Source organism: Eupeodes corollae, chromosome X (genome assembly GCF_945859685.1).
Source record: "Eupeodes corollae chromosome X, idEupCoro1.1, whole genome shotgun sequence".
NCBI classification, from domain to species: Eukaryota; Metazoa; Arthropoda; class Insecta; order Diptera; family Syrphidae; genus Eupeodes; species Eupeodes corollae.
The window spans coordinates 6017762-6121064 of record NC_079150.1 but is presented as its reverse complement, the minus strand read 5'-3'; the positions used below and the strand labels follow the sequence as shown (position 1 = coordinate 6121064).

The 103303-nt window shown below is 31.3% G+C and overlaps 1 protein-coding gene across 4 annotated transcripts; it reads left to right on the top strand.

The window, feature by feature from the left end:
- Positions 1 to 37832: 37832 nt before the first annotated feature.
- Positions 37833 to 85525, top strand: LOC129953418 (paired box protein Pax-6). 4 transcript variants are annotated; one of them, XM_056066631.1, is made up of 11 exons: positions 37833 to 38167; positions 40027 to 40266; positions 45786 to 45953; positions 64687 to 64852; positions 65066 to 65246; positions 68970 to 69221; positions 69303 to 69495; positions 83634 to 83804; positions 83861 to 84163; positions 84224 to 84503; positions 84611 to 85525. In XM_056066631.1, exons 2-11 carry the CDS (start codon positions 40158 to 40160, stop codon positions 85197 to 85199), a joined length of 2412 nt encoding a protein of 803 aa, XP_055922606.1. In that variant the 5' UTR covers positions 37833 to 38167; positions 40027 to 40157; the 3' UTR covers positions 85200 to 85525. The 4 variants fall into 4 exon arrangements, with proteins under 4 accessions (XP_055922606.1, XP_055922604.1, XP_055922605.1 ...); XM_056066629.1 differs by having other exon boundaries at positions 40027 to 40260; positions 68970 to 69495; XM_056066630.1 differs by having other exon boundaries at positions 68970 to 69495; positions 84242 to 84503.
- The last annotated feature ends 17778 nt before the right edge of the window (positions 85526 to 103303 follow it).

Genomic DNA, 103303 nt, shown 5'->3' with positions numbered 1-103303 from the left:
ATGTCATATATATGCATATACAAAAGTAGTCTACATTTATGTACATAGAAAAAAATTAGAACTGACAAAATATATAATAAACGCTGTAAATAAATAAACCACTAAATAATGTATTTATAAAATAAAACTATTAGTTCTGTTCTATTGCAATTTGCAAGAGCATTTAAATACAATCCTATTAAACAAAAGTAATGGAATTATTTTTGTGTTTCAAGTAAATATACAAATAAACTTTTAACTACAGGTATTATAGACAACATTTAAATGTTTAAATACAAATAAATTTAAGAAAAAGAAACTATAGGTACAACTTAAAAAAAATATTTATAGAAATTTGTAAATAAATTATGACATTGCATTAACATAATAGATATACGTTTTGTTGATTATTGTTTAGCTTTTATTCAGCACACAGTGCTTCAGACTTAAAGCAGCAAGCTATTTATTTAATGATTGATGTTTATAATAAAAGATATATGCTCAAAAACTATAGAACTAAAAAATAAATAATTATTAAAATATGTTTTTTATTATTTTGGTTTAGGAAAATTTAATCATACAAAACTCAATTTTAAGTAAGAAATATATTAGTATATATATCTCAATGAACCTATTTACAAAACTGTTTTTTAATAATAAAGCAAAATTAAAGTTTTAAAAAATAGTATAAGAAAATTAGTCAAACAACTACATGAATACAGGTAGTTTCTATGATAAATGAACTATGTAATGCAACGTTTATACGTTTTTAATTTAAACATTCCGTTCGCTAACGCGAGCTTAATATTTTTACTTTAGAGGAAACGTCGGTCGGTGAGGAGAATTATTTCTGGCCAAATGTGTACACTCTACAAAATTGGTATCAAATAAAAGGTGATGCTTAGCTTAATACGTGAGCGATATATAAGGCGTTCGAGATTGAACTCTGGGGTTCTAAAAAATAAAATGTGCAAAAAAGAAAGTTATAGGGAAATAATTTTGGGATACAAAAAAGGAAGGTATTTTCGTTAACTTATTATTGTCCACTTATTATTGTCCGGAACACACATTTTAAAACATTCGGCTTAAGTTCTTGAAAGCATTTTCGTGCTGCCCTTTATAGAAAACTATCTTTAAAAATCAATGAGGACATAAATCAGTGATGATATATAAATCTTATTTAAAGAACTTTTTAAAGGAATACTCTGTAATAAAAATACACTAATAGGCAAAGATTTAATCATAGGGTGAAAACATAATTTTCTATGTCTCCTCTTCAATATATTGTATGAGTTTTCACAGTGCATTTTGTACTGAAAATCGATTAATCTAAGAAAAATATTCCTTTACTTCTTCCGTAGCCTAACTACCTCTAAATTATGGATCAGCTCTCAAAATCTCCGACGAAATAGATCTGTGCGTATGTACAATATAGCAAGGTCCTCGACATAGAGTTTATTTACGCCTGCAACTAAAATATCTCCGGGTTAATTTTTAAGACTTTGACCACGCAATGAGCGACTAGCGGTGACGAATTTGAGCGATTGGTGGCCATTTCCTCAACGACGACGGCGCTAAGCGATTAGTTGGAAAAATGCACTGCATTAAACTTTTTGTGTTTTCTTATTTCTTTGCTCAGCTAATAATAAAAGTGGCCGACTCATGTGTTTTACTTTTTGCCTTGATCAGTTGCTCTTCGCCTAACAATGATATTTATAGGGGGGAATAGGAGGGCTCTGAAAACCTTGCTTGACACCAAAATCTTTTCCAACCCGTTATCACAGCTCCAACCCAATCTGTTCCTTGGTGTTCGTATACGCATGTTGCAAAATACTCAAAGAAATCTTACAGTAATACCCTGTTTTTTTGCCTATACAGTAAGTTACCAAATCAAGCTCTCATTTTAAACTACTGATATCTGAAAGCAAGAAAGTTATGAATTTTTGACATTACCATTGCCATTATTTAAAAAAGGTAGTCTTAAACTAAATAATCTATTGTAACTATTTTTACTTGAGACATAATAGAACTGTAAAACAAGGTTTGCGTTCGTAAAAAAATTCGAACTCAAGATTTTAATCAAATATTACATTAAGATGTTGGAGAAGTCGAAAAAACGACCCAAACCTTTGGGTCGATTGACTTCAAATTTGCAAATTTAAGTTTTAAGCCGTTTGGCGTCGGGCATTTTTGTTTTCATTTAAAAAAAATAACAGTAGTACCTATACAAATTTGTTTATGAAAAATCTGTTTCTTTTTTCTTAGTTTGGATTCTTTCAATAACAAAAATATGTTTTGTATATTGTAACAAAGAAGGGAACAGATATTTTGTTTTTTTTTTTGCTCAAGCTCTTAAACTGTTTCAATAAAATTTCGTGATCAAATTTGTATTTTTGATTTTTAAGAAAATATTATACATTTTTTTAATAAGCTGTAAATAACTGTGATAAACTCAAATTGAAAAAAGGTAAACACCGATGTTGTTAAAGATGAAAGCATATGATCATACCGATCTCAAATTGTGGTTAATTCATGTTCTTTAGCCTTGAAATTATAAATATCCGGTTTATTTAAATATTTTCCGTCATCACTGATTTTTAAACGATATTTGCTTACAAAAGGCAGCTTACAAAAAGAAATAAAATCTAAATATCTGAAAACATGACGTAAGCCCGTTAGATAGATACCTATAATGACGATTGCATTTTCGAAACTAATCCCTCAACGATGACACTCAGCAAATGACCACTTTAGATAAATGTTTGTTTTGAACTTGAATTCTTCCTTTTTTGTATTCATATATTTTTTTGTTGGTACAATTATTTCATATTTTTAAACAACATATTTTATAATTGCTCACAAACTCTTTAACGTCATAGAATACAGGAAGTGAATTTTTAATTTTGAGTCAACTCAAGCTATTGTACTCTTGGTTATAATTAGCTTCCTTTTAAAAGATTCATTACTAGTTAATACGTGTTACGTGTTGACGTGGGCCTCAACCAACATGCGTCTTCAGCCAGCCGTCAGCTTCAACAGCTACAGTGGAATTCGGTTCGTCATCGCCTTTATTAAATTTGGAGAAGTGGTCTTTCCATATTCTCAGCATAGACTGCGGTTCTACTAGGATATTCCCCTTAACGTACTCGTGGCTGGTACCCTTGAGAGGTGTTTCTTACCTTGTGGTAAAACTTAGAAACCTCATTCCTGTTAAAATCTAAGAAGCCGGTGTTCCTCTCTCCTCTTCTGCTCGTAGAGCTAACGAGCAGATCTGATGGTCGTTCTGTGCAGCGCCGTTTTGTATGCCTGTTGCTTAGCTGCGTGCGCTTGCAGGCATTCGTTATCAAACCAGGGATAGCTGCACGGCAATGTTACCACTGTTTTTCAATGCTTAATGCAGGTGGCATACATTTTCTTAAGAGATTATAAGAGACTCCATCGAAAAAAACATGGCAGTCTCTTAAGATTTTAGCCGTTGAACGTCAAATCTTCCCACAGTACTTACTTGTTTTGGCTTGGATCGAGATATTCGTAGCCGTACCTTGGCTACAACTAGGTAGTCGAATTTGGCCCCTCGGAAGTGTCGTGTATCGATCGCCATGTGGTTGACAGTTGATTGATCAGGAAATTTGTATGTCCTTTTGTGGATATCAAGATGTGTGAACTGCGTCCTAGCTACCAGAACGTCTCGCCCCTCAGCGAATCCGTTGTAGGAGTAAGTTCCGTGCAGGCTGTATCTCCTGATTATGCCACCAAAGATGTCTTCTCTTCCTAGCTTGGTGTTAAAATCTCCCAAGACAATTTAAATGTCATTGCCAGGGCACTGCTCATATTATGCTAATTTAGTCTTGATGCGGACTGTCGGAATGCGCTTGCTCACACTGTAGAAACTCATGACTTGTTGACTGAGTCTAGTTCCAACAACAAATCCACACCCAAATAGACGCTGTCTTTGTTCTCGATAGCAGTCGCCGTAGTATACATCGCAGTCTTTAAGTTTACGTCTGCCCGGTTCATCCCATCGCAATTCTTGGATGGCGGTAATATCTGCCTAGCAGGAGTTTAAGGCTTCCGCTAATTGTTCGGCTGCACGTGGTCTAGCACATTCCACGTACAGATCCGAAGTTCGTTGTCCTTATTTCGTTTGCTTGGCTTTTTGGTGCTTCGCAGCTAGAATATATTTACGTGGTCAGGAAGGCACCCAACAGCAGAACCCCCAACCTCGAGGGACAGATCCTTAGTATAACTCCTTATAGGCCGGGGCTCCGAATATATCCTATAAGCCCTATAAGGTGTACACTAAGTAGTTCAACCTTACTAGAACTGTAGACGCCACGGTGCTTTAGTGGAAGCACCTCTCTTCCATCTCTCGTTTTGGGAAAAACCTGTGAGTGCTTGTGCCCTCTTGAATGCACATGTCCACCATTTGAACATCACCTCCTTAATAAACCTAAGAGAAAAAGATAGGTTTCTGACAGAAAAGCAGTATAAATATTTCCAAGTCCCTTCGGATTCAGCTTAAAAAACTCTAGGTCCCCTCCATCCCTGACAACAGTACTCGCACACAGGAATGGTTGAGAGATGTCACTAGGCCCTAGTTCTCAACGGACTGCAGCGCCACCCAAACCATTTCCATATAAGTCAATTTAAGTGCATTTTGAGTAAAGATTGTAAGCAGTCGCTCAAGGTCTATACTTCGTACATTTATGTGCTAAGTAGTATGTAGTTTAATGTAATGTTGGGTAAATATTGAACAAAAATATTTTCTTACATTAGATTCAAATTTGTTTAAAGTTATCCTTATGCGGAGTAACATAAACGAGAGCACTAGTCTTTTTTTCTCGTCAATATAGTTTCCTTCATGAACCATCGGTTGGCCCTCGGATGATGTGTCCAAACTTTCCACAAATCACGTACGTCTTTCTGGTTAAATGTCTTTATTGTCTGTTAACCTTTATAGCTGTTATCGATGTTGGTTGTTTGCACATGTCCTTGTCCGCTTTATCTTTCTCATTTGAAATTGTATGAAATTTCCTAAGGAATACTTCCCCAAGTTTTATTGTAAAATAAATCGGCGCGACTAATTTTAATCATTTCAAGGTATGGCGACGCATGTAAGCCATACACTTTTTAATCCTTTAATGTACATCTAAACAGCCAGATCAATTCAAATTTTGTATATAACTTATAATATTGTGTTGCATTTTTACTACAACATATTACGAAACCAAAATTAAAGAAAACTTTTCAGAAAACTAAAGAAACAAAATTGTTAATTATTATTATTAATTAAATCAATTATTCAATGATCACCCATAATATTTACAAATAACGATAGTAAAGTAAGCTGGCATATAAAATGTTGAGTCAAAAATATATTTAAAAAAATGTTATTTAAATTTAAAAACCTAGTTAATAATAATGAATTAAAAGCAGCAAAAAGTATCACTTTATAAAACCACCTACCATGTAGAATATTATAGGAATTTATAGTCAAAATATACTCTGTGAAGAAAAGTATATCAAAATAGAAACGTTGTTAATTATTAAAATTTTATATTACCTAAAATTGTATGTTTTAAAAATGTGCTGTGTTAAATTTATTCATGTTTAGTATTCTATTGCTCAATACCTAATTGATTAGACAATAGCAATAAAGACAACAGTAGAAAGATGTGTATCTTAAGAATAGATTAAAAGTAAAAATAAAATTAAGGAAAAACAAATTAAAAAATATGTATGCAAACTATATCTACTGTTATAATGGTAATCATACAAGAGTCAAAATAGGTTGTAAAAGCAAAATTAAATAAATAGAGTTGTGAAAAGAAAAAAAAAAGAATTAAAACTATAAAAGGCTAAGATCGTAAAATCTATAAAAATAATGTAAGAAACTATTCCTAATTTAAATACATATTTTAATAATATTAATTTGCATTTACCTAGATACACTTAAAATTATCTTATATTTGTATAAATACAAACCTTTAATACATTTATTTTTTTTATAAATGCATTACATACATTACTTAGTTATTTTTTTGCAATTGAAGAACAATCACTTTAATTCTTATTTAATTATTAAAATGTATCTTGAATCAACGAATTGCTTTAATAATACATTTTATGCAACACTGTTTATGTAAGTAATTTATGTTATTTGAAATAAAGATCTGTATTTTTCTACACTTTTTGATGTCAAAAGGTATATATTCAAATTATAGAAAGTATTTTACAAATCAATTCCAGTTATAAATGTGTCATCAGTACTTTAAATTCACTTATATGTATATTAAGAAAAAGTATAAACAACTATATACAAAAATTAAAAAAAAGACTTACGTGGAATATGTTAGAATGAAGACAAATTTGAGAATATAATAAAATATTTTACCCACCTTAAGCGTTGTGCAGATATCCACAATAAATTGTTTCTTTAGAAACTTATTCTTTATTTTAACGAATAAGTAAGTATAAAAGTTGTCGACCTTGTTTTTTCTTATTGTCATCGGTTAACCTTGTGTTTGTTTTCCGCCGAACCCTACCAGCGGTAAGGCCTCGTAAAAACTTCAAACCGAACTCCAGCAATTCCGTCTCTCCGCTTGTAGGCAAGTACATTTTACTGGCCATGTGGGTTCTCAAGATTTAAACACCCTTTTTTGGGGTCAAATCCGACCACGCAGCTTCGTTGCTCCACCTAGGGTATTGTGAAGCAGGGCCGCCGCTGTTTTATGTGCAAAATGTGCGGTGCACAAAGGCGCCAACTGCCTAGGGCGGATAAATTAAGAGATCGATCTAACTTAATTTATGGATAATGCTTCAATTCTACGGAAAAAAACATTTTTTTTAACCTAAATCTAACGTGTTTACATTCTGCCGTTCACTACGTAGTGCTCACACACAATCCACTAAGAATCTGTATAGTTTGTTCAACATTACTTATTTTATCGATTAAAAACTGAAACAAACCACCTTTACAACAGAAAAGAATAGCAAAAATACACAGTTGAGAAAATCGCCCACAAGGGCGCAGATGAAAGTAGAAAAGAAAATGTATTTGTCTCTAAGTAAAGTATTCACCAAGTGCTCATAGCTTTATGAGTGTTCATAATGGCTCTTAAACGGTCAAACTACATATACAAAAATATTTATGACCGCCAATAAGTTATGAGGTATTATTACGGCAAAAAACATTTATGTTTATTATCAAATAAGGGCTTTGTTCAAAATCAACATTTTTGAAGTTATTAATCGTGCATTTTATGTTCCCTGCTCAGTACATAGCTTAAGTTTAGTAGTCAATGGTGCTGTAAATATTTTACAGAGTTCAAATCAAACCATAGTAGCGAGCAGACTTCAGTGATCTTTCTAAAGCCTATATCAATATATATATCTATTTGCCTTTTCCTTGACGGGTTTTGCCGATCAGTTATTTTCCTTTAGAGAGTGACTCAAAACAGTGAAGACTAGTAAAAAAATTAGCAACTTGCAAAAAATAAAATATGTTTGTTGTCCAATTAGAGGTAGGAGAGTCTGTTTGGAGAGTCAGCGTTTTGGTCACTCAAGTGAATGCTATTCTTATGTTAACCATGATTCCCAACTTTGCATTAACAATTTTAAGCCTCTAGAAGAAAAAAATGGTGTGTTAACTACAATGAAACTGGTCACGCTGCGAGTTATCAAGGTTGTTCAGCATATATCAAATATAAAGAGAAGAAGGAATTATATTCTCACAAGGTTAGACAAACGGTAAGTACAACGAAAGATTTTGTTTAAGAATCCATACATAGTTTCACAAATCCTGCAATTTCTTTTGCTGACATGGCAAAAGCACTAAATCTGAAAAAAAAAATCCATCTTTAAAAAAATTTTCCAATTCAGAGGCTCAAGAAGGAGGACTAAACGATTTCCTCAATAAAGCCAAAAACTTATTCAACATTTCATTTGCCGAGCTCCTTACTAAAATTAGGCAACTTTGGCCTAAATATAAATTGATTAAGAGAAAATGTTTTCATACCTGGAGTTTGATGCTTCAATTGTAGTATAATGGTGGATCCAACTAAATTGAAAATTATTTCGTTGAATTTCAACAAGAAAAAAAAAACGAGTAAATAAGTAACGACTATCGATTGAAAAACACTGAACTATACATAAGAACCAAATATGTTGCGTTAATGAACTAAATCAAGGAATTCGAAGTTTTATGAAAGAAAAATGCAAATTTAATAATCATCTGCTTTATTTTTGTCGTTCATTTTAAGAGTATAGTGTATATGATATCTATCAATTTTTTGGAATGTACAAAGCTTTGCACAAAATGGACTACATTTTCTGCATTCGATCGTACTGTTTTCCTTAATGATGCACCTAGAATGTGGCCTCATCGAGATTTTTGTCAAAGAAGAACCTTCTCTTCTACATCCAATTTGACAGCTAAATAAGCCCTAAGAGAATGTTGACAAAAAATCTGATTTTTTTTAAAGTCTACTAAGTGTTTTCATTTTGAATGCTTCCTGCTTGTACCATGAAAGATGTCGGCTTTAGATTCAAAGCTTGGTAGATAAATGTAAATGTAACACCTAAGCCAAAACTAAAAACAAAATGAATGATAATTTTAGAGCAGTCTGCGTTATTCTAAAATAATACTTTGTTTTTTGAGTCAGTAGATTTCGAAAACTGGATCAAGAGTACCATACTCAAGGACTCGCAAAGAAAAACTTTAAAAGTAAGAAATAAAAAGGAGCGAAGCTCGCGGCTAGCAGAATTAGGTGTACAAATGTCAGTAGTACAAGTAGTACAATACAATATTCTTCTTATCCAATTTAATCTAAAATATTAACTTGCTTATTGTTTTGTTATACCATTTGATATTGCTTCCACTGGTAAGCATTCTTCACATTTTTCACTATTGATCTTCTCTTGGAATCCATCGATGCAAATTTACATTCACAGAAATTTCCTAAAGACAAATTAAAAGCCGAACTCAGTGTTTCAGCATTTGAACGTTGGCCTACAAGTACAGTATTCCTCCTTTATTTTGATGCCTGAAAGAAAGTGACAGCAGAATCCGAATGTAAAGCTAACGCAATTTGTAAACGTTTACTGCAATGAATTATCGGAATCAGGCTATATTTAAAACTTAAAGTTCATAGTGAGTATATTATGGTGATGCTTTAGCGGAGGTGAGTTTGCCAAATAGATTTAAGCCAATAAGAAAACCGAGAAGAACATTTTTCAATAAAGTTAAAATAATAACGCTTTAAATTATTATTTAAAAAAAAAATATTTTACTCCAAGAACAGGTTCAATTCATCACATTTCGAAAATGAAGCTCAATTTACACTACTAGGAATAGCCTAAGGCTTATTTATTAACGATAGTATTCCAAGCTGGTGTAAGGGCATGGTTAATTTTGTGATTTTGCCGATTCGAATCCTACCCGTTGCCGTAGTTTGAAATCAAGTTGATTGCATAACACTTTATGAAGGATGCAATATATTTAAAAAAAAAACTCGTGGAACATGAGCTCAAGGCAAATAGCAATATCATCCACGTTAATCAACAAAACAAACAAGTGGTTTTTCATTCGTATAGCGATTCCATGTTGAACATGAGTATTGGCCGACAGTTTAAGGCCTTTCAGAAAGATTTCGAAATGGTATTAGGAAATTTCAAAAAATTCATCAGTGAGTCACCAACATTGTCCTTGGTGAATGGAAGCTACACCCCATAAAAACATGGTGAAAACATCAATGAAATAAACATGAGAATTGGATTGGCGTTCACCAAGTAGTGAATTTCATGGTGACTGTTCAGTGAGGAAATCACCAAGCAAGTGTATTTGGTGTATTCCAAAGTGAATTGTAGTTGATGAAAAATACCGTGAATTCACACCGGTAAGTGAAAAATGTGATGAATATTCCCCAAGGTATTCACTTTGCAAAATTGACCAGTGATTTCACTAGGCAAGCAAATGTTACTTATTCATTGCTGCAAAATGTCGTGAATGTTCATAAAAGAAGTCATTCATGTTTTTATTATCTAACTATTTCTTACTCATAGCTAAATCTTTGGATATAAATATTAACATAAGAACAGTCATGTAAATTTTAATGATTTTATTGAAAAAAATTAAATTAGATGAACATAGTTAGTTAACAGAATTAAAGTTCAACGGCTTAGATGGCTAGGTCATGTAGAGCGAATGGACATCAACGCTCCAGCCCACAAGGTCTTTTAATCCAGTCCCGAGGGACGGCGCAGTAGAGCAAGACTGTGACTCAGGTGGCGCACGCAGGTGGGTGAAGACCTCAACCAACTTGGCTCGCGAAACGCATGTTGGTTTAGGCGCATATCCGTCCCGGACTGTAGTGCATCTTAAGTAAGTAAGTATATTTAAAATTCTAAAACTGAGGCAAATCTCCGTATAACTATTCAGTGGCAAGTATAGAGAAGATAAAACAATCTCATGATTCATAGTGAGTGAAATATTTTGCAAAGAAAAAGAAAGGGTGGATTTTATGGTAATAGGAAAAACGCAGTGCCTTTCAGTAAGGATTTCGTTGAATACTATATTCCACAACGATTCGAGTAGTTGAATTCCTTTATTATTTGAAACGAAATTTCCATTGGTGAGCAAATTTCCTCCTGAGAGTATACTCTCATGAGCAGAAACTTTAAGGGCGACCGACCACATGCCCATAAGCAGCCACTAGAAAAGGGGAGATAATTAATTTACTACCCAAAACAAAAACACTTTAGAAAAGATATAAATCCTCCGTAGCCATATTGGTTTGCCTACAATAAGCTAAACCGGAAAACGGACTCATAAACTCATTTAAGTATGCGTGTGATTTCTCCTATAATTTTATGAAATTTCCCCTAAAAACTCAGTAGTTGAGTCTATGTATGCGTGAAAACACGTACATTTTTCTCGTTGAATCCATCCACATTACAAATACAACAATGTAAGCAAATGGGTTTTGGTGATGATACGTATACGAAGGATTTATACCTTCATATAGTGTGTTTGACCCAAAAATTCAACACAATTTCCTCCATTCTATTTGAGTCTATCCTTGTATCTATATGTTTTCATATTAATAAAGAGTTTCCATAAGAAGGTGGATGAATTTGTTTTTTTTATATATCAATGCACTTTTATATGAAAAATGTTTTCTGCAATATTTAAAGGTTAGATTTGTTTGTTTTTTTTTTTATAGATAAATATCAATTGGTATGTGTTTTTTTCAGGATTTGGGTTTGATTTCAAACTCAAATTTAAATATTAAGAGTAGTGGTAGGTAGGCAGGTATTTCACGAAATTTTAAAGGGAACTCCAAACAAATGTGTTTTCCTAACTCATTCAGACTTTCGTTAATTCACTATGGTCGTTCTCTATTTTCGTTTGTTTCAAATTATAACATTTGTAAGTCTCCCGGCTGCAAATGGATTTCTCCATGAATTTCTCCACTAGACGTTCCACAAAAAATATCTAGATGCCGCCCTATTCGACTTCCACCATGAGAGTACTATGGTTTTCATATACAAAGGATACCATATCCGTCTATCAAATACAACACCCAATTTTACAGATTTGGTCCTTTTGGGAAATTTACTCACAATTTGTCATGTTCGAGCTTTGTATATGAAAAGGTTTTCATATACAAAGGTTCGAGGAAGAAAACGGAATATGTTTTTCTTTTTGTTTAGAATAAAAATCAACAATAACAAACTGTTTAGGTATGTCTGTTGAAGTGTGGCATTCATGGCCAAATCACGTTCGCTGCAGAAAATGTATTTTTTTTTTTAAATGAAAATGATGTTGGTGTTCGCATGTAATTTGCATGTGTCGCCATAGAAAAAAAAACAGTTTTAAGAATAGGTATACCTAGATCTAAAAATAATATCTAGGTATTTGAAATCATACTATTCGTTTTATGTGAGTTAAAAAAATTACCATTTTCTTACTACTTTTTTTTTTTTGTTGGAGATTTGGTTTAATTGATTTACCTATTCTTTTCTTTTGAATTTCATTGGAGGTTTGTTTTACCATATACAAAAATTGTCATTACTCTTTCATGAATTTTTGTATCGGTACTTTCAGCTATACCATTTTACGAAAACAAAGTTTTGTGAATGAAGGTAGCAAAGTACATGTTGTATGATAACTCAAAAGATAAATTTTAACAAAAATGGAATACATAAAATTTATATCATAGTATACTTATATATGCACACATAAATTGTTGTTTTTTATTCTGAATAAAAAGAAACAAATATTTTGTTTTCTTCCTAGAACAAACAAATTGTGAGTAAAATTCCCAAAAAGACCAAATCTGTAAAATTGGGTGTTGCATTTGGTAGACCGATACAATTTTTAAATAAAGGCCGTGCGATACTACCGACTTATGAGCAATAAGTGTCGCCATCTAGAGCAGGATCTGCCCGGTTTCCCTTCTATTTGTAACTATTCAATAATATAGTACCTTTCATATTCAAAGATAGTACTCTCAGGGTGGAAGTCGAATAGGGCGGCATCTAGAAGCAATTTAGTGGAGAAATTTACGGAGAAATCCATTTTGAGCCAGGACACTTATAAGTTCTTCCACTTACGAGTTCTTCCTACAAATCTTACAAATTTAAAATCAACCAAACCACCAAATACATGGTGCATGGGATGCGGCTCAAACTTATAACTTTACACCCCGACTTTCAATTTGTCTTGCTTAGAAGGTCAACAAAGGTGTCAGTTAAATAATTTTAAAAAAATAACACAAATATTTGGCATATTATGAAATAATTTGATTTCAAAATCTATTTTTAGTCGAAAACCAATTTTAGTAGCTTTTCTTAAATTTTGTTGTTTCTGATATAAAAAAATACAAATTGGATGAATGAAATTATTTGAAGTCAATGTCTTGTCTACTCTTAACAAGATATCGAAAGCCGATCATCAATTTATACCAATTTTAAGTACTATTTTGTATAGATTTTATTTTGTATGAAGAACGTGACTGTTGGATTTTTATACAAATTTACTGAATGTCGAAAACAATATTTTCTGTGGGAATATGAGCCGTTGTCTTTATATTTTTAGTCGAAAGTAAATTTTACCAAGTTTTAGTACAGTTTTTTTTTTAAGTTTTTTTTTGTTTGTAAGAAAAACAGTCAATTCAATTTTTCTCAAAATTTCACCGAATTTTGAAAAAAATATTTCTTATCAGATAAAATTAGCTGGAGGAAATCGACTTTTTTCCAACTATGAGTAATGCTCTTTTTAGGTATTTATTTTTTATAAAAAAATATTCGATTTTTCTAAAAATTTTACCTGGTGTTAAAAACGTTTTTCTGCTTTGCACAAAATTAATTAAAATTTTCGAGGTGACAAATATTTTTTTCAGTTTTTGTTTATGTATTAAACCTTTTATTGTATTTTTTTCCATAAATATATTTATTTGGAATCACGTTACAATATATAATTTAAAATTTAAAACAAGTCACCGTGCGTTATTGTTTCGTGAGATATTTAGGGTTAACCAAAATGTTCACATTTTTTTTTGAATTGCTATGATAAAAAAAAACATCCACTCAACTTATTTGAGAGTCCTTTTTGCATCTTTTTGCATTATTATCTGTATACAAAATTATTTGACGTCGACACATTTTTGGATAACGAAACAACTTCGCAAACGTACGGACGTACGGACGTACGAACATACCTACTCACAGACTTCTCTCTAAAAATCTCTTATTTCGACTTATAACGTCAAGAAATGTCGAATTTTTTAATTTTACAAATGGAAAGTTGCATATTCTGTCAATTAAGCTAAGCAGTTGACGCAGCCACCGCTATTATCCCTAACTTGATACATGGGCAAATCTTGCTACTTCCCTTTTCCTATCTACAGAATAAAAACATTTTTTCTGGTGAACTAATTTTCTCTCTTACTCTGCTGGCTGTTTATGGGAATGAAAAAAATTGTTTCCTCTCGCTCCATTGAATCTCTCCACTTCGCGACACGAACGCCAAAGAGGCAGCTTGTGGTCACCCTAAAATTTTTAATCATTAGAGTACTATGGATTTTATGTACAAAGCTAGTAACCCCCTTAATAAGACTTATTCCTTTCTACAAGTAGGAGACAAATCCCAGATTTTACCAGAGCTAGATCAGTTGCTGGAAAACCAGCAACATCGGAAGCTCAGGCTATACAGATACCCTGTCTATACTTCAAAAAACCTTTAAACACTATCTTTCCTAATAGAAACGAATAAGTGGAAAATGTTCCAAATATGAACGAGTCTTCAATATGCTTTTATACTGAGGGCTCGAAAACGGATGCTAGAGAAGGAGCAAGTTTCTTCTCAAAGACACTCAATCTTACTAAGTTCTTCAGATTTTCTATCTAAGCAGCGTTTTTCAAACAGAAATCCTTTCCTGCCATAACAATCAAATCTACACAAAAAATCTTTCCGACTTTTGTTTTGTTCTAAAAAATATTTTTGATATTAAAAGGTATACACAAAATTTTGAGTGACAAGAAAGGATTTTTGATATCAATTACCCTTTGGTGCTTCGTTCTTTTGGTAAAACCTTTGTTCTGTTTTGGTCTTTTCGATTTGAAGGCACATTTTGATCAAAAATGTTTTTTTTTTGTATTTACAGGCACTCAAGGGGTTATTAGTACCCTGTATATGTTTATATTTGAACACAGTGCGAGCATTAGGAAAATATGGAAGGACTTAAGCGGAGCTACCGGTGCACATTGGTCTTAAAGTTCTGAACATCAAAATGGGAGGGAAAAACAGAGTTTGTCAAAGAATTCCACATTCTCGATGTGCGATTTAAGAAAGAATCTCTATACTTGACAATACGCCCGAAATTGAACCCAAGGGTAAACTGATGAGCTTTCTGGAAGTGCGAGTATTACAGCTGAATCGTTTAAGGCGTGGAATGCAACAGGCTAATTCAACGGAACATTGTTTGTAAAAATATCGATAAAACAACGAAAGGCATAAAACATTGCTGCGGTGTAAATGTTTCGATTATAGTTCTATCGCCCATCATTTTTAAAGCTGCCAGCACTAGCATTTATTTTATGAATTTCTGATATGAAACTCTCCAATACAACTTGTTCTGAACGGTTAGGAAGGTAATTCCTAATTTGTTTCTTTTAAAACCAAAAGTATTTCTGAACCAAAACTGAAAATTGGTATACATACACAAAATTAATTGCGAAAAAGAATCGATTTTAGAAAAAAATTAGTGAATACAATTCTTTTTGAGAATTTAAATGGCATTTAATTTTTTATATTTTATTAAGTTACTATAAAGTTTTCTCACACTTAATTTTAAATTATACATGTAAGCTTATTAAATAGGGTTACTTAAAAAACATCCGACAAACAACACCGTATTTCAATAAGAATTCGAACAAAATAGCTTTGTACTGCTATTTGAGTGAAGGGGGAGGGAGAAGGGTGGTTGTCTATAAACAAAATATAATCATAGTCATGAGCTTGTCGTTTCATATTCATGTTATCATGTTCATCCAACCAACTTTAAGGCACAAATGTTTATACATTTTCATTCCATTAACTCGTAACTGACGTTCAGACTTGTTTATATGTATATTGGTTGGGACATACATACATTTCTTCATGTTTTATGTTTTGCACTTTAATCTCCGATGTAACGTTTCATAAAAAGCGATGTACCGCACCTACACTTCCAAGCACTCACTTCTGCAATTTGACATTTTTTTATCAAGGATGTTCCGAGTAAACGTTCTATAAATTCATCTTCAACCCTTGTGCTTTTCTACACAAGTAATAAGTAAACGCCTGATGATGTGTCATATATTATAAAGTGTAGGTATATATAAACGAAACCTCTTATCATACCGTATGCCATAAGCCCGTAGTCAAAACAACACACAACTTCCATTACCCAATTCCTCCATCATGTACACCACCCACATCCGATTAGCGCGGCCACCGCTGCCGCATCTCCATCCTTAACGATGTTCGCGTTATAATACTCATAACGTCTCTTTTCCATGACAATGTGGTTAGGCGAAACAAACCCATCTACACAAATCAAACTTGAACTTATACCCTTCAATGTCCTTAAACCTTTATACACGCAGGAATACAAAAAAAAAATAGGCGAAATCTCTCTTCGGCAACGCAACGAGAGGGAATATAACATTTTGTAAATCTCATCAATGTTGTAACATCCTTAAAATAAAGACTGATACGTTGAGCTACTCGTAAAAACAAAACCATTCGCTTTATTTGTTGTGCTGTATCCTCCTTCAATTTAATCCTCCATTGAATTCACACAGATTCACAATTTCAGAATGTTTTCTTTTTTATTCTTTTTTATTTCAATAAGGTATAAGGTATTGGATTTAAAAAAAAAGTTGTAAGTACAAACATTTTCAGAGGATATATTTATTATTTCGACGAAAACGAGTAACATTTCCCTGTTAAAAATTTAACAAAATATGTAATATTATGTGAGCTTGAAAATAACAAAAAAACAACACTTAAGAATTTTCAACTTAATATATTTTTAAGACAATATACAGATTGATAGGTATAAGGTGCACCAAGAGGGTAGAGCAAGTAGGTTGGTTTCAGACAAGAAAAAATAGTGTGGGAAAAAAGTCTATTTCACCCGTTTAAAGGCGAAAAGAAATTTTCAAAAAAATTACTTAAAAAAGAAAAGTTGATTCATTTTTTTATTTGTTTATTATTGTAGTTCGATAATATTTTACATTTGCATATTTGTTTATTTAAGAAATATAGAAAATTAAATTCTTTATAGCTTCGATATAAATACTTACCTTATACTAATATACAAATAATTTAACTGAGAAACCAAGACCTGATTTGCAATTTATGAACGGTATAAAATTCGTATTAAAAGATTAGTTTTGTTAATCGTGTTGGCGATATGCTTGTCAAAAGTCAATTTATTGTCAAGTGTTACCCATTGGTATTTGCAGTTTTCAGAGCAAGTGATATCGACGGAGTTTATATCTGTAACTAAGTTTTTGGCAAAACATCTGATTTTCTTCGCCGATAAAACCATAAAGCTTGCGATTTTTGAGCATTGACCTTGTTTTTCCACATATGAAAATAGGTTTTTAGGGTATTAAGTGAGCGTTGTAGACTATTGAGAGCACATTGAGGCAATAGGCTAGACAAAAGAAGTGCTGTTTCGTCAGCAAACATAGCAAATTTAGCGTTTGCGTACAAAGGTCAGACACATTAAAGTCGAAAAGTATGGGTCCCAGCACAGATCCCTGTGGAACTCCACTAACTATATCCTAAGGAATAGGGTTTACACAGCCTGCGTATACAGCAAATTTTCTGTTTTGTAAAAAACTCTTTATTAATTTAATTAGATACGTCGGAAAACCAAACATCATAAGTTTGTAAATTAACCCGTCGTCGTGCCAACAGTGTCAAAGGCTACAATGTCCAAAAGTACCAGACCAGTCGATAATTTTAAATTAAGGTTACTTTTGACGTGGTTTTTAATTCATAAAATTTGATGGCTTATGAAGTGACTAGCCAAACTGCTTATTACTCATTAAGGAAAATGTATGCAACCTCGATATGGCTTGGTAATCGGCGGTTACACATACAGAGACGCCCATGCATTAAGTTAATTTCTAAATAAAGATTGTTTAGTCAATAGTTTTTTGAAAAATAATTTTTTTTGAACTCGAAATTCCGAAAACATTTTTTTTTAAATTTCAGATTGATTTTTCTTAAAAGGATATGTAATTAGATTAAATTTTAGTTTTCGAAATTCAATGCTCTTATTAATTTTCAAAAAAAAATCAAAAAACTAATATACCCAATACCCATGTATCTAAGATTTTAAGAAATTAAATAGTAATAGGTATTTTTTTTATCACACAACTCTCATTTTGGTTTTCCAAAGTTTGATCTGTTTAGACCAATTATTTAAACAAAATAAATAAGCTATATTAATAAAATATTTGTTTGTTGAGGCATATGTTTAATTTAACAAAATGTACTACGTGACCTTTCTCTTCAACACTCCATGCTCTTGAGGACAATTATGAAGTCTTGAAAAAGGCGGGGACTTATCCTAATAGGGCCCCTCTCACCGTTTAACCTTTGTGCTGCCCAACTGCAGCCATCCCGATGGCTTCCTATGGCCGATTTTTCAAATTGAAAATTTTGAGATGTTTCGACTTTTCAAGGTCCCTGGAATCTAAATCCAAGATTTTTAGAGTGGCCATGTATACATACGTTCGTACGTTTGTACCTCAAAAAAAAAACTGAACAAAAGTATTTCTTACTTCGAACATTTTTTTTAAACAAGAAATTATAACATTTTTAGAAAATTCGAATTCAAAGTTTTTGTCAAAAAATAAAAACCTAAAAAAACGACTAATCAAAATTAGTAAAAATTGATTTTTTAATTTTAATTTTTCAAAATAACTTAATTTTATAGAAGATAATTTTACCAATATTATGTCATGAATTCAATAGAAGCCAAGTGGCACTTTTGTTTTTACATAAAAACAGATTAAACTTAAGTTTTGAATTTCATACCTATTTATTCTTACAATAATTTGTCTTCACAATAAAATTGATCGTAGCAGTGGCGTGATTATAAGTTCGTTGGACTGTCATGCCAGAGGTGTTTGGTTCAATCCCTGCCCATGACATTTAAAGTTTTTTTTTCCACAGGTACTAGCGAGGAATTGACAAATCCTCCAAGAGTAATTCTTGCCATAAAAATGTGTTTCTCAAATTAGCCGTTCGGATTCGGCTTGAAATTGTAATCCCCTCTATCCCTGACAACTTTACTCGCATAGAGGAATGCTGCGCCACCTTACTAACAAAAATATCATTTAAACATTTTAAGCTGCTATCAATGGGAAATTAACAGTGGGTCGCTTCTAATTTAATCTGATTTATTTGTTTGGATAATTTTAATTTATGCGTTTTCTAGCAGACCCGTGTACGCTTTGCTGTGTCTAACGTTTTTCGACATATTCCATTATTTTTGGGGAACGTTAGGAGAACCTAAGGTATGGTACCAGCATGCCTTTATACATATTATGTATGCCATTTGTAAGAACGCCATGGCGACCTTCATGAAAAACTATTCACTCAAACAAATTTAGTTCAACATTACTTTCAAGAATGAGCTTCAAGCTTTTTAAAATGCCATTGCAAAATAGCATAACTCAGTATGTGTTACCGTTACTTTTGATTGGGGGAAGATGGACCCTCCTCTCATACAATTTTGTCTTGGGTTCCCCTACAACTAATAGAACAAAAGGTTGATATAATTAAGTTACTTTTGAGTAGTTTTGTTCAAAATTTGAACGGCATTTTCAAAAAGGGCCTCATACGAAACACCCACCTGAAATGAGTGGTGGTAAATCAAAGCTAAAGCTAATGAGGTTATGACTTCATTTGATCGATAAAAGTCGTATTAGTGACATTTACGTTAAATTCTAAGCACTCTTCTGCGGGTAGGCAGACTAGGTGTTCCACATCCGAAACCTATCTATTAATTTGCTTACACAATTCTGCAAATGAATTGATTTTTTGTCATTGACATTTAGACCATAATCTTTTCTCTGCGCCTATTATTTTTTCTAGAAATGCCTTTTCTTTTTTTCTTGATTGAGTGTTAAATTTTGTACCCCAATAGTTTGAAAAATAAATTGTCATTGGACGGACAATAAACAAAATACATTAAACACACAAAAAAAAGTGTCGTCGACCGCCACGCAACGGCAACAAAACAATCCCAACAAGGGCCTCTTATTCATTCATTTGTGATGCTTTTAAGTGTTTGTGTGTCACACATAAGGCATCAAAGGACTTCGTACAAAGAAAAAAGAGGGATCACAAAATTGCTTTAAGAATCTACTTAGCACCCCATGTAACACGCTAATAACAAAAATTGCACAACAATAGGCTGACACAGAGGCAGCAGCAGCATGTCCTCGTTGTCGATGTCGAACTGAATCCTGATTCTTTCGTCACTTTGTGTGAATAACTTTTGGTTGCGGTGCTCTGGTATTTTATAGTTTGATTATTCCATCAATGATTCCTTGAAAAAAAAGAATTGTGTTTTTTTTTGTGGTCCGTAGGATTTTTATCAGAAAAAGAAAACTATTATTATTGGAGTATTTTTGTTTTGAAAAGTGTGTAAAGGTCTACCTACAACCTTCTTGGGAACAAATAACAATCTTATTTTATTGTTGAAATATATAATACTCGTGTACATAATTGATCGGAAGAAAGTAAAGCGGAAAACAGGCATTCAATCAAAGGCTCTTATATACGTTTTTATCAACCAAATTCTTATAAGAACCTATTGTCTTTGTTTATTTTTGTACGAGTACTATCAAGTAGGTATTCGTAGAAATCTGTTTGCTGATGAAGAATGAAAATGTTAGAAAATGAATAAAGCTCATTCGAGAGCCGAAACATTAAGGAACCACAATCAAAAGACAGTATCAAAAGACAGAGAGACGAACTCTAAGTTCCTTTTTTGCTTGCTGTTGAAATTCTTAAAGCTCTGATCGAAAAGACATTTGGTGTATTGGCATGCCTATAGTTTGTGAAGTTTCAAAATCAAAATAATCGGTATGTTTTCAAAAACCAATTATGTCAATATTATATTTTTCAAATATTGAACAAGTCCGAAACGAAACTGCAGACGTAATCGGTTTTATTTAAGTAAGAGCTCTTATTGCTTACAAATCTTGGAACAATATTCTCACAATCAAACCCCTTTCTTTGTGTGTAAGAGATATCTTATCGCAGGACGTTTTGTTCTCATTTTTTTTTTTTAATTTGGCTCTAAAGGGTTGTTATACACATTTATACACATATAGCAATTGCAGTAACTAAGTCATACAAAAACTTGAAAATAAGAATAAGAACAAAATATTACAACAGGAGGTCGGGTGACGGCACAATGACTCGGGAGTCCCGTGGTTTTGCATTTAAAAAAATCAAATTTATCTGATTGAACTTTACTGATTAGATTTGTTTCTTGGTGTGTTGTTGTTGTCTTTTTGTTTTGCTTTGTTTTTTTTTTTAAGTTCAACAGATTTCTTGCATTGTTTTGAAATTATATTTATGCTTCTTGTTAGGTAAGTACCTACATATTTACATAGTATTACTGCACTGGATGGTTTTCTTAAAAACAGTTTACACGCATAGGTAAAAAATTCTAGAAACTGAGAACAACAGCTCAATGGGGTATGGGATTATTTTAAGTATGTTTTGAAAAAGAATTATTGTCTTAGTATGTTTTTTTTTTAACCTTTGGACAAAAGGTATACTATAATATAGGTAGAAGCTTACTTGATTGAGTCTAGAGAAATGGAAAGTCAGGTTAAAAGTGCTTTAGTAAACAAAGTCCTTGATAATTCAAAAACGAAAAAGGATTTATGAAGTTGTAATCTATTTAACAAGCCTCGATTTAGAAATGAACGTATAGGTAGGTACATATGGAGATACTTATGTACAAATATGAGCTAGAAGTTGCCAAAGAATCTGGGATGCGACCCATATTGATAACTTCCCATTGGTAGCAGCTAAATATTTTCAAAAATTTTGATAGAAAGATATACAATTTAAACCTTAAGTTTAAGCTGTTTTATGTGAAGATGTATTCAAAGAGTTAAATAGATGTATTTTTATAGGAAAACATTGTTTTTATATATTAAAAAATATTAACAACATATTTCTATATCATGAAACAACTTGGAAGTCAATAATTTTCTTATATACTCAAGATATCTAACTGACAATATAATTGGTATTGCTATACAATATTTTTTGTTTTAGGTTTTTATTTTTTTCTCAATGGGTTATTTAAATTGGGTGGCGCAACAGTCCGTTGTGAACCAGGGCCTAGTGACTTACAACTCTCAACCATTCCTGTGTGCGAGTGCTGTTGCCGTTGGACTTTAATTCTGTTAACTAGGTCAGTGTCGCTGTACAGCCCGTACAGTTCGTCGTTATATCTTCTCCTCCATTCTCCATCTATGCGTACGGGACCAAAAATCACCAGAATAATTTGTCTCTCGAAGCATCCTAAGTATTTAAGGAAATTGTAAAAAATGTTTCTCCATTGATTTGTAAGTCTAGTTTACTCGCGTTTTTCAAGACCATAAATATCATTTTTAATGCAATAGTATAATTAATTAAACATGACTTGAATAACGTTATTTTGTCTATTGCCACAGTCTTAAAGTTAATCGTAAATGTTGAAGAAAACTCTCTTTTAAAATTAAATTCCAATTTAATTTACTCTTACTTAAAATATTTAATGTATTGAACAAAATATTATTTCATGATTTTTTTTAAATAAAATGTTGTTACGAAAAAAAACCTAATACTTGTGAAATCGCACACGAAATACGTTTGTAATTGTTTTGTTGAATATTTTTTGTTAAAGTCATTTTTAATATTTAAGTTTTTTTGTAACCAATTTTTGAAATTCTAAAATTAATTTCACAAATATTTCTATAAGAATGTCTTCTCTGAGTTGCAATTTAAAATTAAGTTTGGTTCAAATCCTCAGAACGAAAGACCTATTTGTAATGTTTTGTGAAAAGCTTAGAAAAGTTTGAATGTGTATCACATAAATGATAGTTGTATGTCTTCTAAGGACATTAGCGTTCTTATATGGATGTTATAATGGGTTAGACTGTTTCAAAATGATCGTGATTCTCGGGGTGGTGAAGTACGCATAAAGGTACATTTATGATAAAATAAAATCAACAATTATTTGTTCGTCGTAAAGTATTAATTAGTATAAAATTAGTATTAATTCATTTATAACTATGCGCATATTTAAGTGGTGGTGCTTTTAATGTAAACCTACTATTTAATTATAACACATAACGTCTTTTCAATTATTATTGTGACAAACTATGTTTATCCATTGTGAATACATGGTGGCGTCCTTTTTTACTACAACTTCAAAAGAAAAAGTTGTGTGTTATGACCAAATTCGACAATATGAAGATGTTCAATTACTGGAACGAAATTATATGCAAGTGAAGTAAAGAATAGAGATATGTTGTTCAATAATTTTTAGACATTCTATTTGATGGTAATCTTCCGACTTTGAGCAAAAAATTAAAAAATCCAAAGTATATTCTTGTCATAGTTGTGATATTGTAACACTTAGAGGACGTTTTTACAAAACAAAAATATAAAATGTCTTATACAAATCGAAAGGAAGCTTATTTTTTCAAAACCTTGCCGTCACCTTAAGCTATAAAGAGCTCTAGAAGAACTTAAAAGATATTGGTGTTCCTAAATAAAAAAAAAAAAACTAGCCCAACAGCGACCTCTCTCTACATATTATCGTTATGTTATACTTACTTTATTATCTTTTAATTAAAGTCATATTTCAAAATTTAGATTACATGCACCTTATATGAATCTCGATGTCAATATATCATCTTTAAAAAAACACATCATGAGCCAAAAAGGACAAACATAAAAAAAAGCCTTAATCGGTTTGTTGAATGACGGACGAGGACCTTAGCTTCTAAAATAATTTATTTCAGAATCAGAAGAAAGTTATACTCAAACCCCAGTTACGCGGTCCTCTTAAGTGATTTTCTGATATTTCTCCGATTTGTTGTAGCTTTAAAGACAGACCCAATCCACAGGATATCCATCAGGGTCTATACAGAGGAGATGATGAAATGTCAATAATGTGAACATAGTAAGTAGATGTACAAGTACCTACTATATTTTTGATGGCATATATATTTTTAGAAAAATCAGAAAAAAAAATCACATAAATGTCACAACATAAAACTAGCAAACAAAAGAATTCATGTCGAGCTCTTTTCGGTGTATAAACGATGTGTTGGAATGGGATTTTGAAATCTCGGGGGAAAAAAGAACACCGCATAATACATCAGCGTAGCGCAGCGCAAAGGTACGCAACACAACGAAATGAATTTCTCAAGAATCGAATTCAGATATATATATGTATGTACATAAGTTTGAAGAATGAATGAAAAGAAATAAACCATAATTGCATGTTTTCACACGAGAATAATGCTTTAGCGATATTTATACAATAATTTCATTCATTTGTTCTTGTTGTTGTTAGCAATTGCCATTGAAAGCGCGGTTTGTTTCTCAATATTGTACCCCTTAAATCTCTCTCGCGGCAGGGTGCGTCTTGGAAGCTAAAAGGACTATTCCTACCTATAGGTTTGATCGATGTTGATAGTTTTATTTTATAGCTAAGCGTGGTACGGGAGATGGCAACAGATTTGATTACATCATTTCTATAGTCTTACAAAATAGTGCTACAAAACATTCTGGATTGCCAAAAGGTAGTAACAAAAATAACATGTTACAGAAATGAGAACTTTTGTTTAAAATTTAATTAAAATTATTCATAAAAAAAGTGGTGTTTATATTATAACGATCAGTTTGCCTTGCCTCGGTTTGTGAGGCCTTTGTAGAAATACATTAGTTGGCATCATTTTTTTTAAATTGGTTATGCAATCAACTGTAGATTTAAATTATGTCCAAAAGAATTTTTGGACTGCAAGAAATATATTATATATTTGCATATCTTGTATACCCTCCAACACATGCGTTGGTTTCTAATTACAGTTTTTATAAGTAGGTACATGTAAATATAATATTTTATTAAGTTATCAATGTTTGTTAATATTTATTCGTCAATGTATTTAACAAAATTTATTTATATTTTTTCTATTTGTTTATTTACTTATTTTTCAATTTGGTTTTCAATGAAGATATTTAATATTCGGAATCTTTTCTTTTTGTTAAAGCTTGTCATTTTTTGTTTACATATATGTAAGTTCAATTAACGGTATGTTTTATAAATTAAAAAAAAAACAAAAAACAACAAAATATTTCCACCTTCAATAATTTTCAATCAACAAATGATAATAAATTAAAAATAATTGTATATAACGAAGAATAACGTTTTAAACATCTGGTGAAATTCTTACAAAAATAGAATTGACGGTTTTCTGCAAACAATACAAAAATTGGTAAAAATTAATATTCGATTTAAATATCTCAGGATTAAATAATTTTGCTTCCTTTAACGTAACTTTGTTTTATGAAAAGAAATAAACCATAATTGCATGTTTAATATTTAACGTAACTTTGTTTTATACAAAATATGGTTACCAATATTATGTAATGAATTTAATAAAATCCAATTGACAACAACTGTAACAAGTTTTTAAAAAAGATTTTTGAACTAGAAATCTTAATAATAAACAAAATTAATGACGTCAAACTGTCTTCAATTCATAAAACAAATTTTTAATTGATATTTTGTAAACAATCGAGAGATGAATAAAAACCTGAAATAGAATAATAGTATGAAATACTAAAAATTGAATAAAAAAAAAGACACGTATTGTTAATATTTGTAATATATAAAGACAGTGTTTTCCCATTCAAATATATTGATTTAACTCCTTGAATACATCTTCACATAAAACAGGATAAACTTAAGTTTTGAATTGTCTATATCTATTTTCTTCCATCTCTGACAACATTACTCATACACAGGAATCGTAGAGAGTTGTAAGTCACTAGGCCCTGGTTGGGACTGTTGCCCCACCTAATTTATTTTTTATATCTGTTGTCTATATATCTATCTATTTTTTCAATAATGCCTCTTAATAATAAAATTGTCTCGTTATAACATTTTTAATATTTATCTGCTACCAATGGGAAGTAATCAGTGCGGGTAGCTTCTACTTAAATCCGATTTATGTTTCTAAGTTTTTTATTTGTTTGGATATTTTTTATTTATTTGCGAATTTATACGTTTACTAGCAGACCCGGCAACACGTTGCTAACACAATTGATCAAAATTTTCTTACAATCAAAAAAATTAAATTTAAAATGTATTATAATTTATATTCAAGTTTGTAACAAACGACAATATTTATATAACAAAGTTTTTAGTACCAAAAAATGTGACAGTAAAACTTATAAAATGAGGTAGGACTTTTAGTTTTAATTTAATTAAGCACTAATAGGTGCCAATATGTTTGGTTAACCTGTCTTTCTAACACAAATAGGTTTCACGGTTTTCCTACACGTCAACATGCAACATATAGCTGCGCATGAGAAGTGCATGGATTTTCCAATTCTAAACCACAAATAGACATTGTTTGGCTTTGAGGCAAAATATAAACAAATTTAAACCCGTAACCTTCTAAAGGTTATGGTAGACGGGATCATCGGAATACGTGGCAACAGGACTACTTTTCCTTTGAACTCTTCAATTAAAATGGTTACTTTAAAAATATTGTCGGTGATCTTTTTGATGACTAAACGATAACCATTCCATTATTAAGGTGGATTCAAATTATGGAGGAGAATAATACGTGAACCAATCTTTATTCGAAGATTATGTGGTGGCATTCCAAAAATTGAAAAAGAAAATAGCACTGCATTTCGTTTACTACAAAATAAATACTAACTGTACTTTAGCCTCAGCAACATGATGTGGTTATGCTATTAAATTGTATCTTATGTAAAACGTTTGGAAGTTTGACATAGCGCCGTCTATTAAATACTTACTCAATCAAGTCAACATACGGGAACGCTGTAGAAACTGGCCTTATACTACTTACCCACCAATTTTCAGCCATATCGGTACAAATAGTGTAGTTAACATTGTTTTTTTTTTTCAATTTTGTATAACAAATAATAAAAACAACATAATATATTATCGTTTTTAAATTTCTTTAAATAATAAAAAAAGAATACCTGCAATTATTTGCATTATCAACACGCATTAGAAAAACAATAACTGTCGATTTTTAGGAAGATACCTGCTCAACTGTTCAATGACAAAAAAAGTCAAAATGTTTGTTTTTCAAATGTATATAAACATTAGTTTCTTCAGCAATACTTACAAATTTTTTTTGGGCTAAGAAGCAGTTTGATAAAAAATCAGTTCTATGAACAATGATGTTAAATAGACATGGTGTATAAATCTAAAGGATTTTCCAATAAGAGGTTTCATTTTAAATCCCGTTGTTGGGGTAGCTTTCGCTTTACTAAGAATTTAAAAATGCACGCTTCAACAAAATATTTAAGTTCTTAAATTTCACCACAAAAAAAAATGTACATTTAACAGTCACAGTTCGCAAAATAAAAGTAGTGACGCACCTTCTCAGTGGCTAATAGTGAAACCCGTAAAAAAATTTAAGTTGTTGAGAAAAGTTAGTGATTGAAGAACTTAGTACCGACGAAAACACAAGTTCTTTGACTCGTCTCCGATGTTCAAAAAAGGGCATCCCATAAAAGACATCACACCGTTTTTTGCGCATAAAGACTCAAAGCCACTTAATACGATATTAAAAATCATATGCTTTCTCAAATGATCTGTCAAAATAAACGCACAGTTAATTCATTTCATTAAACTTACATCACTTCTCAAACGAAAAAGGAAAGATGTCACTTTTTTGACTTTGGGAGTTTTGTTGTTTGTTGTTTGTGTGGGAAATTTTGTAGTTTTGAAAGTTAAATGCAAGAAAGTGAAAAACTCTGAAAAATAAACTATATATAATTTTGTTCAAGTATTTAAAATCTTAATAATTGACATACCTTATTTTAGATTTAGGGTACGAAAGAACTGTTATAATTATCGAGTTAAAAACTATGATTATATGATCCTTCACACGAAATGCACCATTTTTGCCATTAACCTCAATGTCAGGACTCAGGAGCATTATAGGTTTTCATTTTTGGTGTTTAATCAGTAATTGACAAGGACATTGATGAGTGAAAATAGTAGGTTCTCAATAAAATAAAAAATAAATTTACAAACATCAACATACAAACACAACTTTAGGCTCAAATTGTAGTTAAATTATTTGCCTTATGATCGTAGAACATGATTTTAATAAAAAAAAAAACTATTTCAGGATAAAAAATACCACCAATAGAAAAAACCTTGAAACTGCAGTTCTTTGGTGAGAAGTGCTGCGCGTTACTCACTCAGAACTTCGTTTTATGAGATCTTCTCTTTTGAAATTGTTGTTTTTTGAACCAATACAGTTATCATTGTTGATAAAACGAATGCCTTTGCTTTCTTATTTTTCCCTATTAATAACAAAAGAAATGTATTTAAATGAAATAAGAAGTCATTAATAAATACTAACGTTTGATAAATCATTCATAAATTAAGATTTCAGGACATATGTCTTCTATTATCGTGAAAAGTGGCTTTAACGGCTTAAGGCTGTTAAAGTTTTAAGAACACACTAACTGAAGTCGACCGATCACCAGCAACGTTTCGTATCTGCATTGATGGGCCTTTTTAATCTCAGTTATGTTGATTGGTTTTTTTTCAGAAGTTGATAAATGTTTGTTGCCTTTCAATGTTACTAATAATATCAAATATGAGACTATTGACTCTCTTAACTCTTTAAATTTAAATCAGATTAATTCAATAAAAAAGGACAATTTTCGATTACTTGACCTGGTTTTTATAAGTAATGATTTAGAAGCCTCAGTAAATCCTATCATTGAACCATTGTTGCGAAATTCAATCCATCATAAGGCCTTAGGGATTAAATTCAATTTTTTGCAACTAAATAAGTTAAATTGGCACCATAATGATCTTAATTTTGAATATGATTATGTAAAAACTTGATTACAACGCGATTAATAATTTTGTCTTTGATTTTGAATGGGACAGCTTTTTCGATACTAATAATTTGGAAACTAACTTCAGTTCAGTTACTTGGTTCTTAGATACTTGGAAAACTTCACTCATTACGTCAATACATAAAACAGGCTCAAAGCAGGATGTCCTTAACTACAGGCCGATTTCAAGCTCAAACTATTCCAAATGTTTGAAGCCATTGTCAAAAAAAGGATTTATGGAAATACTAAGCAAGGGATTTTAGAGAATCAACACGAGTTTGTGAGTAAACGATCAACTACAACTAACTCGTCTTTTTTTCACACTTTTGAATGAAAGGTATTGAACGGGGTAAGCAAGTTCATGTCATATACACCAACTTTTCAAAGGCGTTTTATAGGGTGCAGCATGACGTGTTATTAAAAGAACTAGAACACCTTGGTTTTCATTCCTAATTATTGAATTGGTTAGATCAATATTAGTAGCCGTGGCATGATGGTTAGTGCGTTGGACTGTCATGCAAGGGGTTTTGGGTTCAATCCCTGCCTGTGCCACCAAATTAATTTTCGCGGGTACTGCCTCTTGCGAGGAATTGACAAATCCTTCAAGAGTAATTTTTGTCATGAAAAAGTGCTTTCTCAAAACTAGCCGTTCGGATTCGGCCTAAAATTGTAGGTCCCTTCCATTCCTGACAACAGTACTCGCACACAGGAATGGTTAAGAGTTGTAAGTCACTAGGCCCTGGTTCACAACGGACTGTTGCGCCACCCCATTTTGAGATCAATATTTAACAGTTCGTACACAGTTTGTGAAAATTGAATGTAAAACATCAAAAAGAATTTATAACTTTTCAGGGATTCCACAAGGAAGCAATCTCAGACCACTTTTGTTTGTTCTTTTTATAAACGACCTTCCCGACTGTGTCAAATTATCTGAAAATTTATTATTTGCTGACGATTTGAAAATTTACAAACATATCAATTATCCACTTGATCGCAATCTTTTGCAAGATTACCTCAATTTTATTTTTCAGTGCAGTAGTGTGAAGATAACTGACTTCAATATTGCCAAGTGTAAGCAAATGTCTTATACTATAGACCACGCAACCCTATTCACTTTGAATATAAGGTTAATAATACTTATATTTATGCTTTAAAATCTAGTATGTGTACTCATAGGGAAAAGAGGAATATAAAAATAATATTCAATTTACAAATAAAATAAAATATAATATTATTTCAAATATTTAAGTAAAATACAAATCACATATTATTAAGTCTTAACATAATTATGGTAAGTGTCGAAAATATATATATGTAAATCTTTTTTTTATTGAAATAATCAACAGCTGGTTTCGATTTTCTGAAAACATGTTACTTCTGAGTTGAGTTTGTAGTATTTTGAGTTCAAAAAGGACACAACTAATAAAAATAAATTAGGTGGCGCAACAGTCCGTAAAGAACCAGGGCCTAGTGACTTACAACTCTCAACCGTTCTCGTGTGCGAGTAATTGCAGGGATGGAGGGGACCTACAGTTTATATGCGGAATCCAAACGGCTTATTGGAGAAAGCACTTTTTCATGACAAGAATTACTCTAGGATAATTTGTCAATTCCTCGCAAGAGGCAGTACGCGTGAATAAAAACTTTAGGTGGCAAAGGCAGGGATCGAACTCAAGACCTCTCGCATGACATTCCAACGCACTCACAACGGAACACAACGAGTCGTCAATTTAATACCTGCCACCATTGAATACAAAAATCTTACAGGCTATTTCAACGTTTAGACTTATACTTTGCGATGGTAAGATTATTATCATTCATATAAATATAGTTACAAAATTGATTCCGCCATTTTCCTTGTAAGTTTGTACGTTGTTGCTGTAAGTTTCACTTGAGTCAATGCCATTCCCATAGAAATATTTTATTAAAAATATTGCGGAAATTATACCATATTAATAATAAGGATTTAAAACCGTTTATATCTAATCATTTAAATCTATCAATAAAATTTGTGTTTTACAGTTTTGAACATACGTAGGTACCTTACCTATTCAAAAAAAATGAGCAATATGATGAATTCTAACGCCAAGTATTTTTTTTTTTCAAAAATAAAAATCCCATTTCGTTTAACTGATTGCGATCCAATTTTTGACTGTTCCGATGACATCAGGTAAAAAAGTTACTGTTGAAATCAAAAACAAAACTGAGGTGAGAAGCTCCTCCAATATACCTAATGACGTAAATTTACTGATTGCTATAAACGTTCATCACTTAAACAATATACAGATTCCTCCTGTTTCAATTTGTACTGAGGAATTTTATTGATTGCTATGCTTGGCTTCTAAAAAGAGTTAGAGCACAATGTCCGATTTTTCAATAGGTATTTGGTAGCAAAATACCAGTTTGGGATAAGTTTTTTACTTTTATTTTAGGAATATCTAATGTATTCAATTCAATTCAATGAAACCCCTATAAACTGTTAAATTTTAAGAATGTACAAATGTATTATGCTCAATAATTTGTTTCATCTTCCTTAGAAGACGTACCTATTTGTATTTAATCTATCCTAGAAAATACGAGTTTTTTAACATCTATCTGCTGAATTCATTACCTAGGTATGGTCAAGATGTTTAATTTTCTAGAGTTTGTGCCCAAATTTTGAGCTTAAACTAGAAAATTTAAATATGCTGATCTTTGTGCCATAACACATTTTGCATGCTGAACCTATAAATGTTGTTTAACAATGATATTGCTCTGAACTCCAGATACAACTGTACAGTGCCCAATATTGTGCTCCAGGTAGTGAAACTCAGCTATCATTGGCACAAAACACGATGGTGACTTGGTACCTACTAAAGGGGTGACGAGTATGAGCATAATAACAACTCGCAAGTAAAATCATACTCAAAACCTATGTTATGTAGGTAGATAGCTTCAGCTAATAGGTATAGGCACAAAATTAAATCAAAAAAGAGGCTGTTTTACGATTTTTTAACTAAGCATGCGTTGCGTATACATTCGCCTCCTTTGAGGACATCGCTATTGAGCAGCTGTTAAAAACCCATACAAGAAGGCGGAGTCCTTTAAGTCGGAAAAGTAGTGAGAGCCACTTCTATTCTATGTTCCACTTCCATTGCAATTATATTATCAGCAGACTCAACAGGGAGAGCGAGAAGGAAGTGCTCTAGAAGAAACACGCCTTCTTTTGGCCTCTGTTTAATTCTATCCCGTTTTATCAGATATCTAGTTGTCTCCATCGAGACCGTCATCGTCGGTGTCAAGAGGTAGTTTAATTTAATGCGAAATTATTACCTACCTTATTTTCTTTTAAGTTAAGGAAAATGTAGGTGTATTTTTTTGTGGACAAAATTATTGGCGAGAATGTTGTTTATCTTTCGGAATTCGATAAGAAGTTATAAGCAGGTATGTATAGGTATAGTTGATAGATAGTCCTTTTTCTGCATACCGACTACAACTTCATATCATCGTTCCTATCTTCATAGCAATATGCTTTGCACTGGAGCACAGTTATGTATTTAGTTATAATATTATAAGATATAGATAATAACCTATCTAACATTAGGTATGGATTGGTGAGAAAGTTTCCAACTACCTATTCCTATTAATCTAAATAGTTGCATGGTAGTTTGTTTGCCCATATTTTTATTAAGCAAAGGAAACTATCTTTAGATACCTACCCTTGGTTATGGTTATTTAAATTCGAGGTCATTGACCTTTTTGACCTTGACAGAAGTTATTTGATTGGAATAAGAGACATTAATTCCACATTATCGCTTCAGAGCATCTATGATATTAGGTTAGAGTAGAAACTGGGTAGATATAGATATTTCGGCCCAGTTAGATATAACAGATATCTATCATTCATTCGATATAAATGTAAGTAAAGGTTTGTTTTTCTTAGTTTTATTATTAGATAACATTTATGCTGATCTTAAAATCTCATCTCAACGACTACACATATATACATAGACACTAATCCTTGAAACGGGTGATTTTAATCAATAAGGTCTAAAATAGATAAATACCTTTAACGTTTAGGTGTATGCATTTTGCTAGCGTGTGTGAATTAGTAAGTTGGGTACCTAAGTTAGCTGTTCAGTTAATAAATTAGTTAACTAAGTAGTTACTTATTTAAAAAAAAAAAAACTGCGTTTGTTCCCATTAAATGATATCAGGGCTAAATTGTTATCATGGTGTTTTAACACCTTTCATACAAGTATTATGTGGTTTTCTTATCCGAAATTAGTGTAGAAGGGTAAAGTTTTGACCTGAAAAATGTTTTTATCCTAGCCTTAATTTTTTTTTCATTATCTACTTCGCACTGTTTTCTTCCAAGACTATTTATATTATACCTTTAAGCACATAATTAATGTAAAGGGATTTACTGCAAAGACCTCACGTCAATAAATTTAATATACAAATTTTCTGCATATGACTATTTGATAATCAAAACTAATCCTTGAATGAAATCTGTTACGAATATACTATACCTAGAAGAAAATATAAAGGTGCTCATTAAATTTGATTGGTATATTCTCTTTAATTTTTAGAACTTTTACAAATGTTGATAGGCTCTAAACGTAGGTATGTACTTCGACATATTTTTGTAGTTTTACCACAGATAGGTTTGTTTGTATAAGAGTTCAGATATTTTTAATAACATATGGTTAGTGAAAATGGCAAAAATAAATTTGTTAAAATTATTTAAAAAATTTCAAAAAATTTGGGTTTTCGTTTGTTCCGCGGACGGAAAAATTTAATTTAGGCCGATTTTATTTTTTCTTAGACGTCTGGTTCTTAGCCTGGCCATGCTTTTTCGGAGTTGGTCTTTTGACAGCTGTCACTTAATTTATCCTCAAATTAGTTTTCCATGTCATAATAATTAGACTTATCCCTGAACTACGTCTGCAAATCGTGAAAAAATATTCGTGCGACGTATAGAAACAATCATTTATTTAGCACAGCTGGAACGATTGACCCTCTAGGAAAAGAATTTTCATCAAACTATTGCTGACAAACGGCTTCAATTGCTGCAAAAAGTAGTAGAAAATTTAGCCTACTTGCATTTAATTTTTTAAGCATTATGGCGAAACGTTATCTTTATAATAAAGCTGAATTCTTGGCCGCAGCATTAAATATTATGCGGTACAATGACATAACGGTTAAAACGCTAAAACTTGAAGCTATAGTTTCATTTTGCTCTAAATATCGAATATACTTTGTTTTTATGTCTTCATAATTATGCAAATTTTCCTTTATTTGTATAGCCCTTTCGGGTTTCCCATAGTTTCCCAGTCAATGCTTTTTGATTTATCAGTAAGATCCTTGAACCGTTTCAAAACTTTCAAAACTATATTTCGCCTCTTGAAAAATTAAGAGATTTTTCAATGAGCTATATAATGTATATGTATGTATGTAGTACCCGTGGCATGATGGTTAGTGCGTTGGACTGTCATGCAAGGGGTCTTGGGTTCAATCCCTGCCTGTGCCACCTTAATTTAAAAAAATTAATTTACGCGGGTACTGCCTCTTGCGAGGAATTGACAATTCCTTCAAGAGTAATTCTTGTCATGAAAAAGTGCTTTCTCAAACAAGCCGTTCGGATTCGGCATAAAATTGTAGGTCCCCTCCATTCCTCACAACATTACTCGCACACAGGAATGGTTGAGAGTTGTAAGTCACTAGGCCCTGGTTCACAACGGACTGTTGCGCCACCCCATTTGATTTTGATTTGATATAAAAATATAACAAATATTTGAAGTACAGTTACAAAAATTTAGGGAACCCGACAAGAAAAACAACCTAAAAATGATGGACCGGCGGCACGGCGGCGGGAAAATGAATCCATGATTTCATACAGCGAAATTGATCTGAAGCAATGAGTGTATAGCGGTATCCTAATGCAATAGTAAAGAAAGAGTCCTGAGTCTTTTCTCCTTTAATGGGTCCCGCAAAGTTGAGCGGAATAAACTATTTTTATTTGTTTCTTCTTGCCCTCTAAGGCAATGGTGGAACCGGGGGGGGGGGGGGTCTTGTGGGAATTCCCTAAAATTAAAAACTAAACCCATTGGAATTTGAATTTTCTTTTTTGATATGAAAACAACATACATTACATACTATACTCAGCACATAAATGCACAGAGTAGAGAACACAACGCCTTGAGAAACTAGACTATGTAAGGTGATAACAACACAAGACATTAATACAAGACAGAAGGACAGGAGAGAAAGAATGACGGACAGCATTTTTTCAAAAATTAACCAATAGATTTTTTTAAAACTGTCTTTATTTTTTTGTTTTCTTGATCCTGCTTCTTTTTAAGTTTTCTCAAGAACTAATCTAAAGATTTCAATAATCTTCTTTTTCGGTGCAAGCTCTTGTCGATGATCAAACTTTCAAATTGATGATGGTTTTTGATGATCAAAAAAGTAATTTTTTTTTTTGTTTTTAAAAACAATTATATTTTTTTTTACAAAACGTGATATCTTGATGTATATATAAAAATTAATTTAAAAAAGCCCGATCTAATGATAAATAAGTTTATCTAGGTTTTTTTCAGAATTAAATTTCATTTAAATTTTGAGAAAATACCTGCAAGTTTTTCTCAAAATTTAAAATATAGTCTTAAAATATATGAAATATTTTTAAAAAGACTTTTTTGAATAAAACTGTTAAGATCATAACAGATTAAAGACATCTACTTCTTGAAGCGAATTTGCTTTAGATGTTCTAGAACTGAGATTTAAACATGAATTTCAAGAACATAAATGTCCCAAAAACAGCAAAGTGACACTTTAGTCAAACTAATAGCTGATTGAAAAACACAATACACGTTTCATATCTATTAATATATAAAAGCTTTGAATCTCTTGGGAACTGCAATGAAAAGAAATTCTGAAATGTGTAAATTAGAAAAGTTAGAGAAATTATGTATGCTTATAAATGCTTCTTTTTCCTTAAATTCAAGAACCAAACATTTTTCTCTCTACAATTCGTAAGTTTTGTTGACTCTTTTAAGATCAAAATATTTTCTAGCATCAGCTCCATTCTACGAGTAAGAAGACTCATAACGATAGTTATAAATGACTCCCAAAAATTGAGCCCAAAAAAACTGCGTCAAACAAAGCTAGACAATTCTTTGTACCTATATCAGATGCTTTTTTCATTTTTTGGGTTTTTTTAAATTTTACCGTTTTTTATTAATGCAAAATCAAATGACATAGCAACAAAAAAGAAAATATTATTTTTGGAAAAAGCTAAGTTTCAAAACAATCTTACATTTCTGAGTGGAATGCTTTCATATGTGGAGAGACGACCAAATTTAATAGTAAGGCAATACCTTGCTGGAGCCCACTAAAATAATTTAAGGTTAAGATACTCATTATATGTTACTTAAATTTTGTTAGACTTTTTCACAGAATATTTTTAAGCGGTCTATATGTTAAGCGTCCATCCCTGACAACAGTACTCGCACACAGGAATGGTTGAGAGTTGTCAGTCACTAGGCCCTAGTTCTCAAACGGACTGGTGCGCCACACAAGCGTATGTTATAGGTGATGAAGGAAGCTATCAATCTCAAGAACCGTCTTTCCGAGTTTATTCCAAAAAAATCGCTAACTATACAGTAAATAGCTACAACAACTCGATATGGTATTAGGTAAACAGTTAAGCATGTCGTTTCTTTATGTTGTGGATTAATATTTTAGGTAATTTATTGTGAAGCTCGTTTTTGAAGTTAGTGCGTGAAGTGACCAGATTTACCTTTTCTTTTTATATTTTACAAAATAACATATTTTTATTTCTCAAGTTCAAAAAAGTAGTCATAAATATCGAAAATGGAAAATTTTCAAAGTCAAGTCTCAATTAGTGCCCATTTTCAAGCGATCGACAAAAACAATACTATGCCATCACCCTTAAAGACTGCTGTAGCAATATACCTAACTTACATGTAGATAACTGAACCTCAACCCCTTTGAGACCACAGATTGTTCTTATTTATTTCAAAAAGCTCTCTTGTCAAGTAGCCAATAGATAATCAAATTTATATAAGCCTTCTTTTGCTAAATTTTTTTCTCCACTCCGTTTGAATTTTTATTTAAAGACGGAACGTACAAAAATTTAACGGTAGTAAAAATATTTCCCGTTACTTTGACACCCTTTCAGATTCCTAATGCTGCGAATGCGAATACCTCATAGCCCGTAACCTCTCACCTTCGATGATGATAATATGCCGCCATCCTCAGTCAGAGGGTATATGCTCTAAAATACAATAACAACTTCTTCATTTTTTTCAATAGGAATCATTGATATTGTTGTTTTCAGACAAAAATATTCACACGGCAACAACAAAATTACATAACAAGAAGAACTGGTTTTCCACCAATGGTAGAAAGTAAAGCGACCCATTTGTGCATGCAATATGACCTGGTGTCCACCGACCACCACTATTTACATCTCAGCACTGGGTTTAGTTAGGAGCACAATAAAGAACCATGTTGCTTCTTAGTTTATCATACTAACATAATAATCGTTTCATCTCGCTCATTTACACATGCAGAACCATCAACAAAAACGAGGAAAGATATACTTGAGCCAAGCCCCCTACTAGAATAGAAGAAAAATCAAACATCCCCTTTTCGTTTATGGTGAAAATAATTTTGCCTTTCTCTCTCTGCCTCTGTTTCTCTTTCACACGCACGTTGTTTGCATTATGCCTTATGTCCAATAGGAATCTACAACCAAGTAACGAATCTGAGCACACCGGCTGGTTGACTTGCTCAAAATCTTTTTTCACTTATTCATGTATGCATGAAGAGTTATGTGTGTACAACGGGAAAAAGAGTATCAGTGTCATATCAGTTATTCCTTGCCATATTCCCGTTGCAAAATCGCACGCGACACGCAATAACGAATTATTCTATAACTTTATATATACCTACCTATCAGTTAGTTGAAATTTAGAACAAAGGCAAAAGTAAGTTAAGAATTTAAGCGTTGTCGTAATCGTTGCCGCTGTTGTCATCACCGTCTTTGATTTTCGTCGTCGTCGTGGGTCATAGTTTAACGCCTTCACCGCCGTCACCGTTGCCGTCAAGTATATTTAAAAGCTGGCCTTCCATGTTTCGTTATTTTGTCCATACTTCCTACCTATATAGTTTGTTTTTATAACTTTTACCTTTTTGCATACCTACCTGTCTAACTATCGCAATCGAGTCTTTTTTGGTTAAACGTCGGAAGAAAGCGCATATTTTGATAAATAACCCGCCGTATTTATTGTGAATGTTGTGTATGCTTTATTGAAATTGTGAAGTGAAAAAAAAAAACTAAAAGTTATCTCTATCACACCTGATATCGAATTTATATGTACCTAATGCTAAAAGTTCATAACAAAAGTCCTAAGGGAGTAAAGAAATATAAAAGAAAAACACCTGTAGCAGCAATAACGAAGAGTTGAGACGTCATTTAATTTACCGTGTGCGATAGAAATCATTCGTTGGAAGTTTTTTTTATTTACGTGCTTACTTGGGTGCTCACCTACTTACATTGTTGTCGTAACATCATCATAAAAACTATTCACAAAATATTCTAATTCCCCATAAATAAATGTGCCACTTTTTTTAAGAACATTCATTTGGTACCTACCTATTTAATTAAAAAGCTCACATCTTGCTCACTACTGAAATTCTGTCGTAGATAGATTATAAGAAAAAAATTAGATATCCAAACACTTTTCTGTATATTATTTAACTGAACAAACACAAATGCCTATAGTTAGGTACCTACAAAGTAAACAAACGATAACAACATCAAATCAATTGCTTTGAAAAATATTATTTTGTTATACTTATTATTTGTTGTATGTAAAAGCAGACAGAGTTAAAACAGATACTGCCATACCTACTTACTCTAGTAGTAGTCGAAACTCAATGTTGTTTACCCCATTTTGAACTCGATCAACCTGTCAAAAATTTAAGAAAAAGATTTAAGTTTAGAATGATAAGAACAAGGGGGACATACGTCATGACTACTTTGAACGGGAATTTCTTCTGAAAAGTTCAATCCATGTAAACCTAAATCAAGACGTGGTGTGAAGATAATCTCACACTTTAACCTTATTCATCAAAATTGATCAATCAAATTCAACTCAAAAAATAAGCCTTAATTTGTGTACCCATCACGATATCTGAAATAATCGAAATTGCAAATAGTGTGTTCAAAAAATACCAATAGCTTTTGTTGTCCTACGGGATTAAACAAAAGCTAACATTTGGATGATATAGAAAACATTTTCAATCACTTTACAAATGTATGATTTTATGTTTAAAAAAATATAAAATTCATTAGTACCTTGGTATTTACAATATCACAAATATATACCATCAGGCGGTTATCTCCTTGGAAAACATGTTTTTTACAATAATTCTCAAATTGCTAAATCCATCGCAACACCATTCAATTGGTTTATTATCTTTCACATTATTATTGAACGCGTTCAAAAGCGAATGCGGCCTAATAGCCATACAATTAATAAATTTCGCCAATTCAATATCAACTGGAAGACAAAAATATTCGCGGTCTTACGTTATTCGTTTCTTATAACAATTCGATGCACTTTATCAGAGTCTTGAGTTAACTTCTTCTATTTATTCACATCGATTACATTCTACAAATTATGACAGTTAAAAGTAACGAGTAATTTAAAATAAAAACTTTCTGTCAAAATTGTATTTTGTAGGTGAACGGGCTTCACTTCAAAATGACACAAGAACATATTCAATTGTTCATGACATTTGGTCCATGTGTTCGATTCGAACATCAGATGAATTACAATGGTTGTACCTACGTATTACAAAAACCGCTTCTTCCCTGCAGACATATTAAGTTTTTCCGATCAAAACAACAAATAATAACAAACATTTGAGTTTACAATTTGGCACAACACTATAACAGTTATGGTTGACTAAATTCTGTGATTGCAATTAAAATTTTGTTTGTACTTAAATAGAAATCATAACCCGATAAAAATTCTGTTTACTTTTCCATACAGTTTACAAAACATCAATTCATATTTTCCAATATTTATTATTTTTTTTTTTGATTTCTTGTAAGTATTTATTTTTGTAGAAAAAATTACAAAAAAACAAATATTCATATGACTTGTATGAAAAAATAAAAAAATTAAAGGAACAAGTCATTAATATTTAGTTTATTTCAGAAATCATTTTGCATGAGTTTTCTTTGAATTTATTTTCCATTATTTACATATCCTTTAAGTACCTATTTCATAATAAATGTATCTTCCTTGTAGTGCAACAACAAAATTAAATTATTACAAAAAAATACAAAAAAGTGAATAATGTAAATATTATATATAAAAAGTGAAAAAACAAGAAATTGAAACAAAAAAAAGTTAACATTCCTGAAACGAAATAAAGTTTTATGTTTGCATTGCAACCAACACCGGCTATGGGAGCCGTTGTTGCCCCATGGTCAGGTTCAATGATTGATAGGATACCATCCTTGGATGATATGCCGCACAAAGGTAAAGGTATGCACATATTTTTCTTCTTATATACGCAAAAATAAATATTCATTTCCTTTTTTTTAATTCTGGAAAAGCTCTTTGGGCTTCACATAAATATTTTTACTTTGTCTCATCTTACCTATCTATAACCCGCTTACAATGACGTCAATTTGACTTTCATAGTTTCTTTTCGAATTATTTAATTATGAGTTATTTTTATTTAATGTTCTTCGACAAATAACAAACAAAATATTTTATCAACATAAGGTTTTTTTTGTTTCACTCATAATATTTTCCACGTTAGGCTTTAAAAATAACAAAGATCTTCCGAATTAATTATAAATAAACAAAAAAAGTAAGGTGGTTGAATTAAGTAATTTCAGTAAGTCTTTTGAGACAATTTTAACATAAAGGTGAGCTCAAGTAGTCCTAAAGTTGATGGGTTAGGTTGAAATTAAGTAAGGGGATTTGAAATGCGGCGGTAACTTAAAATGTCGGTAAAATCCAAAGGTAGGGACAAATATATTCTTTCCGATCCCACCGACCGGCCACCCACCGTTGGCGGTATAATATTTGTTCACGACTAGTTGAGTTTAACTTAGTCTTCTGTACACTGCACAGGTACACTCAATTTATGTTTAAGATCAGATTTGAATAATGCCGTCGGGGCAACAACTTTCGTTAAAGAAATCGATGTCAAAAACGGAATGACGACGTCTCTAATATCCACTTTATTAAATGATAGTTTAATATAACAACCAAAGAAAAATTTAGCTACTTTCATAATATTTTTCCGCTTTGTACACAATTTGGAAAAAACGCGTTAATTAGAAAAAGATGGTTTTATTTCTAGGAGCAATCTTTAGAAAGCTTCTTGAGCTTTATAAGCCATGCCTTACTGTAACAATTTTTTTAAATGAATCGGAGTGTATATGATGGATCAAGAACTGAAATACAAATTGTGTGCCTAGACCCAGGCATATAATTCTATAATAGCCTTAACTCAATAGCTCTAACCGTTTTTACAACGATAACAAGAAGGAGCAATCAAAAGGGCAACAACAACAACAAACCTGTGGTTGTGTTACGGTTTTTGCGACCACTGTTCACCAAACAGTAGTTATGGCCGGGAAGATTGGTACCAACATAATTAAATTCATCAAATGTAAACCTTGTTTCAGAATCTTAAGCATATAGTAAAAAAAATTAATGGGCATTGCGATTTCAATAAAAATGTATGAATGCCTTGAGATTTAAATCAAAGTTAACTTTGCATTTATCCTTATCCTTAAAGTTGTATGCCATTTGAACCCGTACATGGATGGTCTTAAACCAAATGCGATACTGGGGTATTGATGTCATTCACTCTCGAGGTATTTAAAACAAAAATCAGTATTTTGTATAGCATACAAAAACTATCTATTTGATTTTTCTAAAAGTCCATCTAAATCTCTATTTCTTGTCAAAACGTTTGAGTAAAAAATCAAACAATAAAATTGTCGCTTCGATTTTGTAAAAAAATAACCAGATGTCAAAAATGTCTTGCTTTGAAACAGAATTTAATGTTGGAGTCTATATCCTTTGCCAAATATTGTTTTTTCAGTTTTTTATTTCCTAGAAAAATTCGTTATCGCGTCACAATGTACATACAATTTAAAATTTTATTGAAGTCACACCAAATTGTTCACTTTTTTTTTAAATTATATCTTACGATGTTATTACCTGTAAAACAAACTTTATTTGAAGTCGATATCTTTTCTGGCTCTTGAGATATACCCGACGGAACAAAGGTATGTCGAACGTATAAAGAAACATTTATTTAGATTCTAGGGACCTTTAACGTCGAGAAATGTCTAAATTTTCAATTCTATATATCGGACCCGTGGCATGATGGTTAGTGCGTTGGACTGTCATGTCAGAGGTCTTGAGTTCGATCACTGCCCATGCAGTCTTAAGTTTTTTCACGGGTACTGCCTCTTGCGAGGAATTGACAAATTCTCCAAGAGTAACTCTTGTCATGAAAAAGTGCTTTCTCAAATTAGCCGTTCGGATTCGGCATATAAACTTGAGGTCCCCTCCATTCCTGACAACATTACTCGCACACAGGAATGGTTGAGAGTTGTAAGTCACTAGGCCCTATTTCTCAACGGACTGTTACGCCACCCAATATATTTATTTTATATATTGGACCGACTACAATATGGGAAGTTAATAAAAATAAAATATTTTTCGTAAAATTATTTAATTTTTCCAATTTGCGTTTAATGGTGCTTCTAGATATTTTCTTTAATTTAAAGATTTTCCTTTTTTAAATGAAATAACAAAAAATATTTTTTCTACAGAATAGTCAACAAACGTTTTCAAAACCGATACAAATTTTTATTGAAAATAATTATAACTAAGGCATTGGTTTTATTCTTTTTGGGAACTTTTATTTTTATGATCCTGTAAAGGTACAAACAATTATTATGAGATTTGCTCAAGAACATGATATAACGTAAGATTGCGTAGTTAAACAAAAAAAACACAAATCAATTTATAAAAATGCTTTATTTTTATTTCATTTAAGACTATTTCTAAGCGGGTTCATATGGGTCCAACTTTCAATTTAAGCTTATCGGTGTTAAATACACACGATTTGATTTAAACAACCAATATTAAGTCATCAAATTTTTATCTGCAGTGAAATTGTGTTAGATCTATATCTCAAAATATTCAAGTTTGTGTCTCACAAATTCCAGTTGCAAATTCAGAAAGGACATAAGCTGGTCTATCACCATATTCAGTTTTTACCTTCTTTTACGTGACACCTATGTATGTATGTTTTTCTCTAAAATTATTTTAGAAAATTCGGAACAACAAACGCGGCTAAGGATCTTCAGAAAATCATGATAGAGAACGCTATTTTCAAAACGACAATCATTTTCCCGAACTATCTAGCGATATGGGGGCTAAACAGATTTTGTTTTTTTTGACTTCTTTCCCGGATCCAAACGTTTAGTATTCTTGAGGGTTAGTCAACATTAATTAGTAATACTTTTTAAACTCCCGTCACTGAAAAAAAAAACTATTGATTCATGAGCTCATTAAAAATTTAAAAAAAAACTTAAGAGGTATCCTTTTTAAACTATAATTTTTCTCTTTTTGTTGACAACAAAAAAACAAAACGAGAACATGTGTGTAGTGATTCTTACTATCCGCACATTTTTTTGCTCGGATTTCCTGCAACCACAAACCAATTAGGCCAATATTTTTGTATTCTTTTACAAAACTTATTAAATTTAAAATCAACTCACAACTTTTCAAATGAAAATCAATTAAAAAAATTGGTTTAATTGTTGAATTAGAGTGTGCTATTCAAACATTATAATTAAACTAGAAAATTTTTAAGTTAGACAAAATGTAAAGCACTTATCTCTATTACAATTTGAAAAATATTTTATTCTTATTTTATTTTATTTAAATCCGTTAAATAAAATTATATAAACAAATATGGTGGCACGGGTATAAGATCAAAATTTCAGGCGTCGAAAAAAAATATTTTACTGTATATAATACCACGTCGTGTTCGGTCCCTACGCTCATTTTAGATGACACTCCTTTTGCTTGATGCACAATTTGTCAATTGGACATAACTTTTTCTGCACATGAAAGTATATACAGCACCCGTAGAATTGCTAGAGGAAAGAAGAACTATTTAGTGGATAAAAAGCAGAACTGTTTTATAGCCGGTTTCCAAAATGCTATTGATGAATCGCTTCCTCGTTGGGTTCAAAACCGTCCAGGAAGTTCGATACTAATACAAAAGTATTATAGACAGATTTAGATCCCATAGCCTAGAGCGGACGCCGTTTTATCTCCGAACCTCTGCCTTATTTTTGTAAATAAGCTGTTGTCTGAAATCTAATGTCTTGAAAACTGAATGCTGTTTATTGTCGTTATAGTTTAACTCTCAGTCCATCCCACTTTCCATGAGTGGTATTCTTGCATTGAAGGGACACACAGTAGGTATACAAAACGAAAATGTTTTTTAATTAATTCGACAAAAGCAATATCTTTATGATGTTTTTTTATTTGATAAGAATTTTATAAGTAGTTATGGAGTTTTAAAAAATGATAATGTTTACGATAAGCACTTAAAATTATTTATAACTGCAAAGTGAAAAAATGGTTTAGGTGACCGGTACATACTGCTCATACATTTACTATATGACTAACTGTTAGTCATATTTTTGTGATGCATTTATTTGATGTATTTGACAGCCAACATTTCGATTGAATATTGTTTTTTCGTATTTATTTGAATACGTAGATATATTTATATATATTTTCTCAAAAAAAAAAAAAAATAAGTACACTTATAGATTACATAATAAATTATTCAATTGTAATGTTACAAGAAATGAGAAATATTTGTCGGCAATGGCATTATCTATAACAAAACAACAAATTATAAATGCATAATTACTGTCTCTATGTTCTCATACTTAATTTCCCAAAGAATAAAGATTTTAAGGGAGTGCCTATTTGACTATGAAACCTCGGTCAAAAGCGTACACGGTTAAGTTTGGTATCAAATGAAAGGTGACGTTGACGTTGAGCATGCAATATGAGGGACTTTCCAAATCGTTTATGAGAATTCTGAGATATTTGATCTTGAAGTTAGCAATAGTAAGAAGAACACTTCTGTTTTTAACGACGAATTACGAATCACACCAAAACCAACACGTTTCTGTCTAGGCCTGCCTTACAGCAAACCTTTGACGATAAAGCAATTATAATTGCTTATAAAAACATCGGATCGTTTGATTTTGGTGTAATTTTATTGTGCTTAAAAAACTCTTAAAAATTTTGCATATGCATTTTAAAACAAAAAATCATGTTTTCTCCGTCGTAAAGCGAGGGTACAAAACCGCAAGATGAAGACTTTTAAGAAGTTTGAAAATATTGTAGAAGTTTCAAAATACTAAATCTTAGATTTAAAATCAAATTCTTACCTTATGATTTACATCTTCACAAGTCTATTCGAATATGAAAGGAGTATTTTGAATTAAGTTACATTCTTCACAGGGTACATATTTAATTTTTGAAAGGAGTTAAAATATATAACAATTAAAAGGCCATGAAATAAGTTGTATGTTGGTTCTTCATAACTTATTTTTGAATGATATTTGATAACAAAAGGTAGCATACCAATTTCAATCCGAACATCTAAAAATCTGTATAAATAAGAAAAATAATAAGGCTTATGTTTTAAAGCTCCGAAAAATACCTTTCATGTGATTACAAACATTTTTTTATCTCTTTCTAACTGATCAGTTAAATCTCAAATATCTTTGATTTCTTATTAACAGTTTAAAAAATATTTCACCGAAACAACAAGCTAAACGTCACATTTCATATGATACCAATTTTTCTTGGGTACACTCTTAGTCAGAAATGAGCAAAACCCTTTTAAAAATAAATAAAAATTCGATAAAACAACAAAAAACTCATTGTCATTGTCATTAAAAATAAAAATATTTTTATTTGTTTACTTATAGACAATGTCATTGCCATGCGAAATCTACATTATATGGGTACAGGAAAAGCTACTGCTGTGGATACAACAACGGCCGAATCATCCTCTACTCCCACACACTCCTCATCGTCATCATCGTCGTCGTCATATTTTGCTGCGACAACTTATTATCATATAACAGATGATGAATGTAAGGTCAATTTTTCAAAATTGTATTCTTAAATATTTTTGTGTGCATTTAATTTGTACCTACGTAATATTAATTAAAGAATCCCTCGGGGCTTGAAGTTGAAACATAAGTCAAATGACACAAGATAGTTATTATCTACACTTCTTTCAAGTGTGATTTCCTATACCTCACTCCTGCAGGTACTTACATAGATACTCGTATGTGGATATAATCCTAAAAATGGGAAGCCATATATGCATTCGCAATCCAAAGAGGTGTGAAACCGCAGATAATATGTAATAAATGAAATGAATATCAAGATTTAAAAAAAATACATTGAGCTTTGCGTCCTATGGTTTAGTGAAGGCCCTCTTCACCTTAAGGGGCTCAAAGTCACATAAAAGACGATGCAAACAATAGGATGCACAATTTTGGAAGTCGTTATATTCTGTGGGCTACAAAAGTATGTAAATGTTTATTTGAACGATTTAAAATGTTTCAGATATATCTGCTAAGTTCTTACAAGTCCGTCTATGACGTTTTCATTCTTAGGAAAGGATAACTTGCGCTAAATTAGGTAGTAATTATGGCTTTGATTTGTGCCGAGTCGTTAATAATGTTTACCTTATAAAATAGGAATTCAAACTTTAGAAGTCCAACAAAGGTGAAGGAAAATGTTTGGTTTATTCTTAAGCGGCCCATAGACACCACACTTGTGCGGAAATGTGTGCTGTTTGTGGGCTAGTACACACACTGATAATTATTTAAGGAACGGAGCGAGAGAGTGTCTGTTTCTTGATGTCTTTGAAGAGTCATCTGAATCGTGATTGATTGAGGAGCGTAGAAATTTTTACGAATTCATATGCAATTCCTTATTGTGAATTCTGGAGATCACATATACACAGATCTTTGACAAGAGCTTCCTGAGATCTTGCGTTCTAGCGTATACAATTAAATGTATTTTCAAACCAAGCTAAAAAAGAAGCATGGCAAACCATGCTTAATAAATAAACGGAACAAGAAAGTCATGCAGATTTAGGACATTTGTTTAAATCTTCATCTTTTCTTAGTGTATCTACTTAAACAAAATTAAAAATTAGGTTGACCCCAAAAATCTTACGAAATAAGAACTCTTATGCTATACAATGTAGTATAAACTGAACAAATTCAACAAAAGAGAAAGAGTTCTTTTTTGTATACAAATATGCTTAACAAAAAAAGTTTAGCTGAAACATAATAACTAAATTTTTTAAATTTATAACTAAAAATTGTATTAACTTAAAAATATTTGTATGCAAGAAGAAAAGCGCTTTTCACATCTTGCATAAGCCTTAGAAAAATCGAATTGACAGTATTCATTAAAAATAAAATAAATTCTAAAAAATATGATAGAAACTTTATAAATAATTTTATTTTATTTAATTCTTCACACAAATAATCTTATTTTATTTTAACTTTCGGTAAAATTTAAAAGAACAAATCAACTGATCTTTTTTTCTTGGAAAACTAATTAAATTATACTTGAATATCTCTACAAAAAACGGCTTAAACTTCAATTATGTTCCTTAAATGAAAATTATTTTCAAGGGCATCAATGGTAAGATATGTGGGTCGCATTCAAGCCTCATTTTTGTTTGTATTTTAACTATCCAGATCACTTGTTGTTGTTTGTTTCATTGAGATCGCTTGCAGAACTTAAATTTACACGATTTGGTGTGACCTGTGTTGTGGATTCACACACCGTCGTAGGTACACATGTGCGCACAGATGTGTGTGAGTCGCTTAAAAGCTCTAAAGTCGAATTCTAGAATAGATCGGATAAGCTTCTAATATCGATCCCTACGTTACCCCTAATTTTACTATGAATGCCTCAAAAATTAAATGCTTTATGGCAATTAATAATAAATAAAAATAAGGCAATAGCGAAGTAGAAAAGAAGTATCTTCATAATTTGGCTAACATCCTGCCTTGCAGGAAACATGCATAAAAAACCAGCACACAAACAACCAAATCATGTTGTATTATTGTCAAGGATAAAAACTTTCCTTATATTATACCTAATTTTATGTACTAATATTTACTTGAAGACCGCTCCTCAGCAGTGGTAACAAACAATTAATTGCCAGATACGTCCCTTTGATTTTCCGTGTTCGCCCGTTGATTTTCCGGATACGTCCGTTTGAATTCATTGGGTTGTCCCGTTGATTTCCGATCTTGCCGGGTTCGCTTATTGATTGACTGGATACGTCTATTATGGTTTGGCGGGTGGGTCCCTTGATTTGATTAACTTAGTTACATTAGCTACGAAATCGTCAAGCGGACAAAATCGTCAGAGAATACCAGTAGGGTTCTATAAACCTCACAACCAGAATTAATTTACAACCTTATCTTCACCGAGTAGCTCCAGTTGAAGCGGACGACTTAATTTACATCGGAATTGTTATTCGTTTTTAAATTAAAATAAAATAAACACAAAAACAAACTAATTTATGGAAAACACAGGTAAACCGGCGAGCGAAGCCTTAGGCTTTTTAAAAAAGGACATCACACATTTTTGATAAGGAACTTGAAATTTTTCTTTTTTTTAATTTGTTTGTTTTGACGTCGGTGAACAACTTTGTACCATTCTTCGATTCTTGCATTGAATTGTGCAAATATTTACAATACTCTTTTTCTACTTAACACATATTATTAGAGTATATTTGTCAAAACCTTAGAAAATATTTTTATAATATTCATATTATAAAGACTAAGATTATATACAGAATTTTTGTGTCCGGATACTAAAACATACAATACTTTTATAATACTAAAACATACGATATAATTTGCCTTGATTAAATTTCCCACACTTACAAACAATATAATGTACAAACGTTTCTGCGGTTACATTTTTGAAACGAAAATGAATTAATTTGAAAGTTAAGAACCTTGTTAAGTGTCCGGATACAAGTGATTTTACTAAATAGCTATATTGTTGTGACCAAAACGTCCAAAATCGACAGTTTGTTGATATTTCCAATGCGTTGTGTTGATGTTGCTCTTTTTCTTCTTTTGCAAATTAAGACAAATTCCTATTTTGAACCGTGATCGGCAAACGATTATCAATAAACTTACGGAAATAATTAAACTACAATTTTCTACTTTGAGTCAATTCTTTATCTGCACATTGCCACATTGGTTGTGAGTAACAATGATTTTAAATGTATCAACTTCTATCAAAATGCTTCCATTAAAAAGATTCTAGCTCGTGTATTTTTATCACAACGTTCCAATCCAGATCAGGTCAAGAAAATAAAACAGCTCAAATCATCACGTTTAAACTATATTATTTGAGGTTTAAAGCGGAGTTTGGCCTTTTGACCATTTTCTTCCATAATTATTTTTTTATTTTGAAGCCTTCTGTTAATACCTTTAATATTTCGGTACCTAAAAAAGTAAAGTCAATAACTAAGACAATTAACCTAATATTTTCGTCTCTAACAATAGTAAAAACTTTGAACTGAATCTGTTGGTATAGATTACCAGTTTACTTTTGACTGTGAACATTAAGTTTTTGAAGCCCACACCCTTCCTTTTGTACTTGGGTAGTTCGTTTTCCCTTTGAAATAATTCCTTCACTATTTGCCACAGTTAACTTTTCATAGTTGTTCGAGTCAAGTTTATCGTGTGAATTGTTCCACCCGAATCAATAACAAAGCCTTCATATATTGCATAGCTCAAATCAAAATAAAACTTTTCCGAAGATGTAACCCTATTGACTTTTCCCTTTTTGTTTGGATTTTCTTCCATTCTCAATACTTGAGATATTCTTTAGGTATATGATGCTTTATTTTTGAATACTTACCTACTTGATACTTTTAAAGCATTATTGGCAATTTATTTATTTTACCTCTGGTTCATTTTAGCAACTAAGATTCAACGAGTATTAAAGTTGGTTTCAAGTGCAGAACATAAAGGATGTCAGGTTATGGGGCTTACCAAAAATCATCGTCATAGAATTCGATATGGTCGCTCGTTTATGAATTTTCTTCAATTCTTAGGCTAAAAAATTGTATAGTCTGGAATGCGACCCACACTTATAACTTCCCATTCCAAAAATTATTTTTTAGCAGTGGGCCAAAGTATCATTTAACGGGTATCTGAAAGTATGTGGCCAATAATTGAAGTTTGAGCTATTTTCTGTCTTGATATTCGGGGCAAATTGTTTTTGCATTTTTGGTAAGATTTAATTCTTTTTGTAGAATTGCCTCATTTTTTTAGCTTTGTTCGATTTATTCGTTAGTCCTTCCTGTATATCTCGATGTTATTATCTGTAAAGCAACATGTATTGTATACATATATTAAATACAATTTAAAAATACTGACAAATTTGGCTGACTTAAAATATCTCACGATCCGATATTGGTATCGACTTCAAAAAAGTTTTATTTTATCATAAAGTCAGACACAATCGGTGTGACGGATTAACAAAATTAACAAGTGATTTTTTTTATAAATAATAAAAAAGGGAAATAACATCAATTTTCTAAAAAATAATTTGGTATAATTAATAATGTTTGCTTATTTGTATCTTAATGTAAATTGATGAACAATATCTTTAGGCAATTCCTGGGGAGTATAAATGAATAAACTTGACTGTATTCTAACGCGAGTACACGCAACATACAAATCGTCATTGTTTGACCTTGTAGCTTATTAGTCAAGGCTAATGCCAAGCCAAGCGAATTGCAGTCGTCTGATTGGAAAGGATGAGTCGGAAGGGATCGTTGGGGCTTGAAATCCGTGGCTGAAGAAAAACTGCACCTTTAAACCTTCTGTTCGAAATTGTATAGCTTCAAGAACATTGATCATTATTTTTTGTGTCTAATCTTGTACCTACCATTGAATAGCTCCGGCGCAATTCAATTCTAGAGAAAAATAATGATTGAGCAAATTTTGAATCAGAAGTTTTGTGGTAACTGATAAATCCAGCGGATTCAATTTGTAATATGTGATCCAATAGTTATGAAAAAATAACCAAAACCCTAATTCATTTAACTTCATTACTCTCTTGGACGTAAAAAAACTCAACCTTCCTTTTAATTGCATGCTTTTCTAAACTTCCTTACACGACAAGAACATCCATGGCGTCATGGTTAGTGCCTAGGAGTTAGGGGGTTTAAAGGCATTAATATTAAGTATTAACTTAGAGTGTCCTTTAATGTGGCCTTTAAGTTAGTTGTAAGTTGTGATTAATTAGGCTACTGAATGAATGTTTGTCCAGTTCTAAAAATGAGTAAGTAAAAATCAGTTTAAAAAATGTCATGCCAAGAGTCTTGATGGGTCGAATCCAAGCCTGATGTCACCTAAAAGTTTTGTTCACTGGTACTGCCTCTTGCGAGGAATTGGCAAATCCTTAAAGATTAATTATTCTTATCATAAAAAGTGCTTTCTCAAATTATTCGTTCGGATTCATAAAAAATATTATAGGTCCCCGCAAGCACTGAAAATACTAGCAAACGGGAATGGTTGAGGGTTGAAATTATTATTGTTGTTATAAATGACAATTTAGCTTTAAAAAAACATAATTTTTGAATTTACCCACCTTGTTAACTCCCCATATCATCCGTCGATTTGTCTTGCTAAAAACTTTAACAAAATATTCATTACAATATATCTTTTTTTATTCTCCTAATATACTCGAGTCGAAAACCAATTCTTATCAGTTTTTTTGTTGTTTTTGTAAGCTTACGTGTTTTGTTAAAGAAGTTGTCAGTTGCATTTTTCTATAAAACATTAACTTAAATACAAAAATTATCAACAATATTTTGCATATGATGAAATAGTTTGAATTCAAAATTATTTTTGCTAACGACATTTTTAACCGAAAACCTTTTTTACCAATTTAAGTAGCATTTCTTGAAAGTTTGTATTTCTTATATATATCAATATAGATATATTGATTGGATTTTTCTAAGAAAATTAAATCACTTTGAATGTAATACCTTTATTTATTTACGAGATATCGAGAACAAACAACAACTTTTAGCAATTTTGCGTCTTGTAGATTTTAAATTTTATGAAAAATTAACCAACTGTTGGATTTTTATTAAAATTTTAATGAATGTTAAAAACAATATTTCCTATAATTTGTACTTACGTTTATTTGTAGGTTGTTATTTTTTGTAAGAAAACGGTCAATTCGACTTTTTCTCAAAATTTTACCAGATATCAAATATGTTATTCATCGCATAAAAATATTTTGATTTTTTTTTCAAAATTGTATTAAATTGGTATCATGTCACCACATATGATACAACATTTAATTAAAGTCACTTTTTTTTAAGTTACTTTGGTAAAAAAATAACCCACTCAATTTGTTGAGGGTTTTTTCTGCATATTTCTGCATTATTATCGACGACGAAAAAATCTTCCTGTCCTGAACGTGCGGACGACACGCACACCCTTACATCTCTTAAAAAATAAAAAAATAGACTCTAGGGACCTTTAAACGTCGAAAACTATGTTAAAATTACCAATTCGACAAGTCGGGCCGATTACAACAACTTTCGAAAGATATAGGCACATATATACTATGTATCTTACTGTTTGCACTTGGTATTATAATTTTTTATTTTAAATTTGTGACCTAATAAATTAATTTTGTGTTATTATTTTTGTTCACGAATATAAAAAATTGTACTGCTTTTGTGTTTTCTAAAATAAGCAACATAATTTTTCGAAACAATTATTTTCTAATATTTTTCTCATTTCCGTAAAATGGAAAAACGCTAGAAAATTAAAAAATATCAAAATAAGAAATGTTTCTTTTGAATTTTTGAATACATATTAATATAGAAAAAGACTGTTTTATAAATTTACCTCGAATTAAGTGTATATAGAAAATAGAAGTTACAAAATAAATTTACAAATTATTTAAATAGAAGGCATCAGGGAAACAAGTCCATTAGATGCCGTTTAGAAGAAAAATATATAGAATATGCGAGACAAACGAGACTTCATTGCAGTTTTTGCATTCTTCGGGAGATTCATGGTTGAAGTATTGGCGACTTGAATATTAAGTTTATCCTACTCTAATTCGGAAAAGTTTTATACACTTTGCTATAGATCTTAATCCTTGTTGTAGGGAACTCTGAAGGAAATTACCTTGACTTAAGCATGAGTAACTTCATCCCTTTCAATGTTGTTGAAGATTTTTCGCATTAGAGGGGGAATGTTGTTGGCATTTTTGATTCCCGTTAAAATATTTAGGTTGTCTTTAAGAATCAACGTCTTAACTGTCCTAGATTGAGCCAAAGAGATTGCTCTTGTTATTGCTACTATTTCAGCTAAAAAACTACCAGCAGCGTTTGGGAGTATGCCATGGCAGGGGGTTATATCTTCGTTTGAATCTGACAGTTCTTTAACTGAATTTGTATGTAGTTTGTTATATAGCAAGATAACGATCATTATAATTCAAACCCATTTGTGTTCATGATAGGAAAGAAAAAATAAAAAAAAACGTTTATAAGTTCAAATAAATGCTTTTGAAGAATAGCTTGAAACAAATACTAATTTACCTATGGGTAAAATATTTTAGTTGAAATGCTAAGGTTTAAGTTTCCGTCGATTTAGTGCAATAAGCACGAAAAAGAAAGTGGCACGCGCCAATGCCGTTAATCCTAGTTGTTGTACCCATATATATATGTACGCTTTTTCACATTCACAATTTTTGGACGGTTTTCTTATGGACGGTTTTCTTACTTTTACATGAAATGAAATATGCCAACATTCAAACGTCCTAAAACATATTATGTATACCCGTTTTGATGATCCTTAATAAACTTCTAGTTTGATTACTTTAATTGTAAATCTGTGCAAATGATCACTAGTACATATTGTTACAATACAATTTTCCTTATATGAACTATAGCATAACAAATTTGAAAAAAGTGAAGCCTAATGCTAAAAAAGCCGATTAGATTTCATTCGACAGCTCATTCCGCAAATTATAAACAAGCTTGTTAGAGAAACTTATATGTCAAAGAACAGAATTTTTAGAAGAAAAATAAGACATGCAGATCAATTGATTCCGTCACTAAACATTATGATGTTGTCAACTATCCAACGGAATTCTTAACTTTACGCACTAAAAATAAAACGAAGAACTTTTTTTAAACTATTTATTTTTTATTTTTGGTTTAAATTATTCTACCAATTCAAATTCAATATTCATAGCTAAGACACGACAACGCTTATGGGTCTGCTAGAAGATTATGAATGTCCCACTGTCAATTGTCGGGATGATGTCAAGTAGAACATTTTTGCTTATTTTTATTCTTTGTTGTGCCCGAATAAACTTTTTCCTTTCATCTTTTTAATGGTTGTTTGTTGTTTTTTTTTATGAAATAAGGAGATGATACGACGGTTAACAGAATTAACTTTCAATTGACTTGTTTTGTTTTAGATGACGAGGATATTCTAAATAAATCTGTTGATAAATTTGATCTTCCGTGTAAATGCGGTCGATAATAAAGGCTTTATTTTATCTTGTGTCATTTTAAAATCTTCTATTTTTCTTATATAAAAGGAGAAGCCGATATACCTAATAAATGGGCAACTTAGACAGGATTCCATGCTTGTTACAATATTAGAAAATATAAACAACAACACAACTAATATGTATCGATACCTACCTCTTACACCTTACTCAACTTTATGTCAACCTTTTCGTTAACAAGATGGCCCTCTGTACCTTTACCTTTCCTTCATTGCTTTATATATTATACATATAGGGTAAGTATAGCTAACATTAAGTAATTTGATACTTTTTCTATTGGCTGTGGGGAAAAAAGTATAACAATGTCTTTCGATATCAGCACTTTTTTACTTGTTTTTTTTTATTTTGTTGGGTTTTATCTAAATTCCATCGAATGCCTACAAAAATGTGTCATACGAAGCCGTATATTGTGAGGTGGTCGTTATTGTTTTTTATAAAGTGCGTGGAGAAGTTCTTTTTCGTCTTATATATTCCTATATTTAAATTACTCCAAAAATAGGATTTCCAAAAAATTACTTGAAAATTAGAATTGATCTTTGAACGAAGAGGTATTGGTTGTACATATCTTGTTTCAAGAATACCTGAATAAACGAAAACATAAAAATGACTTTTTTTTAATAAATTGATATTGGATATCTGTCAAATGACGTCCAAAATTTCGTATTTTGAAATGGTTCTTATTGTTTATTTTTTATTGTTAAGTCAAAACTTAATTAATTAATACAAATTAAATGAATGTCTGCGAACATGTATTACATGCTAAATTATCTTTACATGTAAATGGTTCTATTTCCTCTTTCAAAAGAATTTATTTTGGGCTAAAAACGAAATTATCATTTTGATAAAGTTTTTAAATACGGGCTGATATGTCCGGTTTGTTTAGAGTAGTTTTTAAGTTGAATTAAACTTGTTGTAGGAATATTTGTGTGGATCGCATTCCAGACTCTTCTCAGTTCTGTATTTATAGTCTTGGATCGTTTATGGCATTAAGAAATAAAATTTTCTTTCTAAACGAAATTATTTGAAATCTTAATAACATTGCATGAACGACGAACAAAGTGTGTACCCTTGAAATTGTTGTTCAGTTGGCTATTATAAGATGTGTATCCGTTCAAGGATTCCGATAGAATTACTGTCTTATCTGCTTGTATAAAAGTAGCTTTGCAATGACCCAAAAGTTGTTCATACATTTCGTTTTGCCAACTTACAATCTCATCTATTTTCAGGCTTAAAAATATTCCACTCTTTCCCTTAATCAGTCCATTAAACATTTTGTCGATTCCGATTTCTTTGATTGATTCCAATTTGATGAAAAACCCCAAACCATTTTTACTCTCTCCTGTAACCAATCTCTTACTTTTTTGCTTACGATTTATAGGAGCTTATTGGCAAGTTTTGCATTCATTAAAAATTTCGAATTTGGGATTTGAAACAAACATGACATCACAATTGAAGAAAAGTAGATAAAATGTGTCCCCGATTCCATCCGCCTGTCTCTCCTTGCTACTACAGCCGAAACCATTGGGATCATTGAGTTCAAACGTAGTAATTAAGGTCTTGAGCCGATTTGCTTTAAGAGTTTTTTTTTCCATTTTTTTTCGACATTAAACAGTAATAGATTAACAGTAGTCTCCATACAAATTTGTTGGCCAAAAGTCGAAAATTCAAACTTTCTAAAAATCAAACCGATAGATTTGCATTAAACTTTCTTGAATTTATTTTCTTAACTTTGCTTCTTTCAATAAAAACATATATGTATGTTTGTATTGTTCCAGAAGGGTAACCCTATAGAACCGTTATTTTGTTTTTAATTTTTTTTTCAAGGACTAATCAACCGATTTCAATAATTTTTGTTCCGAACGATCTCTTATACTTTCAATAATATTTCATTATCAAAAATGTCTCTGCTTTATTTTTGACTTTTGAATTCGAAATTCGATTTCATAAAAATGGGTCATCGTTTTTTTGCGAAATGGAAAACAAATATTTTTAAACTTAAATTTAAAACAATTTCGATATATATAAAAAATTCATTTAAAAACTGTACAAAAATAAGGTTTTTTTGGGCATCTTAATTTTTGAAACCGAACTTTTACTATAGTTGAATGTTACCATTTAACATGGATAATGGATCACTTAGAAATCGAATGCATTCAAAATATCGAAAAGTGGTGATTCAAAATTAAAAAATAAAATATAAGTTTAGAAAATAAGTTTTCTTCAGCGATAAAAATCACATTTCTTACAATCAAACAAAATTGCCGAACATAAGAGTCAGAAACCTCACAAGCGATCGAAGAGGTGATATCGCATCTAAGGTGACAATGTGACTTTTTGGTCTGACTTATGACTTGTTTCTTCAAAGATACTATAATGGGCAATTGGTAACATAGAGTTTTGAACCTTTTTGTCGAATGATAACGAACCGGCGCGAAACTAAAGGTCATGTCTTGGAAAATATCGACATATACGCCGAGTCGCCGCGTCGCGCCGTACGACGGGAACTACCAACAAGACCAATTATGGCTTTATTTTGTAAGAATTTTTAAATTCGTGTTATTTCATGTTTTGACGACGTCAGGAACCTAAGGACTTTATGTAGATTTGAGTTACAATAATTTAATTTAAAGAAATAAAATTGTTCAAATGCATAAAACATCATCTTCCCCTTTTTGGAAAAAATACAAACACTATTTCTCGACTATAAATTTTGGTCTCATAAAATTATTGCAACACTTAAATTGTAGCCAATACTTGAAAGTTGCCGCTTCTTCGTCGAGGCGAGTTTAAGGTTTAATTTATTTAAAAAGATAGCATAGAATTTATAAGTGACCAGACTTTTCTTTGGCGCCATTCAAAATATGCAAATAATATTTTTTAAATAAGCATTATCCAATTAATTAATTCCAGAAATTCGATATGATAAATAGTTACAGTTTTACCATATGATACCATTTTTTTTTTTACTAGATGAAATAGTAAATAAATAAATCATTATTATATATATTTGATTTTTTCTAAATTTTTAACTAGTTAACAAGAACTGCATTATTCGTAGTATTAATTAAAATATTCGAGCTGACGAATTTACAGTTTAAAAAAAACAGTTTAAATCACTCGATTTGATGAAGAGAACTGATTTATTCATGCCAGTACTTAGTTTAACTATAATAAATTGCTTTAGCAGTTCACGAGATTTTACGCCAATGTCTTTAGACTCTAAATCTGTAGTAGTATTTTTATTGGTTTTATTGGAAACCAATAAAAATACTACTGAATGAAAAACAAAAATCTCTCACCAAATGATAGATTTAGAGTCTAAAGACATTGGCGTAAAATTTTTAAATACGTATTGCTTGGTTGACAATCTAATGAATACTTGGCAATTTACTAAGAAACTCCAAAATTCTAAACCTTTCTTTTCATTTGACTAACTAGTAAATTGCTAATTTTTTTTTTCAAAACTAACATCCAATCATATCTAAAAAGTTAAAGTTTGTGAACAATTAAAGCATATAAAATCGTTAAAAATTAGGCAAATAATTTTTTAAGCTTACCAAATTACCAAAAATGGACTTAATGATATTAAATCAGAACAAATACAATAACTTCAAGGCTATATGTTTATTATATGCTTTAAAATATGTCCTGGGGCTCTACTATGTAACTCGATTCTACTTTTGATTCTATTTGAAACTTATTTCCGATTCTACTTTCAAATCGTACTACGTTTGAAAGTAGAATCGGATGCTGGTTATACCAACTTGTTTTCAAAAAATTTTGTACTTTCGAACGAGTATCGAGTTGTTTGACAGTTAAAAAAAAAAAACGTACAATTTTTGGACAAGAATAATCATTACAAAAATAGACTCCGGTGGAATTTGGTTTAATTTGCAAGGAAATAAAAAAACGGTACCGAAGAATACGAGATAATTCCAAAATAATGGAGCTGGGTGATTTCTTAGCTATTATCATTTTGGCAACACTTTTGTAAACAGCTGACGCACGTTTCGTGTTTTATTTCACAGTTAAACATCTTTAGTTTGGTCTACAATTTAACCATGCACCGTCTTATAAACGAACAACGCCTGAGAAGAAGAGCAGAATTGTCGTTTTTGAAGTAAATAACATCCAGAAGCATTGCAAGAGCTACCAATGCCTGCAGAAAAAGTCACAGTTTGGTGCGGTTAGCCCATATGTAGAAATGGCGATCTCAAGGCAACCTAGCCTGAGATCCAATTAGAGCTGTAGTGCGCTGTTTTTATACGGTTAGTCCATAAACCGTGGCATTATTGGACTGTACTTCTTCAAAGATGATGCGAATCGTAACGTAACTGTGAATGGTGAGCGCTACCGTGAGATTATATCCAACTTTTTTGTTGCTCAAAATGCAAGAGCTTGACTTGCATGACTTGTGGTTTCAAGAAGCCGGTGCCACATGCATTAAAAATATATCTGGTATGCTCGAAATAACAGCTCATTAGAATACGTTCTACATTTAAATTGCGTACAAAAATAATGATCTATTTGCAGGATGTCGAATAAAAAAAAATTAATGTCATTTTCGATTATCAAATATTATTAAAACAGTAAAAGAGCTTATGCAGGAAAAAAAATAAATCTGTTGAATTGTTCTTGAGAAAATTTTAAAATAAAATAACGGTTCTAGGGGGTTACACTTCTGGAGCAATACAAACATATTTTTTTATATCGAAGAATCCAAATTAAGAGCAAAAAATTTAGCGAAAATAAAAAAAAATCAGGACAGACAGATGGAATCGTGGAACTTTTTGACATCTGTACCGTCGTAATGTCATGTTTGATTAAAATAAAATCCCGAGTTTGAAATTGTGTACGTATTCAAACTTGCCATATAGTTCCTGATGTATAAGTCCCTACAAATGTCTAAACTTATGTCAAATGATTGCAGTGGCTATATATTCTCTTCCTTGAAGATTTTTATAAAGCGGATGGTGTTCTTTACTTGCTATACGTAGTAGTACTATGAGTAGGACTTGAATAATAGATTTTTTTTCTCAAAAAGTATATATTTTGTTCTATAAATTACTATACCAGTAATTTAGTATTATTTTTAATTAATGTATTTTTATTTCAAAAATAACTCTACCCCCAATTAAAATGCAACAAATTTTTGTTGCCTTAATTTGCATATCTTACTAAATGTAGGTACATACTTAAATTTAAGTTAGTAAACAGATTTGTTAATGTCATGTATAATTGTATACCTATGTATTCAACAAAAAGTAGATCAAGTCTCCTGTTTTACCCTTACAGTGAGTACATTAGCAGATAGAGCTACATACCAACATATACATAGTACCTTATGTCCGATGTCGACGTTTATGCATGTAAGATATATGTACATATTATATGGCGTATAAAGGTATATACATATACACATGCATGTGCTTACAGGCATACACAATAAACTATAGAAAGAAAGTTTATATGTCAGCTCAGAGGTATAAAACCCGAGATACATTTCAACCGCTAACTAATGCGTGTTGACGTTTTTGAAAAATGCCACACCAAATTATTTGCTTGATTGGGAATTACCTACTGCAGCAAAGCACAAACCACCACCGCACCGCCATGACGACAAAGTCCAAGGGGAACACTTCATATACCTACCGGCTGACCGAAGTGACAACACCGACGACGGACGTACGGACAGACAGAATACAGAATCAGCAAAGTGAAGTCGGTGAAATCATCACAACTGGTATAGCGTGCAAAATAAACGCTAGCCATAATGAAGGGGTGGGTAGGATATGGATAGATACATAGGTAGATAAGGTACATATGGAACTCGTCTTTTTTCTGCCTCGATGTCTTCTGACTCATCTGCTGATTTTTTGTGTTCGTTTTCTGCTTGTCAAGTTCTCGAGAAACAAAAGTTGCACTCTTATTTACATATATCAGCATTATTATCAACATCAATTACACGGTGGTCAGAGTACCAAGTTTCCAAAAATTATTGTCAAAGCGGACAACTGTTACAAATAATAACACTAATAATGATATTAAGACAATCAGAGAACGATGCAAACAAATTGTAAGTATAACACTGTAGCAGATAAACAAAATAATCTCCCAGGTAGGAGTCTGAGGACCGTGACGGACACAGCGTGCCAGTGCTCGATCCTCTGCTAACCAAAAACCATCTGCCACATACATATATTATCATAATAGTACTATAGAGAACCCCAAATTGAGATGTCAATTTCTATATGCCTGTTGTTTTGTCTATTGATTAAAACGTATGTCAATCAATGACCACTTTTAAGGGAAAAAATTAAGTGTACCTTCTTTATTTCTGTTTACTACTCGTAGCATATTTTGCCGACAAAGATTCTCATTATATCTATTTTTTTCTCTCCTGGATAAGATGTCAGTAGTGATGAAAAAATTATACACAATACACATAAGTGTTCACATATAAATTTATACCTATTTGCCAATGCCAAAGACATCATAAAATCAAGGAAGAATACAGTTTCATTTTCTCTATAAAAATAAAATACGAAGTAATCATAATAACAACAATAATTAATGACAAGGATAATCCAGTTTTGAATGGTTATTGGTTCTTGTCACTTTCGATTTAGGTACAATGTGTTTGAAGATTAAAAAGAAAAAACTGTTTGTTGGGTCTTTGATGTTGCATGTATCTTTTGTTGTTACGAAAAAAAGTGTGAACTTCCCTCCCCTGTGTGCAGTTTAAAAATTTCTTTTGTTAGTTTACGTTACCTAATTCATTTGAGTTGCTTCCACACTTTAAAATAAATAAAACAAGATGATTCCCCTAGTAAATCAGCTAGACACTGCCGGAAACAAATCGATTACACAGGTCATCAGAAACAAAATTGGCCCCCTTAACTTAGCAGAGATACCGCTTACATGGCTTTGATCCACAATCTTGATCATCTTGTATTTTTGCATGCGAAGTAAAGTAAGAACAGTGATTTAGAAAAAAACACTATGAAAATAAAAATTTTAGGAAAGAAGGACCTCTATAATTTATCTCCCAAAAAGTTTACTACTTGAAGAAAAAAAAACCATACTATAATACTATATGAAATCAAAGAATACTTTTTAATCAATTACTCATTAATATTTTTATTCTAAATGTTTAATGCAGAGCGAGTAATATTTTCATTTTACATTATATTTTCTTAAGCATATTGGTATAGAGGGAAAGTAGAATCCATATAAAATCCCAAAAAAAACAATGCTCAAAAATATTTTTTAAAACCTTTCCAAGCTTCAAAAAATAGAAAGTATGAATTGGAATGATGCCACTCATGAACCTTAAGGAAATCTTTAAGTTAAGCTTTTTCCTCGCATCGGCTTCCGGTTTTTCATTTTCCCGAGTGTCGTTTGTCCTATAACGTCGTTCTTCCGCCAAAGCATACCTTATAGCTTTTATTATTTTTAGTTTATGATCTTCTTAGAACCCTGCAGAGACGAGATATGAAATTGAATTTCTTAAAAGTGTGACTTTGTCATTGTTTTGGGATCTTTGATATAATCCACATGGGTTATTATTGTGGTAGCTCGTTTGTTAAAATTTCAGCAATTTCTTGCGTGTTGGCTTATAGAAACGAACAATTGTTGGTGTTTGTTGGAATTATTATTAAGGTCTCATTTGATGCTAAAAATCACAGAAATTAAAAAAAATTCAGACGATTATCAAACTATCAAGCATTTTGTTGTATGTACATATGTCCATGGACTGTGAATTCGACAAGTAGGCGCCAAGATTCTATTTTTGAATAAAAGTTCAAGCCTTAATCACCATTTTGCAGCTGCCATTTGAACAAAAAAAACAATTGTTGTTAAATTAATCATAATTTCAGTTACGTTAAAATACTTATTGACACATTTGTATTTCGAATGGTCAAAAATAAATTCATGTTTGTGAAAAAATATTTTTAGTCCACATTTTTAAAACATTTGAATCACATTAGCGGCAAACAATATTTTGTTTTAAATAAAAAAACTATACAATTTTGAACAATTGTAGAGTAGTATAGTATTATTACAAAAGAGGCTAAAATGCGACTCTCATTTCGTGCACTCTTGGCTGTCTTTCGATATTTCTGAATGTTTTAAAAAATATTTATAATGATATTTTGTGTAAAATGTTGAAAGAAAATGTCTTCCTTTGTTCTCAAGATATTTGAAAACCATTTTAATCAGTTTTTATTTGTTTTTGTAAAGGGTTGTAAATTGTTATTTTCTAAGAAACCAACAATATTCTGCATATATACATATGTTAAAATAAGTTTGATGTCAATATTGTTTCGTTTCCGGGATATTTTGGTCAGAAAAAAATGTTTGGTAGCATATTTTCAAGCTTGTTTTTCTTATGAAAAAATTGCCGATCGTATTATAGGCGTTTCCGGGATATTTTGGTCAGAAAAAAATGTTTGGTAGCATATTTTAAAGCTTGTTTTTCTTATGAAACAATTGCCGATCGTATTATAGGCTTCTTCTCAAATGACTTTTGCAGAAGCTGTATGGACGAGGAAAAGGATGAAACAGTTCTTCACCTTCTCACCGTTTGTCAATCTGCGTTAAAACCACTCTTTGGTAAGCTGACGTATCTCGCCTTTTAAAGTAGACGTAGACAAAGTTGAACATGATGCTTCGACGTAATCAGAATTAATGTTTTGAATTATTTCATGTCCTTGCTGAATGAGGTACAATCGCATGTTTTCGTCTATGATTACTGGCCATTTCCCAATGTCATTCAGGTTCCCATGTTGAAAACCAGGCAACGCCATATTCGTCTCCATTTCCAAGATATTCAAATTCATGGCTTCACATGCAGATGCATACTCTAATTGACAAGATTTTCAAGATGCTCTTGATCCAGATGGACAGTTTTAAGTTGTTCTTCGGTTTGTGCATTTGAGTTAGGAGTAGAATCTGGCGTCTCAGTAACAGAAACCTTAAAGTATTTGCGCGAAGTCATTGCTTTTAGCAATCTAGTCTGCAATAAAAAAAAAACATACCATAACTTTAACATTTTTCCATATAATTGTATTAGTTTTATTATAGCGCACAGAATTAATTTTAAAAACAATGACCGCCCACAGCTTAATCAACATATGAAGGTATCTACAATAGGTAAAATCCTGAGAAGGATTAACTTAACCCATTTCCTCAATAAAAAGGTACCTGTATGTTATATACGAATGCAAGCACTCGCGTGCCATAATAAGGAAAAGGATTAACTTAACCCATTTTCGCAAAAAATTGTATTTAATTTCACTATCTCGCACACAAATTTTGAGAAGAGATGAAATAATTTATTGGGGTTTTTTTGCTTCTTTTTCTAAATTTCTTTACGCAAGCTTACCTTAACTCAAAAAATTTGTTTGTCAATTTCGCAGACCACCCCCCTCCCCAATATTCTACAGCCTCGTAACTTCCTCTACAAAAAAATCAATGTAGTAATATTGCTCCGTTGCGACGTGAAGGAGGAACAAACTCACTCACATTCCCATTTAAATATTAGTATAGATTAGTATATTCTACTTCCTTTACTACTCCCTACACGAATGCAAAAGTGCTTTTTTACTTAAATATATAACCCATTCCAATTTACTCTCTCAAATTATTAGATATAGCCATTAGTTGAACTGATTTTAAACTAACAAATTATAATTATCAATGAAGGATCGACTTATTACTTAAACTCAATAAAATAGGAAAATTAATATAACAAAAATAAAACCAAGGAAATGACAATGAATTTAAACATATGATTTGAAGAATAGTCTAAAACATCACTTTAAACTTCACAGAAATTGACGAAAAGATACTAAAAACAATCCTGTGACGAACAAAGAACTCAAAAATATCAATTTAATAAAAAAAAAACGTTTTCAGCAAAAATACAAAAAAAAACAATTGACATATAGATACAAAATATTTGAAATATTCCAGTCACGTAAAGGTATTTTGAAACACAGAAGTTGAAAAAAATCCAGAACAAATAAATCAAATATCCACCTAAAATAAAGTTTGATTGCGTTTTCGATTTCCTGAATCAATTGTATCGCTTTATCATGCTTCCGTTTATTTTTCTTATTTGTTTTTGTATTGAATATATATTTTTTTATATGATTTTTATATGGATATTCTTTTCTTGATAATATTAAATTTGTATCTACTTTTCAGGCCATAGTGGAGTGAATCAGTTGGGTGGTGTGTTTGTAGGTGGTAGGCCGTTACCCGACTCGACACGCCAAAAAATTGTCGAATTAGCACATTCTGGTGCTCGTCCTTGTGATATATCACGCATCCTTCAAGTGTCGAATGGATGTGTTAGTAAAATTCTTGGAAGGTTAGTAAAAACAAATAAAACTATACATAACATAATTAAGGTTGAGGTTTTAAACGAACATAAATCAGCTACTTTGAAAATGCTTAATTTCCAATTTATTATTTAAACTCGTGCTCAATGTTTTTAAATGTGTTTAATTTATTTACCTTTAGTAATTATGAGATATTTTACTACAATAAATATTGTAACTTTTCTTAACTTGTATATTTTTAGATATTATGAAACCGGTAGCATTCGACCAAGAGCCATTGGTGGATCTAAGCCACGTGTAGCAACAGCCGAAGTTGTTAATAAAATTTCGCAGTACAAACGTGAATGTCCGAGCATATTTGCATGGGAAATTCGTGATAGATTATTACAAGATGGAGTATGTTCAAACGACAATATACCAAGTGTGAGTTATAACGTATTTATTTTTCTACCCTATTTATATGACTTAAGTTATAGATATAAAAGGAACCCTATTTAGGGATATTTCGTTCACAGTGGTATGATTATTATTCCAGCCAGTGGATATGTATTGTATTTATTTACTCTAATGTGCTTGAAAATCAACATTTTTAAAGACGTTAATTTATTTAAAAGGACAATGCTCATCATCTTCAGATTTCGATTGATTAGCGTAAACAATATATATATACAAACGCTTTGTTTAAAACCTTACCCAATCTGAACAAACTAAACACTATTGGGTTTCTGAGAATTACATAAATATAGAACTCACTCATTACTAGTTAATGACATTTTGATCAATATTTATAATATTATGAGTATTCTTTTCAACATATATTTTCTTATTGCTTTCCGAATTGTGTAAAATACAAGAACATGTACTTAACTGTTCCGGCTACAAAGTGTACATTTGTTTCGAAATTGAAGTCTACTACATACAATTCATTTACAACAATTTTTTTGTCATGCATAAGTTTAAGCCTATGTGTCATCTAAATTTTGACTAGCCTTCATTGGATAAGGCATTCTTTCAGTTGAAAGAGTTACTTTGGCTTAAAAATAAATTATTTTCCATCTTATAATCAAAAAGGTTGCCTTAAATTGTTTATGTAGTTATCTAGCTATTAGTTACGGTTTTTGCATGTTTCATTATAGTCAGGATTTGGGTTGAACAAATTGTACGAATTTCATTCCCAAATAGAAATGCAAAGCCCAGATGTGTAGGTACCTATAAATATTTAAATGTCTAGTTTTAAAATTAATTTCCTATCTAACCATGGTAAGAACTTTATTTAAAAATTAAATTAAGGTATGGATTTCTAGCTTATCAATAATTTAATTTAAATTAAATAGAGTCTTGCTTTGTTATGTGTTACTGTATTTTAAAATATTTGTTTTACATATTTCTTTTAAGTAATTTGTAAAGAAACTTGTCCTCCTGACTAAATGGGGGGAAACAGACCAAGATTTTGTGATAGAGGTTCATAATAAATCCCATTAATTAGATTGTTGTTGTTTTGTTGTTTTTCCAAACAATGATCTGTCGAATTAGCCAGTGGCATTCCCCCTCTCAAACAATTCAATCGTAATAATCACACTACCAGGAATGCTTCTCAGCTTACCCTTGAGCATAAGATCGGACGTACAGTTAAGCTTTTCTTTTTTTAATGGTTCATCAAGAATATGAAATTCCTTACCCAACTCTGTCTTCCCCTACCATTTTTTGATTAAAAATTTTAAGACTGCTATCTTTTCTTAAATCCTTTTCTATTTTTCTAAAGCTCGTTCTGTGATTTTAGTTAGGAGTATTAATAACTTTTTGAGTGCATGTATATTTAAACAAAAAATAAAGTTCACATTTTTGCTAAAAGCAACACAAATTAAGTAACAAAAAATAATTTCTCATGCGCACATTTCATTATGGGCCTCATTAGGACCATATGAGCCTTTTGTTCATAAAATTGGAGATAATAAAAAAATGAACAATTTTTAATTAAAATTGTTATATATTCTATGTTTTATTTCTTTTTTAGGAAAAAAAGCTTATTCGGGCACGCTGCCTGAAAAATCACTATTTAAAAAAAAAATGTAAAAAACTTTATGACCGTACTCCTAAACAAACCGGTTTTAACCACATTTTCTATTTGTTCGCTTAGCTGGCTGTTTTTGTTTTATAAAAGTTTCCCGAGTCGAAATGTTGGCCCTATTTTCGTCCACAAAATGCAGGTTCTCTGAGGTTCACAGATATTGAAAAGATGATCACTTTCTCTTAAAATTTTGCTCCTCATTTGAACTTTATAGTGGCAGTTATCGGACAAATACGATGTTTAGGATCAAATGAGAACGATAGCAAAAAGCCTAAAATGAACCTTTTTAATCTTGACCATAGCTTTTTTCTTTGTTTATTTACTCTCTTGCTTTTTTCCCCATTTTCTGATTCTGCTTTATTAAACTCTCTCTCACTTTTTGTTCATTTTCCTTTCTTTCTTTCTCTGTCTTTCCTACTTGCTTTTGCCTTTTCTCTCTCACTCTCTTTCATTTTATTTATAAGGAAGCCTTTTTAAAAAAAATTTATAATTTTATTGTTTTTCAATTCATTAAACAAAGAAGTTTTAATTAAAAGTAATAATTCTTCGTCGAAATCGTCTTCTTCGTCGTCGTTGTTGTTCTAGTGTCGTCGACTTTGCCAGCTCCATCGTTACCATTTTCACTATCCTTTTCATTTCCACCAACATTGTTGTCATTTTCATCACCTTCGTTGTTGTCACTGTTGTGACCAAAAAGACATTTGTAAAACATTTCAGAAACAGAAAAAAAGTTTTGCGAACATTTTAAAAACAAAATTTAAAATACCGATGTTTTGTCTCAAATTTCCAAAAATACAAATTATGACCTTGAGGTAGACAAAATTAAAAACAAATAAATGGATAACAAAAAAAAGTTTCGGAAAGGTTTTTTTGTTTTAAACAATATTTCAGAAATGTTTTTAAAAAAATGTTTCCTGGAATGTTTTTTTTTTTCAATCTTTCGACTTCAAACACCATATTATGATCCCTGAGTAAATTTATATAATATATTTACGTGAACTAAAAAAGCGATTTTGCTGAAAAAATAAAATCTTTAGATTGATTTATTTTGAAACCAATATGTACCCATTATTATACGGTGCATGGCGTACAATTCTTTCGCCATCTTTCTGTATAGTGACAGTACCAAATCTTAGCTTGAGTGCTGAGTGAACTTTATCTTTTTTTTATTGTTGGATATAATAGAAATTTTCTTCTTAGTCCTTTTCATACAAAAGATAAAGATGAAATAATAATATAATTCAGTCGTGCAATCATAAGGTAATAATGTTTCAGCCATTTTTCTTTTCCTTGATGATGGGCGGATGCGGAAGCGGGTGCTCTACTCTCAATGTAGGTACTTGGACGGGAAAAAATTGGGTTGAACCACAACGAAGGGTGTCTGGTTAAATAGGTATAGGTATGTGTAAATAAAAAAAATAAATAATATTTTTAAAATTTGTTCTTTTTCATTGCTTCCAACCAAAGCACGAATATTGTTCCTTTTCTTGTGTCGCATTATATTGTAAATATATTCACCCTTCTTTCAAACAAATTTAAGTAAAAAAAATGAATCAAGAGAGTAAATGGGTGATGATGACGGATGGTAGGATGCAGTGCTAAATGTGGACCGACCCAAAAAAAAAGTTTCCATTATTTATACACTTTCTTCCCTCATTATGCCACACGAATTCTTATTCTTCTTTTTGTGCTTTCTCTTTGTGTCTATCATGGTGTCACAAATTTACAGAAATAGGACTTATTTAGGTAGGGGTTTATTTTCTTCTTCGATTTTCAAAAAAACATTTTCTTTTGTCGTTAAAACTGTAGTCGTCAGGACGGAAAAAAGAAAATGTAACAGGGACAAAATGATATATTTACACATTTGTGGGTGACTGCTAGTTAACCATCATAACCACCACCTCTTGTATTCTCTTTAACACTTCCCGGCGTTTTTCCTAGCTGGAAAAGGGGAGCGTGAAGGTTAAATATGTATTGTGTGGTCTTCCTGAAAACGGAAGTAATCATTAGGAAAAAAGGTCTTTTGCGAAAAGTCTGTTGAAGTGTTAATTTTTTGTATTTTTTTTTTGTTTATTTAGGTTTCATCAATAAATCGTGTCCTGAGAAATTTAGCCGCGCAAAAGGAACAACAACAACATCCTCCAAGTAATCAACTAGGTAGTGGTGGTGCTGGGACGACGAGTAGTGGTAGCACAAGTAGTAATGTCGGGCAGCAGCAACAAATTTCAACACCATTGAATTCAGCCGGGAGTGTTGGAAGTAATAATTGCAACGGCGGCGGCGGTTCTGTAGGCACTACTTCGAGCAGTGTCGGCGGCGGCCTTATTGATGTGGGTAGTGATTCAGTTTATGATAAATTACGTTTACTAAATGGTCATTATCACCATCATCATACTCATGCCCACAATCAGAGTGCTCAAGCAGCTGCAGCTGCTGCAGCAGCAGCAGGATGTTGGCCACGAGCACCTCCGTCCTGGTACTCGACACCCTTAAATGGAGGTTCTCCGTTTCCGTCTTCGTTGCAGCCTTTAAGTCCCAGTAGTGGGTCAGTTGGATCGGTGCTGGGAGTTGGTAGCTGTTCTGAAGATATTCATCTGAAGAAAGGTAAGTTTTAGTTTACATTATTTGTATATGAATAAAGAAATGTTTTATCATAGCTGAACTTATTAGACCAATCATCCGTTAAAAAAGTATCTATTTACTTATCAAAAATGTATATATTCATTTCACCATAACAGGATTTTTAAAAATCCTTCATTAAATCATATGATTTAAACTTCGTTAAAGATTTTAAATCATTACTTATTCGTGATTTGGCCTACAGTTAGTTTTTAATATTTTTTGATGCAGTTTAATGATATTTCAAATTTCTGTATCGTTCGTTGTATCCGTCGCAGTATTTTTTTTGCTGCACAATATTGAACAGGATTTGCTGTAATTGTTTTCGAAATCTACGAAAAAAGCTTTAGATATACTTACCTGTAACGATAAAATATTTATCATTACTCAATAAGAAAAACAGTTAGGTACTAGGGTGGTGTAGATTCGACAGATTTGTTTATTTAACCCTTTCTTTGCTTAACCTTCGTAAATATGTGTATCTTAAAAAACATACAAACTAAACGAGTCACTTCATAAGTTTTTTAGCTTCCAAATTGAAAACTTTGATATTTCCGGACGTTTGAAGATTCCACGCTCGCACAGATAATCCATGATTTTAAGATAGATGATTGGATACGTCTATAGATCCGAACGTTCGAGATACCTTTTTTCTTCGAACATATCTCAAGAACTAGAAATGATATCGACTTTAAAATAAAACAAAAAGTGAACAATGTAGTTGATGTTTATAAACAACATGATAATCGATGTGCAATCTGGATTAAGATTGGACGGAGAAAGTTGCAACAGTATCTATTTGTCGACTTCAACCGAGCATTTGAAGCACTGGATATGTTGACCTCGTTTAAACAAACTGTATGGGTATTAGGCACTAAAAACAGGGAACTAATTGGTTGAAGTCGTATCTTATTTTGAGAAAACAAATGATAAAATTTAATGGGATATTTTTAGTTCGATGTTGGATGTTTTGTAATAGAGTCAGTTTAAACTATTTGCTGATAAAAAAAATATAGTGCCAGAAATGACATTTTTGAAATTAATTAATTTGAGAACTTATAAAAAACAAGATTGTATTTTTCGAAGAACACAAAAAAAGCTTTGTATTTCTATAATATGGCCATTATACGTTAAATACTTTTTCTCAAGAACCAATAACACTAGCGACTTGATTTAAATTATATGTTATATACCAAATAAGTATAACTTTCAAAGAAACCAAATAACGTTTTTTTAAATCAAAAGAAACTGAACAAAAATAATAGTCACCTCAAATATTTTACGAACAAAAAATTATTTTATCTCCAAAATTTTATGCATCGAAGAATAACGTTTTTCACATCTGGTAATTGACATTTTTTTACAAATAAATAAAAACCTTAAAAAAATTATGTACTACAAATTGGTAAACATTGATTTTCAAAACAAATTTCTTTTCATTCCTTTTTTATTTAATTTCATATTATAGAAAATATAATTTTCAATATTCAGTAAAATTTTTACAAAAATCTAACAGTAATTTTTAAAGAAAAAGTTTACGACTCAAGTATTAGGAGAACATTGATAGATATTCCCTTCAAATTATTTGTCTCGCACTTCCACTTAATTCTTTTTTAAGGAATGCAAGTGGAACAAATTATTTCCACTTTCACGTACCTATACAATGTAGAACTTACATACTTTTCTTACTTATAAAAGTTGTAATTTTTGTCAACATTCTATATGTAGATACTAGAGCTCTCCCTGTTATAAAAATTAAATTTTAAAAAAACAAACTAATAATAATAAATCAAAGTGCAATCTATTTCAGAATAAACTCCCTTTTAGTAAAATCTTAACAAAAATATTACAGCAACTCTTAACTTTTATTACAAACACAAAAATCGAAAATATATCAATTTTAACTGAGGACATTTATGAATAATCAACAAATTTATTTAGCTGCATAGAATTCGTTCATTAATTATCAGTGCTGTTAAGATCCGGTAGTACCCGTGGCATAATTGTTAGTGGCTTGGACTGTCATGCTAGAGGTCTTGGGTTCGATCCCTGCCTGTGCCACCTGCCTCTTGCGAGGAATTGACAAATTCTCCAAGAGTAATTCTTGTCATGAAAAAGTGCTTGCTCAAATTAGCTGTTCGGATTTGGCATATGAACTGTAGGTCCCCTCCACTCCATCCCTTCAAATACTCGCACACAGAAATGATTGAAAGTTGTAAGTCACTAGGCCCTGGTTCTCTACGGACTGTTGCGCCACCTAATTTATTTATTTTAGTTAAGATCTGCTATTATATAAGACCCATGTACACGAATAATATAAGATTCGTAATACACGTAAAGAATCGTCTGCTCTGGTTGATACATTATAGTCTTTAAATAAAATATTAACCCAAACTAGTAAACTGTACAAAGCTGGTGTGCTTATGTTATTTTTTAAACGGGTATTTCATAGAACCTTAAGAAAATAGTTTTCCTTACAATTGTACAAACACGCAAAGCAAATATCAATTACCATATACAGTGTCGGTCAAAACTAAAGCACGAAATCGTTTCATTTTGGAAAAAGTCAAATAAAACTACAAATTAAGATATAAAATTATTTTTTTTTTATTTATTTTAAATAATAATATTATTTTCTTAAATTAACAGTATTTAGATTTGCTATAGTTATTTACATATTTAAAATATTACAAAATATTTAGAATTCTTATGAAAAACGATTGGACAAAACTAAAGCACATGTAGCCTATTTTAAAATAACTCATCTGTATGGTCTATATTTTACAGTTATTTAATGAGAACAACAAAAATAACTTATGATTTTTCCATTGCGACTAAGAAAAGTGAATTGTTCACCATTCCGTATCATCTGTTGTAAGCATTGCATCGATATTTTAAAATGGCTCGCGATAAGTACTCCGACGAATTAAAAGAAAAAATTGTGTCTGATTTCAATAATGGTGGATCAGTTACATTCATAAGCAAAAAATAAGGTATTAATCATTCAGTGATTTCCCGAGTAATTTCACGTTTTCGTGCTCGAGGAACAGTGCAAACTATTCATAGGGGTAGTAGACCGCGAAAAACTTCAAATCGCGAAGACAGAAAAATCGTCAGGGTTATTAAAAAAGATCCTTTCATATCATCGGAAATTATTAAAAAAGAATTGGGTTTAAAAATATCAAGCAGGACTATCCGGAGAAGAGCGGTTGATGTTGGCCTCCGATCATATCGAACAGCGAAAAAAAACATTTATTTCTGCGAAGAACAGACGTGCCAGACTTGAATTTGCAAAAGCACATTTGAACTGGCATGCGGCGAAATGTAGGACGGTCCTTTTCTCTGATGAATCGAAGTTCAATTTGAAAGGATCCGACGGATTTCATACAGTACGCAGGCCAGAAGGTAAACGTTTAAATCCTCGCTATTCAAAAGGAACAATAAAACACGGTGGGGGTAGTATTATGGTCTGGGGATGTTTTTCCTGTGAAGGAGTCGGACCGATCCACAGAATTAGAGGTAAAATGGATCGTTTCATGTATAGAGATATCCTTTAAAATGTCATGTATCATTATATAGAAGAAAACATGCCATTGAGATGGATATTTCAACATGACAACGATCCTAAACATACTGCTAAAGTTGTGAAGGATTGGTTAAATCAAAATAATGTTAAGGTAATGCAATGGCCAGCACAATCCCTGATCTCAACCCCATAGAGAATCTATGGGGAATTGTAGATCAGAGGATTGATCGCTATAATTGCAAAAACTAAGACTCACTTTTTCAACAGGCTCAAAGTGTTTGGAATAATATCCCCAGCCAGTACATAGAAAACCTTATCAACTCCATGGCGTATCGATGTGCTGCCGTCATAAAAAATAAAGGATATGCCACTAAATATTGAAATTTAAATAGTTTTAAAGATTGTGTTTGTGAAATGTGCTTTAGTTTTGTCCAATCGTTTTTCATAAAAATTTTAAATATTTTGTAGTATTTTAAATATGTAAATAATTATAGCAAATCTAAATATCGCTAATTTAAGACAATAATATGATTATTTAAAATTAAAAAAAAAAATAATTTATATCTTAATTTGTAGTTTTATTTGACTTTTTTCAAAATAAAATGATTTCGTGCTTTAGTTTTGTCCGACACAGGTACGCAATTTAAATCTTTTTGTTAAAAAAAATATCTAAATTTGCACTTTTCCTTTTCCTACCTACATACATACTCGTACTCGTACATAGGTACGTATAAGAAATACAAACAAATTCTTAATCCAAGTCTAGTTGTAGGTGACGGTGAATTATCAAACATCATACTCACCCTATAAAGTATGTGACACTTTTTTTCAGACCACTAAACTCAAGCGTTAATATATATTTTTGTATTCAAAGAGGCTTCCTGGGGTTCTAGTGCTTTCTGCTCATTTTCCCATTGTGTCCAATTACATTATAGCCTAATGCTCGATTATCAGCACCATCACACCAATGCATATACCGCATCATAGCGATGTCAAGACCCACCCTTTGTATCAAATCTAGATTCGTTTCCCTTCATTCACTGGGCCATAAAGCCAAATCTTTCGAACAACCCCAGAAAGTTCTATAGATATGTATGTCGCTCGAAATCAACTATTTTGGTTTGTTCAATCGCGACGCACGCACTTGCCCTTCTTGCACTTTCTTCCTGAATATATAATTTTTTTTTCTCTCTGTCTTTCAGGAATAAGAAAGAAATAAGGAAACATTTTTAAGAAAAAGGAACACTTCGTCCATTGTGTGTTTGTTGTTCAGGGGAAGGAAAATATTTTTTAGAATTTTAAATCTGAATTGATTTCGATTTCAAAGCAATGATTCTGGTCCGAAACGTGACATCTTCTTATAACACGAAGTTGTTTTTTTTTATCGTATATAAAGGTATATGTATATAATGTAATTTTTTGCTCTGTAGAAAAGTTTACGTATGGCTGAGTATTGTTTCAAATTAATTTTTTTTTGGTAAACATCGAAAGCTTATTACTCTTTTGTCTTTCAATAGGGGCTACGGAAATCTTTCAAAGTTAAGAAGAAAACAAAAGAATAGGTACAATTCAATTGAAGATTGTTTTTTCAATAATGGCGAAAAGGGTGCCACAGTGAATATTAGAGACATTCCTTTTGTCAATGAATTTAAATGTTTGATCCTGGTCTTAGAAAAACAGTTAGCACATATAGTAAAACCCCCGCTTAACTGTCAAACTATAGAATAAGTTCCTTTTATTTGAGGGCAACGAAATTCTAAGGAATTTTCAATACAAAACTTATCTTATATAAGAACCTTTCGGTAAGCTCATATTATCGAGTTTAAATTTTAAAATATTCTATAGGTTGAAATGGAAGATAGAAAAATTCCCTTTCCCTTTGAGCTTTCTTGTGTTTCTTGCGTTAAAATTTAAATATAATAATTTTAATCTACCACCGAAAGAATATAAGAATATGGTTATAGACCAGCTCACGACCTTTCAGAATTTGAAAACGTTTGTTTTAATTAGTTTTAAAGAACAACTACTTCAAGTCGATTTTTCAAATAACTTGTCCACAAATGGGGTTTGTTTTTAATTTGCTTGCTGTTTTTATAATAACCAAATGTCAATACAACTCAGGTCTAAAAGTTAATAAATACTTTGATACTTAAATCGAACCCTGTGTTGCACTCCGATCTTCAAAGTTGTGTGCCGATAAATTGTATGAATTGATGTTGTTTTGTTTTATCTAAAACATTTACTTTGTCCGCAAATTGTCAAATATTTTTATTTTATGCTCATACCAAGTTTCAAACTCTATTCGATATCAACTTTCAATCGTAAAGTCTGAGTATGGTATTTTGTGTATAGGTTTATATTACACATAACATGTAGGTACATGTCGTTTCTACATACTCTTTCCTTGTTGAAGATATTCTGAAGCCAAAAGGGTTTAGTTTACAATTTTTTTTTTCTCTGCTCACAGTTAATGTTTCGAACAATTGTAGCAATTCCTACAAGTGACGACATAAAAGTCAATATTTCGACAAAAATACTTAAGACAAATGACACTCTATTTACATTAAAGGTAAATGATTTCTTGGTTGTATAATTTTGTTTTTTTTTTTCTAGTAAATAACTATAAAACTTACTTAATGTAATTTTAAAAATAAAAGTGTCAAAAAAGTTAGACTTTGTTATAGATTAATATAATTTAGAGCAGCAAAAAACTTAATAACTGCAAATAAAATATATGGCTATTCAAGAACAAGATACATTAGGTACTTGGTACTAAAAGGTAAATTATTTTGTAATATAGCGTAAAATGTAATACAAAAATAATATTAAATTACATTTTTAAAAGGCAAAAACTGCTGTTTTTTTAATCATTGCTTTTGCTTCAATTACATTTTTTCAATTACGTGTAATTGTTAATTGAAATTCTTCAATTACACTTTTAAGTAACTGCAAAAGTACATATTTTACTATGTACAAATTGTGTGTTTCTTGTACCAGAGATCATGCCTCAAGTCCTGTATTTGACGTTTGCGTTATAATCTTACCAATATTAATTTGAGTACATACATATATGTACTCGTATATGTGGTAGGTATGAGGGCTATGGCAAAATGTTAAATTTTGTTTTAAAATACAGTACTTTTATTAAAAAATGCAATATTTGTCTGTTTAAAATTATGAGACTTAATTAATTGGAATAAGCAACAATAAAAAGAAGACATACACAAATACGAGTTAAAACAATGAAAAACCATATAATATTTAAACGATTCGTAAGACATTTAAGTAAAAACATGACAATACTCTTCAAACAACGAAAGCTTCAACATCATAATCTAGATAGCAAAAACTTAAAAGCTAAAAATCTCGAAACAAAATCAATTTTTTCTTAATAAAAGTCAGAAGGGTAAGAAACTAAGTTTCGGCGGGAGTTTGTAAAAGAAGATAAACAGGTTTTACTGAAAATATAAAAAGCCTTGCCAGCAGCTCTAGCTTGTAGTTCTATTTTTTGTTTGCTTAAAAAGTTATAATACTAGGTTTGTATATTCTTTTAAATACAATTGAACATTTATTATTTCTCTAAGGGGCTACAAATTTAAAACCTTAATTTTTGTTTTGCTAACTGTACATTGCTAAAAAACGAGCACTCAAACATGTCTAAAAAGTAAATTAAGCAAATTACGCTTAAACGGAGCTGTTAATTGGAATTACACATTGTTGATTCGACACCTCCATCAACATTGTACAGATGTCATATGGATTTAGCAAGTTGCTAAAAGTAAAAGTAGCCATTACGTGCTTTAAACAAATTGTTAAGAAATAGAAAGAGGTCAAAAATAAGGTACATAATTTTTTAAGCTTAGTAAATTGCTTGGGTTCGATCCCTGCCTATGCCATCTAAAGAAAAGCGCTTTCTCAAATAAACCGTTCGGATTCGGCTTAAAGCTTAAGGTCCCCTCCATCTTATAGAAAACAATACAGGAATGGTTGAGAGTTGTAAGTCACTAGCCCCTTGGGCCACCCAATTTATTTATGAAATGTGTGACATTGAAACAAGAAGATAAACATTTCATAGAATCTATTTGCGGTGAGCACAATCAAGATCCAAATACCCTGAGAGAAGCGATGATAAAAGTAGTAAAACAATTCAAAAACGCGTCGGGAATAAACCTTTTATCTAAAACATCTTTACAATAACACCTACTTATTTCATTTTACCAGAGTCAGTTAAAATAATAGACCAGATAATGTTTGTGGTAGACAATTATAATAGATAAGCACGGAATAATTATAAATGCAAGCTTAGAACACTTGTAGAGTATTCAGTTTCGGAAGATGGCTGAAAATTGTAGCCACATTATGTATGAACTTTTAAAATGGAAATTACAAATGTTGAAAGTACTATTATAAAAATATTCAGAGAGAATTCAATTCCTCAAAATAAAATAAAGAAGAGGCTGGGATGAAACCCACACTGATAACTTCTCATCCCGTCTGTGGGTTTGTCTTAACAAAAAAAATCAACTGACAACTTCTTTAAGGAAACAAGAAAACCTACAAAAAACAACTAAAAAAAAAAAAACTTATACTTATACTTATAAAACTTATAACTTTCTACTCAAGTATTAGGAGAACAAAGAAAGATATTTATATTGATCGAAATATTTGTGTGAGACCATTTCTTATAGGTTTTTTATAGGTTTTCGTGTTTCGTTAAAGAAGTTGTCGTATAAAACGATTTTGGAGATAGATAGATTAATTTTTTCTTCGTAAAATATTCGAGATGAAAATTATTTCTTCAGTTTTTTGATTTAAAAAAAACAACCGTTAGTTGACCTTTGACTTCACGCACATACAACACACCTCTCTTAAAATCTCTTATTTAGACTTCCTTGAAACATTGAGAAATGTCACAGAAAATGTCAAAACAAAAACAAACCAAACAAACAAAAGTGAAACAATGAAATGCGAAACGATATAAAACTAAACAACAGAAAAAGACTTTAAACGAACCAAACCCTGTACTGTGATATTGTGCCCAAATATGTTAAGGAAATAGCTTCTATAGAACGTGGAAAAACTCCAATTGTTCTAAAACAATTGATTAAGAACATAGGAAGATGACAAACTCACCTTATTTTTTGTTCAGGAAGCATTGAAAACTTGAAACATTACGTCACAAGTGGATCTAAATTAGGGGAACGAGAGCATATAGAGTGTGTTAGGAGCGATGTGATCGAAACCTCGTTTCATATACAGACAGCTCAACTATCAACCACTAAACTAATTGAAATCCGACCTTAGTACTACCCGTCCAAAATATCAATGGTAAAAAGTGTCAAATAAAAGCTCCTTAGCCTTAGAATGGTAGAGTTTTGAATCACTATAAAAAAATCAAGCCATATTATGAAATTGGAACGAGACGACTCAATAGCCATACTTAAAAGTACATTTATACTATTATTTTGTATACAAAATATAAGTACATACCAATAAATAAATAATTCATTATTTTCCACTAGAAGTTTTTATAAACGCCTGTACGGAATTGTAATTACTATCCTCTCTTGGAAGGATATTTCAGCAGAGTATCAGTTACAATATTATTTTGGGTGAAAAGTATTGTTTTTAAATAGCCAGCGTAGTCTTTTGATTTGAAACACGTGCAATAATGTTCCAGACCCCACTGATTTGAGTTTTCTGGTTAGTACAGCTAGGATTTGCTAAGTGTTGATACGTAACAAAAAACTATGACACATAATATGTAAAATTAAACTCCGAGTATTCCAGACAAAAAGCTGTTAATATTATGTGAGCAAAGAAGAAAATACAATTGCAAAAAAATATGTAGGTAATGAAAAACATTCCCACCCAAGAAATTATACGCCAAAAATACTAACAACTTAAACTCGTAACCTATGATTAATATACTCATATCTACACATCCGTATAATTCATGCAAAAGAACTAAAAACCCTTTTACTTCTCATGAGATATTTGAAAACAATTCCCTCTTAAACTATCTGTATATCCACCCTCATTAATTTAAAGATACATAAATACTCATCACCACATTTTAAAATCACGTATTCTGATTGCTCCCCTGGCTTTCTCCCTTATGTATTAATAACAGCATTTTACACCCACAAAACAAGCTTGTCATCATCATTTCCTTAGTTAGACTAATATAGAACAGATAATCACTAGACCAACATAACAGTCGACCGTGAAAAAACCCCTTTGGACCGAATTTTATTAGAATCACAAAAACGATTGTAATCGCATGCCTGTAAAATGTATCTTCTTTTATATCTATTTATTTAATAAATTAGATTTCCACAGGTTATAATAATGTTTTGGATTAGATTAACCGTAGTCTTTTTTGGCCCAGGGGATTTGATTTTTCTTGATTCATCCCCCAAATAACATACACAGTAAGACCCTCTCGTAATACTAGAATTCTGAATTTAAATTTGAACTAGAAATTTGATCATTTGGAATGGGAATGGGAATGGCAGGAGCAGATATTTTTCTATAGAGGACCACAAATTCGGTGATACACAGTGTCTCTTTGAAAAAGATAAAACAAAAAAAAACTCCGGATTAGTTATCTGTCAGCGATAGGTATCTTAACATGAAAAGAATGACATGGATAGAAATTATAAAGATGCTTCTGTTTCTGCTGTTGTTAAACCATCACGTTGTAGATTCTCTAACATCCTTTTAATTCCAGTGAATTTAAACGGCACGCACGTCACAGTGGGGTTTGCGTTTCGTCTAGTAGGATACTGGAAGAATTATCTGCTTATAAGTCTTTTTACACCATGTCGATTGATTTAGTCGATTATTATTTTGTGTTTAATGATAGAAGCGCAAAATTGAAACGATTTAGGAATTTTTTTAGCAATATACTAAGCTTAAAAGATGATGTACCTAATTTGAAACATTTTTAACATCATACTATCTTTTAACAATTTGCTAAATTTAAAATCAAGGAATGGCTAATTAAACTTATAGAAATTTGCTAAATACATATGACATATGTAAAATTATTCTTATAAGAGCAGTGCATGCAATTTTCCAGTCAACAGTTGGGAATTCCAATTAATAGGCCGTAGCGTATTCGCTTCGTTTATTTTAACGAACTTTCACTTTTTAGACCTGTTTTAATGCTCGTTTTTTAACAAAAGCTAACAAAAAATTTACAAGTGATCAAGACGAAAAGATAGATTTAAAATTTTTAAGTCTCTTAGTAAATCAATACAAAATTTAGAAAATTGCTAACTAGCAAATTGTTAAACCCTTAAGAATTGGTTATCAAATTTTTGTTCGGGAAAGTCGTCTTTTTTTCACTTTTTGTCCCACTGTTAATGACGATTATTCCAGAATCAAATCTGTAAATATCTTTAGGGTTCTTTTTTCATCGGGTAATAACCCATGGTAGTTGAAGTTTGCCCTTCAATGTGGTTAAGGTTTATTTAATCTGTTCTTGTCAACTTCTTTTAATCTTTCTGTGTGATGAAAGCTATAAAAAGTGGTTGGAAAGTGTTAAGTATGCATATATAGTAATTTTTAAAGCACGAAACACATCAGCACGTCATTTTCATCTTAGAAAAAGATTGTTTGTAAATGTTGCTCTAAAGATGAGAGCCGAATAATAATGGAATTTTTCTGGACTGATTGGCACAACGGTATGCGCCATTGTTGACAATATTTGGGTATTTGGATATAGTTAACAACAAGGAAATGTTTCCCTTGGTTTAATTGTTGAAGACAAATATGTGTGGGTAGGTTTATTGGAAATATAACAAAGATAACGTTTTTGTGCTACAGCTAAGTGTATGTATGTAAGCCATGATTTTCGAGATCTAATTCTGAGTATGCCATTATTGCGACGGGTGTTTTTTAGGGGTATAGAACTTAAGTTTGGCAAAACTATTTTAACATGCGGCCATTTTGTCAACTATCAAGTGATTTGCTTTTAGTAGTTTGGTTATGAAAAATTTATTTTGAAAATCATGTTTTTGGTTGTATGGTTCGTCAATTAAAAAAACTGCCATATTTGGAGTGTTGTTAATCCTTAAATTCTTGGAGACACTGTTGCGTTAGCAAGAACTAATTGTTCGGTGTGCTTTATGGGTATGTGGAATAATTGGTTCGTACTTCTTTAAAAACGATGCTGGACAGAAAGTTACTATCAATAGTGACCGCTTTCATCATCATCGTCATCTGGACACCAATGATGTACAGGAGCAAGTTCAACAATATAGTCATGGAGCACCATGATACACAACTCGTACTTGAATAAAACTTTTAGTTACTGTATAAAGATATTATCCTGAAATGATTGACCACTTGGATGACAACATCTACCGTGATCTTGCCGAAATACGGCCACAAATTATGGAAAAAATCGTTTTTGATAAAAGAACAAATTCAAAAATGTGTTGTATTATTGCTTCTTATCGATTCATGAAATGAAACCAAATTATAAATCATTACTGCCATTTGGCCCATCGTATAATACGTGAGTTTTCCTCGTAATGCAATGACAAATAAATCTCCCTGGATTTTATTTATCGCAATACTCGATATTAATATGAACATTATATTTTTAAATATTATTATATTATTTAAATCATACAAATAGACATATGCGAGACATGATGAGACGAGACTACCGTCTCAGAAGAGAAAAAAGCGAGACCAAAATGAGACTCAGTTATAGGCAATATAAAATTAAACTAGCAAAAGTCTCGTCTCGTGGCCGGCCCTAATGTAAATACATACAAAAGTGAAAACCTATTCACATCAGCTTTTCAACCCATCTGTACTCCATACATTTCGTTTCTATACACTTGCTCATTTTAAAATTTGAAAATATTAAAAAGTAGTTTATAGGTAGCTGTATACCTATGTACGTATTCTGTAAATTTGTATTCATGTATATATATTTTTATTTTCCCCCCTTACAAAGAGAAATAATGCATAACATTTAAAGTGAAACGAAAATGAACCACGTTACAAAAAAATGGCAAACTTTTATATTCTTTTCTTATCACAAGTTTCTGCTTGGATAACTTTTCCACCTTCTGTGTTCATCGACTGCTTTTATTATAATGAATGACTGTTATTCACGTCCTACAGTATCTACATAAATATATGTAGGTACAGTTGAATGTTCTATACGGATCTCCAAGTAAAAATGTTCCTGGGGGCACTTGATTTGTAATCGCACATATAATAGTGAGGTTAATTAAATTTACCAATATTTAATGGATTGGAAAATAAAATAAACTTAAATTTAAGTTTTCTGAATTAATTGCATAGTAAGTAAATAGATGTTTAGATATAATATTTTCGGAATTTAGAAAAATTATTTTGTAATCAGACAATTTAGGTACCAATAGAACTGAAAATCTATCTAACATAATAAGTCCTTCTTCTTTGGTTCTGAAGCAATCTGTATTACTATATTGCAACCAAAGGTATTAAAAAGAACGCTTTTCCACTTCAAATTTAGGGGACTAGTAAAAGACCAAAACCCTGTTGCAGCTGCCTTTTCGTCATAAGCCTCGAGCAGTGTAAGCTTTGCTTTCCCTGATTTTTGTATACCTATTTTCTGAAGGCACGAAAATAAAATAAATACAATTTCGTGCATACCCGCTTTGCCTGAAATTACATTTTGTGCATAGCAAAAAGGTAGGTATACATAGGTAGGTAACATATCTAACTATGTATGTACGCGCAAGGCAATGCTTTTTTATAAATGTCCCTCGATATTTTCTTTTTGATATAAGCATTAACAAAGGGTTGTCATTTACAAAATGTCGTCATTGATAGGCCATGGGCAGGGTATATGTACATACGAAACTCATTTTCGTTCCGATTTTTCTTTTGTCTGATTTATTGGAGGAATGCTAGAAAAATTATCAGATCGAACAAAACAAAACAGTTTAGGGATTCATGTTCCCCTTGAAAAAGGAAATTTTTGAGAACTAAATTAACGTTGTCATACAAATTTTAGCGCATTGCGGTTTTGTTGTTCTCCATTTAAAATTGTTACGAAGTCATACATAAATACATTTATATAAAAAAGTAATACGTTTTACCTACGGTAGTTAAAACGGTGATCTATCAAAACTAAAATTTAATTTTTTTCCATGTAACTGGGTCTTTAAAGAAATTTTAAATATTAAATGTTTCCATTAACGTTACGTTTTAATTTTAAAGATTTGTATCCTATTTTTAGGAAAAGCTAACAGAGTTTTAAGCTCATTTTGGAAATCTATATATACTCGTTTGTGCAGTTCTGTCTCCTGTCTGCAACGCACCTACAAAATAATGCTCCTGCCCAACCCTTCTATAGGAGTTAGCTTCTGGGCTTATATTTATATTGACATTTTTTTTTTCAAATTCATTTTAGAAGTTAGATATCTCTTTCCCTATAACTTTTTAGTTGTCCTATGGATAGTACGCTTGTTTGATTTTGGGACTTCAAATTGAAAGTGGTCCATTTGTCCTATTCTATCATATTACTTGTATGTCAATTAAATATTAAAAATAATTTGTTTTATTTAATACATTTCTTTTAAAGAACTCGATGGCCATCATTCAGATGAAACAGGTTCAGGTGAAGGGGATAATTCGAATGCTGGTTCAAATTTAGGTGCCAACGACGATGATCAAGCTAGACTTATTTTGAAGCGAAAATTACAGCGAAATCGTACGTCATTTACCAACGATCAAATTGACAGTTTAGAAAAAGGTTTTTATTTTAAATTATGTACATTTTTATATATATTTACAAAATAACAATAATAGAATTTGAACGAACACACTACCCTGATGTTTTTGCCCGTGAACGACTAGCTGCAAAGATTGGTTTACCTGAGGCACGAATTCAAGTTTGGTTTTCTAACCGACGCGCTAAATGGCGACGCGAAGAAAAACTTAGAAATCAACGTCGTTCCCCTAATAATAATACAACAGCAACAACTTCAACGTCTTCAACAACACCTGGTGTCAATGCTTTAGGCAGCAGTGGTGAAAGTGGCAGTAATGGCAGTGGCAGTATTGTCGGATTGGCTACCAATAATAATCCAACAGCAATCAGCGGCGGAGGTGGTAAGTTTACTACTAATAACCATCAAGCATTCCAACTCTACTCATTTGGTCGTAATGCAGCCATCAATTCACTGACAGATCTCAGTCCACCACCATCATTGAATAATAGCGGTACACCGACATCTTCCGATCATCATCTGATGCATCAACATCATCAATCTCAAAGTAGCAGGGGCCTGCTAGGTTCGAGTTTGGGATTAAGCAACTCTCATCATCTTACACCATCGGCTGTTCAATCACTTTCACCGCGCTTGAATTTGAATAGTGGATTCAGTAGTACAATGGGAGCGATGTATTCAACAGTGCATCACCCTCCAATGCCAATGAGTGACTCTTACAGGTGAGTTTCTGTTTATCCTTCTTTTGAGAGATTTAAAAAAGAAAAAATATTTTTTCTCTTTATTTTTCTGTTCTTTTTTCTGTCTGTATTCTGTTGGTTAAATACAGTCCAATGTCATCGATGTCATCGTTCACACATCCATCGATCACATCCATGCCCTCATCACCCAATATCGGTATCGTTCCATCGGGCATTTCAGCAGCATCAGCTACGAGTTGCTTGCAGCAGCATCAACGCGATCTCACTCCACCATCTCTTTATCAATGCCATATGTCACTGCGTGGACCCATCCCTCCTCCCGTTGGGAGTTCATTTTCACCTCACAATTCCAATGCAAGCAGCGGTGGAGGAAGTGTTGCCCCTGGCAATGGCGGTGGTTCCTCTTCTTCCAACTCCGGGATACCACCACCCTCACTTTCACATTCTTCTGCACCATCCCACTCGCACCCAGCTGCTGCAGCGGCAGCTGCAGCTGCCGCAGCTTATGACTCACTTGGTCTCAGTGGCTATGGGCCACCACCGCATCCGCCACCAACTACTCCTAGCGATGGTCGTCACTCATCATGTAGTCCACATCAAGGCTATCAAATGGCAGGTTCTGTTGCTCAATCCACTGCCTACTCTTCGGGAAACAACAACAACAGCAGCACAGGTAAACAATTTTTCGCGTCATGTTTCTATTCACCATGGGTCTAAGGCCCGCCTCCCAACAAACACCCTTCCGATCAAAACATTAATTTTGAATATTATATTCAAAATCAAAAACACAATTTTACGAAAATGGTTGTGCGAGTTTTATGTAACAAAAAGGCACAAATATTGCAACAAAAATTAATTACATTCACAAATACATATTTTTCAAATAATGAAGCAAACATTAATAATTTGGTGCTACGGACAAAATTTGCACAAGATATTATTTTTTAATATATATTTAAGCGTGTTGTATTTAATATTAATTTTAAAAAAGAGCATAAAAAAAGGTATGAAGAAAATGTTTCTTTTTCTGTATTTATTTATTATGATAATTTTATTTAATAAAAAATATCGTACATTTGGTTAAAAACACATAAAATAAATTATGCTGCGAGCATCTAAAATTGAAAATGAAAAACGGAATGCTCAGTAAACCAGAAAGGCCTGTTGCGATTATGTTTAGCAAACCTATGCCAGATAGTGGCATAACTTACTTATGTCCAGCCTGTCCTTATAGTATCTCCAATTCGAACCATCTTCTAATCCAGACTTTTTAGCTTAAGAAATATCTTGAAGAACTAAAGCTTCATAATGATCGACAATATGCTCCATTAGTAATCTCATTCCTTATCTTACCGAACAGTGGAACAAATCTTTGCATAGTTTTTGAAATTTCAGGGGCATTTGTTCTTCATTGGATAAGAAATTACTTTTCGGACTGTTAAATAAAAAAAAAGTATTGCAAGGGTTCGCATGTTATACATTTAGGTGCTCTCCAAAGAAGACCAAGTTCTTAAATACTCGTAAATATAACTTAAGAATAATAAATTCGTATACAATTTTCTTCAAATAATGTATTTTTGGCCGGAAATGTTGCTAGCTTACGTGGTACAGCGTGTCAACCCTTGTGTCCCTGTTCGAAATCTTGAATCATGGCTTATTTTAACCCCCTCTACACCTTACACATCAAACAAAAAATTTAAAATTGTAAAAAGAAATTAAATTTTTGGTCGAGACTTCGCTTTTCTAATTGTTTGCTCGCAGCTTTATGTATATCACATACCTGTTAAACATATGCAAAAACAAGATAATTTATTAATTATCTAGAGATTTAGAACAAACTTATGCTATTTAATTTCAAGAATAAAATAGGTATTCAAAATACTGAAAACCTAATACCTATGTATATAAAATGTATAAATTATAAAAGTATTTAATTTTTACCTACCTTATAGACAGTCAAAAAAGGTCCGGACTTAAAATGAAGAAAGGCCAGTTCATTAACATTCGTGTCCATATACCAAGTCATAATGAATTAGTGTTAATTAATATTTTACCATGTGTAGTTAGAACATTTGATTTGGGAAGTTATATTGAAAATGGAATAAGTACATATGTGTAAAGTAATAAAGTTTGAGATTTAGATTTAAATTGTTCATTACATTTATTTTGGACAATTATTGATGCATATCAAAATTTTTTTACTTAGTTCTTTCCTTAAATAAAATGTGTAATTATGTGTAAGTAGCAATACAAAAATTGACCTTGTATTTCAATACTAAATTATGAAAAGCCATTGTTTGGACTTTCTTCATTTTCAGTTTGGAACTTGCAACAAAGGACACTCTGTACATATATATCAATCTAAAATCACTATTCATTAAATTTAAAAAAAAAAAACGGTTTCCTTTACATTCTCCGACTATTTATTTATTTTATGAAATTAAATAAAACAAAAACATACAAAATAATAAAATAATTTAAATATGAATTTAAAAAGCTCAAAGCGTATTTAACTTTTAAACTAAAATAAATAAATTAAATATTGTCTTAATATTATTAAAAACTTAAAGTATAAGACAAAAAAAAGTATAGTTTTTGTATAGAAAATAAAATCTTACAAAATATCATATTTTGGATTGAGAACTAACTTAATATAAAAAATAAAACCTAAAACATTTGTATGAATCTATTTGTTGTATACAAACTAAATCAATGCAGAACAATTTTAAAATGTAGTTAATATATTTTAATGCATTAATCAAAAAAAAAAAACAAACAATTCCAGTAAAGCATAACCTAATAAATTAAAAAAAAAAAAAGTATTCAGCAAAATTCACTCACATCCGATTACTTAGATAATAAGATAAAATAAAATATAGATTACTATGAAAAAATATATTGCCATAAATAATTTTATTTTGAACTCTAGTTAAACTTTAGTTAAATAAAAACAAAAATGTATAATTTTTAAATTTAAAAATTACATAAAACAAATTAAAAATGTGTACTTAAGTAACAAAAAAAAATATGTAAGAGCACTCAGACTAAAAAACTAAAAATAATTCTACTAAAAATAAAAAAGAAATAAATAGAAACGTATTTTAAAACTAATTGTTTTATTCTTTTCTTGAATCTCTGATCCCCACAATACACCCTCCGTCCATTATCCCACCCCCATGACAGCGTATGTATTTGTGATAATTATGTTTATCGCTTTGATTTCATCTCTGCAATGATTTAATCACAATATATATCGTTTCATATAACATCAGGAGAAGCAGCAAACAAATTAAAAGTACACACACGTTGTGTCACATGCCATTCGACATTTTGATTATGACATCCATTATTCCCATCCTCATAAGAAGTGTAAGTACAAACAATAACAATCATCCCTGATAATAATCTCCGACTTCAAAAAGGCGAGAAGAGAACAATAATTTTGTTTTTAATATAAAACTGAAAAAGAAGTACATACACATAATTCAAGAAGTATCAACATAATAGGAGGAGATAACAATCGGGATTTTTCTGATTGTTGTATGAGTTTTTGATAGTGTCTTCATGTCTAGTTTTCGAGAGGGGTTGAAAAGCACAACAGACACAGGGATTGATTTTTATTTTGCCTCTCGTTGAATTTTGATTAAGAACTTCTCATACACTCTAATTGACCTTGCATACGAGATACAAGTGGCGCCACATACACCTACAATATTATTGCATAATATTCAACACCCCCTTCCAAACGTTCAATAAATTAAAAAACCAGTATGATCGCGACAGGTTCAAAAACAATGATAGTGTTGTACAATATTGAGCCTACTGCTCAATGTTTCAATACTATCCCCACTCATATTATACTGAATGATTATATTGTGCAATATTATCGTAGATGTTATACATATACATTTAGCATAGTCCGCTCTGATTAATGAAGTGTAAGAGGTAAGCAAATTGTCCAGGGTAGACTCGACTTAAGGTAAATAGCGATTATTGGGAGTCATAATTAACTAACACAGCTTTGATAGATAAATGTGTTCAACACAAAAAACATGATACATACTTATGATAACTGTACAACGAATGTGAAAATTTTTACAGGGGACCTGTTTTTTTTTTAAAGGGATAATGCTTAACCTATTATGTAAAGACGCAGTGCAAGCACAAGGAAAGGGAGAGGGGGATTCAAAGGAGGTGTCGGTGAACATTGGTTTTGAATTCCCGAACATTGGAATGATTGGGAAAGACAGACTGTGGCAAGCCATTCCACACTCGCGTAGTAAGGCTAAAGAACGAATCTCTGTACTGGGCAGTATGACCGAAGTTAGGCTCGTCATGTAAAATTTGGTCCGTCCAATATGAGCGTTGAAGGCGTTCCTGGCTTGCTTGAATTTAGTCCGGTTTTCCTCAGTTGCATGGGCTTTAAAACAACGGAAACTTAGTTTTTGAACTCTAATAACCTCTTTACAGTTAGCATGGAACCATGCGTTTTCCTTATAGGTCTAATGCTTTTAACCCTATTCTTGATAAAAGTTCTCATTCCCAAGAGAATCAAACTTGTGATCGTATAAGCGCTGACGTCAACGCAACGTCACTATCGAGAAAGCATAGTGACCAGTTCAAGATCCTAAAATAATTATTGAGACCGTCCCAGTTGGTTTTCTCGTTTTGCAAAACGGTTGTCTAGGAGAGTTTTGACACGAGAAACGAAACAATTCTTTGGATGGAATCAGAGAAAAAAATGTTTTGAACAAATCGAAAAAACGTGACCACATTCATGAAAAACACAGAAATTGAGAGAATGGAATCTCATCACTTGGTTGTTGTAAATGAACTTAAGGGTGACTTAGCTTAGCTGGTCTACAACAACGATGTGACTTGTCTAAGCGGAAGGAGGTTGCAATGTTGCATCTGATGCTGTTCTTCTCGGTATACCTCAACTGCCAAACGAAGACTTTCAATTAGTCCTAAACCGCATCTGCCTTGCGATTGAATGTGTACCTCCCACTGTAAAAGCTGCTTTCCGATTGCAATGTAAAAATAATACCATCTACGACGACGCTCCGATCATACTTAAATCTAATTCGCCACACTTAAGAAACTTGGTGCTAAAATCTGCTGCTCTCTTTCACAAAACACACAAAAGAGCACTACATCTTGACGACACGGGAATAAATGGGCAAGGAAAGAAACAAATAAAGTCAACCTGCATCCGCATGCAAGCTTTCCTCCAGCTTTCCTCTTATTAAAGTGTATACACGCTCTGGTTCTGTTTACTTTAAAGAGAACGAAAAGGAAATTGTTGTTGATGTGTATTGTCATCAACAACTATACAACATTGAAAAAAGAAGAATTTCACCAGCACTCAACATGATGAACAAATTTGTATTGTATTATTTCGAACTACGTTAAAAATGTTGAGTGGGTGAAGTGACGGTTTCAAGGTTGCTCATATCAATGCTCAGAGTTTGATGAAAAAGATTGATGAATTTAGATTATTTTTTGAAGATTCGCAAATCGACGCGATCTGTGTTTCAGAAACTGGGTTCTCGGCATATGTGAAAGATGCAACATACTCTCTTAGCGGACATATTATCTTGCGTTCTGATAGTAGCAACCGCGTAGGAGGTGTTGCTATATATGTTAAGAAAAACCATATGTGTAAGAAGTTATACTATTCGTCATCCGGCTCTTCCTACGAGTATTTTTTTTTAGGTTAAAGGCAGTGAAGGTAATCATCTCTTGAGAACTATCTACAGACCTAATAGGTATCTCGATTTGGAACAAATCTATAGATTTATTGAAGAAATTACTGTGTCTATTCAATCATTATTATATGCGGTGACCTTAACTGTGACCATTTAACTGACATAAGGTTAATTGAAAACATGAGATCGTTCGACTTGCACGCAGTGAACAATACTCAACCAACCCAATTTTACCAGTCATCCTGTACACTACTAGATCATTACTATGTAGGTACATATGTAAGTGAAAAATTGTTTAATCAAATTTTTGTCCTTGCTTAAGTATTCACGTAGTCTTATTTTGACAGTAGTAATATGGATTAAGGTAGTACCCGTAACATGATGGTTAGTGCGTTGGACTGTCATGCAAGGGGTCTTGGGTACAATCCCTGCCTGTGCCCTCTTAATTTAAAAAAAATAATTTTCGCGGGTACTGCCTCTTGCGAGGAATTGACAAATCCTTCAAGAGTAATTCTTGTCATGAAAGAGTGCTTTCTCAAACTAGCCGTTCGGATTCGGCCTTAAATTGTAGGTCCCTTCCATTCCTGACAACATTACTCGCACACAGGAATGGTTGAGAGTTGTGAGTCACTAGGCCCTGGTTCACAACGGACTGTTGCGCCACCCCATTTGATTTTGAATAGTGATTAAGATCTACCAAGGATAAATCATTTTTTTTAGACCCAGCTTATTAAAATGCAAAAGAACTTGTGCACATACCCCACCTTGTTTATCTTTTTTTAACTCAAATTATGTGTTTAAAATTAAATTTTTCAAAAACTATTCAACGTTTTGACTTAATTTAAAAAGAACCTAATAGAATGTTGGCTTTAAAAAATGTATAGTATTTTATTGTAGGTTATTTTTGAACATTTTTGTTCTTAAAAATCCGTTATAATATCTTGTCGCCTAAGTTATCGTACCCCTGCCTACATTGTGATGTAATACCGAAAAATGATGCACTCAAAAACATCAAACAATTGCATGTATCAAAGATTAACGATTTTGGTTAAGTTTTGAAAAAAATCGAATTAACAATTTAAAAAAAAAAATGAAACCCAAAAAGAAAAAAAGTTGGTAAGAAATTATTTTTGATAAGATTAGATTATTAGTTCTTGAGAAAACTTAAAAAACAAAATAATGTTTCTATAGGGGAAGCTTTCTCGAACATATGTTTTATATTGAAAGAAGGCAAATAAAGAAAAAAATTAAGTGAAAATTAAAAAAAACTATCGGTTTATTTTTGAGAAAATTTATATTTTTGACTAAAAAAATTGTATGGGAAAAAACTATCTGTTTATTTATGAGAGAATTCGTATTTTCGATTTTTGACGAAAAACATTGTATGGGCACTACTGTTAATTTTACTAAAAAAATAAAAAAAATGCCTAAAGCGAATCGGCTCAATTAATAACGAACAAAAAATGATTTTATTTCCAAAAATCAAACTATATCATCATATGCAAAATATAGTTGGTGGTTTTTAGTTCTTTTTTTTTGAAAAAATTTAACTGTTTTAACAAACCGCGAAAACCTACAAAAGCAACAAAAAACTGATAACAAATGGTTTTCGACTAAAGTATTATTTATCTAACACAAAATATTGCTATGAATATTTTGTTAAAGTTTAAGCAGGACAAATTTATTGAAGGGATTAAAAGTTAAATGTTGATATTGAAAGTCTTTTACTGCTCTTCCATTTTTTTTGTATGTATCTAAATATCAATGATTAAACCTAAAAAGTTACCAATAAGCTTAACTATACCAAACTAATATTTATTTCATGATATATGTTAGTAGTTTTTGTTTTTGTTAAACTGAAAGCCTGTAACATTTGTTATTTTCAAATCAAATAAATCGTTCAATCTGGCATACTTAATCATAATCAGTACCTTAATCTTAAATTATTTTGTAAATTGTTAATTTTTATTATATAACAGCTTAAAAATAACTTCTCTCTCAATGTTTAAAATGTATATATAACCGGCAGACGGCTTAATAGCCATGCTTGTAAATCTTTAAAATGTAAGTGAGCCTGTATTTTTTTTGTGAAGAAAAAATAAAGATAATAATAATAATAATAATAATAATAATAAAAGTTATTATTTATCAGTGTTGGTCTCAGCCCGTCTTTTTTTCTTTTCCTCAATTTAGCGGCAATATATTTTTTTGTTTGCCTCGCTTGTGAGATTGAAAATATTGCAACCATCTCTTTTCTTCAACATTGTTTTCAAATTAATTTCTTTAATCTCCAAAAAAGATTTTCAACACCCAAATTCACATAAAATGTAGTTTTCATAATATTACTATAGGTTTTCTAAACAATGATATCTATTTTTTTTTAAATGAGTGAGATCATCATCATCAAAAATACCTAGCTTCCAAGTTACATACAAAACAAAATTTAGAACAAGGGTCTCTCAAAGTAACTCTGGTTGCCCGTTACACCTTTACCAATTTTTGAAAATTGTTTTCAATTGGGATTTTGTTCTGTGTGTAAGTAATTAAGGATGCATTGGTGGGCTAGACTAGATTCAATTGTTTTTCGGAGAGGGTTTATGTTTAGAAATTAAAACACAAGTAAAAGCTTCGGTACATATTAATGTATGACATTTATTTAAATTTCTTCTCCATACGAGTATGTAAGAAAATAAAACACAAATTGTCGTTGCAAAACCAGATGCGGGCCAAAAATCGTTCACTGTTTGTAGGGGGTTGGTTGATAAAATTAATTTTAAAGAAATATTAAAAGAGTATGTATTTGGTTAACCATGATGATTCCACAAAATCATTATATTTCCAAAAAATAAAAATTATTTCCTTGAAGGTCTTATCGATTTCTTTACAGCTTCTTCTGGGGAGAATCAAATTAAGCTCCTTTTGACAACAGGACCGATTATTAATGATTTTTGAAATTTTAGCAAACTACTCGCTTGCCTTTACCAATATATCTGGAGTCATTGGATTCCAATTTTTTCACGAGATATCCACATACAAACCGACCGATTGTGTCCAAAAAATGGAAAACAAGGACATTTCTGCGCACTATCAATTAAATAAGTTACGATATTGTGTTTTTCCAAAATATTATTAGAATGCAAATACTATATTAAATGTTAATACTATAATACCCCTTTAACCTCCTTGGATTTCCGCATATGTAAAATCATTAAAATACGTCAATAGCACCGAATTAAAGGCCACCCGTGGTGCTTTATGAAAATTGCAAAAGAGCACCCAGCTTGATAGGTTGGTTGAGAAAATATAAATCGGTGTGAACCTGAATGTATTGCAAAGCTACTACTGGAAACATAAGAAAGCAAAACAATGGCAACAAAATGGTACTCCTTTTTTATCTTGGCGGAATTCTTTTTTATTTGTTTTTATTTTGAACATTGACATTGTGGATGGAAAACTCGAGGAAATGTATACTATACAGTGGGAATCATTAAATTGAAAATAGAAATGCCAGAAAAAACTGCAAGTGAAAGGGTAGTAATTTTGTACCTTGCGAAGTAAGATTTATGAAATAATTGGGTGCGCCTTTTGGTGCTGTTATGTAATCTGCTATAAGATACCTTATTCAAGAATTCGAATACATGCCACCAAAAAATTGAAACGAAATTCATTGCATTCTCCATTAAAAATCCTAGTAGTATTTGTGGCATATTGGTTAGTGCGTGGAACTTTTAGGGCAAAGGTCCCACCCAGTCTGTTCCAACTCAAAAGTTTGATCACTTCAGAGTAATAAACAAATCCTACAAGAACAAATATTCATGTCATGAAAAAGTACTTTCTCAAATTATCCGTTCGGATTCGGTAAAGATATAGCTGAGAGTTGTAAGTTGCCGGGCCTGTTTATTTATTAACGCTTAGAAATATAATTCATTAATTTTTTTTAATATAATGACAAATTATAAGTATGTACGTTTTCCAAAAACTTTTAATACCATATCCCACTGTTTGACATTGCTTGATGAATATGTATATCAATCAAGAATGTTTTCATGCTTTAAGAGTAACAAAACAAAAACGCGAACTTAGGAAAATTAAAACTGACGTGTTTTATATAAAGTTATTAAACAGATGGTGTGACGACATCGTCGTTGAACATGGAGCAGAACAAAAACAGAAAAAAAAGAAATATTATATAGGGCTGTGAATTGGATTCATTATTTAGAAAATACATTCAAGGAAATTTGTAATATAAAAAAAAACAATTAAGCAAATACTTTACTTTAGATATTCTAACATAAGTCAAAATTAATATTAGGAATGTTCTGTTTCTTGTAGGAAATCGGCAATCAGCTGAATAGAGGGAATGTTTGTTTACGTACGTTCGGGAAGTTTTTTTCGTCGTCCATAGCTCAAGAGCCAGTAGAGAACGGACTTTCAAAAAATTGAGTGGGTTTTTTTTTTTATCATAGCAATTTAATAACAGGTAAAAAATGTTGGTTAACCCAAAATATCTCATGAACCAATAACGCTAGCGACTTGAATTTAATTGTATATTATGTATTGTAAAAGAATTTATATCCCCTTGAGTGCGCGCATAATGTAAAAAACAGGTATATTTTTGGAAACAAATCCAATAAAAAGTTTTTTATATAAATCAAAAAGTCTGAACAAAAATTTTTATTGAATATTTAACGAACAAAATATGATTTTATCTCCAAAATCTTATGCAAGGAAAAATAACGTTTATGAATCGAATTGACAGTTTTTTTTATAACAAAAAAACGTTAATAAAAGTTGGTAAAAATTAATTTTTGACCCAAATATCTTTTCAAAGATTTGAGACTATGGCTTCAAATAAATTTCATCTTATAAGAAATATTGTTTTTAACATTCTGTTAGATTTTGAGAAAATTCGAATTGACCGTGTTCTTCCAAAAAATAGAAACCTTAAAAAACAATACTAAAACTTTGTAAAGATTAACTTTTGATCACTTTTCAAAAATTAACAAGAGTGGATTCAAACTATTTTTATCTCACAGATAATGTTGTTTTCAACATTCAGTCAATCTTTTATAAAAATCCAACAATTAATTGTTGCAAACTTATAAGGGAAAAAAATTAATTAGGTGGGCGCTACAGTCCGTTGAGAACTAGGTCCTTGGGACTTACAACTCCTAACTATTCCTTTTTTGCGAGTAATGTCACGAATGAAGTTTATGTCGAATCCAAGCGGCCAGTTGCTGAAGTACTTTTCATGACAATAATTAGGGACTCTTGGAGGTTCTGTCAATTCCTCGCAAGATGCAGTACCCGTGACCGGAACTAGTAGTACTAATAATATTAAACATAATAATTAAAAGAGGCTGGGATGCGACCCACACTGATAACTTTCCCGTATATCGATTTGTCTGGCATAAAACTTTAACAAAATATTTATAACAATATGTTGTGTAAGATAAGTAATTTGAAGTCAGTATCTTTCTTCGTTCTCGCAAAACTTGAGTCAAAAATCATTTGTAATCAGTTTTTTTTTTGTTGGTTTTGTAGGTTTTCGTGTTTTGTAAATAAAGTTCGCAATTGAATTTTTCAAACAAAAAAATTAACTAGCAGTTAAGAAGTATTTACATGAGCGCGACCAACAAACGACGAATGAATTAAGTAAGTTTATATACGTTTGAAGACATATTTCCACACAAATTCTTAACAAAACGATAGCAATATAGTTTCTATTTGATTTATGATGCATACTTTTACTTTTCAATATCATATATTAATAAATTTAAGAAAACAAATTTATTCGTCGCGAAAAAAAATGTAGTTGATATGAACTGTCAAACTTTATTTGCGTTCCATACTATCCACACTCGCAACGAATAAAATAGCAGCGTGTACTTAACCTAAAAAAATCATTCTTGTTTTGGTTTCGGTGGTGAATGGTGTTTGGCTGTGGATCCTCGTCAAACTCCATTCGCGACGAATTAAAAACTCTCATGTAAAAGAAATGTCAAAATCGACGAATACTTGTTCATTCGTTGGTCGTTGGTCGTGCTCATGTGAATAGTGCTTTAGAAACAATATTTTGCATGTGATGACAAAATTCAAAATAGCTGTTTTTGCTTACGAGATTTTTAGTAGCAATTCTTGAAAATTTGTAAACAAATAGAGGTTATATTTTTCTAAGAAAAATGAGCACAGAATGGAATCTTTTTGAAGTTATACCTTCAATTTGAATATCTTTAATTTTTAAAAAGAAATAATTTCTTACCAACTTTAAATGATGTTTTTTTTTAGGTTTTTGATTATTCCCAAAATTTACCAGATGTCAAAAACATTAATTGGGTGGTAAAATCGAGGTGCCAGTTATTTATTCACTATTTTTGATGTATAAGAAACCGTTAAGTAATTTTTTTTTAATAACATCAGTATGGTAACACGTCACGACATCTGGTAAAATTCTCAGAAAAATCGAATCAAAATTTGTAGGTATATGCTTGATGTGAAATTCCTTTGTAAATGATTTTTCAGTATTGTGATGATCATGGTGTAATGATATAAACTCATTGAAGATTTATTGAATAAATAAAGCTCTTAAATATCTGAGGAACACGAAAAGAAAAACAGAAAAGAAAGAAAAATGAATACAAGTTCTCATAAGAGGAAATCCATACTTGATAATGAATAAGGAATTCCTAAGCAAAAATAATCAACTAACTTTAAGATAACTTATAAAGGACTGGTCGGGAAAGCATCACAAATCACTCGTCAAGACTATACGATAACTTGGTCTTTGTCGAATTTTCTTAAATTATTCGTTCACCCTTTATCGGTCCTGCAAAGTAAAATATAAATCATATATATTTGTTGCTCATGACCTCTTATTTTTTGAAACATTTAATTTAATTTTATTTCAAATCAATAAACCTCGAACTATGTTTCTCATAATTCTTTCGTCATGAAAAGCAAACGGTATTATTGGTGCAACGATTTAAACAACCTATTGTCCATGGTTTAGCAATTTTAAAGGGAGTCCAAAATTGTAAAACTTTCCGTGTTGCTAACTAGTAATTTGCTAATTGCCTTTTATTACAAAACGAGCGTCCAAACATTTCTAAAAGTGACAGCTCTCGATTATAAACAAAGCAAAAATTCTCAAACTGGCCTATTAATTGGCATTCCTAACTGTTGACTGGAAAATATCATCCACTGCTCTTAAAGAATAATTGTACAGATCTCTTACGGATCTAGCAAATTGCTAAAAGTTAAGAAGCTGTTTCTTGATTTTAACTTTAGCAAATTGTTAAGAGAAAGTTAGTTGTTAAATTTGTTTAAAATTAGGTACACCACCTTTTAAGCTTATTAAATTGTTAAAAATAGCTTTGACATTTTTCTAAATAGTTTAAAATTTTGCGCCATTAGTGTTGGCTATGAGTTGTTGTTTATTTTCAAACAACAAACAGAACAACAAACAGATTTTTTTGTAAGTAATTGTAGTTTATAATATCTATCTTTGATATTTTAATATATATATTTTCATAGCTAATACCATCCGCCTCTTTTGCATAATTTGTTATCTTTATATTGTCCCTAAATATAATACGATTACGAAAGAATTAAACGCTTATGGATTTAAAATGTATAACAATGATAAATTTCACTGAGTTACTCTCCCTTTTTCTTATTTTAAATCAGCATCGCGATGGATGATGGGAATATCTACTTTTATAATTCAACGGAGACTGTTCGGGATGTTTTAATTTTGTTTGTTTCTGAAAATCCTTCACCTATAATATCAGTAAAAAGAGGCAAGTGAAAGATTTTCTTCAAAGACCACATCGGTTTAAGTATCGTTTTGTGTTCACTCAACTGATAACTATGCTTGAGCCACCCCATTCTCCCTCCCCCGTACCATATAGTACTCTCACTATACAGAGAGTGTTTTTACAATATTTCCTCCCTCCGCAGCACTTTGTATCAAAGCACAGATAATCACAATCCATGAAATTTGTTTCAAAACACTCATCTCACTCATTTGGAAAATGAAAGCAAATAAAATATTTTGTTAATATTCTTCTCCCTTTTCAAAATAAATTAAAATCTTGTTAAATGTAGTAACAACGAGGAGGAGGAAAATGGAGGCGGTCATAACATTACCAACTTTCGCAAATCAGGGGATAAGTATTGTTTCAGCCTAAGTTGTGTTATATGGAACGTGGAAGTGAAATGAAATATGTACCTACATTACATCATGTATGCATTGAAAGTATTATCCATCCCAAATTTTTTATTTCAATTAAAAAATAGGCTTTATTTCTTGAATTATGAGATGAAAAAAAATTTGTAATGGGTAAGAATGTTTTAAATTAGTTCGATTCAAAATCTAAACACGTACAATTTTTTGTTACATTTCAAAACTCTGAACTTTAAACCAATAGTTTACAAAACGAAATGAATTTTTGAATTTTTTTAAAGTGTTTTTTGTTTTTACATAAAGTAAAGTTCCGGAAAGAAAAAACATTTTTAGAAACTTAAACATTCCTCCTTTTAGGAAATCGCAAGAAAAACATTTACTTCATAATGAAATCATAAAATAAGCCTAGCTTAAAGTGTTATTTCAACTAGTTTTATGGTATTCATTTGTATCGAAGACCTTGAGGGCTGGAGCGTTGATGTCCATTCGCTCTAGATGACCCAGCCATCGTTAGACTTTAATTCTGTCGCTGTACAGTTTGTCATTGTATTAACTAATGCTGTTTGCCGATCTAATCATTTCCTTACATATCAGCATGATGTTCTTAACATCAACTGACTCCTTACCCTATCTCTTCCTTCCAACCACCTCTTATCGTTATTGGGTTGAATCTAAATCAAAAAATAGCTCAGTCTCTAACGGAGATTTGCCAAGGGCGAATCCACACTTTTCATAAGGGGGGGAGGGGGGTGTCTTACACTTAGATGAGTTTTTACTCTACGCTTTAAAATGTTCTTTAATGTTTTGTAAAGGAGTCGAACAAAATTTAAATAACATTTTAATTGCTAGAATGATAAGTTTAGTTATCAAATTATTTTAGAACACTGTTGTCCAGCAAAGTATGGTCTAACTATTTAATGTGTATGACTCCCCACACAGGAAAGCATTCCCAGATTCCAAAAGTTTTCTAAATATGCCATATTTAAGAACTAAAACACAAAATTTTAGAGTGTTTTTGCTGCATTTCACGCAGAAATGTAAGAAATTGTTTTAAAACGTAGCTTTTTTCCAAAAATAAAATATACGTCTTCTGTATCCATTTCTATTTAAGCTAAGAACGCTACAAAATTCAAAAATTCAGAAAGTGAGAGAGGATCTGATATGAAGAAATGCCGAGCTTTTTTGACGAAGTTTTTCGAACTCTATTTTCGGGAGTCTATTATTACTATCGCTATCAGTCTGCTAACTCTTATTTTGGTCTTAAAGGAGCCAACAAAACTTAAACATTTTAGAGAGAAAAATGTTTGGTTCTTGAATTTAAGTAAATAGGTGCTTTTGAGAACCTACATAATTTCTCTAAAAAATTAAATCAAATTAAGGTAAACAAATAAGTTGGAAAGAAACGTTTGTGTGGCACTCACAAATTACACGTTTCATCATCTCTTTTCACTTCAAATCTCAAGAGATTCAAAGCTTGTTAGTTTAGCTTAGCCATTAGTTTAACTAAAGTGTCACTTGTGCTGTTTTTGGGACATTTATATTATTGAAATTCGTGTTTAAATATTTATTTATTTAATTTTTAAAGACCTTTTTTTATTGAACAGAAAACCAATTTTGAAATAAATAGAATGCACGACTGGGTCGTTAATTTCTTCCAATTAGTCTGTTTAAAATTATTAAAAATGTTTAAAAAAGTACCTGCAAAATAAGTTTTTCTCAAAAATTTAACTGCCATTTTATTTTTCAATAAATCAAGATTAACTTATTTTTTTTTCGAAAATCATTTTAAATTTTAAATTTTGTCTTAAAAATAGTTTTGGTAAGCACTAAATAAAGAGCTTATAAATACATGTACTTTTAAATGTCGTCAAACAAAATTAATATTTTTTTTAAAATAAAAAAAAAATATTATTTGATCATCAAAAAGAGCTTGCACAGAAATAGAAGATTACTGAAATCGGTCTATTAGTAATTGAGAAAACTTAAAAATAAAATAAATGTTTTGAGGGGTACCCTTCTGGAACAATACCAAATTATATTTTTCTTGTAGAAAGAAGCCAAATTAAGAAACACAAAATTTAGAGAAAGTTTAAGAAAAATCACATATTTTAACCAACAAATTTGTATGGGGACTGCAGTTATTTTTCGTATTAATAAAATAAAAAAAACGCCTTACGCTAATCGGCTGAAAACCTTAATTTCAATCGACACAATTATTTGGACGGCAGGAGCCAGGAAAGACAGACAGACGGACGGAATCGGGGTACCCACTTTTTTCGACTTCTCTACTGTCGTAATGTCATATTTGATTTCTTTTTCTAATTTTGGATGTTAAATCATATAAACTTATAACTGGCAGTTCATCACACAAGGACATAACCCGTTTTTATATTCGAGACTTAAGGCCTAACTTTCCTTTCGTTGGGTCAGCTTCGGATATCTGAATTATTTAATTTAGAATCCTTTGCTTCCTCAAAATTTGGCAAGAACTTTTATCCAATGACATTAGGATGATAGAAAACTCGTCCACCTGTCTGCTTATCTGTCTGTCCTGGACCTTACATCCTTAAGCATTGGGTCGATTGACTTAAAACTTTAAAATTAAGTTTTTGAGCCGATTCGCGTTTTCGTGTTTTTTCTGTTGCTTCGAACACACACAAATATTTTTACATTTTTGTTTATTTATAAGTTTTCTCAAGAACTAATCAACTGATTTCAATTATTTTTTGTCTTTGATGATATAAATTTCATTTTTTTTTTATTTCACAAAAAAAATATTTTTTTTCTCTAAAAAATTATATCAAAGTCAATGACACAAAGTCCTTAACTATCTCAAAGCTATAGCTGTCTATGGTGACGTTTTTTCCAAGACGTCGTCTTTCAATGTTCTTTTTTGATGACAGCATATTCTAGGTCTTGGCCTCATTGACCACTTAACCCATCTTCTCCGCTTCCGTCGCAATTTTCAAAAACGCTCCACTGATATCACGCTTCGATCTTCTAATTATTTATTTGTTTTATTTATTTACATAAATTAGAGATTATGTACATCTTTAATTAGACTATTGGTAACAAAAAAAAATTTTAAAAATCAATAATAATATAATAATATTAAACCTAATGATAACATAATCAATACTTTTAAAAGATTGTGCACCTTCTATGTACTTCAAACAAATTATAAAACAAAAAAAGTATGAAGCTAACTTGAAAAGTGCAATAAAATATTTTTCTTTAAAGTTAATCTACTTATATGAAAATCAAAATCAATACTATTAAATACAAGATTAGTTTCTCTAACACAGCGAGTTATAGATTCGTTGAGTGCATAGTTGACCCTATGTTCATTTTCACGAAGCATACAACGTTCTCTAATCTGTCGAGATGGTGCATAAATGTCAATCAAGGATAAAAGAAAAATGCATTTAATATGATTATTTAAGATATCACTTATGAACATAACAGAATATAATTTCCGTCTATTAAGAAGTGATCACATTCCAAGAAGTTGACATCTAGTAGAGTAGGAGGGAGTTTCGATGTTCCAGCCTAATTTCCATATTACAAATCTAGTAATTTTGTTTGGTTATTTAATATTGACCTTTCATAAGAGGTATATAAAGATTTTAAAGTATAGGGATCCTTAAAGTCCAAACAATTACATTTAATAAATCCCAGCATGGAGTTAGCCTTTAGGCTACAATATAATCAACATGTTTAACAAAATTCAATTTTGCATCAAAAACTATACACCGAGGTCTTTTTTATAGTTACTATTTCAAGAGCATGGTTCTCCATTTTATATTCAAAGAATATAGGTGAAAAATTGCGACAAAAAGAAAAACAGTGACATTTAGATACATTCAATGATAATTGGTTGACTCTACGCCATTCCATTAGCCTTTGGGTGTCATCCTGTTAAAGAAAACAATCATTAATAGATTTTATACATCTAAAAAACTTTAAATCATCTGCAAACAAAAGCCGACCAGAATTTAAAAGCATTTCAGGCATATCATTAATAAATAAAAGAAAAAGGAGTGGGCCAAGATGGCTTCTTTGGGTTACACCGGATGAATCTGTAACAGGTTCAGAAAGTATTTGATCAATAGATACATATTGTATACGACCTTTTAAGTAAGACATTAACCACTTCAACAAACTTGAATGTAAACCTAATCTTTCAGATGAAACCATCTAATTAGATTGAAAGTAGTCAGCAAATAAACTACAAATTGTTGGAAGATCAGAATATGTACAACCCATATATTGCATACTACTGGGAATACCATTTGATTTTTTTTTACTATTGATAAAGAACCAATAGCACTTACTATTTTTTTTTTCAATTTGGATTCAATTGATAAAATGTAGTTTATATATAGAATTTTTTTAAGAACATCGAATTCTCGCGCCAACCTCATATAATTTAACTTAAATACGTAATTATTTGTAGAATTACGAGTTAGTTTGTAAGCCTTGTTTTTCTTGTTGCCTTAACTACAAAGCCTTTTATTAAACCAACGTGGCTTAGAATTATTGTTTGTTCTGATTTTAGGTTCATATAAATTAATTGCTTCTTTCCATGAAAAAATTAAAGAATTGAATCAAATTCAGAGAACAAAAATTCAAACTCCACGGAATTCGCGACATATAACTCGCTATGCCTTCAAAGTTAGCCTTTGCATAATTTGATTTAAGTTTACTACCGTCGACTGGTTTAAAGTAGTTATAAAGTGAAAACTGAACAAATAATGCGTTGTGATGAACAGAGTTAGGAAAAATTGGATACAATGATTTATCAACCCCTATATTTAATTATCTGTCAACAAAAACAAGATCGAGATTAAAACTAGTCTTACAACAATTGATTTGAACTAAATCATAAAGAATCAACAATTTCGATTTCATAATCAATAAATACATTA

Bases quoted from the DNA above. Each gene is read 5' to 3' on its own strand.
- LOC129953418 (XM_056066628.1), top strand. From the start codon at position 40,158: ATGTTTGCATTGCAACCAACACCGGCTATGGGAGCCGTTGTTGCCCCA. The intron at 45,954-64,686 runs GTAAGGTCAATT...TCTACTTTTCAG, and splicing joins TCATATAACAGATGATGAAT to GCCATAGTGGAGTGAATCAG. The intron at 65,247-68,969 runs GTGAGTTATAAC...TTGTTTATTTAG, and splicing joins CAAACGACAATATACCAAGT to GTTTCATCAATAAATCGTGT.